At 34.3% G+C, this 139,028-nt stretch overlaps 18 protein-coding genes, 2 long non-coding RNA genes and 1 pseudogene across 23 annotated transcripts; 11 read left to right on the top strand and 10 right to left on the bottom strand.

The window, feature by feature from the left end:
* Positions 1–3,421: 3,421 nt before the first annotated feature.
* On the bottom strand, positions 3,422–6,673 carry LOC145560145 (zinc finger BED domain-containing protein DAYSLEEPER-like). 2 transcript variants are annotated; one of them, XM_081621406.1, is made up of 2 exons: positions 6,549–6,673; positions 3,422–5,735 (listed from the first exon to the last, which is right to left on the bottom strand). In XM_081621406.1, exon 2 carries the CDS (start codon positions 5,733–5,735, stop codon positions 3,642–3,644), a length of 2,094 nt encoding a protein of 697 aa, XP_081477532.1. In that variant the 5' UTR covers positions 6,549–6,673; the 3' UTR covers positions 3,422–3,641. The 2 variants fall into 2 exon arrangements, with proteins under 2 accessions (XP_081477532.1, XP_081477530.1); XM_081621404.1 differs by lacking the exon at positions 6,549–6,673 and having other exon boundaries at positions 3,422–5,906.
* Positions 6,674–11,995: 5,322 nt separating this feature from the next.
* Positions 11,996–13,691, top strand: LOC145557928 (F-box/FBD/LRR-repeat protein At5g56420-like). Its single transcript, XM_081619103.1, has 5 exons — positions 11,996–12,294; positions 12,406–12,763; positions 12,968–12,982; positions 13,078–13,230; positions 13,359–13,691. The coding sequence occupies exons 1-5, from the start codon at positions 11,996–11,998 to the stop codon at positions 13,689–13,691; spliced, it is 1,158 nt and encodes a 385-aa protein (XP_081475229.1).
* Positions 13,692–14,996: 1,305 nt separating this feature from the next.
* LOC145558750 (PX domain-containing protein EREX-like) lies at positions 14,997–24,424 on the top strand. Of its 2 annotated transcripts, none has more exons than XM_081620078.1 (10): positions 14,997–15,369; positions 16,385–16,495; positions 17,085–17,183; positions 17,376–17,462; positions 19,601–19,709; positions 19,883–20,553; positions 21,252–21,416; positions 21,508–21,750; positions 22,169–22,384; positions 23,952–24,424. In XM_081620078.1, the coding sequence occupies exons 1-10, from the start codon at positions 15,184–15,186 to the stop codon at positions 24,168–24,170; spliced, it is 2,106 nt and encodes a 701-aa protein (XP_081476204.1). In that variant the 5' UTR covers positions 14,997–15,183; the 3' UTR covers positions 24,171–24,424. The 2 variants fall into 2 exon arrangements, with proteins under 2 accessions (XP_081476204.1, XP_081476203.1); XM_081620077.1 differs by having other exon boundaries at positions 17,082–17,183.
* Positions 24,425–24,771: 347 nt separating this feature from the next.
* On the bottom strand, positions 24,772–30,364 carry LOC145558751 (signal recognition particle subunit SRP54 2). The gene is made up of 9 exons (XM_081620079.1): positions 29,981–30,364; positions 28,992–29,091; positions 28,696–28,849; positions 28,220–28,370; positions 27,961–28,109; positions 27,408–27,508; positions 27,146–27,303; positions 26,483–26,597; positions 24,772–25,484 (listed from the first exon to the last, which is right to left on the bottom strand). Exons 1-9 carry the CDS (start codon positions 30,209–30,211, stop codon positions 25,135–25,137), a joined length of 1,509 nt encoding a protein of 502 aa, XP_081476205.1. The 5' UTR covers positions 30,212–30,364; the 3' UTR covers positions 24,772–25,134.
* Positions 30,365–31,245: 881 nt separating this feature from the next.
* On the bottom strand, positions 31,246–34,351 carry LOC145557927 (F-box/LRR-repeat protein At4g14103-like). Its single transcript, XM_081619102.1, has 5 exons — positions 33,845–34,351; positions 33,280–33,789; positions 32,957–33,139; positions 32,572–32,863; positions 31,246–31,346 (listed from the first exon to the last, which is right to left on the bottom strand). Exons 1-5 carry the CDS (start codon positions 34,349–34,351, stop codon positions 31,246–31,248), a joined length of 1,593 nt encoding a protein of 530 aa, XP_081475228.1.
* Positions 34,352–36,297: 1,946 nt separating this feature from the next.
* Positions 36,298–38,096, top strand: LOC145560144 (uncharacterized). Its single transcript, XR_014093093.1, has 2 exons — positions 36,298–36,746; positions 37,657–38,096. It is a non-coding gene; the product is annotated as an uncharacterized LOC145560144 (long non-coding RNA).
* Positions 38,097–38,294: 198 nt separating this feature from the next.
* LOC145558749 (uncharacterized) lies at positions 38,295–48,560 on the bottom strand. 2 transcript variants are annotated; one of them, XM_081620076.1, is made up of 11 exons: positions 47,996–48,560; positions 47,073–47,141; positions 45,655–45,747; positions 45,440–45,558; positions 45,030–45,225; positions 42,864–43,039; positions 42,659–42,788; positions 41,515–41,675; positions 40,667–40,758; positions 40,199–40,289; positions 38,295–38,646 (listed from the first exon to the last, which is right to left on the bottom strand). In XM_081620076.1, exons 1-11 carry the CDS (start codon positions 48,302–48,304, stop codon positions 38,601–38,603), a joined length of 1,482 nt encoding a protein of 493 aa, XP_081476202.1. In that variant the 5' UTR covers positions 48,305–48,560; the 3' UTR covers positions 38,295–38,600. The 2 variants fall into 2 exon arrangements, with proteins under 2 accessions (XP_081476202.1, XP_081476200.1); XM_081620074.1 differs by having other exon boundaries at positions 40,199–40,295; positions 47,996–48,557.
* A 1,303-nt stretch (positions 48,561–49,863) lies between these two features.
* On the bottom strand, positions 49,864–52,496 carry LOC145560143 (uncharacterized). The gene is made up of 5 exons (XM_081621403.1): positions 52,079–52,496; positions 50,859–50,991; positions 50,549–50,769; positions 50,262–50,435; positions 49,864–50,157 (listed from the first exon to the last, which is right to left on the bottom strand). The coding sequence occupies exons 1-5, from the start codon at positions 52,265–52,267 to the stop codon at positions 50,071–50,073; spliced, it is 804 nt and encodes a 267-aa protein (XP_081477529.1). The 5' UTR covers positions 52,268–52,496; the 3' UTR covers positions 49,864–50,070.
* Positions 52,497–55,721: 3,225 nt separating this feature from the next.
* On the top strand, positions 55,722–65,838 carry LOC145558748 (pre-mRNA-processing-splicing factor 8A-like). The gene is made up of 12 exons (XM_081620073.1): positions 55,722–56,232; positions 57,009–57,132; positions 57,413–57,896; positions 58,529–59,012; positions 59,115–63,018; positions 63,115–63,369; positions 63,476–63,949; positions 64,106–64,267; positions 64,395–64,592; positions 64,738–65,016; positions 65,105–65,347; positions 65,458–65,838. Exons 1-12 carry the CDS (start codon positions 55,958–55,960, stop codon positions 65,647–65,649), a joined length of 7,074 nt encoding a protein of 2,357 aa, XP_081476199.1. The 5' UTR covers positions 55,722–55,957; the 3' UTR covers positions 65,650–65,838.
* A 672-nt stretch (positions 65,839–66,510) lies between these two features.
* On the bottom strand, positions 66,511–67,772 carry LOC145560142 (uncharacterized). Its single transcript, XR_014093092.1, has 3 exons — positions 67,559–67,772; positions 67,340–67,373; positions 66,511–66,716 (listed from the first exon to the last, which is right to left on the bottom strand). It is a non-coding gene; the product is annotated as an uncharacterized LOC145560142 (long non-coding RNA).
* Positions 67,773–68,341: 569 nt separating this feature from the next.
* LOC145557926 (F-box/LRR-repeat protein At4g14103-like) lies at positions 68,342–70,143 on the top strand. Its single transcript, XM_081619101.1, has 3 exons — positions 68,342–69,394; positions 69,571–69,735; positions 69,829–70,143. Exons 1-3 carry the CDS (start codon positions 68,342–68,344, stop codon positions 70,141–70,143), a joined length of 1,533 nt encoding a protein of 510 aa, XP_081475227.1.
* Positions 70,144–74,722: 4,579 nt separating this feature from the next.
* LOC145558747 (PTI1-like tyrosine-protein kinase At3g15890) lies at positions 74,723–81,730 on the bottom strand. The gene is made up of 4 exons (XM_081620072.1): positions 81,267–81,730; positions 79,776–79,923; positions 75,827–76,089; positions 74,723–75,721 (listed from the first exon to the last, which is right to left on the bottom strand). Exons 1-4 carry the CDS (start codon positions 81,308–81,310, stop codon positions 74,959–74,961), a joined length of 1,218 nt encoding a protein of 405 aa, XP_081476198.1. The 5' UTR covers positions 81,311–81,730; the 3' UTR covers positions 74,723–74,958.
* A 2,118-nt stretch (positions 81,731–83,848) lies between these two features.
* On the bottom strand, positions 83,849–85,432 carry LOC145558746 (protein TOO MANY MOUTHS pseudogene; annotated as a pseudogene).
* Positions 85,433–87,446: 2,014 nt separating this feature from the next.
* On the top strand, positions 87,447–98,513 carry LOC145558745 (ATP-dependent DNA helicase Q-like 4A). Its single transcript, XM_081620071.1, has 26 exons — positions 87,447–87,890; positions 88,001–88,070; positions 88,162–88,323; positions 89,011–89,059; positions 89,539–89,964; positions 90,376–90,549; positions 90,720–90,847; positions 91,007–91,457; positions 91,539–91,670; positions 91,883–91,969; positions 92,931–93,058; positions 93,289–93,409; positions 93,502–93,653; positions 93,776–93,911; positions 94,193–94,316; positions 94,403–94,473; positions 94,991–95,059; positions 95,207–95,335; positions 95,439–95,597; positions 95,680–95,760; positions 95,850–96,011; positions 96,151–96,206; positions 96,522–96,657; positions 96,762–96,856; positions 97,133–97,210; positions 97,583–98,513. The coding sequence occupies exons 2-26, from the start codon at positions 88,066–88,068 to the stop codon at positions 97,962–97,964; spliced, it is 3,693 nt and encodes a 1,230-aa protein (XP_081476197.1). The 5' UTR covers positions 87,447–87,890; positions 88,001–88,065; the 3' UTR covers positions 97,965–98,513.
* Positions 98,514–99,198: 685 nt separating this feature from the next.
* Positions 99,199–102,178, top strand: LOC145558743 (SNF1-related protein kinase regulatory subunit gamma-like PV42a). The gene is made up of 3 exons (XM_081620069.1): positions 99,199–99,653; positions 101,073–101,427; positions 101,575–102,178. The coding sequence occupies exons 1-3, from the start codon at positions 99,199–99,201 to the stop codon at positions 101,911–101,913; spliced, it is 1,149 nt and encodes a 382-aa protein (XP_081476195.1). The 3' UTR covers positions 101,914–102,178.
* A 36-nt stretch (positions 102,179–102,214) lies between these two features.
* Positions 102,215–106,467, bottom strand: LOC145558744 (uncharacterized). Its single transcript, XM_081620070.1, has 5 exons — positions 106,412–106,467; positions 105,605–105,764; positions 105,424–105,475; positions 104,852–104,918; positions 102,215–102,692 (listed from the first exon to the last, which is right to left on the bottom strand). Exons 2-5 carry the CDS (start codon positions 105,758–105,760, stop codon positions 102,602–102,604), a joined length of 366 nt encoding a protein of 121 aa, XP_081476196.1. The 5' UTR covers positions 105,761–105,764; positions 106,412–106,467; the 3' UTR covers positions 102,215–102,601.
* Positions 106,468–108,723: 2,256 nt separating this feature from the next.
* LOC145558742 (phosphatidylcholine:diacylglycerol cholinephosphotransferase 1-like) lies at positions 108,724–112,368 on the top strand. The gene is made up of 3 exons (XM_081620067.1): positions 108,724–109,353; positions 110,303–110,440; positions 111,782–112,368. Exons 1-3 carry the CDS (start codon positions 108,979–108,981, stop codon positions 112,100–112,102), a joined length of 834 nt encoding a protein of 277 aa, XP_081476193.1. The 5' UTR covers positions 108,724–108,978; the 3' UTR covers positions 112,103–112,368.
* A 323-nt stretch (positions 112,369–112,691) lies between these two features.
* Positions 112,692–115,449, bottom strand: LOC145558741 (protein POST-ILLUMINATION CHLOROPHYLL FLUORESCENCE INCREASE, chloroplastic-like). Its single transcript, XM_081620066.1, has 8 exons — positions 115,233–115,449; positions 114,934–115,069; positions 114,694–114,778; positions 114,534–114,612; positions 114,334–114,447; positions 114,133–114,245; positions 113,109–113,219; positions 112,692–112,992 (listed from the first exon to the last, which is right to left on the bottom strand). Exons 1-8 carry the CDS (start codon positions 115,318–115,320, stop codon positions 112,867–112,869), a joined length of 852 nt encoding a protein of 283 aa, XP_081476192.1. The 5' UTR covers positions 115,321–115,449; the 3' UTR covers positions 112,692–112,866.
* Positions 115,450–118,220: 2,771 nt separating this feature from the next.
* LOC145560141 (palmitoyl-monogalactosyldiacylglycerol delta-7 desaturase, chloroplastic-like) lies at positions 118,221–121,693 on the top strand. The gene is made up of 5 exons (XM_081621402.1): positions 118,221–118,675; positions 118,894–119,034; positions 120,203–120,343; positions 120,969–121,075; positions 121,214–121,693. Exons 1-5 carry the CDS (start codon positions 118,235–118,237, stop codon positions 121,425–121,427), a joined length of 1,044 nt encoding a protein of 347 aa, XP_081477528.1. The 5' UTR covers positions 118,221–118,234; the 3' UTR covers positions 121,428–121,693.
* A 2,064-nt stretch (positions 121,694–123,757) lies between these two features.
* On the top strand, positions 123,758–126,603 carry LOC145558740 (palmitoyl-monogalactosyldiacylglycerol delta-7 desaturase, chloroplastic-like). The gene is made up of 5 exons (XM_081620065.1): positions 123,758–124,373; positions 124,648–124,788; positions 125,246–125,386; positions 125,948–126,054; positions 126,177–126,603. The coding sequence occupies exons 1-5, from the start codon at positions 123,813–123,815 to the stop codon at positions 126,382–126,384; spliced, it is 1,158 nt and encodes a 385-aa protein (XP_081476191.1). The 5' UTR covers positions 123,758–123,812; the 3' UTR covers positions 126,385–126,603.
* Positions 126,604–135,097: 8,494 nt separating this feature from the next.
* On the top strand, positions 135,098–138,354 carry LOC145560140 (pseudo histidine-containing phosphotransfer protein 6-like). Its single transcript, XM_081621401.1, has 5 exons — positions 135,098–135,319; positions 135,486–135,616; positions 136,703–136,846; positions 137,052–137,124; positions 138,047–138,354. The coding sequence occupies exons 1-5, from the start codon at positions 135,251–135,253 to the stop codon at positions 138,113–138,115; spliced, it is 486 nt and encodes a 161-aa protein (XP_081477527.1). The 5' UTR covers positions 135,098–135,250; the 3' UTR covers positions 138,116–138,354.
* The last annotated feature ends 674 nt before the right edge of the window (positions 138,355–139,028 follow it).

The raw sequence follows: 139,028 nt of genomic DNA, 5'->3' as shown, positions 1-139,028 counted from the left end.
GCTACTGTGGAGGAGTCACCGGTTTGTGCAACAAAAGAGGAGGGAGGCGTGGAGGTGTCATTAGCCTTGCGAGATTCTTCGAGAAGAAGACGAGACCGTGCCGTTTCAAAAGACGGAAGAGGCTCGGTTTGTTGAATCATGGCTGCAACGGTGTCGTAATCGGTCTTTACAAGGCCAGCAACCAGTCGTAAAACAAGTTTTTGCTCCGAAATTTCTTGATCAACATTAGCAAGTTGATCTTTCAAACTCTTCAATTGTTGACAATAAGAGGTAATGTCAGGGAAATTTGAGAGATGTAAATTGTTAAATTGATTTTCAAGATACACGGCACGAGTATGTTTGTTATCTTGAAAAATAGCCTTAATTCTATCCCAAGTTTGTTGGGCAGTAGCACCTCGATAAAGAACCGTATCAAGGAGGTCAGGTGAGATTGTGCCATATATCCACTTTTTAACAATGAAGTCAAGACGCAGCCATAACGCGTCGGACATATCCTTGGGTCGAGGTGTTTTAGGGTCAATGTGGTCTAGGACATTGTATGCATGACAATGGATCTCAAAGAGTTCAACCCAATTGGAGTATTTGCCCTTCTCACGATCAAGAATCAACGGAATATCATTCTTGATATTGTTCACTGACAAAGCTGGATGATATTCGTTTGTAGGAGGAGGGGGAGGTGGAGGTTCTTGACTGTCCTTCGTCATTGATTAGGCGTAAATAATTGCAATAACAAAGCTACTGCAATATTGAGGGAAATCAAAGAAAGAATCTGGGTTGTTGGGAAGGCAAATACACGTTGAACAATTAAAAATAAAAATTATAGTGGAAGAATTTTGCGGAAGCTAGATCGAATACCTAAGCTGTGATACCATGTTAGTGGACCAACTCAACCAAAAGCTTAAGCCGATGGTTGAGACCCAGGAATATGTTTTATACTCTATCACTCCCCCTCACATGAAAGGCCCTTTGAGCTTGAAATGTGGATGCAACACAGGCCCACCCATACCTGGCGCGAATTAATTCCACTTTGAAGGAGGGGTGGATGAGATTCGAACCCGTGACCTTTATGTCACGCTGGCTCCGATACCATGTTAGATTTCGGGAAAACTCCCCAGATTGGAGTGTGTACCATTAATAATATATATAGGGGTTTACAAGAGTCGTAATCCTATTATGATAAGGATACGAGGTATAACAAAATATATACAAGATTATCCTAATCTGCGACAAATATTATCATAAATATAATATCTATCAGATTATATTATTTCTTATTTCTTATATATATATTAGGGCTGAGCAAAACTACCCGAAAAACCGATCCGTAACCGTTCCGAAAATTAGGGTACCCGATCCGATAATCATAACGGTTCGGGTACCCGTTCCGATAATTTGTTATCGGGTATGGTTATTGGCTATCATTTTAAAATTAACGGTTACCCGATCCGTTCCGATAAGCATTTTTTTGCCTTTTTCCCCTACTTAAATCTATTTTTTTAAAATCTAAACTCTTACTTTACTATATAATTATTTTATAAAAATATCAATGATTTGTAATATTTTGTCCAAAACTACCAATTAAAGTGCGTGTTTTGAAAACAACTACCTATTAAAATTTTTTTTTTAAAAGAACTACCACAAAGTTGTAAAAAGTTTAAGTAGCACTACCACTTTAATAATTCCAACTAGAATATTCGGCATGTAGGTTCTACTTTTTACCTTTACCTCATAAAATCATCATCTAAATTAACTAAATTACCCTTCATAAAGGTTAAAAGTGATAAAAAGTGAGACCCAAATACCGGAGATTTTAGCCAAAATTGTTAAAGTGGTAGTGCTAGTTAAACTTTTTATATCTTTGTGGTAGTTCTTTTAAAAAAAAAATTTAATAGGTAGTTGTTTTCAAAACACGTGCTTTAATTGGTAATTGACAAAATTTCCTAATATTATTAATAATTTGGTCAAAATTATATGATATTGTTGTTAATCGATCAGTGGTAAATTATATTTTAATAACTACATAATTAAGTTTAATTATCATTATTGGATATCTTATTGGGTACCCGATAACCGATCCGAAAATCCGGGTACCCGAACTTATCGGTTCGGGATATGGATATCACTTTTAGGGATTTTGGGTATCGGGTACCCGAACCGTTAGTACTAATGGTACGGGTACCCGTCCCATGCTCACCCCTAATATATATATATATATATATATATATATATATATATATATATATATATATATATATATATATATATATATATATATATATATATATATATATATATATATATATATTACCATAAAAAATTAAAAATTGTTTTTTTACCACCCGCCGTAAAGAACCTAACGGAATTTTTTAAATTCTTCGATTTCTCGTGTCAAACACATGGTGTTTACGGGTTTTGGGGTCATTTTGTCTCTGAGTTTCCAATTTGAGGTCAGAATTTACAAAAATGATCGAAAATGCCTCATTTTGCGTGTTTAAAAATATTTTGATTTGCATGAAACATGCAAAATGAGGTATTTTCGATCATTTATTTGTCAATTTTAACCTGAAATTGGTCCCAAATGATCTCAATGTCCCCCTAAACCTATGAAGAATATGTTTTGCGCATGAAATTCGAAAAAGAATTTTTAATCGTTAAATTTAACGGTTTTTCTTGACGGTAGGTGGTAAAAACAATTTGTAGAATTTTTTTTTGGTGGTAAAATTAAAAGTTTTAGAAGTTTTGATGATAATTTTTCGATTTTTTTTTTGTAGTAAAAGTCAAAAAAATCTTTTTTTTTTGGAAGAAAAAATGTATTAGCGGGAAATGAATGAAAATTTATACTCTGAAGGTTATAAATTCTATGGTAATATCGCACAAAATATTTGATACCTTACCATAATGGCATACTGTGACTGATAAGGTATCAAATATTCTTCTTTGGAGGTCTAAACTATTGATTATAACTTAAAGGGTGGACTAGTGGAAAGAGAATGAAACCTCTGAAGTCTAGGTCCAGGGTTCAAGCATTGGTACCACCTTACCAGTCACGTGCTAGTAACGTACTCACGTGATCTGTGACCTGTAATGACCCTCATTTTTTAAGGTTGCCCACCCGGTTCACCGGAGCTTAGCTCCAACTACATCCGGATCCGACTCGGGTAGCACACCTGACTTATGGTGGGTGAGTCCCCCAACAAGAGTTTCTGCATACGGTGAGGCTCGAACCCGAGACCTCCCTTGAGCGACATCAAGTTGCTTACCACTTGAGCCAACTCTTGTTGGTTGCTTTTGCTTATTGTGCCTATACGCAGTTTAAAAAAATATATTCATAACAATTTGGTTCAATGGGACACTACATACTTAGATTGCCTGAAATTCTTATTCTTTGGATTTCTAAAAAATTGAGCTTTACATCATAAAACTAAACAAATTATCCATGAAAGTACTAATGCTAATCAAATGAAAGAATTATGCAAGATACACAGAATTACTTGTTCTAAAAAGTATTATATTACTCCTACTATCTTCAAAATTGGGGTAAAATTAGTGATCAGCGGCAAAGCCCCACACCTAGTTGCAACCAAAAGCTCTTAAAACACCTCTGTAAGTTGCAAATAAATATAGAGCTGCCGTATAATGACTTATTTGGTTTCCATCTTTATACACATTGTGGATAAATCTAACATGGATAAACTCTGCTGTGATCCAAACTGCAACCAGTTGTTTGCACAAATCAGGGCCTCTAAAGTAACTGGCTTTAGAGAACTTCTGTGACTATCCAACTTCTTGCTTAGAGTATCAAAAACAGAATCCCCAGATATAGTAGCAAAGGGTATTGACAATATATCAGCAGCCATCTTGGAGAGAGTCGGGTATTTAATTCGGTGCAACTTCCACCATTCAAGAACGTCAAACTCTTGAGACCCTCTTGGCAATAGTGGCTCGTCTAGATATTGATCTAGTTCTGATTTTGTCTGATGATTGCTTGAAATCTCTGATATATACACATCAAAATCTGATAGCCCGTCAGGCGGAGGCAATGAATCTTCATCTTGATGGGCCTCTGCTTTAATGAATCCTTCATACCTTTGGTCTACAAAAATTGATGGCAAAGGTAAGGTCTGCGCAACATATTCAAAGTACAACTCATGTAAACCATCATCGACAGCCCTAAACCACATTTCACCTTCTTCCCCGAAAACCTTGGCAAAGCTGAACTCCACAAGCTTCAACTTATACCTAGGGTCCATAGCTACAGCCATAGCTAAGACCACACAACAATCCCTCCAATATCTGTCAAATTTTTCATACAAAGGTCTGACAAAGCTGCTGACATAGTTATCCTCACTCAATGCCCCATGAGCCAGCTCCATCTGAATTTTACAAACTTCATGGAAAAATGCACTGGCAGTCGGATAGGATTTGGTTGTAAGTATGTCGGCGGCATCAAAGAAAAGTTTCAAATAGACACAAAGAACTTCTATACACTTCCAATCATCCATTGAAGGAGCCAGCTCGTAATTAGGATCAGAAGCATCTAGACAAGAAAAAACTTCCTTCAACTCACATGCTATTGAGAGCATATGGTAAGTTGAATTCCACATCCGTTGATCATCAATGACTAAACTCTCTGTATATGGAATTTGAAGTTGTTGTCTGAGCTTATTGAACATATCTTCACGAGATTCTGAAACTTTTACATACCTCACACTGTTACGAACCTTGGCAACAGCTTCTCTCGTTGCCCCTATAGCTGCTAGTGCCATACGGCTCATGACACGGGCATAGCAATTGGCAAGTAAATATTGACCATTTAACATGTGAGAATTCTTTATAGAAAGCAGGCCCCTAAGGTTACCAACAACAGCTTCATCAGCAAAAGACTGATCAACAGCAAGTGCAAACAACTTGCTTCCTAAACCCCACTCAGACAGACATGAAACAACAGCATGATTGAAAGCAACCTGTGAATCTGGAAATGGCACACGAACAAATCTAAGGACCCGAGAATTTAATTTCCAATCAGCATCAATAAAGTGCCCGGTCAGAATAGCATAACCCAAAGTTTGGTCTGATGTCCAAAGATCCACAGTCAAGCTGACACGCCCAGGGATTTCGGCAAGAGTATCAGCAAGTGACTTCTTCTCTCTCGTATAAATAGCCACAATCTCACTGTGAACAGAGTCAAAACTTACCATAGAGAAGTTAGGTTGAAGAATCTTAGCAAAGTCAACGAAACCAGGATGTTCTACCATGTTGGTTGGGTAATCATGAAGTATGATCATTCTAGCTATCTCATTAATGCAGCGTTCTTGGTCTAACGCAATGGTTACTGAACCAGGGGATGCTCTGCAGCGCTTTCTTGGAGGAGCAGTGATAGTGCTATTTTGGGAACGAGGTGTGTAGGTAATAAGTTGATTCTTTTCCAGTTTAGAGCGGTTTGCAGGACAGATACCTAAGGATATGTGTCGCTTGAGGTGGCTGGTGCCTGCTTGCTTTTTTCCAGTAATGTAAGCAAATGACTTGTTGCACTGTTTACAACAAGCTCTGGTACAACCAGGGCTAACATTTTCAGTAGTGAAGTACTCCCAAACCATAGACTTCTTTCTCCTGCGCTTATTTGGCTGCACTTCAGGAGTCACTTCATCATTATCATTTGCTGCAGCGAGGCCATCACCATTCATAATGCCATTACCATTGACATTCAAGGATCCATTTTCAATCATACCATTCATCTGCACACATTCAAGCAATTGTCCCATCAAACACTCGATTGAATCAACTTTTAAGTCCCACAGAAATAAGAGGTGCCATAGGATTTCCATCAAAGCTAACATTCTTTCAATATAAGGCCAAAGTACAAAATTCTACATACATATATGTACCATATAAATCAATGATGATGATGATGATGATGATGATTAAAAATAAAAACAAACATCAAGTATACTACTGTGGAAGTGTCAATAAAAAGAAGCCATTAATCAAATAATCCAGGATAATAGAAAAAACTAAACAAAATTGGAGGAAAATTTCAATCATGATTCATTATCAATAAAGCCTTCGACTGCTCCACATCTCAAGACTAATTACCGTTCACAATCTTGACTCGACACGAAATAGCCCCTTAACTGAATTACACTAAAGTATAAAATTGAGGGCATTAATATAAATTGTAATAGAAATTAACTTTGTTATCGAAACAATAAAACCCTAAATAAAACACAACCCAATTCAACTAGCATTATCACTAATCTTTCCAACTTTCAGACCTTAACTTATCAACAAATTTAACAATGGCAATAAGGCATAAACACCCAGATAGAAATACAGTACCCAGTTGAAAATTAACTCCTAAAATACACAAGACACAAATAAAATTATCAAAACACTAACACAAAACCCCAGAAAAATCAATCCCCATTAAAAAATTCCAAAATTTATAAAACCCCAGAAAAATTAGCATACACTTGATAACAAAAACGAAAATAATAACAAGATTATACAAAAATTAAACATGAAAAAATAGAAATTTAAGGGAAACTTACAGTGAAATCGAAGGGTTGTTCCGAGTTATATTAGGGTTTAAGAAGAAGTTGCAGAGGAGGGAAGAAGGGGTTTGGGAGGAAGGAGAAGTTAGTGGGCTTGAGCTTCGATAAACCCTAAATTGGACCTAGAGGCAATTTGGGGGTCCATATTTAATATTTATAGAAATTTATAATGCTTAGAATTTTAGCCCACCTTATTGGCTACATCCTAACCGTTGATATTTTTGAGATCTTATTTTACGTTCTGATTGGGATCGACGTTTATTAAAAATCTTAGTTTTTGAATTAGATTAATTAAATATCTATTCTAGTACTAAATTTTATTTTTTTTTAAAAAAAAATAAAAAAGTTAGGGTGAGCTTTGTGAGAGAGTTTTTTTTTGAGGCAATGTGAGAAAGTCTTTATTTAATGTGACTATGTGTTTCTCACAAAAAAAAAAAAAAAAAACACACACACACACAAAAAAAAAAAATAATAATAATAATAATAAAATCAACGTTAGGTTGACTAGAGGGAACGACGGGGCTCTACAACCGGCAGATGTGTTGCTTTATTCTTGGAGTAGAGGCCTTGATGTATGTGTTTTTACTTGACGGAGTCTTCACCTTTGACACGATTGGGGTTGTCTGACTTCGTTCCTGGTCGTGTTGTGTCGGCGGCAGCTCAGCGAAAGCGAGACAAGTATAGGGCGCGTTGCAGGGCTATTGACTATGGTTTTTTTCCTTTCTCCTTTTCTTCGTTGGGGGAATTAGAGAAAGATGGTATTGCGTTGCTGAAACGGGTTCAAGCGTTCGCTAAGGCTCAGGATATTGGTGCTCGTACAGCTGTTCACATCTTCAGCAGGATCGGGTTCGCTATAGCTAGAGGGGTGGGGGCCCAGATTGTATCTCGCCTCCCCACCAATTTCTTCCAGTTTCTTGTAAATTGATTGACTTTGTAGGTTTTTTGATATTTTTATAATAATAATAATAATAATAATAATAATAATAATAATAAATGTGATTATGTGAAAATGATAATAACAATAAGGTTACAGATTCTTAATTAAGACGAGACAATAATTAATTTATTGTAAGATGGGTCTTAAAAGTATAAATAAAATTGAAATTGTAGAAAAGGCAAGTGAAAGTTGAGATTATGGTAGAATAATCAAAATTTGGGACTATTAAATCGTCTAAAGTTGATATTATTAAAGTGGCTAGTTTAGATCCTGTGCCATGCACAGTTGCTATTAAAATTATCATTACTCAATTTGACTTAACAAAACATCTTTTTATCACTAAGGGCCTATTCACATTTACTTAATTTTAGTTCAGTTCAATTAAGCTCTGCTCCAATCAGTTCAGTTCAGTTCAGTTCTTAATTTTCCCCTCTCATAAAATATTCATTTCAGCTCAATTCAGTTCAGTTCCAATCAGTTCAGTTCAGCTCCAATCAGTTCAGCTCAGTTCAGTAAATGTGAATAGACCCTAATTATCGTTTTATGAAGATTATTGTATACATTCGTGTGCAAAGCACACTCAAAAGTGTTTCTTGATTGATGATAATTAAATGAATAATATTTATCAAATTATATAAAAAAAAATCTTGATTATATATACATTGAACCTATCCCAAGTAAATATAAAAATCTCCGTCACTTCTCCCAATTTGACTTTTGCACAATATAATTACATACACCACATTGACTAAAGGTTTGCGTATTTTCAACAATTGCTTAAATCCAACTTTTTATTTAAATCCATATAGCATCCCGTGGAAAGGAATAATATTTTGTAGAAAATAATATTAATCCCAAAAATACCTTAATTCATGTCCAAATATCTATACTATATACTAAAGTAATCACCAAATGGGACACTTGGCATAATTTTGTGAAAATTTTTCCCTCTAAAATACTATTCATTTATTTTCCTTGAAAAATTCTATTAAAAATTTAAATTCTTTTAAAAAATTTTATTTATGCAACACATATTAATTTGAGAATTTACAAGATAGACATTAATAAATTCAAATTTGAAAAAATAAAATAAAATTATTACATAAGTCATTTTATTTCAATTAACTCTATTTAATGTCAGTCGACTATAATTATTAAAAAAATCTTACTTTATAAATCCGTGCATGGCACGGGGCCAAAAACTAGTACCTTAATAAAAAACAGATATTTCTAATTCCAAACTTTTATTTACTCGTATAAGATGTACTATTTTCCCAATCTATGGTAAATAAAAAAATTTAGTGTATGTAGGGAAATTGGCAAGTGAAAATCGCACTATAAAGTCACATTTATTTTAATTAAATATAATTAATATTGATTCTTGCCATACTTGTTAAGATGTTCATGATTTTAACAGGAAATAAATGAAAAGGGAAAAAAGAATATATTAAAATAAGTTATTTTGGAAAGAAATGTCCACAATATAAAGTTAATTATACATAATTAGGTATATATTTGGTCAATAATATCAATAATAAAATATTTATTGTAGTATAATATTTGTAAAATATGTCTAAAATCTTTTTATGATATACCTTTTTTTTTATTTTTAGTTATCATTATTGTTTTTTAAAATATATAGAGTATATTAAATCTTTTATTTTAAGTAATTATTATATAATGAATTGACGATAGTAATAATTTTAGAATAAGATCTTTTTAAAATATTAAAAAAAAACTAAGGACACATCCGGAGATAACATGTGTTATCGCTGTGTGTCTTTTAATATATAGTTATTGATGATATTTTTTTCCTAATTTTAATTTATTGTATACAAATATACCATTACATTGATTATTTAGTCAATTCTATAAAAAGTCAAGATTTAATACCAAATTTTAAAGGTCTAGATTGAAAGATTACAATAGCTACAATAATATTATTGTATATCATTACGAATTTGGCCCTACGATATGTAGTTGAATGGGAAAAAAAAGGTGGAAAAATGGTCAATAGTGCAATGTGCAAATGGTGCAACATTTTTATTATGGTTTTTTTTTTTTTTTTTTTTTGGGAGTATTATTCAACCCTTTAATTCTTACTTTCTTAAAGTTGAATATATTTGTCCAACCCTTTTATTACTTCTTTTACCAAATATATCTTGTTATATTAATATTCAATTATTCAAGGTATTATCGTACCTTGTCAAAGGCGATCAAATAGTTATTCCTTAGTCCTTACCTACGCACAAGTCATGAAAACATGCATATAAATACACGTACATATTAACACTTCTTATCTTAAGCATTAAATCACATTCCATTCTTCTGTTTTGTGCAAAAATCCTTAGCTTGTTCTTAATTTTAATTTTTTTAACAAACTAAACTTTAATTTAGGCAATTCCACAAAAATGAGTTTCTCTTATAATAAGATAATTAAATCATTGATGATCTTGATTTTGTTCTTGAGCTTCAACCTTCTTATAGAGCATGGAAATTGTAGGCCTTTAAAGGGTGATGAAAACGTTCTCTATAAGCGCGACGACGACGTTCAATGGATGAAGGAGTTGGAGGTTAAGTCTAAAGGAAACCCTTCCCCACCATCACATTCAGGTGGTCCGACTTACATCCCTGGTCCAGGAAGAAATTGAGCTTGACTATAAGCTCATGCATGTGTTGCTGAAGAGGAAAATAATATTATTATTGGTTGAATAGGTTCTAAAAAGATTACAATGATATTTAATTAATTTGATTTTTTTAATGTACTTGTTGACGCTTACATACAAAATATACAAAATGTATTTATAAAGATTGAAGAATAATTTGTAGTTTGTACTTCGTATTTATATACTTTCAAAGTTTCAATTAAATAACTAGTTTTGTATATCCTGGGTGATATCTGGGTTGTTTATTGAAACTTTAGATAAACTTTTATTTATTTTTTTATTTTTATTTATTTATTTATTTATTTTTTACATGCCACATTTTAAAGAGTGTAATTAATACAAATAATGTTATCCTTTTTCATTTACTACGGACCTTTGTCCGTTTTATTTTTTGCAATTTTGGAATATTTTATATATCACAAATAATACCCCAAAATTGCAAAAAAAAATATAAAACGGAGGTATTACGATATTTTAAGTTATTCGAGTTTTCTACTCCAGATTAATACACTTAACAATCATACTTGTAAAATTAAAAATACAGTACTACCGCTCATCATAAGGCTATGGGTGAATTTGGGAAAGAGCTTAGTCTATTTGGAAGTTCTTGAAAGTAACGAACGCAACTACGCAAGTAGCATAGTCAGAGCAATTAGAAGAAATTAGTTTGGAGTTGCACCTTATATCTAGGATAAATTGTGATTTTAATGTCTTTAAATGTATTCATATTTGACATGCGGGTAATAATATATGGTAGCTAAATAAAAGATTACAAATTCTTATATGCGACGACTACCCTGGCTGGCCACACAGTGTGGTTTCCGGTGTGGTCATCCGTCATGTGGGTTACCTCGTTAGTGTTATAGGGGTTACCCCGGTCAATGTTACATGATTACTTCGTCACTATTACAAGGGTTACTTCATTAGTGTTACAAGAGTTACTTAATTGGCTAGTATTACAAGGATTATTCGATTAATATTATAAGGGTTATAGCTTTGAAAAATCCATAATTTTTTTATTCATTTATTAATTAAAAAAATTAGAGTACATACTACGTCACTATTTCTCAATATAATTTAAAAATTAATTAATACTACGATGCTATCCATCTATTACAGTAATTTATACTAAGGGCCCATTCACATTTACTTAATTTCTGCACAATTTTTTTTTTGCAAAATCTTTAAGTAAACTATTTATACTTTATGATTTTCTTTCCATTTTGACAATATCTTCCATATATACCCAAATAAAATATTTCTGAATATGTTTTATATACTTTATATTTTTGTAATATTATTGTCAAAAATATCTAACAACCTTGCATACTTTGCAGTACACTTTTAACCTAGAAGTGCTAACTACTAAGCAATACACTTATACACACAGAAAATACAAAACAAAACCAACGTTTTCTCTTCATTGTTCTTGAATCTAGCATACTCTGCATTCTTCGCAGCTCTTAAGGTACGGTAGATTTCTTTATTTAACCATTGAATTTCAATTAATAACGTTAATCATCAAATTGATTCAATTCAGGGTTCTAAGGCTAGTAATGTTAATCTAGCATACTCTGCACTTCACCCTTGTTAATGCAAGGTACTTACCATTTTTAATATCTCTAACCTTTGTTGAGACGAATATATATATGTCTTTAATAGTATAGATTTATAACTAAATTCTTAAGCGAAAAGAATATAGTTTGAGTCAAATTTGTTTGTAAACCCTTTCATTTGTTAAATAACAGAACTTTGAACATGATTGTATGTTTTATTTTTCAATTAACATTATATTTTTAAGCAGTATTCGCTCCTCTTCAAGGCTCGGGAATATTAATGATATGTTGATTGATAGGCTCACCAATTTGCCTGATGAATTGTTAATTCGGATTGTATCTTTGCTTCCCACTAAGGATGCTGCTGTTATTTCCGTCTTGTCTAGGAGAATGAGGCGTGTTTTCCCTTTAATTACGAGCCTTGACTTTGATGTTTCACCTGTATCTCTTTGTTTGAAACATCCCTATGCAACTGAATGTTACCCTACTTTCGTGAGCTTTGTTGATAATGTACTCCAAGCACACCAATCGCGGTATCTCACCAAGTTCAGACTTCAAGTTAGCAACAGGGACTTTAGTAGAGTGTTTTATAATGGTTGCTATTTTGGTGCGTGTAAACAAGGTTGCCTCCCCGACTTGAATTCTTCGTGACTTAATGCGTGGATCTCTTATCCATTGACCCTTTGTGGCCTTAGGGAGCTTGACCTCTGTATTCTGGTGAGATATCCTGATGACGCGCAGCTGCCCACAGCTATTTTCACAAGTGAAACATTGGAGGTGTTGAAGCTTGAGCTCAACATTGGCCTTGATCATGTTTATACCATGCCATCTTATTGTCTTCCAAACTTGAAATTGTTCCTCTTGTCTGCGTGTGTCATATTTGATGATGGCTTTCTGCCGAGGCTAGTTTCAAGTTGCCCTGTACTCGAAGACCTTACATTCAAAGCCATTTCAAACCGTGTCAAAATCACTACTATTACGTCGACTTCCCTTCTTAGAATGTGTTTAAATGTGCGTATATGGGATGATTTTGAAGATGACTTCAATGAATTGGTGCTAATCAATACTCCCAACCTTAAGTACCTTGACTAGCGTGATCATTTAGCAAAATGTTACTCGATACCAACAATGCATCGTCTTATTAAAGCAGATCTGTGTGTAACTGAGACATTAGATTCAAATGTGTTTGAAGTAGCTTTTCAGAAAATAATTAACCTCATTAGACCATTGTCTTATGTTCAACATTTATCGTTGCAGGGCTTCTTAGTGCCGGTATGTCTATCTCTAATTTTGTCTGATGCCATTTTTCCTGTACTCTTTGAATCAAATTTACCAGTTGGCTAACCTATGGTTAACTATTCGGCTAGGGTGCTGAAAAGGTCTTAATAAAGGATCAACTGCCCGTGTTTCATAATCTTATACATCTAGAGCTGGGTGAAACTGAAATATACTCCTGGAATAAACTGTTGTTGCACTTTCTCAACTGTTCACCTGTCTTAGAAACACTTGTTTTTCAAGAGGTTAGTGTGTGTTTTAGTATTTATCTTACGTATATGATATCGATTACATATGACCATATGGGCGATATTGAAACTCTAAGTGAAACTTTTTTACAAATTTTTTTAATTATTATTGGTTTATTTTATAGGGACTAGTCATAAATCAGTATGAGGGGACTATGGGTGATGATATCACAAAAAAAGAACTGGAGTTGGAACGAGAATTTTTTCGAACAGATCATGAAATTCCTGTATGTTGCAGATATCATCTGAGAAGAATAGTGATTAAGGAATATTTTGGAATAGAACGCGAAGTGGTAATAAGCCATTTTTTCCTGAGACATGCATTAGTTTTGGAGGAACTAGTCATATGCTTAGCCCGGGATAGAAATGCAATTCCAAATCAGAGTAAGATATCAGTTGAGAACACATTGATGAATTCACCAAAAGCCTCAGTCACTTGCTCGATTCAAGTATTATGATCACCATAGTCCATGTTAACATCAATCTATTCATTATGCTAGTAGTAATATTGGTGAAAGGTCTTTGGGCTTCCAAAGAAATCCCTTAAGCGAATTCCGGTTGCTTTAAAAGCTTCCTTTGAACTGTTTGTGCTCAATAAAAATATTTACAAGCTAAGATGGAGTCTAACAAGGCTGAGTTATGCAGATTATTAAGGAACTTTAAATTAACAAGAACAATGGATTTAGCATTTTGTTTTCCTAGGATTTTTAGTGAAAAAACACATGTTATAGGTTTGGTTTGCTATGTGTCTATTATAGGTTTGATGTTAGCTTAGGGATCTTCCTAGAAGGGCTTGCTATGCGTTGCTCCATTTTTTTGTGCTTGCTTGTGGTTTTTTGGGTTTTGTTATATGGAGTACTTGTTAGTGTTTGGGTGATGAAACGACTAAAAAAAAGCTAGTATAGCGTATAAATGTTCATGAAGCAAATTGACTACTAAGTATATCATTGATTGCTTTTGTTAGTCTAGTTACTCTTTCCGTACTTTAAAGATTTTTTCAATTGCATTTTTGATTAGCAATATATACTTCGTATAAATGTTTAAGGTTTGACCAATGAATTAGAAGAATTAAAAAATGCAATTGGATAGCCTTTAAAAAATGGATACCTCGAATATAATAAACTTCACTATTACTAGAGCTCTACCAAATTCAAATTTTGCTAATAAGCTCCACTATTAGAAAAATTAATTAGTTGGATGCTCCACTTGGGACATTGGTTGCATGCTGTGCAACAACTAGGAGATGGAAAAATCTGTGTCAAAAAACAAATGGAAAAATGCATACTAATGTGATATCATATTGCATTGTGTTGGTATGAAATTTCAAAATATATCAATGTTCAAATAATTTGGAAAAAGATATTCGGTGAGTACAATCACGGCTAAAAATAAAAAAAACTTTATAAACTGAACTCTTAAATTGTTGAGTTGACTCCAAATAAATATGGATTAAATCATAATTCATTTTCAATGCAATATTCATGACCAATGCAATAAGTTCGCTTCTTTGTTTAAAAAAACTCAACTGAAAAGTGATCCAATTTCGAAAATTATAACACGACTCAACCCATTTGACAAGTATTTACTTTTTCTGTTTTTAAATACTTACTCCATCTCCAATACTACACTAATCTATAATCAATAATATCTTTAATTATCAATAAGTATAAATTCTAACAATTGAAAATTAAATTTATTCATTGGCACGATTTAAAAACAAAAGAGAGTTGGGTAAACCCCAATGTACAACAAATGCCAAATCCTACAAAGTAGCAAACACCCCTTTCTCAATACCAACCACCTTGACACCTTGTGAAGTTGTGATAAACTACTTCCCCAAATTTCCAAAAACTGCAAATTTTCTCTTCAACTACAAAAATGGCAGTAAATAACCCATCATCACCCCTGAAAAATTGAAACTTGGAAAGTGAGATATATTATACAACTAATATGAATGCTTATGGGATGGATTTTACACTGTTGGATTTCGGAATTTCTGATCATCTTATATATGAAAGATTAACTCGTGAATTTGAAGAATCTTCACCAATCGTCCAAGTACAGTCTACCTTTCGTCATGATGGTTCTTCCCCTTTGCCTTTGGGCATGGATTGGAGCTCCCCTCCTCAAAAATGGGTATGCTTTTTTCTTTATAATTTCCCCAATTTTAATTTTTATAATTTCTGGGGTTGGGATATTTAATTGATTATTAATTGGGATTTTGGATTTTGTAAGCTTGCTAGTACAATTTTAGTGGGTTTTTTATTTCTGGGATTGGGTATTTTTGGGTTTTGTAAGCTTGCTAGTACAATTTTAGTAGGTACTCGTATTTGATTTCTGGGTTTCAGTGATTTTTTACCCCCCCCCCCCTTTTTTTATAATATAATTGCATGATTTTTGTCAATTTGATGTTGGAAATTTGATTTTCTGTGAATGATGATAATGGCTATGAAGCTCATGACTCTTGAAATATACTACAAGTTGGAAAGTGTATAAGGAATGTGACATAATGTGGGGGATGAATTGGTTATAATTGAATACTATGTAATTGTATTGAATGATGTTGATCAAGGTAAAGGATTTGATGAATTAAAGTGGCCCTCTTTTCGCATTAGCGATTGTTTTTATAGATGACAGGAGAGACTGTGGTTGAGTTAGAGAATTAGCAATGTGCTAAAAGTGCTTAAAAGAGAGAAGGGGATAGTGATTCATAGCAGGCAAAAGATTATGGAACGCTATGTAGTATGTACCTGTTAAGTAGCTATCAGTTCTGCTGAACCAAATCAAAGGAAAATTTTGTGGAATGAGAAATGCCTAGAGTAGGTACACATGGGAATATGGAATGCTCTGAGAACTATCTTGATTTGAAATTTTGGAATGGGAATGTTAAGAGTTAAGACAAGTGCTCGATATGGATATTATGTCATTTTAAAATGAGAATGATTTGTGAATAATGACTAGAAATTACAAAATTTTAAAGGTATCACAAAGTGGTTTGTTATTTCAATTAATCAACTAAATAGATAGCAAGTAAACTATAGGAGAAATTCTTTTCTGGTTAAAAGAAAATATTCATTTTTTAAAAGGAAAGATTAGTGCATTTATATTTCAAGTAAAGATGAGTTTTTGAAATTATTCAATTTGTCTGCAGGATGGACGTCACACTGTTTGGCCTCATGATCCTCCCACTGGATGGAGTTATTGCGTCACTATTCCTTCTTGGACAACTCTGTCGGATCCAAGAGGCTCTGGTCCAGTTGTGGTAAAAGTTACATATTTTTTTAACATGATTTGCCACTTCAACTTTTTATGAAAAAAGAAAGGCAATAGCCCATTTGTATGTGATGTTTGTGTCATGTTGTAATTGCATGAAATCCATCCCAGTCAAAACAACATCTTTAATTCCATAAATTAGTTGACCATAAAAACTTTCTTATATCTTCCATTGCATATTTGCTAATTCATTGTATTCACCATTGCAATCAGACAATTTCATCAGATATCATGGATTTGCTTTCTATGAGGTTTCACTGGTTATTTAACTCATAAATGTCTTTAATCAATTTTTGGTTTCTATGAAGTAAAATTGTATGCAGCGTGTACCCCTTTCCTTAGGATTTAACTTATGTATATTTTTGGAACATGTAATTTTCCTGCTGAAGATGGATTAAAGACCTTTACATTGTTCAGTTTGAGATTGTAGTGAATGAAATCACCACAGTTTATTTTTAAATAGTATTTCCAGCTTACGCAGCCTCCCGCCCTCCCCCTGTCTTTTTAATTGGGTTACATTCAGAGTTTCTACTTGTTTTGGCTGTTGGTTACTTTATTCTCACTGCTATAAGCAGCAGTATTACAGGGTCCAAGTTGGCATACAGACACCAGAAGCAATCACGAGCACTCGAGGAATATTGCGTAGATTTAGTGATTTTTTGAAGTTGTTTTCAGAGGTTAGCCCTTTTTTAATTTTTTTTTTTCCAAATTTTTTTATCAGGGTGCTTTTTTTCTATATACACCCTGTAATTGTTGCTGGTGCAATATTCTTAGAAAGCTCATGCATAGAATATCTAAGAGATCTTTTGCTAATTTGCTACTGCTTGGCTGCTTGCAGTTATTATTAATATATCTCAATTTTTTTGCAGCTCCAAAAGCTATTTCCCAAGAAATCTCTGCCTGCTCCTCCTCCGAGGAAGCTGATGGGAGCTCAAAGCAGGAGTTTGATTGAAGAGGTGAGAATAATGCTCCTTTTGATGAATTCTGAAAAGCTTCGAATTTTTAATTATCTATAATGAACTTATTCACTAAGCTCTCCAATTACCAGATGGTACTTGCTAAAAGATCTAATTGAAAGAGTCTCAATTTTGCTTTTTTAATTATAGGGAACCGGACTAGCTGGTTATGCTCTTCCTTTTATTATGTTTAAGTGTCTCTTCCAGTAGTGTGTGTGGTGATTAAGGGATTTTTTGCTGTCTAAAGTGCAGCTGTGGGTTCTGATTGTCTTTAGTAGTGAAATTTCTCATCTAGGTTTTTGATGATCCACCAAAATATCCCCAACCTTTAAAAAGTTATTTCTCTTCTGGTTTTGAATTTTGATTTATAATGATGGTGACCGATCTTTATTATGCCTCTATCTGTATCGCGGGTTACCTGAGGTACAAGAGGAGAGGAAAAGATACATACTAAGTATGAAATATTTAGTTGTTTGTTATTCGACTTCTTTTTTAAGAATAGGTTATGGGTTAGGAGATATCTTTGTGCTCGAGTAGCTATGGAAATTTTTGATCCATAGCTTTATACCATTTGGACTTGTGATTTTAATTGCCACCTCCAGTCTGCAAAATGACTTTCATTAGGTCTGTTCTTTTTGTCAGTTTCCTGTTGTAGCCTAGGTGTGTGAATTGGATGGGTTGGATTGGGCCTTGCCAATCCTAAATCTAGTCTAAAATGATTTTAGTCAGATAGAAGCTGCCTTTATATCCATTTTTAAGGGGAATTTCTATCCAAAAATTTGAAGAGTCTTGTTTCAATAAGTGTGCATTGATCCAAATCCATTCCTATCTGATCTTAATTTCGGGTTTACATAGTAATTATGTCTTTCAAACCCAATAATCATTTAATGAATTTAACCCATTATTAGATTGTCATGGATGCACGAGACTTCGAGAAATAGATTATTAATTAGTTCATGCAGCCAACCTACCCTTTGACTATAAGTCTTTGGTTTTGTTATAGTAAACCCTTAAATACGTTTGAAAATTAGTAACTTTAGAGAAAAAAAAAATACCAATTAAATCACATATCACAGAAATAAGACAGTTTTCTCATAAGAGCTTTTAATGCAATTGATAGTGCATGTCCCTTGTGGTCAACCTAAGATAAATTCAGAGAGACAATAGGCATATAACGGGTTTGAAAAAATATTTACTGAGAAATAGAGAGAAGCATAAGATTCGAGAAAGAGAGAGAAAATGAAATATGAGAGGGAGAGATAAAAAGAGATTGCATATACTGGAAGTGTTGCTATGAATGGGGGATGGTAGTCCTCAATAATGAAGGATATGAAATGGAAAGGGAAAAGGAAAAGTTTTTTATTTTGGTGGATATTATATTCAGATTATATATACTGGTTACTTTCTTTGTGCTCCAAGAATTGTAATATTGGTCCAGTTAAAAAATATGTTCTGAAATAGGATTTTCTGCAGAGTATGCAAGCTGTTTATAATCAAGTACAATCGATGTTATTGGGGGAAAATGTTACAGCAATAGAAGATTTTGTAATGCAGCTGAGTATTTGGTGAGCTTTGTCAAATGAGTTACGAGCTTCTAAATCGAATCATTTATATATTAGATCGAGCTTGAATTGTCAAAGCTCACTTGTGCTGAGGTTTTACCCAATCATGCTCTAGTAGCTTGCAAGTTGTTTCCTCTCATTAGCACACCCTTACTTGATCCTGTTAATCCTTATCTAAAGTATTAAGCAGAAAAGAGGGCAAGATGGCTGGGTAGTACCAACTTGGTGCATCGTGTATTATTTAAGTTGCAATGTCTTAACATAGTTTAGTAACACCAGGGCTTTCGTATAAGTCAATGTAATCCCAAATCCAATTAATCCTGTCTAACAGTTGAATGAACTTTTAGGTATTTGATCTTGTGCTCCAGAAGAGTAGCTTCTATAGGCTCACCTAATTTTGTCAAGTTCTGTTAAAGTGGTTAAATCTTCATGCCTAGACCACTATGATCTTCTCAATGATATGCACTTATATCTTGTCGGATTCAGACTTTGTAATAATTTCTAAAAACTTACATGGAAAGTTGGAAACATTATAAATTGATGTGCTAGTAATTTGCAACTGTCTCTGTCACACAGAGAAGAAGTTCTTTGGAAGGTTGGATGGATAAGCTATTATTAAATATTGATGTGTCAAGGAGTGCACATGTGGCAATATTTCTGGAGTTGGAAGCTGCTGCCAGGTCATGTAAGTATTTTCCTGATAAGCTTAATATCTTTGGTTGTTTTTGTCTTGTATTCTTTTATTAATCAGCTTTTCTGAAAGCTCGGGAGTTGGAATCACCTTAGCAATGTCTCCATCTGACAACAGTTTAAGTTGAATGAAGTGATTTGATTTATATTTTATTCAAATTATATCAGCATTCAATGATTCATCTGGTGATGGAGTCTCATCAGTCGCCGAGTATCAGCCAAATTCTAAGGTCTCCATGACTGGCAGTGTTTCATCAGTCGCATCAGACTACGGTGATAGCACTAGTTATAATAAATCGGACATTGAAACACCTGGGCATGGAGGTCATGCTGGGGTTAATGAGGAAAAGTCTGCATCAGATATTGATTTAACTGGTGGAGCAGAAACTGCTGGTGCTAGCGTCAAATATAACAGGGCTAATAGTGATAGGAAGAAGGATAAATCTTATGAAGATACCTTTGGAAATACATCTCGTGATGAGGATGGAAATGAGATTCTATCTGAAGGAGAGGACAAGGTGATGGGCCATTTGACCAGTTGTATGTCAACCGACAGTACTGGAAGTGATCTAACCTCTTTAAAAGCTAGTGACTGGGGAACATCAAGATTTCACGATGAAGGTGGACCCAACTCCCCTGTGGAAGCTGATGGTCCAATAGATGATGATCTACAATCTCCTAGCAATTTATTGGTGGCTCTTCCATCAGATCAACGTCATAAATTCAGTAGGGTTCTCGTTACCATGCAAAGACGGCTGGCTACTGCTAAAGCAGATATGGAGGATCTAGTTGCTAGGCTGAATCAAGAGCTTGCAGTGAGACAATACCTTACAACAAAGGTACCTTTCTGTATCCAGATTAATCCTGTTTATTCTGTCTGTATTTGTTTAAGTATGCTGCATACAGCACCAAAGGGTGGTTCTTGCTCTTACTTGTTCTTGATACTTTTGATGGTGGTGGTAGTTGCCCCCATCACATTGTAATATTACCCTCCTAGATCTGTTTTTACTCTAGAATTTGCTGGTTTCCACATCCTACTGTTTGCCTTCCTTCTAGCTTTGGCCTGAGTGCTAAGTGGTTTATTGTAGATTTATTGATTGTCTTGTTGTTTGTATATGAGTAGTCCTAGCTTGAATTGGCAGGATAGTCGTTTTCGACATTGTTTCTACCTGATACGATGGAGCCACTATATTATGATGTTTGTTCTTCATAATAAAGTCTTGTTGTTTATTTATCTCATGTAACCAAGACGTTTAGGAAAGTCTTATGTGATCTTGAAGCTTGTATGCTATTCAAATTCCCAGTTATCTGTAGAAGACAAGGTTCTATCAATGCAGTCGAAGAATTATAAATCAATTTCTGGAAATTGTACCAAAACTGCACTCAATGTTAAAAGCACAAAATCATAGGGCTGCCAATGAAAACTCCCCTTTTTTAGTTTAATGACCTGTCCCATCCCATGAACCTTCCATGCATTATGCCAAGTACTGTTTTAATCATTGGCATATGAAATTGTAACTTTATATGCTCTTCCCAGATCACAGATTTGGAAGTGGATCTAGAAACTACTAAAGAGAGTACGAAAGACAATCTTCAACAAGCTTTTTCAGCTGAAAAGGAGAAGTATACTCAGATGCAATGGGATATGGAGGAACTTCGGAAGAAATGTCTAGAAATGGAAATGAAATTGAAAGCTGAACAGGTTTTAAATTGTACACCTATTGTAAGCAATTCTTTATGCATCCTAGAATGGTTTATGGTTCTTATAATGACATCATGATGTTATGTTTCAGGATGAAAAGATGTGTTTGGCCTCAGAAAATTCAGCTATTATCCAGGAGAATGAATTGCTGAAACAGAAATTAGACGTGGCTAGGGATCAACTTGAAAGCTCACAGAAACATCATGATGAGTCTGAAACAAAATCAAAAACAGATTTGAAAGTTCTTGTTAAAGAGGTTAAGTCCCTTCGAAGTTCACAATCAGATTTGAAGCAGGAGCTGAGCAACTTAACAAAAGAAAAGCTAGAATTGGAGGTAATTTTTCATTCCAAGCCTAGTATTCCTTTTATTTTAAATGATTGATTGATTGGTATTTAGATGATTGCTCCAAGTTGGTGACATTTCTATGAATCATATCTCCATTAATCATGTATTCTTCATTTGGGCATTCCGCTATCATCTATTTGAATTGTTTAATTATGCTTTCATGCCAAACTTATTAACTTCTCTGCCTTTCATTATAGTCAAATATTTCATCTATTTTCTTTTCTAGATGGGTTAAAAGACATTAATAAGTGAAATTCAACCATGGACTCTTAGTTCTCCATCAGGATCCTTTCAACTAAAATGTGCTAGCCAGTCGTGCAAACTATTTCTTTTCTTATAGACTTTTATGTATTAATTTTTGGGTGTGCTCAGTGTTCTAACTTATTCTAGTATTATCTGATATCAGAGAGATCTCCAAAACGAGAAGCAAAAAAGTGTATATGCTAGTTCTGTTAATGAGAAGTTGCTGCATGAATGTTCAATTCTCCAAAAACGGCTTGAAGAATCCAGTGTAAACTTCCTGGTTGAAGAGGAAGACAAATTAGTTCTGGATACTTCACCATCAGATGCTATCGATCTTCTTACCACGTCTGATAATCGAATTGGTCTTCTTCTGGCTGAGGTACAATGCCTTTTCATGTTTACTTCATTTTCCGTGTTATCTTAATTAAGGTGATCGTTAACACCACCTTCCCTAGGGAACCATTGCTAATCTGCAAAAAATCATAAGCATGCATGGATTTGTTTAGCTTAGAGCAGTAGGATAAATTGTTGCTTTAATCGCTATTGGAAGAACCTATGGTGGTTGTGATTAGACCTGGCAAATGGGTCATTCGGGTCCGGTATAGGTCGAGTAATTTCGGGTCGGGTCAAGTTCGGGTCAAAAGATTATCGGGTCAAGTTCGGGTCGGGTCATTTCAGGTTTCGGGTTGATTTCGGGTCGACTGATAATCGGGTCGGGTCGGGTATCGGGCCAACACTTTTGGTCGAGTTCGGGTCGGGTCAAGTTTGGGTCAGGTCAATTTTCGGGTCGGGTCAGTTCGGATCAGGTCAATTTTCGGGTCAACTTCTAGTCGAGTCATATTCGGGTGTCATTGGGTTAAATTCAACTCTCTATATATATATATTTATTGATTTTTTGACGAAAAACACACTATATTTATTAAGGCTATTTTTTTCATGGATTATAGTAATTGCTTGACTTTTATTAACCTTTTTTTTTTTTTTTTTTTTTTTTTTTTTTTTTTTTTGTGTTTAGAACTTTAGACTGTGAATCACTTTCAGGATCTCCTGAAACTAAGAGGGATGCTCTAACTAATTGAGTTATACCTCACTCTCTTATTGATCTTAGCTTTAATACGTACTCTTATTATCATTGTCATTGTTATAATAATTTCTTTGAATTATTCTTATACTCCCTCCGTCCCAAATTACTCTTAACGATTTGACATTTTGCACTATTCACACATCTCACTTTGACTATCTTTTTTAGCTATTATATGAAAGTCAATGTAGTCATGTAAGATGTTGTTGGGTCTATTTTAATGTATAATTTCTTAATATAAACTTTTTATAACTTATATAATTATTTACTAAAAGAAGTTAAAGTTCGGGTCATTTTCGGGTCGGGTCAACTTTGGGTCGGGTTGTTTCGGGTCTCGGGTCAACTTTGGGTTGGGTCATCTAGGGTTGGGTCGTTTCGGGTTGGGTAATTTCGGGTTTCGGGTCAAGGTCGGGTCAGCTCCACTTCGGGTCGGTTATGGGTCGGGTCGGGTTAATTCGGGTTTTGGGTCAATTTCGGGTCGATTTTGAGTCATGGGTCGGGTCATTCGGGTCGGGTCTGGGTCAGCATTGCCAGGTCTAGTTGTGATATAATTTAAAGTCCCAAAATGCGTGTGCTGAGTTTTTTCCAAGTGATGATTATAATTTATTAGTGGATTGGAAGCCCCAGCACTTCAGAACAGATGAAAATTTATTTCATGATAGTATAAACTAATGCAGTACATGCTACTCCACATTTTGTATGGTTGTATATCCTCGTGTTATGTGCCAGTGAGCTAATATTTGGATTCTCTACTGTAAATCTGTAACCCTATACTTTTCCCTTTGCCTTCTATTGTCTCTACCTTCTAAGCCTTACGCTGTTGTATTTGGTGCCTTCATCTCAATATGAATCATAATTGCGACAGGCACAGCTGCTTGCACAAGATGTTGAATATTCAGCCGACAGATCAAATAGTACAACAGTAGATGAGCTACGAAAAATGGTTACAGAGCTCTTCGTTGATAATGCTACAAGAAGGAAACAAATAAATTCTCTAATCCGCTGTGCTCTTAAGACACTTGACTTGTCAGATGAAGGTAAAGAGGTGCCCTCAAAACAAACGGTCTTGGGAAAGTTCTTGTGAAAGTTAGACAAGACAATTATTGTACAGATAAATTACATTTAAGACTCTATTAACTGAATGATCTTATGTTAGGAATAAAAGATTGAGCTTGTGCCCTTGATATAAAGATTGAGCTTTTCTTCGGTAAACTGTGCGAACGGTTTGTTTGATTTTTTTTTTTTGTATTTATATGTTAAAATTTGTTATATATTTAGATAAAATTTCTAATATTAAAAGATAATATATAATATTGCCAATTTTGCCCTCTTCAAAAACTCGGGAAATATATATATATAATCACGTAGCTTTTTTTTTTCTTTGAAAGAAGTGGACTTCATAGATTGTCTAGTCATTAAACAAATAAAATCCGACTAATATGAGCGGTATGGCTAGTGTCTATTCACTTGTTTTGGAGCACCTTTGTGTTGGAAATATATTTCTTCACAAATTTCGCAACAATCTTTCATACTCGATACTCATTACAAAATGACTTTTCAGAGGCATATAAGAATGAATTCAAGCTGAATGTAATACGTAAATATTCAAAACAAAAGAACCTGTTCCTCTGCTGTCCTTGAATAAAAACACAGTATCACCTTTGACAGTTGAAATGACAAACTGATTTAAATGTGAGCGGAGATTACCATTCAAATTCATAAAGTGGGTATAAGCCTGGAGAAATTACAGAGATATGAACTACTAAGAATTTTAAAGTATGTAACAGCTTGACTTAGCTAAAATAACTGAGTTCACAGTAAAAATAAAAATTTAAAAAGAAACCTATCACTGTACTTTTTCGAGATCAAACAGCAGGCATCTTCAATCTGAGTCTCAAATTCTGCCATGATATTCAATTGCAATTCTGGCAAGAGATGGCTGGAAAGGCGTGCTGAACTTTAGTAGGCTGGGAGGCCATATAGCAAAACATTTCATGCCAGCAGAAACTAATTTAGAATTAACAGCAACATGAGCCACACAACAATTTTTACTTATCTCCTCCCCCGCCAAACATACTCATCATGTCTTTAGCAGAACCCATATTACCCATATTACCCATTTGTTTCATCAAGGTCTGCAAACCACCCATACCCCCTATTTGCTTCAACATCTGTGGAGGAAGAACCTTGCTCATATGTTGTGCGTTCATGTTACGTGACAAGGCACTCATTTCTCCCTTCTTTGGAATCTTAAGTCCCTTCATCTTGCTCCAGATCTTTGCAAGGCGTTTGTACTCCTCCAACATATCCATAACTTCTCTAACATGGCGGCCAGCTCCACGAGCAATCCGCATTATTCGCGAGTCAGTCATAAGTTTTGGGTTTGAACTATCCAACTCTGCAGCAATATGGACAATCAAAACAAAATCAATGTTTAAGGACCACCCAGAGGAAAAAAGTGACATATTACAATGATATATCAACTACTTTCATATTATTATGACATATTCTTAAAAAAATCCCAGATTCAGAAACAAATTAATAGCTTTAAATTTGGTTCCACTGAGGGAGAATATAGCAGACGCAGCCAATACATGAAATTAATGATAATGATAAAACAATGGTCGCCCCCCCCCCCCCCAAAAAAAAAAAAAAAAAAAAAGGGGGAAAAAGAAAAAAAAATGACAACACCAGAATTCATCCTCCCCATAATTATATTAGGCACAGTAACAACATAATGACTATAAGTGTACATTGAATATACACCACTCTACTATAATTATATTAGGCACACTAAAACAGCATAATGACTATAAGTGTACATAGAATATACACCACTCTACAATAGAGGATTTTTAATCATCAATAACTTTCACATTGTTTAACCAGGGATGTTCTTGAAACCTGTACTGCTGTGCAACATGATTAAATGGCATACATTCCTCCTGTTAATATAGACTTACCAACATAGCCTAGTTTTTACTTAATATTTTGAATATAGCAGCTGAAAATCAATACTCACAATAATAAATGTTAATGCACCAATTAAGGATGCATACTTCAAAATCCACCAATACGCCTTATTCTCAAAGGGTTTTTTCAAAACTTGTTTACAATGATTTGGTACTGCTGCACAGTGGCACACAACCACAGCGAGCATAAGGTTCAGTAAAATAGATGTCTCTGTTTTTCAATCATGATGTTATTAAAGAAATGCTCCAATCATATCAGTTAAAATATGTTATTGCCCTTTTATGGCTCTTGTTGCAACAAAACAAAACAAAACAAAACAAAAAAAAAAAAAAAAAGGTCTTGCTAATTTAAGCCAAAAAGTAAATACTAATGCATTGTTACTTGTTCTCCCAAACAGAATACATTCAAGGAATCAAAACTTACCATCATCTGTCATTGAATCCATCATGGTCATATAACGCTTGATCTTTGCCTGGCTCTCCTTTTCTTGACCTTGGGGCATCAACTCAGCACTGAATCCAGGAAGCATTGAGAAAACCTAGGGTGAAAATAGTATTAGTAACACAAACGTTCCCTGGCAAATAAAAAGCAATGAGAGAACCCTGAATTTCAGAGTAACCATCTTCCCTGGCAAGAATTAACTAAACAGCACCTGTCCTGGTGGACAATTGAATAATTGATCATGAGTAGAGGGAACGAAAGAAAGAGAAAGTTAAGCCAGATACATGGCATTGATAGGGGTCTAATATGCTGTTGCTTTTAAGAGTAGAAAGCCCAAATAGCTAGGTATCTGGCATGCCACAGCAGACCAGAACATTGCAGAACTTGAATATGTAGCAACCAAATTGCAAAAGGCAAGAAGTCAGAGAATATGGGATGTTTAGACAATAGCAAGACATGTCATATGAGGTAAAAAGTGTGTGAGATAAAGGATTAAAGAAAACAGAACGATTGTATTGATTAAGAGAAAGCGGCAAATAACTTAAGGTACTCATAAATTGCCAAAATTTATCAACATTTTCAAATTACAGGGGCAATGAAGCAAAACCTGCAGTTTCTGATGAAAGTGACACAGCTATAGCATACCTGACTAATAGGTCCCATCTTCATGATATTCTGGAACTGCTCGTACATGATTCTGAGGGTAAAATTCCCCTCAGATAGCTTCTGCAAAAGTTCAGGCTGCTGATCCATGGGAACCACTTCATGAATCTTATCCATGAACCCTGACCAATCACCCATACCTAAAGGAAGAAACAGTAAAACCATTCAGAATATCAGAGATGTACAGCCCATCAGGCAGAATAATGAAAAAAACAGAGTGCCAAATACGAGAACAGGTATATACCCAAAAGTCGGCTAACAAATGGCTTGACATCAAATACCTCGAACTCATCCATGTGCTCTCCAGTTCCAATAAATATCACAGGGCTCTTGGTTGCAGCCACACTGCACAGTATTTTTACAAAGCACTTGGGAGTTACACATAAGAACTTCAAAAAAAGAAAGGAAGTCTAAAGCACTTTGAGAAACACTAGTTTCAAACAAAGAAATTATTTACAGTGCATAGAAATATTACGAAAAGTTATTCATAAAATAGTTTTAAAGCCCGCACTTCTTAGATCCATTATCATTCTTTTCCCTCTGTCAATGGTAGTGAGCAAGTCTTTCATAGAAGACAAAACTTTCATCGCAGACTAATTCTTTAATCTCCGCCAACAATTTAATTAAAACACTGGTATATATAAGCTTCTCTTGATTATCAATCTTCCTATAAAATTTAAATCTTTGCTATTTGACTTAATTGTGTATGAGCGAGCGTGCGTGCGTGTGTATTGAGAAAGGGGAGGATAGTTACTAGGAACAATAATTAATCAATTTGTAAGCACCATAGTACTTACGCACTAAGAGCACCACCTCCCTTTGCATGACCATCCATTTTAGTAATAATCACGGCACCAACAGCAACACTTTGCTTGAAAGCTTGAGCTTGATCAAATGCAGCTTGACCAATACTACTATCCATAACAAATATGACAAGATCTGGTTTCTGCAAGGAAAGAAATTGAAAGGCTCATTAACTGCATGTCCTCTACTCAAAGAAGAATAGATAGAAAGTTATTAACACAACAGAAGAAGATATAGTGTTAAATATATTACTGTTGCTTCAGCAACTTGACGCATTTCTTCAAAAAGAGAAGCCTCTTGTTTGTGGCGTCCACTGGTATCAACAATAATGAGATCACAGGATTCCTTTTTAAATCTTTCCACACCTTCAACAGCAATCTTCACTGGATCTGACTCCATGTAACTGTTTAAATAGTAGGCAATTATAAATATAAATATAATCAATAGTCTACACAGATAGATCTAAGTATCTAACTATCAACTCAAGAAATATACAGAACACAATCGCTTCTTCTCCAGAAATAAATCTCCATTTCAACCAGCTTGCTGTCATAATAGCCAGTCCAAGGTATCTAAAAAGCTGCTCTATTCAGTGACTATGCCCCAAGTACACTTCAGAATCATCTAAATAGGGGTATTTAAAATACTCCAAATGCATTTAAAAAAAATTAAAATTAAATTCTAAAACCAAAGTACACGGAGAACTTCATAGTCAAGAGGTAGAGTACCTTCCATAGAAGGGAATCTTAGCTTTGGTAGCATTTTGCTTCAACTGATCAAAAGCACCAGCTCTAAAAGTATCAGCACAAACCAGAGCTGGTTTCCAACCCTTTTTTTGGTGATAATATGCATATTTTGTACAGGTGGTTGTCTTCCCCGATCCTGAATATTAGAGCATGCAGCAATATTATACATGAAAAGCAGGGACGACTTTGTGTAAAAACATCATTTTAGAAAGAAGAGTAAAAAAATAGTACTCCAACAATGAAGTGTAGAGCACATTACACCTCAACATTCAACTTACCTTGTAGACCAACAAACATGATGACACTAGGTTTTCCTTTCTTCGGAGCATAAGCTGGCTTCCCAGGATCCAAAATTTTGCAGAGCTCATTAAAAACAGCCTAAATTGCAGATTATCTAATTAGCAAAACACCAAATAATTTCACTTTACAACAAGATAAAAGTACAAAAGAACACCTGCAAAACATCGCGTTGTCTAAGCAAGCTGACAGGTCACACTATTTCTAAGGTCGTAGCATATTAACCTCATAACATTACAAATTCCTTTAGCTCATGATTCATTTTTTTTTTTTTTAACAATTCACCTCATATACAACCATGCATATTGTGCCGAAACAACTAGTCCAATACAATCTCCAACCCTCTAGTTTTCTATCATTTCAAAGTGTAACCCCATCTAAGCATCATTCGATATCATCTATTACTACTAAAGCTAACCTTCAAATCCATTCACATTGCTTCACAAATTGCGAATAGGCAAGAAACCTACTCCGTAACTTGCAAATCACTTGAATTATTTCATCTCTCACTCCAATGACTTCAACCCTCTATCTTTCACCGGTTTCAAAGCATTTCCCTATCTTAAAATATTTTGCTCCTACCTCTCTAGTTACCGAAATCCTCTAAATCCACATACATAGATGTGAATTCGCAACTCGGCGAGTAACTATATCAAGTTTAATCATGTCAATACAACAAGTTCATTTTCTACTTAATACCAAATTATCAACATTAAATATCAAACAATTTGCCGAATTATAACAATTCCTTTTTCAATATTACAACAACCATACCACAAATTACAGAAGCCAATTTCCAAAAAAAAAAAAAAAAAAAAAAAAAAAAAAAAAAAACCTAAATCAATTCATGCAAACCTAGTAAAATCAGAACAATTCTAATTCACACTAGTATCTCAAACTCAGTAAAAGTCCTCAAAATAGCAATTATACAATCAAAATCGAAGATTTGTAAAGACGATGAAAAAAATACCTGTTGAATAATTTTACGCTTGTTATGACCAGCAGCAAGATCATCAAGATTAACAATCTTCTTAATATTAGTGGTCATATCTCTAACAAGCTTGAATTGAACATCGGATTGCAAAAGAGCACGAGTTATTTCATTGAGACATTCATTCAGAACTTTCTCGTCGATGATTGTCGCATTGCTCATCTGCTGGAGAGCACGGGATATGCTCCCCCCTAATTGTGCTAACACCATGTTTGCAGAATTTGATTAGAAACCCTAGAAATTGAAATTGAAATTGAAATTGGGCGTGATTGAATCGAACTAAAGAACCCTAGAAATCGTGAAGTTTGATGGAAGATGATTGTGTGAATTTGCGAGGGGAGTGTCCGTAGAATTGGAGAGAGAGAAAAGGGAAATCTAATATATATATATATATATATATATATATATATATATATATATATATATATATAATATATAGAGTCACGTAGGAATTAATTTTCTAAGCGCGCCATGTAGGATTATAAATTTAAGTGATAGCCAATTAAATAAGAGATTATTAATATCTTTTACAATTAAATAATTCAAATGTCACGTAAGCAAAATTGGCGAATGAGATTTTAAAGTTTAAATTAATTAAATACAAATTAAAATATTATCTTTTGAGATTAGGAATTTTATCTAATATTTTAAAACTAATATAATAACAATTTTAATCACATAAATATGAAAAATATATTTTATGAAAATACTAACAAACCGTGCATCGCACAGGCTTCATCTAGTGGGATTATAATTTATAATTATAGGAATTGGGTTTTATTAGGAAAAAAAATAAAAATACAAGTTTATCATCTTGGTAAATGCGTATGGAGTAGTAGAAAAAATATCTATCTTGAAGTTAGTGTTTCATCACGAAGACACGAACAGTACAAAATTTTAACCATTTATCTTTTAGTTTGCCATTTGATAAGACATTTTTTCCTATTGAGTAAGAAAAGCTAGGTTAGCCCCTTTGATTGAGGAGACCTAAAGCATTCTTTTAGATTATAATGGAGAAGAAAGGCGCAAAATTATCAAAGAACTAAAGTAAAGTTTCATGGTGGTATCCTTCTTTGCCATGTAGTATGTCGTCATATTCGTAACCCTACAACAATGGTGAACGGTGTGAGAATCAAGAGTGTTCAAAGCTAATTCCGTGTCACAAATGATGTTGTTGATCTCCGATGAGATTTGATACGTCCTCATAATGACATTTATGACTACAAGATTATCGTCTTCTATAATCAGATTACGAATGCCAAGAAGTTAGCTCCTTTTAAACCTTCTCTTAGGTTCATTGCTTTCGCTTCGAGAATTGAAGTGTTCGGATGGAGAGCCTTTGCCCCTGCAAGAATAAGGTTCTCATTATGATCTCTAATTACAAAACCAAAAGGAGCTACTTTCGCTTATTCTTGAACCTTCAAAGTTTAACTTGTGAAAATTTCTTAGAGGGGGGACCAAGCTATTTGAGTTGTATTTTGACAACTATAATTTGCTCCAGACTTTGAAGATCTTGATCTATAAGGGATTATGGGTTGTTTTCATCGCTTATTTTAATATTTTGACCGTTGAACCATTCATTTGATAAAACATCTATGCTTGCTTGCACCCATTTGCAAGAGGAAATAAATATATGGAGTAATTTTTTTTTATAACCCAAGTAAAGAGATTCATACATGGTAATGTTATACTTGTCGACTTCTCGTTGTGTCTTAATCAACCTTTTTTTTTTTTTTTTTGACAAAGAGAAACCTATTTAATTTGATATCCAATTATTTCAGAAATAATCAGATGTGATATATTACAACAAAGTTTGGTCAAATCTAAATATATCAAACACAACCAAGCATTGATAAAGTTGATCAACATCAACACTTTATCCATCCATGCCTTGTATGATACTTGTGCATGATTCATATCATTATTATACTTGTGATTATATTATGTACTCCCTCTTTATAATCCATGAAATTTTTTTGTGAAAAAAAAAAAAGTCAAAATAAATGTGAAGAACCTAAAGGATTAGATGGAGTGATATATTGATTAAATGGATTAGTCACAATGTTTATTAGTTCTTAATATAGTAAGTGCAAAATTGTCTAATCGACACCTTTTTCTGGTTGGAATTCCTTAAACAATTTGCAGACCTTGATTCAATCTTGTAGCCTTGTAGGTACTTTTAGACTATGTGCATTTAACATGATTTTATTTAATCTGATTTTTTTCTAATACGGTCTAATTTTTAGATTTAACCAAATTTTAACCTAATATGTACACTAATTTGTAAGATAAAAATTATCAATGAGATGTCATTAGTTTGGTATTTATATGTACTCTCCAAATATGATATTTTCATAATTTTTGCAACAACGAAAATAAATATATTCAACGATAATTAAACGCAAATAACAAAACATGATCTAGTTTGATTTGATTATTTCTTAATTAAATTGATATCAACTAAAATAAGTTGAACCGAATATAGCCCTAATGGCCTGCATGCTCATGTGTGTGTGTATTTTTAACTTGTGGACTGCCATGTTTTGTTGATCATCGTACTTGAATTATACAATTGATTGACGCTCTTGATAAACTCTTCAATGAGTTCAAGACTGTCATTTCATCTGGAATTGGAGAAACCTGGTTTCGAAATATGACCAATTCCTCCAATGCTACTACTTTCCTAAGGAGAAAAGGGACCATTCCTACTCCCCGTTCGTTTCTATAGTATTTCTTTATCACTATTCTTTTGAGATGATACCTGCAACTTAAAGGAATTTCATGATCTTTACTAACAAATTCTCGTTCCAACTCCTGTGCCTCTCCGTTACATAATCTGGCACAATAACCATCAACGAGTCCCTGCAAAGTAAACAACATTGTCTGTAAGTAATCGATTCAATGTACATCAGTTATCAGTACATATGTAAAGTGACACTAAATCCAGACACTAACCTCTGCAAAAACAAGTGTTTCTAAGACAGACGAACAGTTAAGAAGGGGGAACAAGCCAAACAACGGTGTACTCGAGTAGTAACTATTTATAGCATCACCCACGGCGCCCAGCTCTAGATGTTTAAGATGTGAAAACAAGGGTAAATGATCCTTTAAGACCTTTTCATCAACACATTTGAGCACCTACAACCACAGGTAAACCAGTTGTAAAATTAAATTCAAAGTAGTTTATAAAGTAAAGAAAACATGAATTACTTTTACTACAGATAAGGATGAAAAAAGAGATGATTCAGCTTAAAACAAAATCAAAGATTTACACATACCAGTGTCAAACAACCTAGCAATGATAGATGTTGAACATAAGACAAGGGTCTTAAGAGGTTAAATAACATTTTCTCAACATTTTCAGCATTTAGTCCATATATTTCATCAAATTGTAAGAATTCTTTAAATGCCAAAACTGCTTTAGCAAGACACTGCATTACTGTGATTTTGTAACGATTTGGTAAAATAATGTCATAATATTCCAAGTACTCTAAATTGGGAGTACTGATAAGCACACAAGCATTGTTATCGCCTATATTAAAAGGACAATTAGGCAGCAAACAGAGTCTTCGAAGGGAACTTGATGTGATAGCGAAAATTTTGGCAACGTTCATAGAGGGTTTGAATGTAAGGTCTTCAAGTACAGGGCAACTTGAAACTAGCCTCGGCAGAAAGCCATCATCAGATATGACAGACGCAGATAAGAGGAGAGATTTCAAGTTTGGAAGACGATAAGTTGGCATGGTAAAAACATGATCAAGGTCGATATTGACCTCAAGCTTCAACACCTCCAATGTTTCACATGTGAAAATAGCTGGACTGAGAATCACCAGGTTCACTCACCAGAATACTAAGGTCAAGCTCCCTAAGGCCACAAAGGGTCAATGGATAAGAGATCCACGCATAAAGTCGCGGGGATTTCAAGTCAGGGAGACAACTTGCCTGACACCCAATAAAAGTGTAACCATCAAAGTACACCGCATTAAAGTCCTCCCTGCTAACTTTAAGCCTAAACTTGGTAAGATACCGCGATTTGTGTACTTGGAGTACAGTATCAACAAAGCTCACGAAAGTAGGATAACGTTCAGTTGCATAGGGATGTTTCAAACAAAAAGATACAGGTGAAACATCAAAGTCAAGGCTCGTAATTAAAGGGAAAACACGCCTAAATCTCCTAGACAAGGCGGAAATAGCAGCAGCATCCTTGGTAGGAAGCAGAGATATGATCTGAATTAACAGTTCATCAGGCAAATTGGTGAGCCTATCAACCAATATTTCATTAACATTGTGATTTTGCACATCCCTTGCAGTAGTACAAGTTGCAGTACATTGTTTAAAGCTACAATCCATTCGCCTATTTCAACTCTCGAAGAGAATTGATTCTTGCTCTGAATAAAATAAATAAATAATTAGAAGACACTGTTGAATATCCGTCTATGCAAGTTCTTCCTAAACAGTATCAAAAAGTCGAACTTTTAGAGATGGAAGGAATATAAAAATAAATTGACTCTTAGTTTTATTTTAACACACAAATGACGATTATATTACTTGATTACCAAACCACCAAATACAAAATCACACTACCTACGTTAATTGCAACAAAAGGGTATTATTTGTAAGACATAAAAAATTCCGTAATTAAAATTGATAGAACACATACATAGTCACATAGACGAACTACTACTATGTCTAATAATAAAATTAACTCTAACTAATAATAAAGTGCATAAAATTTCACACAATATCAAGCTTAAGCAATATTATTACATTTTCCCGAATTTCTTGTCAATTGGGCAATTTTTTTTTTTTTTTTTTTTTGGTGCAAGCGAAAGGGCAAATTTTAATTCAACGAATAATATTGGAAATTACAAGAAGGGTAAAGGAATTAGAGAATTATCTAAAACTCGTCACTCAAATTTCAATCACCAACCTTAAATTTGGGAGAAAAATTCAAAAAGAATAAGTCGAAAGAGTGGAGAGAGAATTACCGTGGTTGCAGAGGGTTCTCGTAGAAAATCCAGAGGGTTACTTCTGATAGAGTATAAAACATATTCCTGGGCCTCAACCATCAGCTTAAGCTTTTGGTTGAGTTGGTCCACTAACATGGTATCAGAGCCAGCGTGACATAAAGGTCACGGGTTCGAATCTCATCCACCCCCCACTTTCAGGTGGAATATTAAGCGCTGGGTATGAGGAGGGCCCATGCTGCATCCACACTTCTAGCCCAAACGGGCTCTCGTGTGAGGGGGCGTGATAGAGTATAAAACATATTCTTGGGCCTCAACCATCAGCTTAAGCTTTTGGTTGAGTTGGTCCTCTAACAACTTCTATAATTTGCTTTGCCTATATTCGGAGTGGGAACTAGAGTCTAGAGGTGTCAAAACTCCAAAACACACCTGATCCGACCCGACCCTAAAAATATCCAATTTAGGTTTGTACTCACGTGGACGTAACAACTTTAAAATGTGACCTGACTCGATCCGATCTTATCAGACCCGATTCGATCATGCGAATTGATAACTCTAGTGGGAACGTGAATTTTAGAGGTGATTATTAACTTATTAAGTGGGCTTGGGTGAGTTATTGTTGGGATAATTTTTGTCTAGTGGCCCTAATATTAAAACACAAATTCTTATATTTGGTTATATGAGATTACTTTGTTAGTCTTACATGGATCATCATCTATACTTAGTATTTAAAAACACAAACCATAATTTTTCATATGACACATGTCATCACAAGTCACTCACAACCACATATGACACATGTCACCCCTTTTGATCTTTTTGTTTAAGTCTTTATACATTTTATAACTTGCAAATTCAATTAAGAAAATGAAGTGTTTCATTTCCATCATAATAAAATAAAGTTGAACCAATTAATATACATCAAAAAAACATATGAATTTAATTATTTAAAAATTGTCTTTTCAACTAATAAACTTAAAATATAACTTAAACTAATATGTCATTTCATATCCTACAATCTTCATGTATTTATACGTATCTAAATTCCTTTATCTTTTTCTACAGTTCCACCCTCATTCTTTTTTTCCTTTTAGGTTTTAGCAATGAAACAATTACTTCGTATTTCATATCAAAAGTTTCAACTATTGAAAAATATACCTACATATGAAATAACCTAAATAAGAACCCGTGCATCGAACGGGCCAAGAGGCTAGTTAAGTATTACAAGGATTACTTCGTCATTATTTGTAGAATTGCAGGGGTTGCTCAGTCATATTACAGGAGTTACTTTGTTTTTTTTACAAACGGTCACATGGTGAGGCCAACCATATATAAGACAAATTGATGAATTTTGGTGTGAGAGGGTTAATGGCCTATGTTTTGGTAATTAAGACTTAGGTCAGAATCCGACTATTGACCTTAAATTTTCGACATTAACCCTCACGTGACCCAAAAATACTCCAGATATCCTTGCAACAGGTGACTTCAAAACCGTGTGTTTTTCTTTATTCAATTTAACACAATTGGTGAAGCTTATCAAACCATACCCAAATCTAATGGCAACTAACTTGTGCACTTTGGCACCAACTCTTTGTTTCTCTCTCCCAACTTCCATCTACACCAAAACTTCACCTTTAACAATCACAGTCACAAAAACAACCATAAAAAACTACCAATATCAAATTCGACCTCCATTAATTCCTTCTGTTCGAGCTTCTTCAGGCCCCAATTCTTCTGAACCAACTTCACCTTCAAACTCAGTTCCTCCTAATCTTCAGGTTAATACTCTATTTTTTTTCTCTTAATTTTGTTCATATTTTTTCCCCAAAATTCGGCCATTGTTAATCAAAATTAGGTACTATATGAATGGTGAGTGTATTTAATCTTGATTTTGTTGTCGTATCTACCAACCATTTTAAGCAGATGAAGATAATTTTTCAATTTTTTTGCTGGGATTTTTTAGAACCCGTCTTAATTTTTTTATAGGCATATGAAAAAAAAGACACAAGTATGAATTATTGGATTCTTACCTATGAGTTTGAACCTGGGTTTTAAAGTTACTTGCATGCTCACCTTTCATTTCTACATGAAAGTGTCTACTAAGATAACGATCATGTGTTTTTGGTGTTTAGAGAGCCATAAAGGGCGGGAGTGAGAATCGATCCTAAATCTCCTGGTACCGGGAAGGAAGCTCTAACCACTTTATAAATGTAAAATTGATATTCTTCCTCCGTTTTACTTAAATTGCAACACTTGATATGACACTCACACATCTAAATATATTGTTCAATTTTAGTGAAACTTATGAAGTGTTGATTTTCTAGTGACATTCAAGGTATAATGTTATACACTCCAACTTCAGTACCCTAGACATTCTTATACTACGTATATCATATTGACAAAGGAATTTAGGGTAACTCTAGCCACTCTTAAACTTTATAAATTAATTGTTCTAACAAATCTAGCAATGCCACCAATCTAAATAACCCGAGAGTGAGGGATAGCTCAAGTGGTTAATGCTCCCCTTCCGATTTCAGAAGATCTTGGGATCGATTCTCATCTTTGTCCTTGTGATGACTCTCTAAACACCAAAAAAAAACCAATCTAAATAACCCTGCAGTAGACAAATAGTAGGATTTTCTTGCTTCTTAACATGATTACATGATGCATTTGCCATTAACAATGCAGGACGACGTTACATACTTGTTGAAGTTAGCTGCTGGTTCTATTTTCGGTGCAGCATTGATCAAATACGGCAGTGCTATTATCCCCGACATCACCAAACCCAACATAACCCTGGCTTTGCTGATGATTTCTTCTCCTGTAGTCATATCTATTCTGCTTTTATCTAACAGTAGTCGTAAAGAATGACCCCTAATGTGATAGCAGGATATCGACACTATTGAATATCATGGTTATATGTTGAAGCAATGCAGACATTGGAGCCAAGAGGGAAACAAAGATTCAATTTCATATTATTATGAAGTTACAGCAAAATTATGTAAATCAATCGGCGTTTATAACAAACAACGATTTGAATGCAAAGTTTTGTAAACAATGTCTTTCAAATAACATCTTTTGTGTACGAATTTTTTTTATAAGCAATGACGAATTGACGATTGAACCGATATTATTTATTGATACCAGATTGAATGAATTTCACAAGAGGGCAGTAAAAACTTTAAGAATCGAGAAGAGTCATTTTTTTCAAAAATTACAAAAGGTAGTTTAGTTGAAAGATATTATTTATAATTGATTCAAGAAAAATTATTAGTCTCTGCAGGTAAAACAATTGTTTGCATTCCTTTAACAAGAAAGGAGCGCGCTCAAACACCAAGTGGTTAATACTCTTCAATTTACCAATCATTGTAATTCCCTGAATCATGTCATCTGTTCAAAAAAGAGTCTATATTACTCTACATTTGCGCATTGCATTACAATAGGTAGAAAAAAGGCACCATCAGCTTGAGCCATTTACAAACTGCGCAAAAGAATCAAAAAATTGTCCTAACTGCAGCCAATCTATCTGGTCAAGCAACCGATTCTGTTTACTCTCTCACTTGCTTCCTTCAAGGCATTTTAAAATGCATGCTCACAATAGAAGATATCAATATCACAAGCTGAGATCACAACTACAAATTATCCCTCAGCCATTTTAGAGCACCGTTTGCCACCGATCTGCCACAACCATTTATTTAGTTAGATGTGTAAATGATGCATAAACAGCATATGTAACCTCAAAAGACAATTAGGAATAGCTGATTGGTTACATACAATATATGATTCTATCAGAACAAAGTAGCATCCCAACTTATTGTATATTATGAGCATTTTTTTTAGAAAAGTTGTGAGGAGAACATATTAAGCAGGAGTGTTTATGAAAAAAAAGTCCTACATACTTGTATTAAATTACATAAACCTTAAAATTCGAGCAGCACTGTAAACCTGTAAGGATTTTTTTTTTTTTTTTTTTTTTTTTTTTGGAAACCAGCCTGTAAGGATTTAGCGACGAGGAATGGAGAAAGCAAGAAAAGGCAAGATGCAGGAGGAAAATAACATAGAGGCATTACACTGTGGTTAGATTGGGAATTCGAAGGAAGGGAAACAGGGGATCCATTATCATCTGGATATGATCCAAACTAAAGTGACCTGAGTAAATGAGAAGAAGATTCAATTCCCTTCCCCTTTTTAATAAACCAACTCCTTCCAATATTGGAAAGATTTGAAATAAAAAATGCAAGCTCACTTTCCTCCCCTTCCTTACTCCCGCATTTTCCCTTTCCTTCCCCTATATAAAATCTATCCAAACACTCTTAGTGAAAAAATTGAAGGTTGAGAATTGGTGAAAATCTAAGGAAGAATAAACCATGTTTATTCAATTATAATTTGCTCGAGCATATGTAATACTTTTAGCTGGTCTTGCGTGAGATGCACACTCCACCCTGAATTATAATACAACAATTCATCCCCTAATGAATAAAAAGACACCCTAACATTATATAAAATGTTTTATGACACAAATCACCACTCGTAGACTAATAATGTCGTACAAAGAGGTGGCAAACACGTTTGGATTGAAATTTACTCAGGTCCCTTTAGCGTGGATCATATCCAGATAATAGGTCATTCATGTCGGGTATCTAGTCAAAACGGGTCTATTATAAATTTAACCTAATTCAGATTATTTTCAGAGGGAGTCCATTCCATTTCAAGTAAAAGTTAGGTCTTCCAGTTTCGGGTACTATTCAGCCATCCAGGTATTACCCGGAAAGTAGGAACAGGTTGCTTTTCCACCAATATGTTGAGAATTAGACAGTTACCATTTACATTCTTGTGTAATTGTTTAAACCCATTTATCCTAGTTCAACTAGAATACATTCCAGATAGCCTTTAAATATCTTCTAAAGAGAGGTACAACATATCAGTCTTCTTACAACAACAATATCCAAAAATGTGAATAGTAGCTCTTCCTCTATATTGCAAAATCCAATCCATTTACAAGAAAAAACCTTTTTTTCCATCTTTCATCAATAATAAAGGAAACAGAAATTACCTATGAAGTGCAGCTAAATATGCAAAATGGCATTATTTAAGTGAAATCGACAGAAATACATGTAAATTTATGAATCTTACCAATATTTGACACAAACCCACACGACAAACATCTCAATGAAAAGAAATTGAAAGCTCACTGAGAAAAGATGAAGTTTGAAGGCAGAAGTTAATTTACCCAGCAAAATCTTTTATTTTCTTCCACGGGTCATTCTGATCTCCTGATTCCTTGCTTTCCTCAGCATCAGTACTTGCCTGAGTCTCCGACACTTCAACTTAACAGAAGGAGCACATAATTATTTTCTCATGATAGAAAAAATGGGAAGCAAATGTAGCCTTTTTCTATTAAATATGCAAAGTAATTATCACTTCTATGTGAAAAACCAAGATACGAGTATATCATTCTCAGTAGAGTTGAGTGAGTATCTAATGTTCGAAACTTTAGCTTCAAATAACAGTGTGATAAACAAATGAATCATTAACCTGTTTTCTACTACAACTTTGTCATGAAGCAGTGAGTCAGTCAATTGCCTTTCAAATCAAGGGTCTAACAAAGATCTTTTTTTATGATGAAAGGGTAAAGGCCATCTCAGCCGTGGCAGAGACTTGACATCTGCATCTCTTTTATAGGAGTAAAATCACTCACCGGCTTGTCGAGGCTGAGGACGAGGACGTGTACGGTTACTTTTCGTAGTACTAAGGACAGCAAGTTCTTCAAGTAATTCACGTTCTCGAACACTGAAAAAATGTAACATATATATAAGGGCCCTTTCGACTTCAAAGACAGATTTTAAATACATTTGGATCACATGACCAAGTACTCAAAGAGATAAAGGATTCAAACAATAGCGAGTGATATATCCAAAATCAGAAACAATTAAAATACTCTGCAACTAGGCCAACACAAGCTAAAAAACACAAAATGTTTCGTATAAAACATGAAGCCATATCAAAGAATAAAGAAAACAATATTCAATGATATTTTTCCTCTTTCAAGAGAAAATAATTGCTTTCGGTTTCCTTTTTATTTAATCAGCTAAAGTTCCATATAATTCACAATTTCACATAACATGCCAAATCCCAAAACACGAAATTCCAACGACTGAATTAGAAATATTGCTGCTAGAAAGAGAACCAGGAATCTTTCTCAAAAGTGAAAGTATCATTGATACCTTGCTTGATAGAAATCATAGTTTGAGCTAAATTAAATACCCAAAACCATAGCTAACAAAGTGTAATTTCCAGCACCATGTATCACCATGCTAAAACATTCAACACCAACCAGATATTAAATAAAAAAGTGAAGTATCAAGTATGAGTATGACAATCACAAACTTCAATTTGCAACGTAAACTGATGCAGGAAGTTCTCAAGGAAAGGAAAACTTATAAAAGGTAAGTACCTTCTGACCTCCGTCAAAAAAAAAAAAAAAAAAAAAATCTTTAACATACAAGATAATTAAAATGTGAAACAAACAACGCAAAATTTGCTCACCTGATGCGCTTTGGTATAGTAATTTTTACAGTAAACAAGTGATCGCCGCGTATGGAGGGTTTGTTGAGTTTCGGTACACCCTTCTTTGCAAGAACAAGGATGTCTCCTGGTTGAGCACCTGGTGGAACCTCCAAATCAATGGTCCCTTCAACAGTCTTAACCTGCAAAAGAAAAGGCAAATCACTATAAATGTAAATTTTCAATGAATGAGAACTGAAAAATGTTAATACCTCCATTACAGATCAATTAATGCAGGAAAGCCATACGTCTTATATCTAAGAGACTGGATTCCTATTATTCTAATACATCAAATAATAAAGAAAACTGCTCAGAACGAATACATCATCTGCCAACCTCACCCAGCAGTTCAACCCCATAAGTATATGCATGAATCGTAACATTTCAGATAGAAATAATTCACTAAAATTTAGACACTGACTTGGTGGGCAACAGTGTTTTACATGCATCACATAAATAGATCCTATTACTAACACACATACCTAGAACCATGAATAGTTATAAATTGGCAGTGTAAAATTACATATGTACATTATGTTTGAATCTTATCTTGAAGATTCTAAATCCAGCCTTTGGTTTTTACAGGTATCAAAAAATGGCTATGAATTATCCCAGAGGGAAGCAAAATGATTCCAAGATCACAGCACCACTGACCAAATAAAAGAAAATTTTAAGAAAGGAAATCAAACATGACGGAAAACTTGCAAGAAATGGACAGGGTCTGTAGGACAGGTTATATTTCATTGTGAGGTTAACACCAGCTTATTTCTAGGCAATTGGAAGTTAGAGAGCTCAGGTCCATAGTAAAACAGTACCATCATCCAACAATTGCAAAAAATATGCCCCAGTTATGTACTATCAAAGGGAAAAAAAAATAATAATAATAATAATCATGTTTCAATTTGAATTTGACCTTTATCTGAGCGCCATCACTCACACATAAACCAAGATTACAGGGTAATAAGTCAAAATACAATAGTTAGCAGTCTTAGCACACACCCCTGGAAGATTACCAAGCAAATCCTTGTTCACAGCTTAAACACACAAAACCACTTATGAATCAAGTAATCTGATCTGTTCAGCATAGTTCCTAAATTGCTGCAAGAAAATAGAAAAATGACTTTACCTTAACAACAGTGCCCAGTATGGCATCAATGTAGCTGATAGAAATTGCTGAGCGGAGATTTATACCATCTCTTTGAATATCTGGTATCTCTTCAATATCAAGGTAAACAAAAAGATCTCCTGGGGGACCCCTGACACTCAAGAAAATCTGTTTCAATAAAATAAAATATATAGAAAGCAGCCTGATTAGAAGTTACTATACATACCCTTTTGGCGCAGCATCACCCTCCCCAGCAACCCGGAGAACACTACCCCGGCTGACCCCAGGAGGAACTTTGATTTTGATATCCTTTTTAACACGAATTCTCCCCTCCCCAGCACATTTGCGACAATATTCTGCAATAACTTCACCATTGCCACCACAATTTGGACATACAGAAACCTAATAAGACCAAAAGACAAGGCATATACTCATCTCAATACATTGCAAAACCAAGAATTGAGAAGCATAAGTCAGATACAAATTGATAATTGCCAGCTCAAATATTGGAAATGCTACGTCAACAAGATAACATTTCAATATGAAGATTATCAAGTAAAGTTATACACAAATAGCATACTACATTGGAAGATTAATTTCCAGTGACTATACATTTCAGTGAGGAGAATACTACAGTTAATTCAGTAGATAGACGCATATCATTTAACTAGTAGTTATCCAAATAGTTACAATTACCAACAAATAAGATATACACTTAATTTTCTAGCATACAACGTAAAATTGCTGCTAAGTAATGTTACAATTGCTGCATTAACAAATTGATTTTTTTAACCTTTTTCTTAATCATCTTATCTACTACTCTGTATTTGCTAAGTTATGACTTTAGTAATCAGCAGTCACTGTTTTAAATTCCTCGTATCAGAAGATAATATATTATCTGAAATATAGAGTGTTCATAAAGTTCCTTATATCAATTCAGGCATGATACTTCCATGGTCAACCTAGAGCGGATCTATACTTCTCAAAAACTTATTTAACTTCCATCCTGACAGATGCCATGATCCGTCTGTGTCACCCAGAATCGGGAAAAAGGATGTGCATGGGTCAACATCAAAGAGTCTGATTTTTTTAAATATCAAACTTTTAAGACGTGAAATTTTTTACACATATGTAATATTTATAATGTCAAAGATAAGTAGGAGGAGCAGGGAGGACAGCAGAAGCCCAGTATATCAGTAACAAAAGTAGGTAACTCATAAAAACCTTAGGAGTCATTATTAAAATCACGAAGATGCTCCTGTTTATTTGAATATGAGTCCTCTAAAATATTAGTAACAGCCCTAAGTAAACCACCCTCTTCTGTACCTTCCTCTCGTTTCTCCCAATTCTACCTCCTCCCTTTCTCTATCTTAAGAGGCCAATTTTTTTCATTCAAGGTGAAGTTAATTTTTTTTCACATTGGGTCCTGGTTTCATGACCAGAGAAGAATGTCCAATTGTGCAGGTGTCATATCCCTCTACATAATACCCAATTTACAAGGCCGCATGACTCGTATCTTTGATAAGATCTACACATAATACGTGCTATTTTTAGTTCATAGCGGAGCCTTATTCCCTCTATGGCTCTACCAAGAGGCAAAAAAGGGAAGAAAAATTTAGCAATACAGTAACAAAAAACTCCCAGTCTGTATTAGATTGGTGACAACGAACTGCTTTTCTTAAGTTATTATTTAATTGGAAAGACATCTTGAGAGGGGTTGTCACCCACTCACCCCAATACAAAAGGAGAGCTGAAGACAAATATGCACACCTTCAAGCTAAATAACATTCACGGTATTTTATACAAAGTGTTACGAAAATAAACTTGGAACCCATAAACAAAAAGCAAAGCCACCAAAAGTTGGTCTATTTCTTCCCATTGACGTGAAACTCCAAATTGCAATTGGAGCAAGTTAAACAGTTCAACAATCCATTTGTCCCAGAAACATACTTTTGAGCAACCAACACATCTTTGATATATCCAAGGTGAACCCATCAAACCCCATACAAGATAATTTAACATGTAACAGATGAGCACCCCAGTACAAAGAAAAAATAAGGGTGTACTGATTGTACTCTTGGTGAATGACTTGAATATATTATGCACGAAAGATTAAGCTGTACTGACTGTACTCTCAGTGCTGACTCGAATATGCTATGCAACTAACAAATTATTACATTGGATTCTTCTTAATAAGAGCACATTTGACAAAGAAAATATTAGCACTTTAAGCATTTCATTCAGTATATAATAAAATTAGAGCAGAAAAAACAACATTTTTAGCCAAAAACTAATGTTGAAAGTAGAGTTGCCTAACTTGCCTCTAATGTTTGTAAATTTGGTACAATTTTAATATAGAACCTTAACCAAGTATGACAGAATAACTTCTAACCTGTGAGAACAAACCAAAAGGCGTCTGCTCAGTTCGCATCACCTGACCCCTTCCTCCACAAGTTGAGCATATCCTCATCTTAGATCCAGCTTTTGCCCCACTCCCAGCACAAGCCTCACATGTTTCCAAATGCGAAAGCTCAAACTCTTTCTCCACCCCAAAAATAGCCTCAGAAAATCCTAAAGTCATGTCGTAGCTGAAACACTTTAAAATCATGAGTCAACTTCATCATCAATTTAGAAAAGTAGTGAAGAAAGAAAGTTCTATGCACTATATGAAAGCTTAAGAAAAAAATAAAAGCTTGGACCATCAAGAATAAAGTAAAGTAAGAGCAAGGGATCAGAAAATTAATAAACGGGAAATTCATAATGAGTTTTATAGTAGCTCTGAAAAATGGAACTTAGACTCACCGTATATCATCACCTTTAGTAACAGTAGCCTGTCGACGTGTTCCAAAGGCAGAATCCATCCCTGGGAAGCCACCCATACTTGCTCCAAAGAAAGTCTCAAAAAGATCAAATGGATTGCTCTTTTTGGGAGAGGATGGATAGAGGGTAGACACACATCAGATATTGTTGTATAGCAGAAAGGGAAATACAAAGATCAAATTCAAAAACTTCAATACCGTGTAGGCACCAGCTCCTCCTCCAACAGCACTTTTCAGTCCATCTTCACCATACTGATCATACAAAGCCCTCTTTTTGTCATCTGATAACACCTGACAGTATTGTACATTAACGTTCAAAAGATAATATGAAAGGTCTGGAAATTCCACAGATCATAAGAAGAGATTCCGCCCAAGTAAGTCCAGCATTAGGGATTTAGATCCCACAAGAGGGCTTCATCACAGAAGCTAAACGTGATCTTTTTGAACAACTCCATTACTTTTAATTTAAGACAATGGAGCACCAGAAGTCATAGGATAGCTAGATCTTGTTAACACAAAATAAAGGTTTAGGAATCTTAGGATGACCGCGGTCACATTTTAAATGATCTTGCCGGTTTATTCCTATCTGGAGCACTGCAATATCCGCAACCAAGAATTTCCATCAAACCATCTTATATTGTTGATCAGTTTGATTGTGCTTTCAGTCAAGAAAAAAATTAAAGCCCTAAAGGCGAGGGGAAGGTAGTCCTACATGTTTTACACACAAGATTCTTGATGATGATTTAGATACCATGCTTAAGAATAGAGGGTTAATGAAGACCATGCAGCTGCTGCTACAGGTAAGTGTCACTGAAAGTCGACCATTGTACCTGTGATGGACCTTAGACTATAGAGATGCCTAAGGCAAACAAGCAACGCCATAATGGATTCATCACTGTACAGCCTTAGCAAACTGAAAGAGTATTCTTTGACACAAACACAAATTAATATGACAATTGCCATTCACAATGACTTCATTTCACACTAAAAGCAACATTTGTTTTGGCACGATATTACAAGCAACTAAATAGACGATATTACAAGCAACTAAGTAAAATATTTCTTAAATTCAAAGCAATGTCAAATGAGAACCCCCTCCCTTTAAATTACCAATATATTCCCAAACTGAATTTTGTATCAATGGCAAATAGTGTTTCCGTGATATTAGCAAAAGAAATAACATGCAGTACCAGCACGTATATGCAAGACTATCATAAAGCTGGACATAGAAGTAATAGATTAACATAATTGGAGTCAAGATACCATTTGCTCACTCTTTCCATGCAAAATAATGATCCAACATTGTTCTTTATAACATGCATTAAATTGACTTTATCAAAGTCAAACTAAACCAAACATATTCCAGCCTTGAGTTCTAAGCTAACCCAAATTCATGTTCCTTAACTATAGGTCAAACTCATTCTCTTTTGCAGGCAACCTTGATTGATCATAAATAGAATTAGGTGACAACCTACATGAGGACGAGCAATATAACAACATAACATGCTGACATCCACAAGAAAATGAGCAATACAATTGTAACAGATCATACAACTTCAGTTTATGTTTTAAGAACCGATAAGTTACAATAACAACTAGCCTTACTTTTGACATACCTCATAAGCTGCACTAATCTCCTTGAACTTATCTGTTGCTCCAGGATCCTTGTTAACATCCGGATGAAACTTAAATAGAAAGATAAAATACCCAAATCAGGAGCTAACATATGATAGGAATAACAGACTACATATCTATAGAGAGAGAACAGCTCTTTCCATGGACTAAGAACTATAGAGAGAAAGAAATTTTCAAAGTTCTAGCGAAAAAGGCATAAGAAGACACGGAACTTCCTAGTCATGAATAGTGAACAAGGAGTATATTTTAGCCTTAATACGTTGCATTGATGTAAAAGTAAAATGTTTCATCATTATCTTCCAAAATTACTACTGCTAACAGCGTCATTGTCCAAATCAAAGTAGAATGCATAACATCAATTTTTAAAGTTCATCTTCATCTATCAAATGCATGATCAGTCAAGTATATATTTATTACAGGAAATTGAGATGGCGCAAGTTACACAAATACACTTCATGGTCATTAATCTTTGCTTGAAGAATATACTGCCACTCACTATTCCGGTTTCACCGGTAAACAAAGAGTTCAAGTACACGAAAATGAGTACAATATCTAGTTCACTCTACTTTTCCCAAAATTCAAATTACGTAGTATATGCATTGCTACAAATTACTCCTATCCACTCGAAACCAATCGGTCATTCGAACATCTCCAAGATCCGCTACGAAACTAATCCAACTATACCAATTCTTAACATAAAACCCTCCAAACATACTAGTATCCTACAATTCTACTTAGCAACAATCATAACCTTCTTCTTCTAACTACCTTATCTCAATCAACTTAATAAATAAATACTTCATCATAATCATAAGATTCATAATAAACATTAAAACCTAAATTCAAATACTACAAAAACTCAACTAACACAAAATCATCAACAAAAATTAAAAGTAAAAACTACCTGCCGAGCTAACTTTCTGTAAGCAGCTTTGATCTCTTTAACAGAAGCAGACCTAGAAACACCTAAAGTAGCATAATAATCCGACGAAGCAGCGCGTACTATAAACCTCCGCTTCCTCTTACTAAATTGTGAGTTATTCCGGTAAGCCGGAGACGGCGAAAGAGCGATAAAATTGCAATTCGACCGGAAACTGAGGCTTCCGCCGCCATTGATGAAGGAGGAGGAGCTTATCGACGGCGAATGTGAGCGGTCGGTGGATGCAGTGATAGTGAGAGAAGGTGAGAGAAGATAGAAAGGTGTGGTCGCCATTTTTTTGGTTTTTTATGTTTTGATTTTAGTTTTTGTTTTTGAATTTGTTGATTTATGGATTGAAGGAGAAGAAAATGTGTAGAATTGAAGTGTTCATGTGTGATTATTGAAGGGTGTAAGAAAAATGGAGGAGTTTGAGGAGGAAGTGCCCAGAAAAACAAAAAGATTGTGGTCTGGCCGTGTGAGAATGTGTGGGAAAAATTGAGCCTCTAATTTTACACTAACTGATTTCGTTGCCTTTTTGTTTATTGTTTACTCTACTTTTTTGGAAAATATAATACGGAATCGATTTATGAGTTTGTTATTTTGAATTTTTTGATTAAACACTTGTGGGGGGTATAAATATTAATTATCGATTGGTTTTTTTTTTTTTTTGGTTCGATATTTGCTGGTCACACACTTTGAGAGCGAGGGGGAAAGAGTAAGGGATCCCCACTCTCAAAGTGCCTCTAGTGGGGATTGAACCTCCTAACTCAAGGTTAAAAGGTACAATCTTTACCACTAGACCAAGCTTAGCTTGGTTTATCGATTGGTATGTTATAATCCGTATTCTCCACATAGTTTTGAGTGGAATATAAATGTATATAGTCCCACTGTTCCCTTTTATTGGCTCCAAATGGGTGGAGAAATTTTTTTGATTATTTGGTGAAAGGAGTTGATGAGAGAGATAAGTGGAGGGTTAAATGTAGTGGTTGTGACTTGTGAAAGTAAAGTTGTGATCCTCACAAAAATAGTATGGGACAAACTTAAAGAGACGAACTAAAAAAAAAATGGAACAAATATTTAGTGAACGAGAGAGTACAAAAAACATAATTTATTATATTTTGGGTTGTTTATTATATGGCATGATTGTGTATGATTTGGATTGGGTTATGTTGGATACTATAAAACCTACAAGTACTAAATTGATAGCATTCTTCTACTATTTTAACAAGATAGAGTTCCTCAGGACAAAAAAAAAAAAAAAAAAAAAAAAAAAAAAAAAAAAAAAAAAAAAAAAAAAAAACTCAATTCCTATATTGTCCTGAGAGTGGCTCATGAAACATACTTCTAGAGTCCTAGAAAGGTTTGTCCTAAGCTCTTATAAAACATGTAGCTAATAAAACATGATCCCAGAAATTAAATTGCTCCATAGTTGCTTAAGTAACAAGAGTTACAATCAGTCAATCACTATCACTATGTAACTCGTGTTAAGCTAATTAAATGTTGTGAATTTTGAAGATAAATAAACCTATGGAAGCAATCACAGAAACTTTTGGAAAAGGAAATGACAGAAAGCTTGACATGGTATCAAAGTCCAAAGGCAAAATTTACAAGAATCAAATTGTTTAGCTTATCCTATCAACTTGCTATTTATAATTTTATATCACAGAATCATTTAATTGCATGTTGTTGCTCTCCTTTTGCCCGATTTTGGCTTCCTTGAATCTTAGTTAACTTCAGCAAGAAGTTTTAGTTCACAGGAACTTGTGTTCAAAACTTTTATGTTCACCGTATTCATAAAGAATTAAATTGCTAAATTCTCCTTGCATCCGCGAAAAAAGATTGTACACATCTCATTCTATCAATATTTTTCTTTTCCTTTTTTAAAAGCCAAATAAATTTATCATTACATCTGATCAACTCGACCATAAATTTAGAAGAATGATATAAAGAGTAACATATTAAGGCCCTCCAAATTTTAGCTTAGGGCTTCTAAAATTCTAAATAAGGCCTTACATAGGTAATTCTTAACCTATTCATACTACAGTTATTACATCTTTAACTTAAAAAGCATCTCGATGAAATTGTCCAGGAATAGAGCTGCTTTGTTGAGCTTGCTTGAGATGCATACTCAGCGTATAATTAGTAATCTGCAAGCACATGGAAAAACAGAGTTAGTTTGCGTAAAGTCTTTGTAGCATGGCCTTTGAACACTGATAAAATCTGAAAAGAAGAATGGGGGTGATATACAGACCTCAAGTCTCCTCAACTGCTCCTGATATTGTGGAAGTAGCTGCTTCAGTTGCTGCACTTCTTGGTTCTTATCATCATACTCCTTTTGGCGCTCATGCTGAATTTGAATACCACGTTTAAGGATACCATTATCATTCATAAGTGCCTGAATTTGCTGCTTCAGCATCATATTTTCCTACATAAAGGACCACCCAATATACGTAAGACTAAGATAATTCATTCTGAAGAAAAGCAAAACAGAATACATTAATTTATTTAACACTATACTGAAGGAGTATTATATTATACCTTCTGATAATTCTCTGTAGCCTCAGCAGTTGCACTATCCCTTATTGATTTCTCTAGAACTTCCAACACCTTAACAATACGGGATCGCAAGTCATCTACAGTAGTTGCACCCACCGTCTCTCTAAGAAATAATTCCACCCATTGAGCACCATCTGTTGGGAGGTTGTTCTGGGCAGAAGAATCAGCAGTAGGAACAGCTTGTTGCTGAGCAGAAAAAGCACCTGCAAAACACAAGACATGTTATAGATTCTCTCTATTTGGGCAGATAACAAACTTCAGCACCACACAGAAAGAATGGATAAAAACACACCTTGTTGCACATGTGCTTCCTCATGATTCACAGAACCCGGATTTTCCTCGGAGGATCCTAAACATAACTCATGCAGTCTTTTAATTGCAGCATCTATGTCATCACCACATTCATCCAGAGCTCTTTCTAGAGTCTGCTCGCCAAAGGAAGGCAAAGATTAAACAATATAAGTAAATGAAGGCTAAGCAACAAAATGCACACTGCAAAAAACTAGCTCCCAGAAACTACTAATACCCAGTAAATTACATAAAAATAGACGACGCAAATAAACAGCAATACAGCATTATGCACAACATACAATACAAGCGCAACATTTGGCCATCCTTATGTAACCACAGCTCTCAAACAGTCAAACCTAATCAGCCACCTTCTAATGTTAAGTAAGATGAAATTTAAACTTTCCCATACTACTCTAAATGATACCCTGATAAATTTTTTGAAGACACATAAAACCCTTAGCATTAGGCAATTTCTTCTGTTTAAAGCTATTTTTTTGTTCATTTGCTCATTCAAGGGACGGCAAAATATAGCATTGCTTGTACGACTTGTACCATGGATCTATGGTGAAATAAAGACAGTTTAAAAATGGTGAGTGATTTAGCTAAATTCCTTTTCGATGACCCTAAATCAAATGTGGCCTATTATTTAGTGACTCAGGAAGACAGGGTATATGTATTACCCAAAACCGGCGAAATTTCATATATTGACTCCTAAATCTAATGAGACAAAAGAGGACCAAACTGTAACAATAAAAATTAGACAATATACTTACATCTTCTGTCCAAAAAAAATGTCTTAATCAATTAATTCCAATACACATTTATGTTTGAATCATACTTTGAGTGAAAATTCATTGATTAATTCAGCACCATTGATTAATTCAGCACTACTATTGTCTGTGAAATTGTAAATTGACCCAATACTATAAATCAATACTAAGTAAGCATCAATGGGTAACAAGATTAAGCGATTGTGGTCATACCGAAGTCAACTAGCTTAATTAGTTAAAGTCTCGGCCTCTCAAGGCCTCGGATCGAATCCCGTCTATAAAAACAAACAACACTACTAATTCCGACACCAAAGCAAACAAAGATCCTACAATAGCAATAAAAAATATTCCAAAACAATACAATCTCAATCAATTGAAAGCGAAGAATTTAAAAAAAAAAAAAAAAAAAAAAAAAAAAAAAAAAAAAAAAAAAAAAAAACATCTATATTACCTGATGGTCCATACGAGGGAAGGCTTCCCTGAGCTTATCAAGAAGAGAGCTCCTCGGCGGCGGAGACGGAGGCGAAATTGGCGAGAATCGAACAGGGGAAGAAGACGAACAACGAAGCTTCTTAGATACAGGTGTGGTGGAAGTTTGTTCTTCAAAAAAAGATCTCTTTCCACACACAATTGCAGACATCTTAAGATGCTTCTCGATTATTTCCGATCTCAGAGAAATCCTCTGAGTCTCAAAACGACCCCAGAAGTTTAATCGAATCCCCAATTTCCCCAAATCCAACGTCGATTGAAATTTGAACGATCGGATTTCAAATTAGGAAAAAGGGATAAAGGTTGTGTAAGTTAGGGTTTTGAATTGGGGATTTTTCTGAAATTGGGGGTTTTGAGAGAGAGACAAGGAGGGATTTCTGGTTTCTTGTTGCTGGTTTGAGGGCTTTATATAATGTGGTCAAGGTGTTGGCTTGGTGGATCGGCCAATCCAAACGAGTAATTGTGCCGTAATTATTTTTTTCCTCTTTTGGAGTATTTATTTCCTTTCTACTTTATACGATGTATATGAAGTACGAGTATTCCGAATCTCTTACCTACAATACCCTCCTCCTAGATGCATAACTAAGATACGCAATAGGAGAATAGAGTTGTTGAATAGTTCTCCTAACTTTTAGGCGTGATACTCTTCTCCTTACCTTTATACGTAGGGCCTGTTCTCTTCCGTTGAAATTCAGTTCAGTTCAGTTCAGCTCAGCTCACTTCAGCTCATCTCTTAATTTACTTCTAATGATATTGCTAATGATATAATGCCAAATAATAATAATAATAATAATATTAACAACAACAACAACAACAACAACAACAACAACAACAACAACAACAATAATAATAATAATAATAATTGAAATAATAATACTAATAATAATAATCAATAAATAATAATAATCATCAATAAATAATAATACTAAAAATAATCAATAAATAATAATAATAATCAAAATTAATAATAATAATAATAATAATAATAATAATAATATGTACATTTGTATATACACATATGTATAGTAATAAATAATCAATAAATAATCAAAGATCACTAATCCGTAGTTAGAAATCACTAATTAATAAGTTCAGTTCAGTTCAGCTGAGTTCAGTCAATCGGAACAGGCCCGTAGTATAGAAAATAAAATAAAATAAACAGAGTAAAAAATACATCACTTTGACTTTATAGGTTATTCATATATAAATTAAATGTTGACTAAATAACAATTAAAATGAATATTAAATTGTGTTGTTGAATTGTAACACATACTGATATTATACCAACAATATTTAGTTTGTGAACTCTTTATGTGAAATTAAAACTTAAATAATTTATGTTAAACTAGTATTGAATTATTGATAGCAGCTATTTTTTGTCTCTAACTGATATATTGGCTCTACAGATAGTCAAGTTGAATTGATAGAAATACCAAAAACATTCTTCTTTATGTAAGTTTCTCTATCATTAGTTCATTACCATGCCACAAGATATACAATCCTTAATTTTATCATCGAGGAAATTTGCACATATTTAATCTAACAAACGATATTTAAAGAGTGAAAAACCATTTTGGGACATTGTAAAATGAAGATAATTTGTTGAACTTTGAAGTAATATAATAGATGAGAGAAAGGATGGATCTAGGTATTTTATGTAGGCCAGACCAATTTTTGTAAAGCTTAAGTAATTGTTTGATAAATGTACTTAATGTTTGATTTTTATGACAAAGTATAAGAAAGATTAAAAGATTAGTTAAAAAAAAGGGGGGGGGGGGGGGGGCTAGCTGGCCAAGCTGGTTTCAAACTCGTAACAAACAATCTATTAGATGTGAGCAATAAACAAGTCAACCAAGTTACATTCCCTTTTATTAGTACGCAACTTAAATTTGTTATACTTCCTCCATTCTTTTATTATTGCACCACTTGCTTTTTTAGGAAGTTTCATAAATATTGCACCATTTTCTGTTTAGGAAAAAAATTATTTGTGTTCACACTACAAATACCCAACATACCCTTGCCTTTTCACACTTATTTTTTAGTTTATCAATATGTCACATGGACAATTTTGTATTTTTACCTTTCTCTCTCTTACTTTTTTCCACTATCAAAATATTTGTACTCAATTCCTATGGTGCAATAATAAAAAAAAACGGAGGAAGTATGTATTTTGGATCGGAGGGGGGGGGGGGGGGCGGTGGCCTGGGTTGGCCACCCCCTGAATTCGTCTCTGGATGAGAGAGGGGGGAGAAACTTATAAAAATTTATTCAATCCATTGAAAAATGTCTACATATACATAATATGATCCCATGACCATTAGATCATTCCCAACATAAATCCATTATTCTTATGACTCCACCAATAGAAACTAATCATGTAGGATATCAATATGTCATATTCCTATACATTAGGATGTACCACTAACAATTTGAAGCAAATACTCCAAGATAGTTTGATTTCTACAATTCCTCTTCTCAAGTTTCAATTGTCTTTTTTAATTTTTTTTATGCTTCGCTTATCCTATGCGATTTTTATCCCTTTAATTCCGAACTTATGGAGTATAGCATGATGTGATGGTTTTATAAATAAGATTAATAGTTTCTTTGACTTTTCTATTTATCAAATAAGATCCAAGAATAAGTCAAGTGAAAATCTAACAAATTAAAGGTAAAAACATATACAAATGGAGACATGTAACAAATGCTATATTGCACCTAAATTTTTTCACTGGAATTACAAAGATGTAGTTGAAGTGTACGCACCAAACTACTTATCACTTGTTAATCAACATCCCGGGGTTATCATTAATGTAGTTAATTTATACTTCGTATTTGGCTTTTAATCATGTGACAAAATGCCATGCTTAATGTTAGACATCCAAGTTGAATTTTGCATGTTTGCGGTGTATTTCATTACTCAGTAGTTTTGCATTTTCTTACAACATTTTCCTCCATTTCATTTAGGTTGTTTAAAGTTTACAATATCAACCACGATTTTGATTCAAATTTGTTGACAAAACATGGGTGCAAGTTGTGGCATAACTTAAAAGTTTTGTACAATATTATTACATGGCAACATTAATATAGTAATAAATCATCATTCTTCACAATTATAATACCACGTAATCATGATTTGAAGTCATAATATTCATAAACTCTATGCTCATTATCCTTGAGCTCACATCACACATCACATATATTTCAATTTTCAAATACTCATATATGCTCAACTAGTGCACACCCTACCAAAATATGAGTTTCAACGAATCACGAACTAGACCTCTCAACTCGAGTCTACAATTAGTTAAAGTCGGGGCTAATTAGTTGAGGTCATATCATGTAATGTACCGTATTAATTCATTGTGCATTTATGAATTAGTTGTACTCCGTATAAAAATAACACATCATCACTTTAGTTAATCATCGCAGGTTGAGTCGTGTTACTTTTCATTACAGAGTAACTCTAATCGTGACACTCCATGACCATCCTCGGCCCAACCCATCTCCTTTAGCCCATATCAACGCCATTTCTCGAACACACACAAAGGTCGGTTTCTTGCTCATTCTACCGCCTTTCACTCTTCCTACTTATATTCTTCACTCTCCTCACTCTCATCCTGTTACTTAATTTCTCTCCTCGAGAGAAAAAAAAAAAAAAAATAAAATAAAAAGGCAAAAAAATCTTCCCTCTTATTTCTCCATTTTTACAATAAACCCTAACTCAAATTATCCCCAATTCATCTCTCTAATTTCACCCCCAATTTCTCAATCTTCGTACTTTTCTCTCTCTTAGGGTTTTAAAATTTGCATCTGCTGAGGGTTTAGGGTTTTTGCGTGTGCGATGTGGAACGGGAACAATCCCATGGCGCCACCGCCGGCGCCGGGAACTTCGATTCCACCTCCGCCGGCGATGCAACCGTCGTATACAGTGCTGCAGCCGCCGCCGCAGCAGCCGCAGCAGCAGGAATCGGCGGAGGAAGCTGAGGCGAGGTTGGAGGAGAAGGCGAGGAAGTGGATGCAGCTTAATTCGAAGCGGTATGGCGATAAGCGGAAGTTCGGGTTTGTTGAGACGCAGAAGGAGGATATGCCGCCTGAGCATGTTCGGAAGATTATTCGGTGAGTTTCGATTGTTTCGAATTTATAGTGAGTTTGATTGTTTAGGTTTTGGTTGTAGTTTGTATTAGTATTTGTATGGTGATTATGATTATATGAATGTACTTAAGATGGAAAGAGGAATGGTAGTTGCTGTGTTTGGGGATTGCTGAGATCTTGTGGATTGGGTGTTGTGCTGCAATCGAGTCGAGTTTTGGCTGAGTAGTGGAATGCTCGATTAATTGATTTTGATATGAGTAGAGTTTTAGCTGAGCTATGAAATTCATAGGCTCAGATTTGTTCATTTGCTATTGCAAAACTTGATTGTTTTCAGGTTATTTAAATATTGGTTGAGTATGCTCTAAATTAAAGTTTTTATTAATTATATTTGTGAAATTGAAATTGGCATATTGAGGAGGATTATTGTATTTAAAATGTTGCAAATATAAATGTGGATATCATATTATGTTTTTATGCTAAATACGAGTAATGTAGTAGAGTCTACTGGGAACATAATTCAGTGGAGCAGAGAAGCATTGGATGTCACCGTATCGGAGCTCAGCTTGTTTGCTTAAAGAGCTTAATTTTTTTTGTTCATAAACAATCCATATTATGTTCCCGAGTCTTTATAGCTTCTACAGTAAAACTTTGGCTCATTTGCAGTCTCAACGAGCTAGGAGTGGAATTCTATAATGGTCGTCAGTTGTTGTCGTCGTTGTTGAATAATGTTCTGTTTCTCTAGGATTTTTGTTTTTTTTTTTAGTATTTGCTAAAATGGAGGTTTTGCTCCCTTGTTTCAGAGATCATGGTGATATGTCTTCTAAGAAATTCCGCCATGATAAACGTGTGTACCTTGGGGCTTTGAAGTTTGTTCCCCATGCTGTCTACAAGCTTCTTGAGAACATGCCAATGCCTTGGGAACAGGTAATTATATAACATTTTCAGCCATTTTGTAGCTTATTCATCTTTTCAATAAAGAGAATTTAGGACTGTTAATGGGTTGAATGAATATTAAGAAATATATCTGGGGTACTTTTTACACTAGCTATAATATGTGTAAATTTTATGATGAGGGATCGATGATTTATAATGAATGTGATTTGAGCTTCTCTTGAAAAAGGCACGTTTGCTCTTAGCATTCTTGTTTATATGCATATTAATGGGATATCTGTTTGAAATTGACCCTTTATTTATTTGTTTTTAGGTCCGTGATGTCAAAGTTCTTTACCATATAACTGGAGCCATCACATTTGTAAATGAAATACCATGGGTGGTTGAACCAATCTATCTGGCTCAGTGGGGTACGATGTGGATTATGATGAGAAGAGAAAAGAGAGATCGACGGCATTTTAAACGAATGAGGTTTCCCCCTTTTGATGATGAGGAGCCTCCATTGGATTATGCTGATAATGTTTTAGATGTGGATCCACTGGAACCAATCCAACTAGAATTAGATGAAGAAGAAGATTCTGCTGTTTATACATGGTTCTATGACCATAAACCTCTTGTGAAGACAAAGCTTATCAATGGGCCAAGTTATAGAAGATGGCATCTTTCACTGCCAATTATGGCAACTCTTTATAGGTTTGCTGGACAATTGCTGTCTGACATGGTTGACAGGAATTACTTTTATTTGTTTGACATGGAATCATTTTTCACTGCAAAGGCACTGAACATGTGCATACCTGGTATGTCATAGCTATCACTTTTAATTTATTTTTATTCTTTGATTTCTGTAATTTCAAAAGTTTGTGTCTGTAATATAGCTATATTAGACTTTTTCTGATCCCATATGCTCCACATATATGGTAATTTGGTAAGATACTGATTCTGGTGGAATATATTTTACCTTATTTAAGCTTATAGTTATAACCTATGATAAGTTTTGAATAAACAATGAGAAATGTTTTATATGGGACTAAGGCTTGGATTGATTGATTGAAGAAGAAATGTTTTGAGAATTTGTAAGGCCTGATAAATATTTCGCTGGGGGGAGGGCTTGACGGGGTGGTGTGGTGTTAATTGGCCATTAAGTTTAGCACTGAGCAATGTCCAACAGCTCAAGTCCATGTTTGCCTTAAAGTTCGTTAAGGTGATTAGGGGAAACCATTTTGACTTCATGGAGTGCTTTTTGAAGCACGTTTGAACTCTAGCTCCGAGTCATGTAGCAATGTTGGCATGTCCTGTAAACAACTTTATTCTTTTATTGCACCACTATTCTATTGGACTGATGTTCGTTGTTTTACTGCATGTGCTTTTGTCGTAGAAGTGTTAATAGTTATGTATTGTTTGTAATGAGTTTGCTTTTACACAATTGCAGGAGGCCCAAAGTTTGAGCCCCTGTATCGTGACATGGAGAAAGGAGATGAGGACTGGAATGAGTTCAATGACATCAACAAACTCATTATCCGGTCACCTCTTCGAACAGAATATCGGATTGCATTTCCACATCTGTACAATAATAGGCCTAGGAAAGTCAGGCTTTGTGTATACCACACTCCAATGGTGATGTATATAAAATCTGAGGATCCTGATCTTCCAGCATTTTATTATGATCCACTGATTCATCCTATTACCTCGTCTCATAAAGACCGACGTGATAAAAAAGTTTATGAAGAGGATGATGACGATTTTGAGCTGCCTGAAGGTGTTGAACCATTGCTTGGTGACACCCAATTGTACACCGACACAACGGCAGCTGGAATCTCATTGCTGTGTGCTCCACGACCGTTCAATATGAGGTCTGGTCGTACTCGACGTGCTGAAGATATACCACTGGTTTCAGAGTGGTACAAGGAGCATTGGTAAGCGAGCCTGTAACTCCTTTTTTGCTGCAGTTTCTTTAGCTTACTAATGTTTGTCCTTTGTATTAAATGCTAACTCCTGACAAATTTTGTCTTTTGCAGCCCTCCTTCATATCCTGTGAAGGTTCGAGTCAGCTATCAGAAGTTGTTGAAATGTTTTGTGCTGAACGAGTTGCATCACAGGCCACCAAAAGCTCAGAAGAAGAAACATCTTTTCAGATCTCTTGCAGCTACTAAGTTTTTCCAGAGTACTGAACTGGATTGGGTTGAAGTTGGCCTCCAGGTCTGCAGGCAAGGTTACAACATGCTAAACTTGCTTATTCACAGGAAAAATCTGAACTATCTGCATCTGGATTATAATTTCAATCTGAAGCCAGTTAAGACACTTACTACCAAGGAGCGTAAGAAGTCGCGATTTGGTAATGCGTTTCATTTGTGTCGTGAAATTCTCCGTTTGACGAAACTTGTGGTTGATGCCAATGTTCAGTTCCGTTTGGGTAATGTGGATGCTTTTCAACTTGCTGATGGCCTGCAATACATATTTTCACATGTTGGACAATTGACTGGAATGTACCGTTATAAATATAGGCTCATGAGGCAGATTAGAATGTGCAAGGATCTGAAGCATTTAATTTATTACCGTTTCAACACTGGACCGGTTGGGAAGGGACCTGGATGTGGCTTCTGGGCACCAATGTGGAGGGTCTGGCTCTTCTTCCTTCGTGGTATAGTGCCGTTGCTGGAGAGGTGGTTGGGTAATCTACTTGCTAGACAATTTGAAGGTCGGCATTCTAAAGGAGTGGCAAAGACAGTTACCAAGCAACGTGTTGAAAGTCACTTTGACTTAGAGCTTCGAGCTGCTGTTATGCATGATGTCCTTGATGCTATGCCAGAGGGTATTAAGCAAAATAAGGCGAGAACCATCTTGCAGCATCTCAGTGAAGCTTGGCGTTGTTGGAAAGCAAATATCCCCTGGAAGGTTCCAGGATTGCCTGTTCCCATTGAAAATATGATCCTGCGTTATGTGAAAGCGAAAGCGGATTGGTGGACTAATGTTGCTCATTATAACCGTGAACGTATCAGAAGAGGAGCTACAGTTGATAAAACAGTTTGTCGTAAGAATCTTGGGAGGTTGACTCGTTTGTGGTTAAAAGCAGAGCAGGAACGCCAGCACAATTATCTGAAGGATGGGCCTTATGTTACACCTGAAGAAGCTGTGGCTATCTACACTACCACTGTGCATTGGCTAGAGTCAAGGAAGTTCTCCCCAATTCCGTTCCCACCCTTGTCATATAAGCATGACACCAAGCTTCTTATCCTTGCCTTGGAGAGGTTGAAGGAATCATACAGTGTTGCTGTCAGATTAAATCAACAGCAAAGAGAAGAATTAGGTCTGATTGAGCAGGCTTATGATAACCCTCATGAGGCATTATCTAGAATTAAACGTCACTTGCTCACACAGCGGGCTTTTAAAGAAGTTGGCATTGAATTTATGGATCTATATAGCTATCTCATTCCGGTGTATGAGATTGAGCCACTTGAAAAAATTACAGATGCTTATCTTGATCAATATCTGTGGTATGAGGGGGACAAGAGGCACTTGTTCCCAAATTGGGTGAAGCCTGCAGATACTGAGCCACCTCCTCTCTTGGTGTATAAGTGGTGCCAAGGAATTAATAACCTGCAAGGTATATGGGATACAAGTGATGGACAATGTGTGGTGATGTTGCAGACCAAATTTGAGAAGTTCTTTGAGAAGATTGATTTGACTATGCTCAACAGACTTCTGCGGTTGATTCTGGATCACAACATTGCTGATTATGTTACTGCAAAGAATAATGTGGTTTTGTCTTACAAGGATATGAGTCACACCAACTCTTATGGGCTGATACGGGGTCTTCAGTTTGCCTCATTTGTTGTACAATACTATGGCCTTGTGCTTGATCTTCTTCTTCTGGGTTTGACCAGAGGTAGTGAAATTGCTGGTCCACCCCAAATGCCTAATGAGTTCATGACCTTTTGGGATACAAAGGTTGAAACCAGGCATCCTATTCGGCTGTATTCTCGTTATATTGATAAGGTGCATATATTATTCCGGTTTACTCATGAAGAGGCCCGAGATCTGATCCAGCGGTACCTTACTGAGCATCCTGACCCCAATAATGAGAATATGGTTGGATACAACAACAAAAAGTGTTGGCCCAGAGATGCTCGCATGAGGCTCATGAAACATGATGTCAACTTGGGTAGAAGTGTTTTCTGGGACATGAAAAATCGTCTACCACGGAGTATCACTACTTTAGAATGGGAGAATAGTTTTGTTTCGGTCTACAGCAAGGACAACCCCAATCTGCTATTCAGCATGTGTGGATTTGAGGTGCGGATAATGCCTAAGATTAGAATGACACAAGAAGCATTTAGTAACACCAAAGATGGGGTTTGGAACTTGCAAAATGAGCAGACCAAAGAGCGAACTGCTGTTGCTTTCTTAAGGGTTGATGATGAACATATGAAAGTCTTTGAGAATCGGGTGCGGCAGATTCTTATGTCTTCTGGCTCTACGACATTCACGAAAATAGTCAACAAATGGAACACTGCCCTTATCGGTCTCATGACTTACTTCCGTGAGGCGACTGTACATACTCAAGAGCTCTTAGACTTGCTGGTGAAGTGTGAGAACAAAATCCAAACTCGTATTAAGATTGGATTGAACTCCAAAATGCCTAGCAGGTTTCCTCCTGTCATCTTCTACACTCCAAAGGAAATCGGAGGGCTTGGAATGCTGTCAATGGGTCACATCTTGATTCCACAGAGTGACCTACGTTACAGTAGACAAACCGATGTGGGTGTAACCCACTTCAGGAGTGGTATGAGCCATGAAGAGGACCAGCTGATTCCGAATCTCTACCGATACATACAGCCGTGGGAGAGCGAGTTCATTGATTCGCAGCGTGTTTGGGCTGAGTATGCATTGAAGAGGCAAGAAGCACAGTCGCAGAATCGGCGTTTAACCCTGGAGGATCTGGAAGATTCTTGGGATCGTGGTATACCTCGAATAAATACCTTGTTTCAAAAGGATCGTCATACTTTAGCATATGATAAAGGTTGGAGAGTTCGTACTGATTTCAAGCAATATCAGGTTTTGAAGCAAAATCCTTTCTGGTGGACGCATCAGAGGCACGATGGAAAACTTTGGAACTTGAACAATTACAGAACTGATGTCATTCAGGCTCTAGGGGGAGTGGAAGGTATTCTGGAGCATACTCTGTTTAAGGGAACATACTTTCCAACATGGGAGGGTCTCTTCTGGGAGAAGGCATCTGGTTTTGAGGAGTCCATGAAGTATAAGAAGCTGACTAATGCACAACGATCTGGTTTGAACCAGATTCCCAATCGTAGATTTACACTCTGGTGGTCTCCTACAATAAATCGTGCTAATGTCTATGTGGGTTTCCAAGTTCAGCTTGATCTGACTGGAATTTTTATGCATGGAAAGATTCCAACTTTGAAGATATCTTTGATTCAGATATTCCGTGCACATTTATGGCAAAAGATCCATGAAAGTGTTGTCATGGATCTTTGTCAAGTTCTGGATCAGGAGCTAGATGCTTTAGAAATTGAGACGGTTCAGAAGGAGACAATCCATCCCAGAAAAAGTTATAAAATGAACAGTAGTTGTGCAGATATACTTCTGTTTGCTGCTCATAGGTGGCCGATGTCGAAACCCAGTTTGGTGGCAGAGACAAAAGATGTGTTTGACCAGAAGGCAAGCAATAAATATTGGGTAGATGTGCAGCTTCGTTGGGGTGATTATGACTCTCATGATATTGAGCGATATACCCGAGCAAAGTTCTTGGACTACACAACTGATAACATGTCCATTTATCCATCGCCCATGGGAGTTATGATTGCTCTTGATTTGGCTTACAACTTGCATTCGGCTTTTGGTAACTGGTTCCCTGGTTCTAAACCTCTGATTGCACAAGCTATGAACAAGATCATGAAGGTTGCACTTGCTATAATTTTTATTTGTGTATATTAGCATTTACTGATTGAGTTGTGAACCTTTTTGGAATTGTCTGATGATATTTTTTATGTGCAGTCAAACCCCGCACTTTATGTGCTGAGAGAGCGTATAAGGAAGGGTCTTCAGCTGTACTCTTCTGAACCTACTGAGCCTTATCTGTCTTCCCAGAATTACGGGGAGATATTTAGTAATCAGATTATATGGTTTGTTGATGATACTAATGTCTATCGTGTGACAATTCATAAAACATTTGAAGGAAATCTTACCACAAAACCCATCAATGGTGCTATATTCATATTTAATCCCCGGACTGGACAGCTGTTTTTGAAGGTAAGACCTGGCCCAGTGATTTTAATTATATCTACATCACTTGGCTTTATTTCGCTTTGCCTTTTCTTGCATCTGAGATTTTAACACTCTGTTGATCTCTTGGCAGGTTATTCACACTAGTGTATGGGCTGGACAGAAGCGTCTAGGTCAGCTGGCCAAGTGGAAAACAGCTGAAGAAGTTGCGGCCCTTGTCCGGTCTTTACCTGTTGAAGAACAGCCAAAGCAAATTATTGTGACCCGTAAAGGAATGTTGGATCCTTTGGAGGTCCATCTGCTTGATTTTCCCAATATAGTTATCAAAGGAAGTGAACTGCAACTTCCTTTCCAGGCTTGCTTAAAGATTGAGAAATTTGGTGATCTCATCTTAAAGGCTACAGAACCACAAATGGTTCTGTTCAACATATATGATGATTGGTTGAAAAGCATTTCATCATATACTGCTTTCTCTCGGCTTATCCTCATACTCCGGGCACTTCATGTCAACAATGAGAAGGCAAAGATGTTGCTGAAACCTGACAGGACTGTGGTCACTGAACCTCATCATATTTGGCCTTCTCTCACTGATGATCAATGGATGAAGGTACTTTGCTGAGATGATCCCTTTGATTATTGCATTTAGTATCTAGGAAAGTGCTTGCAAATTGTCACAGTTTGTTCAATCTTCATATGAGTTGTATACTTGTATGCAATTGCTCAAGTTAACATGCAACTAAGTCCAATTTATCAATTTATGCAGGTTGAAGTTGCTTTGAGAGACCTCATACTTTCTGACTATGCCAAGAAGAACAATGTGAACACCTCGGCATTGACGCAGTCTGAAATACGTGATATCATCCTTGGGGCAGAGATTACCCCTCCGTCTCAGCAGAGACAGCAGATTGCTGAGATTGAGAAGCAGGTGTGTATACTGGTTTTGTTCCGTGTAGTTTCCATTAAAATCTGCCTGTCCCTCCCCCTTGTCTTCTACATTATAATATTTCTTAAATATTTTTTCTAATGTGCCCCTTCACTGATTCATTCTCTAGGCAAAGGCCTCTAGTCAATTGACAGCGGTTACAACAAAGACTTCCAATGTGCATGGTGAGGAATTAATTGTCACTACCACAAGTCCTTATGAGCAGGCAGCATTTAGCTCTAAGACTGATTGGCGTGTCAGAGCGATATCTGCAACAAATCTCTATCTGCGTGTGAATCATATTTATGTAAACTCGGAGGATATAAAGGTTAGTGTCCTTTTTCCTTATCCCATCTTCAGCCAAATAAATAGATGTATGCTTCTTTCTTTCAACCTGTGCTTGCACATCTGCACGTGGTTTGCTATTTTTGGATATGATCTGTGTTGACCAACCTGTTCTTTTTTCAAAATAGGAAACGGGATATACATATATCATGCCAAAGAACATTCTGAAGAAGTTCATATGCATAGCAGATCTGAGGACCCAGATTGCAGGTTACTTGTATGGTGTAAGCCCCCCAGATAATCCTCAGGTTAAAGAGATTCGCTGTATTGCAATGCCACCACAATGGGGAACTCATCAACAGGTCAATCTTCCTTCTCAATTGCCTGAGCATGATTTCTTGAATGATTTGGAACCTTTGGGGTGGATGCATACACAGCCAAACGAACTTCCTCAGCTATCACCTCAGGTACTCTAATATTCTTAGGTTTCATCCCACGTAACATTATTTTTCTAAAATTCCCAATTCTTATAACCTGACCCATTATCAAATGCAGGATGTAACTAGTCATGCTCGTATTTTGGAGAGCAACAAGCAGTGGGATGGGGAGAAGTGTATCATTCTTACTTGCAGTTTTACTCCTGGTTCTTGTTCACTGACTGCCTACAAGCTTACCCCGTCAGGATATGAGTGGGGACGTGCAAATAAAGATAATGGCAGCAATCCCCATGGCTATCTACCTACTCATTATGAGAAGGTTCAGATGCTGCTAAGTGATCGGTTCCTCGGCTTCTATATGGTAAGCTCTTGATAAGTTTGAAAAATCTTATTATAAGCAGATTGTTTTAATTGAATTCCTGTTAAGATTATTTTTTATGGTGCTTATTCTTTGAATCATTCTTTTTTCAGACTCCTGATACTGGTCCTTGGAACTATAATTTCATGGGGGTTAAGCATACCCCTAGCATGAAATACGGAATCAAGCTTGGGACTCCTAAAGAGTATTACCATGAAGAGCACCGCCCTACACACTACTTAGAGTTCAGCAACATGGAGGACGCTGATATTGCAGAAGGAGATAGAGAGGACACCTTTACTTAATTCTTCGCATTTACCCTCCAGAGTTAGTATGAGTTAGTTCACCATTTGTTTTGACAACTTTCTCTAGTATTAGCCCTTCAGACTTGTACCGTTTTGTTGAATACATGTAAAATACAGCAAGTGTAGTACTTCTTGACTGGTTATAGTAGCTGTACATAAATGAATACGGAAAATTTTGAATTTGGTTTATTGCCATATTTATGTTCGTATGGGAAATGATTGATATTTTCTCAAATTAAACAACTATAAAGTCCAAACAACAATCTTTTAGCAACAAGTGAAATTAGGCAATCAGGTACATTACATACAGTATTAAAAAAATAGAGTACTATACCGGTACTACTAGAGCTCAGCTGGAAAACCAATATAAAATCTAAAATAAACTCCGGCACCAAAATCTATCAAGTTGCTTGTAAGAAATTAAAACTATGAGATATATACAATATCGGAAAATATATGTGTGATATATTTTCTATATTGATATTATCATTAGAATATACAAGTATATCTTTTAGAAAGATGGTTTCTTATCTTATGATGTTAGGTTTTGTATAAATACATTAATAATAACTCTTCCTTCAGAAAGGCAGTTGCTTTTATACAAACTAGTCTTTTGGCCCGTACAATGTACGGGCTTGTTATTGGTGTATTTTTCTTTGTGCATGTAGTTTATTTAATCATGAAATAGAATGGAGACATTGGGGGTTTTTGGTCGTGAGTTATTTTGCGAGGAACAATTAACTTTTAACGCATTTAGGTTTAGGTTTTTTTTTGTTGCTTTTTTTGTTTTTATTTGTTACTTTGCATTATAATATGTTGAAGTTGGCATTCAACGGATTGGTAAGCAATCAATAATTAGGAAGTTAGATAGCAAAATATTATTGAATATATGTTTAAGTAACCATGTTTACATAGGATAGTTTTGGAATGACCCAATGAGATAGCATCCACATTTTCCCGTCATGTCTTCATATTTTGTCTCCTCCATTTTGTATGCCGTGGAATTTGCCTCATGTAGATTTTCTTTGTCTTCAAGTAGTTGTATTTTCGGGATTGACTCATCATTCCTGTAAATGGATTAAAATTTGAGTATTAGAATGTAGGCTTATTTTCTTTGGGCCTTGTTTATCAATTAGATATTATTGTCTAGAAGGTAGAATACACAATTAGCACTAAGAAGACTTTAGTAGCAAGCTGGTTTAGTGGGTTTGCTAGCCGTAAATAGACTAAAAAAAATGGTTTTTGGTGATTAGTAAAATAATAAGTACGTTGGATTTCACTTTTGAAATCAAGAAAATGAAATGTGGGAAGAATGAGCATTTGCAAATTAGCACACTTATTAAGACCAATATACATAGATATGCTCTGTGATAAATATTCTCTATATCTAGTAATCCCACATTGTCTTTGAAGGGAGTGGAGCCAACATTATCTAAATTTATCTAATTTTTCAACTTTTGTTAAAAATCAAAGTAATTTGACAAACCTCATAAAAGACCATATGGTGATGTGTTATTGTCTCCCTTAATACAAAGAAAACAAACCCATTAAACAGAGAACAAACAATCCAGATACAGATTACCTAATGTAACAACAAAACTGTTAAAATACCTATACAATTTCAATTCCTAAAAATGTTAAAGCTTAAACCAAATACGTAGTATGAGATTAATTAGTCAAGCATCTTCACCTGTAGCAACCACCTTCAATTTGCATCAAGCTCTCTACAAAAGCAAACAACAATTTTCCAATTTTGACAATTGGGGGTTTCAATTAACAAAAATTCATGCATGTTTAAATTTTGTTTCAATTTCAGTGAAAATTTAAATATAAAATCTACAAAAATAAGAATAATACTCCGTAATAATAATAATTATAAAAAAAAAAGCACAAGATGATAGTCACTCACCAAATGTGAATCTGCATGTGAAGTTGATGATGGAAGTACTATGTTATATAGAATTAATATTGCAATGATAGATGAGTGAATAAATACTAAAAAAACATTAACATACATCAGTATTATGTTCAGAATTTATAACCAACAACATGATTAAAGGAATTTAATTTGTGGGAATTGAAGAGGGGAAGTTGAAGAGGAAGAGTGTGGAATTATTTGTGGGTTTGCTGATGAAGATGAAGCGGCCATTGGGCCATGGGATTATGGTGGGTTTTTAGTTTAATTTACAGATACTCCATATTAAATTGTGTGGTGTAAAACTGTAAATTGTAGAGGTGGAATGAAAGGTCAAAGCTAGCTTTTAGCTAACTTAAAATACAAACAATTTAGCTTTTACTCCAACTAATATCTCTAAATATTATTACGTAGTATTATTATAAGTTTTAAATTCTTAATTAATATTAATAATTAATAATTTGATGACTAATTACTTTCTATTTTAATATTGATTCGTACACGTGGCATATTGTATTGGAATAGTGAACACGTGGCATATTGGATTGGAATAGTGAGCATGTGGCACATTGAATTGGAAAAGAAAACATAGGATGAAGACATGTGTGTATTATGGTTAGAGTTTTTAAATACTAAGTATAGATATAGATTCCTGCTAGCTTCGACCTTTTGGTATCGAGTTAGGTGGTAACAGAATTGCAATGCAATGGCTGTATGATCTGATATAATCATTTATTTATCGAGAGCAGGAATCGCTGCTCTTGAGGGTGAAGGTGCATGGATTGGAGCTTGAAACCATGTACTGCAACTTATACTACTGTGTGGGATGTCCAAAACCACAATGATAGAAAATCGTTGGTAGATAGGCTCACTTGTTTGCCTAATGAATTGTTAAATCAGATCCTCTCTTTGCTTCCCGCTAAGGATGCTGCTGCTACTTCCGTCTTGTCTAGGAGATTGAGGCGTGTTTTCTCATTAATTACGTGCCTTGACTTCAATGTTTCACCTATATCACTTTGTTTGCAACATCCTAATGCAATTCAACGTTTCCCCACTTTCGTGAGCTTTGTTAATAGTGTACTCCAAGCACACCAATCGCGGTATCTCACCAAGTTTAGACTTAAAGTCAGCAGCGGAGACTTTGATAAAGTGTTCTTTGATGGTTGCTATTTTGGTAAGTGTAAGCAAGGTTGCCTCCCTGACTTAAAATCTGTGCGACTTAATGCGTGGATCTCTTATCCATTGACCCTTTGTGGCCTTAGGGAGCTTGACCTCTGTATTCTGGTGAGCGAACCTGGTGATTCTCAGCTACCTCCAGCTATTTTCACATGTGAAACGTTGGAAGTGCTGAAGCTTGAGTTCAACATTGGCCTTGATCATGTTTATAACATGCCATCTTACCGTCTTCCAAACTTGAAATTACTTCTCTTGTTCGCGTCTTTTATTTCTGTTGATAGATTCCTGCCGAGGCTAGTTTCAAGTTGCCCTGTACTTGAAGACCTTACATTCAAAGCCTTTACGAACTATGTCTACATCACAGATATTAGGTCGACTTCCCTTAGAAGAATGTGTTTAAGTATGCCTAAATGTGATGCTTTTGATGAACATAACACTGACTTGGTGATTATCGATACTCCCAGCCTGGAGTACCTTGATTACCGCGATAATTTAGCAATGTGTTACTACATCCCAGTAATGCAACGTCTTGTTGAAGCAGTTCTGGTGGTAACACAGTGCTTAGAATTTGGTGAATCTTTTCCGCAAATGATTGGCCTCATCAGACCCTTTTCTTATGTTCAACGTTTGTCGTTGCAAGGCCTTATATTGTGGGTATGACTCACTCTCTAATTTTTTCTTAGTTTTATTGTGAAAGAAGAATGTACAACCTCAGTTAATTTTTGTTGCAACGAGGAATTTTTTTTGTCTCCTAAATAATAACCCTTTGTTGCAACTAAAAATTAACGGATAGAATTAACCAGTTGGCTTACCTGTGGCTGTGGTTGTAGGAGTTAGATTCGGTGGATGAAAAGGTCTTAAAGGATCAGCTGCTGGTGTTTCCTAATCTGAAACATCTAGAGCTGAATGTTGCTGCTCGAAACAACTACTGGAATAAACTGTTGTTACCCCTTCTCAACTGTTCACCTGTATTAGAAGTTCTTGATTTTTCAGAGGTTTGTGGTTATAGTATTATGACTATTGTATCTTACTCTAAATGAGGTTTTTTTTACAAGAAATTAATTTTGTTATTGTTGTTTATGTTGTAGGGGTTCACTAAGGATTATGATGCCAGATTCGTTTCGTCTAACAAAGAGGAACTGGAGTTGGAAAGAGAGTTTTATAGTACTGATCATGAAGTCCCTCTTTGTTGCAGGTTTCATCTCAGAAAAATAGTGGTAAGGAAATACTATGGTTTAGAACGTGAAGTTGGAATGATCCAGTTTCTCCTAAGGCATGCAATAGTTTTGGAGGAACTGGTCATATGTTTAGCAGGAGATCCGATTCCAGATCAGATGGTCGAGAACACATTGAAGAATTTACCCAAAGCCTCACTCACCTGTTCGATTCAAGTATTATGTTAATAGCTATTATACTACCTCCGTTACAGCTTATGTGCAACGATTTGACATAAATCAGAGAAGAAAAATGTCTAATCGTTGCACATAACCTATAACAGAGGTAGAATTATAAATTAGTTATATCACTTTTGTTATTAGTTAATAATCTCTTTTAGTTTTAGTTAATAAACTTTCTCTATCTCTCTTCTATCACATGAATTCACCTCTTTTTTTTTTAGAAGTTCGCTATTTGCAAAGTGATATAACTTTTTTTTAAAATGAAGTATGAGACATTTTGTTAGAATAAAACAAATGAGCAAAGTTGAGAAAAAGTGAGCAAAAACCATTTATACCAGAGTTGAGAAAAGTGAGCAAATGCAAATCACAAATTGGACATTCAAAAACACATTTATACCACAATTGAGAAAAAGTGAGCAAAAACAAAAATTTACACTCAGAAAAAATATTAACAAAGCTCATATACAGTTAAAGATGGGCACGGGCCGTGCCCGTGCCGCCGCGGGCCGTGCCTGGCCGTGCCGGGGTGGTGCCCGTGCCGTGCCGTGCCGTGCCGGCTCCGCGGCGTGCCGTGCCGTGCCGTGCCTGGGATTGGCACACCCCAGCCCACGGCACGGCACGGCCCACGTGCCTAGCGGGCCGTGCCGTGCCGTGCCGCGGGCCAAACCGTGCCGTTTTTATTTTTTTTTTTTTTTTTTTTTTTTCTTAAAAAAAAAAATAAATGTTAAAAAAAAACGAATTAAAAACAAAAATGCATATAATAAAAAAAAAATACTAGTGCGATAATCCGAAAACACAAAAAATTGAAGAATAACTTATTTTATTATATGACGGTAGCCGACTAGCCGGTACGAATATACGATAATTCAATAATACAAAATTACAAAATAAGTAATGATAATTAAAAATCGTACAATAGTGTATGAATATTGAATAACTTCATTTATTATACGGAATACGAAGTTCGATAATACAAAAAGAATACAATAGTGTATAATGTAAATATGTAATCATGTAATTATTATTGGTCGTCTTCGTCTTCGCCTTCGTCTTCATCTTCGTCTTCGTCTTCGTCTCCTAGAGGTTCAAGTTCATCCGCCAATTGAGTGGATTGAGAACTAAAAGAAGTCGACGTTCCTTCATCGTCGTCGTTTTGTGCATAAGTACGATCTTGAGAACGAGTTTCGGCATCCAACCAATCCTTGAAGCAAACACACATTTCAAGTGTTTCGGGTTTTAGTCTTGTTCTTCTATCGTCTAGAACTCTTCCCGACGCACTAAAAGCTCTTTCGGAAGCAACGGAGGAGACTTGGATAGCAAAAATATCACGAGCCATTGCCGATAAAATTGGATGTTTCACGACTTGTGATTTCCACCAATCGAGGATGTCGAGGCCAAACTTCTCTTCATCGTCCATGCCTTTCATGAAGTCGTAACTTAAGTACATTTGCAACTCCGAAACATCGCTTTGAGTTCTCCTAGATGATGATGATTCTGTACCTGAATACTTAGACATCAAGTTAGCAGCTTGTGCAAATAAACCTTTGGCCCGTTTACTTACATTTTTGGATGTTTGAGAAGGGGCAAATCGAGACACGGTTCCATATTTACTTTCATAAACATTATATAAATTAAAAAACTCATCCGTCACCTTAGTCTTAAAAGTTTCAACATCACCTTCAAAATTCATGTTACTATAATAAATATCAATTAATAAAAAGGTGCCATCATATTTTTGTCTAGGATCTAAAATGGAAGCAAAAATATAAATCATAGGAATATCGGTGTAATATTTACGCCATTTATCCTCCATGGATGGAAGATATCCACGATAAGCATGTTCTGATCGGTGTTCCGCAAAAAGTTGTGCAAGTAAACATGCATTGCTAAGAAAAGAATGAGCACAAGGATTATATACAGAAGAAAAACAATGTGTCATACCATATAGTAATTGTAAAAACTGCATATATTTTTCACAATTAACCCAATCATCTTCAAGTAAAGCATTTTGTGGATATTTCATATTATAAAAAAGTGTTAAATGAACCTTGTACTCGATTGCCCGACTCAACATTTCATAGGTGGAGTTCCACCTAGTTGGACAATCCGGTGCTATTTTTATGGTTTTAATCCGTTGTTGCCTGCAAAAACCTTTCCATTCTTGCCATCTCATGTTAGAGCTATTAATAGTGCAAATAGCACTCCGTATTTTGTGATAAAATGGACCAATTGCTTGTGTTCCATCCTTCACACACAAGTTAAGAACATGACAAATGCATCTAACATGAAGTGCTTCTCCATCTAATACTAAATCGGTTAATTGGGGTTTAACCAAATTCGCACTATATGTCATAGAAGTTGCGTTATCGAAAGTCATAGACATGATTTTATCCCTAAGACTATATGCATCAATAGCTTCCATTAAATGATGTGAAATGTTAAGACCGGTATGAGGGTATTCAAGCATTTTGAAATGAATGATGCGTTTTTGTAACATCCACTCATTATCTAACCAATGACAAGTAACACATAAATAATGAAGTTGGTACCCACTATCCCATGCATCGGCGGTTAAAGAAACTCTACTAGGAAGATTAGCTAATTCATTTACTAATCTTAATTTGTACTCTAGATAAGTCTTCATGGCAGCAGATCGAACGGTTTTTCGGGAGATTTTTTTGTGTTTTGGTTGTAGTGCTCGGTTAATATAGTTGTTGAAGGCATCATTTTCGGCGAAAAGAAAAGGTTGTTCTGCATGTACAATCATTCTCCCAAGTTCATCCCTATCTCTCTCGTAATTGTAAATGAAACCTTGTGGGTGGAATTGAGAAATTTTAGGTTGGGTTGGATCACTAGATGGTCCACCACATTTTTTTGTATGCCTAGTAAGGTGTCCCGTCCCTCCCTTGGTATCGGCCGAGAAAATTTTACCACAAGTCCGACACTTGCATTTTTTTCCATCTTTACTTAATTGATAATGTACCCAACATCCACTCTTTCTTTTGGTTTGAGCAAAATCCTCTTCGGTACACCACTCTAATATGTTAGGATTATGGGTGGATGGTTCACTCGACCCGCAAGCTTGTGTTTGGCTACCTTGGGAAGGAGGAGGAGGAGGAAATTCATATTGTTGAAATTGGGTTTGTTGAAATTGGGTCCAAGGAGCCATATCATCCATTTGTTCTTGCCCTCCCGTGTTTTGGGGATGAAAGAAAGGGGTGGAAGTGTTTGGAAAGGGCATGTTAGGAGAGGGAAAGGGCATGTTAGGGGGGGGCATAGACATTGAACTGATTGAAGTGTTTGGGTTTGGTGATTCCCTACGTGTTGACTTGGCTTTTCTAGAGGAGGAGGAAACGTTCGGGTTTGATGCCATGATTAATTAATAATAATAACACAACTAACAATAACAAAGTAACAATTAACAACAATGAGATCAATGAGAATAAATTAGTAAGTAGTTTTTATATAAATTAAATTTTCAAAAATAATTATAATAATAGTAGATTACTTGGATCAATGAGATCCCAGGTAGGAGAGGTTAGGAGCGACGTTGTCCAGAGCCCAAATCCCGCCTTAGACAGATTTCAACAATCCAAATAACCCACAATTAAAATAGAAAGTAGTTTTTATATAATTAAGTAGTTCCAATAATAATAATAATAATAATAATAATAATAATAATAATAATAATAATAATAATAATAATGATAATAAATTAATAATAATAACAATAATAGTAACAATAACAATAACAATAACAATAACAAATTAAAATAAAGTTGAGTTAGATCTTACAATGACGCTTCAATGCTTTCCCAAATTTATAATTTCCCGAATTTTTAATTTCCCGAATGTAAATATAACAATTTTTTTTTTTTTTTTTTTTTTTTTTGTAGTAGACTAGTACAAGTAATAATAGTAAAAATGTAAAATTTATAAGAGAGTAGGAATTTTTTTTTTCTTTTCACAAAAGAGAGGAAGATTGTATGTTTTTTAGGAATTTGAGAATTGAGAATTTGGGAGTAAGAAAATTAGAGAATAAGAGAGAAGAGATGAGTTGATGAATTGTGAAAATTTTGGAGGAAAATATGAGGTATTTATAGGGGATTTGGGTGGGAAATGGGGTGGAAAATATGGCCGTTTATAGCTGTTGGAAAACGGCCATAAACGGCCATATTCCAACGGCTAGTGGCACGGGCCGTGCCGTGCCGTGCCGTGCCTGGCCGTGCCGGGCCGTGCCACGTGCCGTGCCGGCGGGTCGTGCCGGCGTGCCGGCCCACGTGCCGGCCACCGTGCCGCCCGCCGTGCCACGGGCCGTGCCCGTGCCGGTCCCAAAAAATTTGTTCACGGCACGGCCCACGGCACGCCGGCGTGCCGCCGTGCCGTGCCGTGCCGGCCACCGTGCCCGTGCCGGGCCGTGCCGGAGTCGTGCCGGGCCCGTGCCGCCCGCGTGCCGGCACGGCCCGTGCCCATCTTTATATACAGTTAGACTCAAAGTTTCTATCTCACCCCCAAAGACAAACACGCAGGATTAGTGTTGAAAGCTCCAGCACACGAAAGAAAAGAAGAGAGGAAGGCCCGAGAAGGATGAAGGAAAATGCATCAGGCAAACCCGTACAATAAGAGTATTAAACCAGAACAAAGATCTACGGCACAAACATACCTAGAGCATCAATATATCAACCCAGAGTAAACCTACTATACTAGCAACCAGAAGTTGTGCTACTACTTTCAGTCAAGAGAGCCATATTCAACACCGTAGTCTGTTAAACACGAACTTTTGATGACATGACACCATGTATACTCACTCTAAAAGTTCCCTCAGCGCTCCTGTGCACTTTCGGATCCAGAATCAGATATTTTATATTCTGGTTTAGGAGTATCATCTTTCTCCTCTGATATAGACTCTGCAACTTTAAATTCTGATTTAGAAGCAACATCTTTCTCCTCTTGTACAGTTTCTGCAACTTTAGATTCAGTTTTAGGAGTATCGTCTGATATAGAGTCTGTGTTATCTTCTTTAATCTCGTCCTTATCATCAGCAGATTTCCAACTCTTAAACAGCTTGTTTTCTAGATTGGCTAATTTATCTTTGGCTTCTCCCTTCAAAAGCTCCACCACCTCGAGCATCGTTGGTCTTCTCTCAGGCTTTTTCTGAGCACACACGAGAGCAACCACAATCAATCTTTTCAGCTCATCTTTAACAAAATTTCCATTCAGTTTCGGGTCTGCTAGTTCTCTGAAATTCTCCTCACAGGCCAATGGAAGAGCCCAGTCAGTGATTGAGCGGTTTGATGTCAAGTTCAGCTTCTGAAGAGCTCTTCTGCCACTTGCAATTTCAAGCAGCAAAATTCCATAGCTATATACATCACAACTCTCTGACGCCTTCCCTAACATGGCATATTCAGGGGCTAAGTATCCAAGTGTACCCTTCACCCTTGTGGTTACATGCGTTGCGCCATCCGGAATAAATTTGGCAAACCCAAAATCAGCAACTTTTGCCTGAAAATCAGAGTCTAGCAAAACATTGCTAGCTTTAATGTCTCGGTGGATTATATGTGGTGTTGCATGATTGTGCAAGTATCTGCAATAAGCCAAGCGTGAGGTTTCCTAAAGAGAGGAAATCAGGGGAAAGGAGGACAGAATAGGACAATAGACATTAGTTTGAATAAACAATCGAGTGACATACACAATCGCCTCCGCAGATCCAATGGCAATGTTCATTCTTCTTTTCCAATCAATAAGACATTCTGCAGAATGCTGTCCGTGCAAATGGGATAATAAACTTGAATTAGGCATAAAATCATACACAATGAGTCGCTCTTGTCCTTCAGCACAATAGCCGCGCAGAGTCAGCAAATTTTTATGGCGTATTCGTGCTAAAACTTCAATCTCAACAACAAACTCCAATTCTGCTTTATCACTCCAAACTTTCAACCTTTTAACCGCAATCTGCAAACAACAATCATCACTCAGTAATATTGTAGTTATACTTTAGAAGTAAGGACAAAAGAGCAGGCAGCAGAACCAACTAAATACAAGCCACCAAGTAAATAAGAAGTCTCCCTTCATCCCAAGAATAGTCCATGTTAGCTGTTATAAATGTTGAGTACAAATATTAAATTGAATCTAATCAACAGTATAGAAGAAAAATATACAAAGTATATGATAGGATAAAAAATGCACTCACTAACCAAAGAGGACAATAAACAGGGAAAACTAAATTAAAAAAAAAATTAAAAAAAAAAAAGGGGGGGGGGGGGGGGGGGGGGGGGGGGAGGGGCGGACAATATCTTTAGGACAGAGGGAGTACAAACATAAATGTGTTATATAAAACTATAAACATGACTCTCTAAACATGCCTGGAATCTGACAAGAGATCCCAATATTGATGAAATCAAACAACTGCAGCGTCAAAAAAAAATTAAAAAACACCTATACTAGGTTGCAGCGACCATAAATAATAGGAAGAGTAAAAAAGTGGCATTGAAGCAACTCGTCAATTTTAGCTCATGTCTGACAACATGAGCAAAAAATTGCAATATATCTGTTTTCATTTTAAAAGCATGACTTCATTTTTCTCATATCAAGCTTCAATAACTCAGTGAAGATAATTTTATTTTTCTAAGTGGATTCAAAGTTCGGGCTTCAGACAGTCATTCCAACACCTGCATCTTCAGGTTGGAATGACACATCAGGCCATATTATCAACATAACATCCATCAGCCACCGAAGTAGGTCCTCAAGTTAGCATGGTTGCTAAACAATACTATTTCCAGAACATCTTAAGTTCCTAATTCATAAGAATTTTGATTCAATGAAAAAGCTACACTACATACTGCTTTCCACACAAAAGAAGTTTAAATTCTAATTCTAGAGTAATATCACTAACAAGTGACAACATCATATGAAACAGTACAAGTCTCCAACCTGCAATCTTCCATTATTTACCTATTCTGACACACTGCCATGCCTGCTAGCCTATTAGTTATGGCCCCAAAACAAATTCATGGTCATGTAGGCAACACTGTAGAATTATTACCAAATTCCAAACTATGCAATTAGAAGATCAGGTGACTTATCTCACATTGAAAGAATGGGATGACTGTGCACTGTGTCTACTTCATTTAGAGACACACTAAAATGGCTAGCAGATTTGATACTACAGCGTAGGCCCAATGGCAAAAGGGGACTAAGTTTTGCAAAAACCATATATTTTATTCCAAGAGCATAGAGCACTAGACACTTGTCCCATTATTCCAACGTGGACCAAGTTCTCATATCTTCCAGCCTACAATTAAATATTCTCATGGAATTCTGTATTCAATCAACCTATGCAGAGTGCAGAGTGCAGAGTGAATCATCCCCTAAACATACACAACAGTTCATCAGCATTCTCTAGGGTAAGGTTGTGCACAAGTAATCATCCCAAGGATTTTCATACTTATGTTTGATAATGCAGAAAATAATTCTATCATTCAAATCTCAAACTAGCACAATTGCAAGACACTTTTCTTTAAAAGCTTCCTTTTATAATTATAATTTTCACCAAAAATGAGAACCAAATTCTGCACTGCCATTGAGCTCAAATAACCAGATAAGTGAATCTGTAAGTATAAGCAAGCAAAATGCTTACATATGAATTATTTGGTCTAGGACAGAGGGAGTACAAACATAAATGTGTTATATAAAACTATAAACATGACTCTCTAAACATGCCTGGAATCTGACAAGAGATCCCAATATTGATGAAATCAAACAACTGCAGCGTCAAAAAAAAATTAAAAAACACCTATACTAGGTTGCAGCGACCATAAATAATAGGAAGAGTAAAAAAGTGGCATTGAAGCAACTCGTCAATTTTAGCTCATGTCTGACAACATGAGCAAAAAATTGCAATATATCTGTTTTCATTTTAAAAGCATGACTTCATTTTTCTCATATCAAGCTTCAATAACTCAGTGAAGATAATTTTATTTTTCTAAGTGGATTCAAAGTTCGGGCTTCAGACAGTCATTCCAACACCTGCATCTTCAGGTTGGAATGACACATCAGGCCATATTATCAACATAACATCCATCAGCCACCGAAGTAGGTCCTCAAGTTAGCATGGTTGCTAAACAATACTATTTCCAGAACATCTTAAGTTCCTAATTCATAAGAATTTTGATTCAATGAAAAAGCTACACTACATACTGCTTTCCACACAAAAGAAGTTTAAATTCTAATTCTAGAGTAATATCACTAACAAGTGACAACATCATATGAAACAGTACAAGTCTCCAACCTGCAATCTTCCATTATTTACCTATTCTGACACACTGCCATGCCTGCTAGCCTATTAGTTATGGCCCCAAAACAAATTCATGGTCATGTAGGCAACACTGTAGAATTATTACCAAATTCCAAACTATGCAATTAGAAGATCAGGTGACTTATCTCACATTGAAAGAATGGGATGACTGTGCACTGTGTCTACTTCATTTAGAGACACACTAAAATGGCTAGCAGATTTGATACTACAGCGTAGGCCCAATGGCAAAAGGGGACTAAGTTTTGCAAAAACCATATATTTTATTCCAAGAGCATAGAGCACTAGACACTTGTCCCATTATTCCAACGTGGACCAAGTTCTCATATCTTCCAGCCTACAATTAAATATTCTCATGGAATTCTGTATTCAATCAACCTATGCAGAGTGCAGAGTGCAGAGTGAATCATCCCCTAAACATACACAACAGTTCATCAGCATTCTCTAGGGTAAGGTTGTGCACAAGTAATCATCCCAAGGATTTTCATACTTATGTTTGATAATGCAGAAAATAATTCTATCATTCAAATCTCAAACTAGCACAATTGCAAGACACTTTTCTTTAAAAGCTTCCTTTTATAATTATAATTTTCACCAAAAATGAGAACCAAATTCTGCACTGCCATTGAGCTCAAATAACCAGATAAGTGAATCTGTAAGTATAAGCAAGCAAAATGCTTACATATGAATTATTTGGTCTAAACAAAACTGATGAAAAAGTGGAAAAAAAATAAATAATAAATGGCAAGTGGAGTACAATGGCTTTTGGATGGGCTTGAGAAAATTGAAAATTAGCCTGATTTGTGGAAAATATTCTATAGGAAGAAGTGAAAGACTTTCATGTTCTTCTGAATAACTCTGCAGCATCCTAGTGAAAAGGCACAGAGAAGCATACCATTCCATTTTCCCCACAAATGTCCACTAAAATCATCCCCTTTCATCACCCCAATATACAAGAGACAATCAGGTCAATCACTAACAAAATGTTGAATGATGCTGCAAGCCTGCAGCAGTAACAAGGGTTGGGCAGTAAGGCCTTATATAACATGGCTTATACAAGTATATTTTAGATTTATAAATAAACTCACAAGACAGACTTTTAGACTGAAACACCAAAACCAGTAAAGGGTTCAGTACAACTGGGTGCTAGCTAGCAATTTCAAAAACATGACTGAAAACTAAAAATATTTAAACTTATATGCCAATATAACAGAATGCTGTAGGCTAAGTAACACTAGTAGATAGACTACCACAAATTCAACTCAAAACATCCCATTTGTGTTCTCAGCAAAGGAGCATAAGAGAAACTAGCAAAGTTCTTCAATACCTGTGAACCATCCCATAGCTGACCCCAGTACACACTTCCAAATCCACCCTCTCCAAGTTTATTGTCATAGTTAAAATTGTTTGTAGCTGCGTGCAATTCCTTTAAAGAAAATATCCTCCATGCTGCCTTATTTTCTTCCTTCTTTTTCCTGCAAAAATTTTTACACCAGCATTTAACATTCAACGCCATTGCAAGCAGAAAACAAGAACAAGTATTTTTGGATAATACACTTTCAAGGGGCAGGGGAAGAAAGCAAGAAACCATAAAAGTTAGAGAAAAAGAGCAGTTACTACCTACCAGATTTTAAATATATATACAGACAGAAAGGGAAGAAGCTTCTACAGAACATCTTAAGCTAAAATATCATCCCACACTGGTATGAACTGACATAACTGGATAGATGATGTTGATTCAATGCGAAAAGATGGTGATTATGATTGAAGAATTGGAAATGTGAACAAGTAACAGATAAGCACAAACCGCATTCAAGAGGCTTGCACTCTCCCAAATTAAAAAATAAACCTAAATGAGAACTCTCATCCTAATGATCTCTCCCTAATCTTCTCTCATTATTAAAACAACTTCTAGCTGATCCTAACATACTTATTATACGCTACCTATAATACCCCTCGTCCCCTCTTAGGTCGATTCATTACACAAAGTCACACACACTTAAGATCATATTGACATGTTCATGTTTCACTTCATATGCAAAAATTTAATTTCAATAAAATGACCTTTTATCTAGAGAAATGCCTGGTTCATCCACCCACTCACTACCACCCCACTATTTTCCCCACATTCCATAAACCCCTCATTCTTTCGTTAAGAGCGAGTGGAATTTTTCTCTCTATCGAATATGGACTAAGCATCCTGTTTTAATCTGTATCATCTTCATCACACCAAATTCAACATCTTTAACCAAAAATCACTCAAAAATCCCTAAAACCACTATACTATTCAACAAAATGGAGCACAGGAGCAACAAGTTGTCAGGTTTAATTGAATAGACCAACAACAGACTTATTAAACAAGCTTTGTCACTAACTAAAATTATAACCCATATAGTTTTGTACAATTTTCTAAAGTATTTTAACAATTTGACAAAATATACATGAATCCATCTACAAATAATAATTAACCTGTAAAGAAAATTATCACAATAATTAGTCTTTGTAACAATAATTACTTGCAAATTGAGCTTAAAAAAACATTGACTTAACAAGACCATCATGTAGAACAGTTAAATAAGCTAAATCAATTTAGCTACATTTAATAGTACTTGATTAAATAATTGCCAGAGCACATACATGTAACATATTAATTCAGTTCATGTAATTCAAAGTCTTAATTATTGATACAATATATAGCTCAGTTCATATGATTTTGCATATAACATCAATAATTTCGTATTATTTTTAGACAATTTTTCAAAATTAAAACTGACAAACACATTTTTTTAAAAAAAAATTAAATAAAAAATAAACATACCGATCGAAACCCTTGCCGCAACAAAATATAGACCCCAACGCCATAGCCCTCTTTCTCTCCTCTCAAAACTTACTCTTTTTTTTAAAAAAAAAAAAAAAAATCCCACAAAAAAGAATGAATTTTTTTTCACAAAAATTAAAGAAACCCAGAAAAGAAATTGAAACCCATTTCACACTACACGGAAAAAACCCAGAAAAATAATTTTTGATTATATATAGTGGTGGAAATTTCCTTTTTCTGGGTTTTCTTTTTTTTTTTTTATTCTGTAAAAAAGACAAATTCTTCTCTTAGAAGCAATTCTATACCTCTTTCTCTCTCTAACGACTTGCAGGCAGCTATTAAGCTGGAAGTGGAGAAGAAAGAGGAATTTTTTTTGTTTTTACAGAAAAAAAGTAATTTGGATTCGAATTCAATTGATTTGTTTATTTTAATTATTTTGTTTATTTGTTTAATTTTTGTCTCTCTTTCCTTTTGCGCTGTTGTTGGTGACTTGGTGCTATAATTTATTTATACTAATATATGCTGCCAAGAATGACAGCTTTCAATTTGAATTTGTATTAAGTCCATAATTTGGTTTTACGTTGTTATTTTCTAACTTATTTATGTGATTTTTATTTTCGAACCTATGACCTTATGCTTAGTATTGAAGTATTTGTTATGCTTTGTATTGAACCTATGACCTTATGCTTATGGCCTGTTTTCATACGTTTATTTTCAGTTCAGCTCCTAATTTTCTTCTCTTATAAAATATTCAGTTTAGTTCAGTTCAGCTCAGTTCAGTTGAGTTCAGTTAATGAGAACAGACCCTTATTACACTTCACCTTTAATCACTACTTCAATGGTCTATCTCATGTTTACAATATTTAGTTAAAAATATTATGAGTAGCTCGTATTGAAGTATTTGTAACTAATTTAATCTATATTTATATTTTAGCACATAATTTTTATTATAAAAGTTCATTTATAATATACATATAATGACCCTAGGCATTGTCGGGCTAAAAACTAGTTTTAATCTAAATCTATTTTAAGTCAACATTATTACATTAATATAGTTCTAACAACCTATTTGGTTACGTTGTTGGTAATAAACAATAGGTAATGATGGTTATGTTTTGATTTTATAAGTAGTTTTGTGATGAAAACTTCATGTCAATGTCCATGGTGACACTAATGCTAATCCCTCCCCAAATACCTCATTCTCTTCACAAATTACTACAATCCATACATTATCAAAATAGAGAGGCATTGTGTCATTTGTGTGGTAATAAAAATATGTGAATAATATCATGCGTTTGTTGGTAAAGTTCCATTAACATGATTACAACGGTGAGATCTTGTAAAATTACATTAAAAAAAAAAAAAAAAAAAAAAAAAAAAAAAAAAAACATTATTATTTTGAAATTACATATAAGTCGGTAAGGCTTACTATAGAATTTAGAAAATACTTAGAAAGAAAAAAAAAAGTAAATGATAAATTACGCGTTCAATTAGTAATGTTTTAATTTATAGGGTAATGCTATATGTAGCCCTAAGGGCTATGTATAAGCATTAAATATATTCTTGAAAATTATATAAAATAGGAATTCATGACAAAAACACAGGTAAATTAGTGTAATTAGTGTTTATATTTTGATGATTTCTTAACTTTTTATGATTTTCAAGTGTAAATTTAATGCTTATATGTAGCTCTAAAGGCTATGTATAACATTTTCCTAATTTATATATATCTTCAGGGATTGCATGTAAATCAAAGTTATATCCTCAAGTATACAAAGATATGTATGATGTTTGGGGTAATACATTCCATTAATAGGGGTTGTTCTTATTGACTGAACTCAGTTGAACTGAACTAAACTGAACTGAACTGAATTGAACTGAGCTGAACTGAACTGAATATTTTATAAGAGAAGGAAATTAAGAGTTGAACTGAACTGAACTGAGCTGAGCTAAATTGAGCTGAACTGAACTGAATTTTAACGTAAGAGAACAGGCTCTTAGTTGTGATTTTGGTTTGAATATTTGATTTGGAATTTTGGATAGATAAGAACAAGATTTCTTGTTTTTTTATTGGGTTTGGTGTTGAATTCGTGACCTAGAAACCGTGTACAAATGATACTATATAAAAGGTGTAGACCAATTTCAAACCAAAACTTGCCCGTTGAATTACTACAATAAAGTATCAATAATAAGCAAAATTCCAAATCATCTTCGACAAATTATGTTAATTATGAAATTCATAGCCCTTTTAGTCCATGGACTTCCTAGCTTAGAGACGACATTGACTAATTGTTCTATCCCACGCATTGTCCTAATATTATGAGATAGTCTAACACGCCATCAAAAGTCTTATTTAACATACTCGGTTTAATATTAAGGAAAAATAATTTTATGTCAATAAAAATATTAGTAAAGATGAATTAAGTTCAGTGAAAAGTCAGTAACTGATGAAAAGAAAGTTACAATAGTGAATCGGCTAAAATTATACACGTTCAGTTTAAAGGAATTAAGTGAGCAGTTAGACAAAAAGAACAAAGAATTACACAATCTATTTTAGAGCAAAGTAGATATTTTGATTCAACTATACTACATATACAAAGCATATACACACTATAAGTGGCTAAAAACATTTCTAAACCACTTCTATAAGACTATGACCACACAACAAATAGAAGACATAACAAGTGAAGCACCCAATATTTATGGACTGTTTTTGATGAATTATTGACTAATGTTGGCATATTTTCCACAATATTGTTCCTACTTTTTAGTGTATGCTCTACTGATCTTGCCATGCCTGTTCTATGTACACTACAGCATCCAATGCCCCATTCCATCAACAAATCCGAATCACCCGCAAAATCGCCATTGTTTGCATATTTGAAGCAAAGCCCTGAATTATTGTACAACCTAAGTTTCCTGCCCATTTTCCACAACATATCCTTGTCTAGAGGAAGCGGTCCACTTAATTGGTTATCGTTTATTCTTAACTCACTAAGGGTTTTTAAGCCTCGAAAACTATCCGGTATCGACCCGTTTAGCCCGTTCCCGTCCATGTGGATGACCCGAATTTTCGGAAGTCGGGCCAAGGAGCTAGGGATAGGGCCTTGCAACTTCATGTTGGATAGTATCAAAGTGACCAAATTTTTCATGCCTTCTAAAGCATTATTAGGAATTATAGTGGATATCATAGGGTTGCCCTTTAAGATTAGAGCTTGTAAAGAATCTAGATGTTTGAAAGAATTTGGAAATGGGCCAGTAAGCCTGTTAAAGCTAAGGTCCATTAGAATAAGGTCTTTTAGGCCCGAGATTGAATCTGGTATTGGGCCAGAAAGCCTATTTCGACTAAGGTCCATTTTGGTTAGAGATTGGCTAAGCCCAATATTTGAAGGAATTGGGCCGGATAATAGATTTTGGTTAAGGTCTAAGACATTCAAAGAAGGGAGGGTAAAATTGGGTATTTGGCCCATTAACCTATTTCCACTCAAATCCAATGACCTTAGCCCAATAACCCGACCCAAAGACCACGGTATCGACCCGTTGAGATTATTCCGGCTCAAGTCGAGTACCCTTAGCTGGGTCAAGTTACCCAACTCACTTGGAATTGGGCCAACAAGCCCATTTTCTCTTAACACTAATGTTTGTAAAGATGGGCCTAAACGGCCCAAAAAAGCTGGAATGGGCTGAGGGGTGTTGCTCAAGCAACGGTAAAAAAATAAGGTCCTAAGATAAGGCAACTTGGTAATGGACTTGGATATGTATGATCGGGTCGGGTCACACGTAGGGAAAGCGGTATCATCCGATAACGCCCCAAATGATAGGGAAACCACATGGTACACATTATTTTTATCAGGCATACACTCAATACCGTGCCAACGGCCACGACACACGTCGGGTATTTCAGTTGCCCATGGGTTCCCGGTAGCTATCATGATATCATATACCGCCTTTTGTTCATGAGTATCAGTACGAGCCCCGTTCTTGTTCATGGTAAAACCCAATTGAGGGGCATCGACTAAGGCCGATGGGGGAGTGGAATCGGACATTATAACGGTAAATGGTAAAATGGATAAGGGAAAATTTAGGAGACATAGAATGAGTAATTTAGTAGTGTGTAGTGTAGGAAAAAAGGCCATATTTTTTTAAGAGAGGAATTGTTTTTTGAATTTTTGGTGAATTTGAGGTTGAGAAATTGGTAAATTAGTAGGGTGTAACGTTTATATATATGTGGATGAAGGTGGAGTAAATGTGCATGCAGAAGTTTGAGGGGTAATAAAGGACTCACGAGAATGAAATGAAAGTGAAATAAATTGGATACGAAGGAGTATAATTTTGCACTTGGAGCATTTAATTTCTTCACGAGATTTGAGTTTGGGCTATTTATCAATTATCATGGCAAAGGCCCAGGTAGGGCCCAGATAGTAGAAGTACGGAAGTGAGTTTATGATTGTGCTGAAAACTATTGGAAAGAGAAAGAAGCATTTAAATAATGGTTCGTTTGACTTTAACGTGGTTTTTATTTTATTTTTTTTTAAATCATATGATTAATATCATATAATAATTAAAAAAACAGTCAATTTTTTTTTTTTTTTGACACCAATCAGAGCTTAGCCATTTATTACGACATCAAAGATTCAAGGTCATTACAAATCGCCTCATGGATTTCAGGGGATACTCTTCTAACCAAACACGATAATCACTAAAAGTACTACTTAACTTAGCTAAGCTATGAGCAACACTATTACCCTTTCTTTTCACAAAGGAGAAAGAGCAAGAAAAACATTGGCTAGCTAATTGTAGGATGTCACTAACCACATTCCCAAAAGCACTCGGCATAATGATGCCCTTCTTCATATGATGGAATAGCTTCAAGTTGTCAGTTTCAAGCACCATATTTCTGAACCCAGCTTCAAGAGAAGTCAAGAGACTTTGCCGCAGCGCAATTGCTTCACCCACCTCTACCTCAAAATTGCCTTTCACTTCGAACAGTAAGCCAACAACACATCCCCCTCTGCATCCCTCAACACGCCTCCCACTCCTAGCTGCTGATTAACACCCAAATTTGCATCCGAATTCAGCTTATATACGTCCCTGGGAGGATCTTTCCACACAGAATTCAGCATTAAACTTATTAAACTTATGGTAATTTTGAAAACTAAAACGGAAAGTGGAAACATCTTTTTTCTTATTTTCCATTTTGGCTTTTTTTTTTTTTTTAAAAAAAAAAAAAAAAAAAAAAAAAAAAAACTAAAAACAATATTTCCTCTATAATTTTATAAGAGTATCTTTAATGGTAAGCTACAAGGGCCTCGTAGCTTGTTTTGCCGCCTTAATTTTTAAGGTACATCACTTTTTTTGGCTATAAATTGTCCCAATGATGAGTTACAAGAGGCAATTGCGTTAATTTTTTTTGCCACTTCCAATCTAAAAAATAACCCCCTAAAACCTCAACACGTTTTTTTGGCACGCAAATCGAGGAAAAAAATAGGGTTGATTGAAAATAGACAAGTTAGTACTAGCATACTTGGACTACAATTTGCAAAATACATACTTTTAATGATTGTAGTTGACAATTTTTCCTACAATAAATTGTAGGAGTACATTTTAAAAAAATTAAAAAAATTCAAGTATGTATCGAGTACATATAGTACTAGAACAAGTAAAATACTATTGGAGAGAGTACTCTTACTTTTTAAGTTGTTAACTACAGGTCTACAATATCTAGTAAAGACATGTTCGATTCAAGGCCAAAATGATAGACTCCTCCATATAAAATCATACCTAGGCTGTCAATGGATCGGAGGTGGATTGGGTAGAGCTCAATCCACCTCCATCCGTCATCCAACCCATCTATCACCATTCAAATCTTCATTCACATTCAATCCATCCATCATCCGCGGATAAATCGGGGGAATGATGGGTGAAATAAAATACACCATTGTTTATTTATAATACTAATAAACATAAAATAAGAATTTGATATATAATTGACAAAATCTTTAAATTTCTCAATATAAAATATATCCTTGTATAGTATTACAAATACGTAAATAAACTTTTGAAATTTCTTTTAAAAAATAAGCGAATGGATGGATGACACGGGTGGGACTGATGGATGATGCTCCACCTGAATCTGACTCCGATCCATCCACCATCCATATAATCAGATCGGGTGAAATTGCCGGCCCTAACCAAACTGAATATTTGGTCCATTTTCGGGTTTGGACCGGTTTGCCCATATTAGCGAGAGAGAATAACGTTTTTCGGGTGTCCACACAAAACTGCCTAATTTCCAAATTCCAACGTTCTCAAAATTTTGCAGCTTCCCGCCCAATTCATTACACCCATTTTTACCTTCTATCTCCTCCATTTTCTTCCACCCCTTTCGCTGTTCTTCTCAAACCTTCACTTTCCACAATTCAATCTCACAAATTTAAACTGTATAAACCCTAATTTCTGCTCAAAATCCATATTTTTAACTTCAATTATTCCCCAAAAAAATCTAGGAATAAACTGAATTTATTCAAAAATCACGAATCATTGTAAACGATTCTGTTTCAACTATACCAGCAGCTGCATCAGATAACTCAATTTTATTTTATGAATTCGAGGCACTGCTAACAAGTAAGTATAATCATTTTATCCCCTCGATATTTAATTTATTGATATTGCAATTAGGGTTTTGAAATTGACGAATTCCCCATTATTCTGAATGTATTTGTTTATTTAATTAGTAGCAGTTTATGGTGGATTTTTGAATGGGTATGCTAATTCATGACGAAATTGAAGCTTATAAATTATGAGGTAATGCTTTATCTCTGTGAGTACTGTGAATTTTGTTAAAATTGGAGGAAAAATGGTGCTGAATTGCTGATTTAGGTTTTCTGTAATGCAGTGGGAAGAATATTTTTGCTGGGAAAGAATGCAGTAATAAGCTTCCTAAAGTTAATTGGGCTGAGCATGTGAAGTCACATAATAATTTTGCTACTCAAAATGAGTTCTTAGCCTCGAGTTTTCTTTTTTCCCTATCTTCAAAGAAGCCGCCTCCTGAAGGAAGGTAAATTGCTGTCAACGTTGTTTTGTCGAATTGATTCGGTTGTTGTAGCGTAATTAGGGTTTATTTTGTTGAATGTATTGTGCTTTGGATGTATTGGTGCTTGATAGTTTGAAAAGAACTTAAGAAGTTTATAGTAAATGTTTAGTTCTAGCCTTCTAGGGTAAAATGATACTGACATGAGGCGGGTTTTATGACTGACATGGGCGAGTTTTAAAGTGATATGAGGTGACACTTTATGACCTTTGCCATCTTATGTATGCATTCATTTAATTCTCGAGTTTGGCTAGAAATTTCAGAAAGTATGATGTTTGATTCATTTATAAAATAATCAAATGCCCGCAGCATCAATAGTCTGCTAGATTTTGTTGCTTCAACTTTGGTGCTTTTATTGTGTGTTTGTGAGCTGGTGACAGTATAGTATGATGGACTTGTGATATGATTTATATTACCTAAGTTTTAGGATCACATGATAATGCCCTTAGATTGACTCGTATCTACTGTTATCTCGACTAGATAAAGCTGCTGTTAGTCCGTAATATATTGGGAATTATCCTTGTGTGCTACTACATTATATTGGTAATTTGGTATTATACCTGTTAAAAATGATATATGCTCATCATATTCATGAGTTTTTATTTTTTTTTTTTTTATTTTTTTTTTATTTTATTTTTAAATGTTCCTTCTTAGGATGATGAGCTTCCAAGTTCAGAGTATTGGCAAATCACAGGTCGAACAGGTAAATTTCTATTAACTAGAACTAGTGTCTGGACTAGGTGTCATTTTCCATTGATTATCAAGTCTTTATTATTTCTTTTTTATCCCTCTTTGATTTGCTTACTAATGAATCATGTACTGGTGTCTGGATTAGATGTCATTTTCCATTGATTATCAAGTCTTTATATTAGAAATTTATCCCTCTTTGATTTGATCACTGATTATTCATGTAATGTATAATATACTTGTATAATTGATTTCCATTCTTTCTCGTTTTTGGGAGCAACTTTTGCTCTGTTCTCTTACTATCTTATAGAAGTTTGGTTGTTTACCTTTACTGATCTTCATGGGAGTCTGATGCTTGATAGGTAAGAGGAAGGAGTGTAGGCTATGTTCTCTGCTCCACGATTTCAGTTAATATTTACGGATTATAAACTATAAAGGTATATTATTTACAATTTGGTCACCATCCAAACTCCTTGTTTGATTTTTTTTTGGCAGGCCTGGAAGGCCCTCTCAAGCCTTCAGCTTGGCTGCAGAAACTATGTCAAGCCAGGTAAAACTGTGCAGCCACTCAAAAATGTAAATGCCACTCAGTTTTCTGGAAGACGTGTGGTATCAGAGAAGTCCTATGATAGCAGCACAAAGCTCTCTGAAAATCAGCAATGGAATCACAAAGTTAGTGAAAGCAAAGACAAAGCTGGTAATCCCACAAGGTATTATGCTGCCTCAGCTCCAATGCACCATACAGCTGAGGCTGAGAAAGCTATTTATGGCCAAAAACAGAAAGAGGCAACAATAATGTTGCATAGTTCTCTTACACCAATTCCTGAAGGTTCACAACATCACAATGTCAATTCAACAAGTGATAGTAAACAGCTAGATGGGGCAGTTACTGATGGTATAAATGATGATGATATTCTCGGGGTAAACTAACGCATAACTTGATCTTGTTATATGAGAGGTGCTTTTGGAAGACCTTTTGTTTCTGTCTTCTAAATTTTAAATAATGAGGCATATTTTTTTTTGGTGGTCTGTAGCTTAATTAATGTTAAAACAACATATAATGGCCATTAACTGCTAGCTGCTACCATCACATTTATTGTTGCATTATAAACCAGTCTGTATTTGTAACACATGGTATTTGGACTAGTGGTGAAAACACTGCTAAAGGTAAAAAGAAAATCGTGAATAATCAAGTTTTACGGTGCCTAGTCAAATGGCTAAGCAGAATAATAGCCACCATGCGAAATCATAAGCTTTTGTTCATCGTTTCTCATCTAAGTTTCCGAATGATACTGCCTACTGATTTTCATTACATTGAATATACCTGGCCAGAACATTGATGTTGATCAAATTGTCATGGAGCACTATCAATCAAATTGCACTCCTCAGCCTACTGGTTCTAAGTCTCTACAGGCAATTCCAATGGTTGCTAAAAAAGATAGCACGAGGCATGATGAAGCCTCCTTGCCTCCAGAATTGTGCTGTAATTGCAGTCATGGATATAAGGTGTTTTCTTCTGTTCTTTTCTTGCTTTAATGATTTTTCAGTTTAAAAAATTAATGGTGAGAAGATAGGCTTTGGTCTGAGCTTCTCCATGTAGATTGAATATAATGGGGGTTTATATATGAACTGATAACATTTCATCACTGTTAATGCCTAATTTCTGCATTCCGCAGTTAGGACTTTGTCCAGAAGGGATAAATCATCTGCAGGAGATGAAAGATATGTTAATTGTCATATCAAATGAATTGCTTGACAATTTGGATCTAACTCCTGAGAGGATAGAAAAGCTTCGCCAGGAAAGGTTTGCAGAATACACTTCTATTTCCCTCTGCTCCTCTGGCCTTTCTACCTAATGATTATAGTTGTTTTGGTTTATTCATTTTAGATAATTCTTGTCAACACCTTAACTTTAAAGAATTTCAGACAACTTGCTCGTACATTGAAAGATTCTCTTGTCTAGGTTGCAGCTAAATAAACAAATTCAGTTTCTGGAGGCTCATGTCCGCAGCTCACCTACTGATATAGAGATGCAGAACTCACAGTTATCTGCAACAGCAGCAAATGTAAGGGTCTTAAGTCATGAGACACCTCAGGCAACCTTTAAGTCAAATGGATATGTAACACCTCAGGCAACTTTTAGGTCAAATGCATATGATACACCTCAGGCATCTGGCTTCATGGCAGTTCCAATGAGATTAGATAACCAATTTAATAATTTTGATGAGTCAAGTGGGTATAATCACTGTGACTTATCATCAGTTTCATTCTCTTCTACGGGGAGGTTTGAATTTTCATCAGCTCCTATGGATAGAGAGTCATATAAACCGAGGGTTGTTGATGTGAATTACATTGAAGGTTCCAATGATAGGAAATGGAGTAGCTGGGACTTTCCTTGGACCAAGAATTTGGAGGTGAATACTTGTGTTCATTTGAGAACTTTACTAGCATCATGGTTTATTTTTTTTTATTGTTACATATAAATTCTATTTCAGGCTAACAACAAAAAGGTGTTTGGTAACCATTCTTTTCGACCCAATCAAAGGGAAATTATCAATGCAACCATGAGTGGTCATGATGTTTTTGTTTTAATGCCTACAGGAGGAGGAAAAAGTTTGACATATCAGGTACATAACCTCTATCCAATTTCTCCATGAAAATATCTTTGTTACTAGTTGGGTTTTGTAGTTCTTTTTTTTTTTTTTTTTAAATTTTTTTTATTGACATATCATTCACACTCAATGATGATGTAATGCACTTAAATTTTCCTTTTTCCCTTTTTGTTTAGGGTTGAGATTGCCGTATGCTTAAGTTTTTGACGTGACCTGTATTTCTGCAGCTTCCTGCTCTCGTTTCTCCAGGAGTAACTTTAGTTGTCTCACCACTTGTTTCTCTCATCCAAGATCAGATTATGCATCTTGTACAGGTGATTTTCTTACCTTCCTTTGCTTAAAAAATTGGGCACTCATATGAGATGGATCACATCACAGAGTTATTTCTACTCTGTGGATGACCTGATAATTGACTAAAAATCACCATTGTCTACCAAGTTAACTATATCTGGAATTGATCGCGGTGTGCAAATAGGTGCTTTAATAATTTTACTTTTTATTTTCAAGTTTGTGACACGGTGGATGCTGTGGGCCTAACAGATGATCAAACTTGTCAGATAGATAAGTTTACTGACATTTTCAGATAGATAAGTTTAGGGTCCCCAAAATAATTGTTGTGTTCTAAAAAAATCCTAGATCAGAGAATGCAACGCTAAACTCTTTTTCTTGGTTTGAGGAAGTATTTATGCTGGTTTCATATGATTTGTTTTGTGCTCATCTTACAAATGTGTTCCAGTGAGCTTGTGTTATAAATTAGCATAACTGGACAGTGGTAGATTCAAAAGAAGAAGATGCTGAACGTGAATGATATTTCTGGAAGTTGAACAATTATAGAATCAGTTATCAAGCTTTTGAGTGGCCTGATTCACTCCCATGAGCTAAACAAAATTAAGTATTCATATCTTGATTTTGGTCTTCTGGATGCCCTTCTCTCTCCCTTTTTATTTTTTATTTATTTATTTATTTTTATCATTTCTGGTTCTTTTTTCTCTCTTTCTCTTCTAACTAACCATCTGCCACAGACCATAGTAGGCCAGCTCTTTACAGCTTGGTATCTCACACATACATTATATTATTTGGAGCACTAATATTCTAATATATTGAGCTATTAGTCTCCAGCCTCCACTTTTCAAAGCACTATTGAATGATCTTGGACTCCTAAGCCATCTGAACCTGTCTCTCTCTCTCTCTCTCTCTCTCTCTCTCTCTCTCTCTCTGCAGTTTTATTAGTTTAATCTTAGACATCTATTGTATCTTGACATGATTTTTTATTAGGCAAATATACCAGCTGCTTACTTGAGTGCCAACATGGAATGGAGTGAACAGCAAGAGATACTTAGAGAGCTTTGTACAGATAATTGCAGATATAAGCTCTTATATGTCACGCCAGAAAAAATTGCCAAGTGAGTATCAACAGATTAAAAGTGTGACATGTGTATTCACTGCTGCTGAAAAAAGCTTTCATATGATTTGATTAATCCTGGTTCTTAATTGTCATTGTTCATGATTACAGACTTGATTTTCAAATCAATGCTGCAAGCATGAACAAGATTGGTTATGGCATTATGTGTTTTTTTTTTGAGGTTTGATTATGGACCCTGTTGACATTGTCTACTCTTTCACCTATGTGCAGAAGCGATGTTTTCCTGAGGCATTTAGAGAAGCTATATTCTCTTGATTTACTTGCCAGGATTGTTATTGATGAAGCTCATTGTGTCAGTCAGTGGGGACATGATTTTAGGCCAGACTATCAGGTATGTGCTCTAAATTTGAATGGATGTTTCTGATCGTAGTTTTTCCTTCATTCCAGTGTGAATGTTTACAAATCTTGTTGGATTATGCCCAGAGTCTTGGTATCTTGAAACAGAAGTTCCCGGCCACGCCAGTGCTGGCTTTGACTGCTACTGCAACAGCTGTTGTTAAGGAAGATGTTGTCCAAGCTCTTGGTCTTGCTAATTGCATTGTTTTCCGGCAAAGTTTTAACCGTCCAAATTTGTCGTAAGTCTTGCCAAATGTTTGTCTTTTTTGAAATCATGCCAACAACATTTAAATTTCTACTTTGTTTTAAAATTATTATTCTTTGTATTTTTAATGATGATATATTGTGTAATTGTTTTCAGGTATTCTGTAATCCCTAAGACGAAAAAGTGTGTGGAGGAAATTGACAAGTTCATTAGAGAAAACCACTATGATGAATGTGGTATAATTTATTGCCTTTCAAGAATGGATTGTGAAAAAGTTGCTGAACAGTTACAGGTCTGCCTCTTTGTGGTTTATGGTTGCACTAGGATTGTTGAATTTTTTACAATTTAAGTAAAAAGGTTTTCTACTGCATTTAATTGCTCACTCTGAAGTCTGAACATCATGTTTCTAACTTTCTAAGGACCATGGCACATCAAGTAATTGGTTCTGCTTCGTTTTTTCTCTAAGTCACTGCTAGAAATTTGCTTTATTGTTAGAAGCAAATAACTTTTGCTATTATAGTTGCTGCTTCAAACTTATTGTACAATTAAGCAGTTCATATCTTTGATTTTCAGGAGTGTGGACATAAAGCAGCTTTTTACCATGGCAGCATGGACGCTGCTCAGCGTGCTTTTGTTCAGAAACAATGGAGCAAAGATGAAATTAATATAATATGTGCAACTGTGGCTTTTGGAATGGGTAACTTTTTATTTTCTGTTGTTTTGGTGGCAGTTATCCTAACTCTTCCTGTCAACTTGTCATCTGACATGGATTTCTATTATTAGGTATCAATAAACCTGATGTTCGATTTGTGATTCATCATTCCATCCCAAAATCTGTTGAAGGCTACCATCAGGTGTCAATGTTCACTCTATTTTTTGCACTTCGTTCTCTTTCTCTCATGCTGTAGGATAATAGTGGTTATATTAAAAGTTTAGTTCAGTGAGTTATTAGTTTATTCATCTAAAAGATTAGGTCATCTAGTTTTGTTACTTTCAGACCGAAATTGATCATCTTATGTCATCCATAAACTACAGAGTTTGTTGCTGTGGAAAGCATTTTTTATCACTTTACCAGTAGCTATGGCAAAGCTGGTTATTTGATTGTTTATAGTCTGTATTGTGGATGCAATTATAGTAGTATTAAAAGTAGTGAATTTTGAAGCAATTGAACTCCAGTCAGATATTTATAATGTGTATACATAAGCTGTCCCTCTTTAGCTTCCAAACTAATGCAAAGGTGATAGGGCATTTGGGAAAAGGTGATAAAAAGAAAAGAAAAAAGGTGTCTGAATAGAAGCTTTGCTGTATTTGAGTTTGGCTATGATACAAAATCATTTAAATCGTGACTTATTAAGTTTTTTCATGATGAAGGAATGTGGTCGTGCTGGTAGAGATGGTCTACGCTCATCTTGTGTGTTGTTCTACAGTTACAGCGATTATGTAAGCCATAATTTATGCTATAGTTTTACATGTTTATATACTCTTGTCACTGACAACTATAAATCCTTTGAATATAATACCAATAGATATATGTGTGTTTTCTCCACGTCCATATCTACCGATATTTGAATGTTTCACTTTTTCCAGATTCGTGTCAAGCACATGCTCAGTCAAGGGGTTATTGAGCAAAGTGCATTCACACCTGCACATAATCGTTTGAATATGCCAAATTCTGGGAGGATAATTGAAACAAACATGGAGAACCTTCAACGCATGGTATATGATTTGCTGATGCAACTTTTGGTTTACAGTTGTTTTGCTCATTTGTTTGTTTCTTTCCTTGTTGCAAAAATTTGATAAATTGATCTGATTTTACCAGGTTAGCTACTGTGAAAATGACGTTGACTGTCGAAGACTTCTACAACTTGCTCACTTTGGAGAAAATTTTGATCCTGCACATTGTATAAAAACCTGTGACAATTGTTCCAAAACTAGATGTTCTATTGAGAAGGATATGACACCTGTAGCAACACAATTGGTTAGGGAAGCTAATTGGATTTGTTATATCTATGAATCATCAAGACAAATTTACCGAGTGATGTTGTTGATGTTCTGTGTAGGTGGAGCTGGTAAAGTCAACAGGGCAGCAACATTCATCAGCTCACATATTGGAAGTCTTCCGGGGTTCTTTAAGCCAATATGTAACAATTTTATACATCTAAACTACTTATCCCCCCCCCCCCCCCCCAGTATGTGATGTCAGTCACATTTATTTTTCTGGAAATTCCAGGTCAAGAAATACAAGCATAATACTCTGAAGCTTCATGGAGCTGGGAAAGGTTTGGCGAAGGGTGAAGCATCTCGAGTGCTTCGTCACCTTGTTGTTGAGAACATTCTTGTTGAGGAGGTCAAAAAAAGTGATATCTACGGATCTGTCTCATCAGTTCTGAAGGCATGGCCAATCAATTAAGATATCTAATTACTTGCTTTACTGTTGGAGTGTTGGGTACCTGGGTGAAAAAATTTCTCTGTTTAAAGCTGTGATTATTCTTGCCTAACTTGTTGTAGATGCATCCTTCACTTGTTTTCAGGCCAATGAAGGGAAATGTAGAAATCTTTTCTTTGGCGGTCAAAAGATAATTTTAAGGTCTGGTATCTAAATTCGTTTTTTAACTTAACACTATCAACTTAACCTTCTAGCATTTTATGTTCACTTTTGTGGTGTGCTCTGAATTGTGAATTAATCCTGTGAATTACGCAATATTCAGTATTGTTTAAGACTAAGTTAAGTTGGATTTTTAAAAACCTGTTTCTAGCCAAGGCAGTCAAATTCAGTTTGTTTAACTACTGAAATCAGAAAAATGCAACAAGCGTTCTGAAAGTCTGTAGCTTGTAGATTTAGTTGGGTAATACCTGTTTATTGGATAGTAGGTAACATCTGACATGTATGTATACTTTGCAGATTTCCTTCAACCACCAAATCAGCATTGAAAGTAACCAAAGCTGAGGCAACACCAGGGAAGTCATCCTTGCTCTCCTTAGAGAAAACAAGTGCTCCTCAAAGCCGCACTTCTATGCCTGAATCAGAAGCTGACCAAGTATGGCTCAAATTCTCCCACTTTATTGTGAATATTTTGGCTCCATATTCTCAGCTTTAAATATGAATTTCTTCTGGTGATTGATTCCTTTTATTCTCAACCAGGCTGTCGCTGCCAAATTGTATCCTGCTCTTAGGTTGCTAAGAACCACCCTCATGAAAGAAGGTGGGGAAAGGCTCATGGCACATCACATATTCACGTAAGCATATCCATTTTAATGCAACATATGCTCTTACTTTATTTTAACTTTTAATTTATGATTCTTCATATTCTATCAACTGCTTAATTTCATGATGCTTATATTCCTACTCTGAAACAAAGAATATTTTTACAGCATTAATTTCTTTAAAAAATAGAAGTGGATGTGTAAACACAGTTAATTTAATTGCTATTAATATAATGCAAGCCCTTCATCCCTAGGTACTGTAAATCCTGGGCAAAATCATCATAATGAATTTATCTGTGGTTGAATCAGGAATGCAACATTGCATGCGATCAGCAAGAGGATACCTCGAACCAAAGATGAACTGCTAGAGATAAGTGGCATTGGCAAGTAAGGGTTTTTAGTTATGTTTTAAATATCCTATACTATTTCTTTGGGAATATGTTGCGGTCCTTTAATTTGACACCTTACCACCATAAATATATACTTATATACGCCAGAAATGACCACCTTGACCACTTGCTACATTTTAATATAGTGGATGTCAACTAGCTTAGTCGGTCAAGTTTAAGGTGGTAGCCAAGATTTGTTATTAAATTTCATCCTCAACAGTTTGTGGCTCTCTATGCACTATACTAAGAATTTTAACAAAACCTTGCACAAGCTTTACTAATTTCTCGGTTATAGTATGAATTCTTTAGTCCCTCTGAGTGCCAAAATGGTATCACACTTGCACAGGCTTAATTAATTTCTCAATTATAGTGTGAAGGTAAAAAAATATGGTGATCGTATCCTGGAAACCATTGAAGCAACCATCAAACAGCACTATAAGAGTAGCAGCAGCAGTAATGACAGTGCAGATTCAATAAAAAGGAGAAGAGAGGCTGCCAAAGCTGCTAATGGAATCTCTAATGAAGACGACATGATGGGAAGCACCGGAAGATCAAAGAAAAGAGCTGTCAAAACAGGAAAGGCTTCTGAAGTTAAACTGATAGAAGCTGATATGTTCAGTGACTGCCTAGATGTTGATCTTGATTTCGATGACTCGGTTTATGAGATGCAGGCTAATGGGTTGAATCCAAAGGGTGAAACTAATGTTAATGGAAGAAAGCTACCTATGTGGTCTGGAAAAGAGAATATGTAAATCAGCTAGAAGTGTAAATTTTCCTTTAAATCGCGCTCCTTAATGTGTCGTGTACAGTGATTTTGATTTAGCTTAGGCAATGCCATTATAGGCAGAATGTGCAGTGGAGATGATGTTCTGCTCTTGTATTTAGCCAAAGTAGACAAAATTCATGTAATTTGATCCTGCATTTAGTTGAATTTTTGGTAAAGTGGACAATACATGTTATACAATACCCTACTACAAGACAGCTAAGAAATTTTTAAAAACTTCTTTTTTTTTTTTTTTTTCCTGTCAAAAAGAGAAATTTGCTGATGATTTTTTTAAATGCAATTGCTCTCCACACACCAGTTAGGTGCATGACGTGCATCACTACTTTTTTTTTTTTTTTTTTTTAATCAACAGTTAGGTGCATCACTTAACTATATTTTCTTTGTTTATTATTTTAGTTGCACCACTTTATATATATACAGATTAGTTTATTACTCCACAATAGATAAGGTCATAAAAGATTAATAAGTTTATGTAAGGTTAGATAAATAAACTCTAAAAGATTACCATATACTTCGTATAAAGTTAGAGAAGGTAATCCATGTAAATCAAATGTTCCTTTACCATAAACCTATGTTGTAAAAAAAAAGTGTAGACTCGTGTGGAAAAAATTGGATAAATTATGATATTTATTACTCCTATTTTTTGTTTTCAATTTCATTTGGATTTTTTTTTTCTTTTTTTTTTTGAGAGACAAATATAGTAAAGTAAAAAATAATATGGAGTGAAAGTGAGAGTGAGAGATAATTCAAGTGGTTAGAGCTTCTTTTTCGGACAAACTATCAAAAGTTTCATTTATTTATTTGTAATTTATTTATTTATTTTTAATTATTCAGAAATTAGAAGATTGGGATTGGCATAGTATGTCACCAGTCACCATGATATTGCACATAAACCATCCACGTGCTAGATGATACATGCATTCACCCATGCACAATATACTAAGGACACGTCTTTGATCTCACCCCAAACTTTCATTATTTATCTTTGATATATTTTGTTTTCGTTGAATAAATAACCAATATAACAAATCTACTTATAAATTTCTTTCAAAAAAAAATAAAAAATAAAATAAAAAATCTACTTATAAATTAGTAAGTGTACCCCTTATGTTAAATTTAGTGCCCAAAAAAAAATCACAAATTAAAGAGATAGTGTAACAAACTTATTTTGAAAAAACAGAAAAACTTAGGATTAAGAAAAAATGCAAATAATCACACCACCACAACATGGGGAATATATGAGAGAATCAAAGGCTCAAATGATGAGAAGTATATGTGAAAAAAAAGTGAGTGATTTAGTGTTAGAAAAGAGGAGGCTAGTAGAGGTGCCCTACACAGCCACCCTAGCAGACACCATGAACACCCTAGTGGCGAACCGTGTGATGGCGGTGCCGGTAGCGGCACCGCCAGGACACTGGATAGGGGCAGGAGGATCAATGATAATGGAGACTGATAAACACACCGGGGCGGTAAGAAAACATTACATAGGTATGGTAACTATGTTGGATATATTGGCTCATCTTGCTGGTGATGATGCTGTTAATGGTGGAGATTCTAGTTCTAATGATGTTAATAACAAGTTAAATGTTACTGTTTCTACTATTATTGGTCATTGTCTTGAGGGTTTGAGCTTGTGGACTCTCAATCCTAATACTAGGTAAATAAGCTACTTGTATATATATCTATATATTTATTTTAATTTTGTGCTATGCTCTCTTTGTATTTTTTTACTTGTAATGTTTTGATTTGATATGACTTTCACGTTTGAAAATGCGTAATGTTCAGATTAATTAGTAATAAAATTGTATATAGTGTTCTTTCAAAAAAAAAAAAAAAAAAAAAAAAAGTATATATTGATGAATATGGTAGGAGCTCAAATTAACATAACGCTATTTGATATCACAGATAAAGTCGAGGTAAACTATGTGAATGGTATAAAAGTTAAAATTTCACATAAGAAAAAAGAGTTATATAAACATTGTACAAGAGCTAAGCTAGTTTTATTACGTGTACTCTCCTCAGCGGATATTAGCTGTCATGTTGATGATGTAATATAAACATTGTTCCACATCATGGTATCTAATAAGAGAATACTTTTTAAGGTTCAATTGAAAAATTGAAACACCACACATTCACACAATAAACATTTTTTTTTTTTTTTTTTAAATTGAGAATTAGCATCTTATTGTGAAATTTACCGTTAAATCTTCATATAAATAAATTTGGATGAATACTTAGGTTCTACATGATAATGTTTGTAACTCTGTTCAAACAAAAAAAAAAAGGTTTGTGACTTTGTGTTGGTTTGGTAAGGCTAAATGGCTAATAGATAGTAAGTAATTGGTTCTGAGAGGTCCAGAAAAATCGATAGTTACCTTATTAGCAAAAACAATAAGCTAAACTATTAAATGCGGGTCTGGGCCGCACCCGCAAACCCAAGAGAGAGAGAGTCCACTTCACAAGTTTAAGGAGTTTCCATTCCAAAACCATATGGCAATAGGAGGAGTAGCCCCTTAGCCTTATAAAGTGTTTAATTCTCTCATCTTCAACCAATGTGGGACACTTACATGTTCTTCAACACTTCCCCTCACATGTAAGGTCCATTTAACTCAAGGATCACTTGATCCAATAAAATTTTAGTCCAGAATACTTAATGTCATTAAAGGTCCCAAACTTTTAGGATTTTTCAACATAAACCTATGACTCTGTGACTAGTCTGTGAGAGGTGCAATTTCGGTCCAATATGCTAAATTGCTAGCCCAAAATGATAGTGAATATAGTATTCTTCAAAACTTATTTTGTGCTTCCTTTTAGGATAATGATAGTGAATATAGTATTCTTCAAAACTTATTTTGTGTTTCCTTTTAGGATTAGAAGGAAGCACAAATGATGGACGAGATTTGATCTTTTCTAGTTCTTATTTATTCATAATTTTATTGTTAAATGCTATGAGTATGCCATTTTATTTCGGTCCAATATGCTAAGTTGTTGCTACCCAAAATGATAGTGAATAAATATTTGATCTTTTCTTGTTCTTATGTATTCATAATTATATTGTTCACAACAATGAATGCAGTCTCCTAGATTGCATGGAAGTCTTCAGCAAGGGAATTCATCGAGCGATGGTACCATTAGACAGCCATATGGATAACATCTCCGGTGTAGAGCTCATAGAGTCATCATCTTCTTACCGGATGTTAACCCAAATGGATGTCATAAAATTCCTGAAAGCACACGGCCAACAAGAGTTGCGCGATGCATTGGCACGCACCGTGAGTAGCACAGGTGCCATCACTGATACTATACTTGCTGTGACTCGTCGAACTAGAGCTATGGACGCCATCAAGTGTTTGAGAAGTGCTGGTCTTCAAGCTGTGCCCATAGTTGAGGCCCCTGATATTCCACCAGAAGGCCACAAACAGCTCATTAATGTAAGTGAAGTCACAAAATTAGATTTTATGTTCTGTTTAATGATCTAATGCCTAATATGATATAGATTTATATAATTACATATGCTAATGATTCTGGTTCATCATGTAAATACTATCTCCGTTTCATATTATTTGCAACGATTGTAGGGATATGGCAGGAAACTCGTGGGGACCTTTTCAGCTACCGATATAAGAGGATGCCCGGTTGATTTGATGCAGTCTTGGCTACCATTGCATGTAAGGGAATTCATGTCGAGAGTGTATCAAAACCCGTCCCATGGGGTACCAGACTTGGTGAACTCTCCCAAGTTGCTTGTGAGTTGTTATGCCGATTCTTCCTTATTGGAAGTGATTGACTTAATCACGAGTAGACATGTGCACAGGGTTTGGGTTGTCGATGAATTTGAGTATGGTACGATCCTCGGGGTTATCTCGCTCACAGACATAATCCGAGCTGTTAGAGCTGCTCTTATTTCGGCAACCTAGTTAGCACGATGGTTTTGAAGTGTTTCTAACAATGTATCGAGGTTTTCAGACTTTGGCTTTTTTTTTGTCATCTGTATTCCAGTGTAATGTCTAATGGTTAGTTTGATGCTGAGTGTGTGCTTCTGTAATGGCTAGTTTGTTGCTGAGAGTATGCTTTGGGCTCGCTACATTTTCTCTATTCTCGTGTTTGATGTAATGTTAAATTGGAGCTTGTTGTAAGGATACTAAGTTATCATATATAGTAGTATGTTCGTTTTTGCAAGAATATATTTAACGTTATACATATATGGGCGCATTAGGAAGAATCAGGAAGAGTATCTGACTGAAATTTAATTCCGAATAACAAGGTACGTAGTACTTAAAAAAAAACACAATTCATGAGTCGAAGCATGAACAACTCTACATCTAAAAATGTATGAGAACATCGCTTCCAATTAGTAACTCATGAAAACATTTGTTGCCATTGATTTTTTCACATTGTTCGTCATAAATTGTTGTGATAGACGAGACACAAGGGAAGCAACACCCATGCCATGGTACAAAAGGCGTATCTAACCAATAAACATAACAGATTACCCTGACTTGCAGTGAACGAAACTACAATAATCTAGTTGACACCAGAATCTATATCTAAATGTAGGCTTTGTAGACGCCAATGCTATAGGTGTCTGCCAAATGAAGTAGTGGCTCAGTGTCTCTTGGATTTCAGTTCGCTTCTAGATTGCATCATACCTGAAAGCTTATTAACCTCGTATAACAATCCTGTGGAGAACAAGAAGCTGAAACAAAAATTTCACTGGTTAAGTTCATTCCAAAATTGAAGCGTTTCACACAGAAACAAAATCCTCAGGCAGAAAATAAATTATTATAAATTTAAAGATCATTACAAGACCCGTGGAGTAAAAATGAAATTAAAATGTAAACACATGCTAGCTGCTACGGAGTATGTAGAAAGAACAGCAGAAATCCATGATAGAGAGAAGTTTTAAATCATGTGTTGATGGTATTACAAAACTAGAGTAATTGACCAATGAGAATACGTCGTAATACAGAATAGTATGTTGCTCACTTGCTCTTATTGGTAGATTCACAAAAATCATAGGAGATTTTTTTTTTTTTTTTTTGGCATAGGCTGTAATGCTGTATGCAGATAGGTTTTAGAGAAAAAGCATAGCGAACAGGACTCAAAAGCCCTCATCATATGAAAACTATACTATAAAAATCTCCCGATAATATGTAAATAAATAAGATTCTACTCTATGGCTTTGGATTAAAATGGACGAGATAGAAAATGGCTCAGTAAATTGTAATCTTAGTATTTCCTAGTTCAACTAGGATTATTGCTTTAGGGATCAAAGGTAAATTGGAAACAGCCTTTCTATATGTAAACAAGAAAAAAGCTATGTCCCTAAACTCATTTGCTATTAATGGTAGTCTCTTTGGTATTGGCCAATTGTTTGGCTCTTCAAGTCTTCATAGACATTAGTCATCACCACACCATTGGCTCCATGGCCCTTTCGACACTCCCCCCCCCCAATCATTTCCCCTTCTCAGTGACGGCTCTACCTTCCCTCTCCTTGGTCCATTGCATTCTCCTGGCCACTTCACCTTTCCCCCATTCTACCCTCATCAAACCAATCACTAGTAAGTCTTTGCCTTCTAGTGGGTGCTCAAGCTCTCCCTTCTTGCCTCACTCTTTCCAAATGACCAAACTCAATCAAGAGTCAAGACCTCTTTCTTTACTTATAGTAAGCCTCTCAGTGGCTCAGTGCTATCCTAACAAGTCAGTGAAAAATAGAAAACCAAAACCATTTCTTTCAATTAACATTGGCAGATTTTTGGACAAATGTGATGCAAAAAAATAGACTAAGGCAGTGATCTTTTGCCTCAAAATCCTTAAAATTATTAGAACATGTTAGACCTGACTTTCATTTATCTAAACAATATTTTAATTGCAAATTGAAATTTTCAGGCCTTATTGGAACTTATCACCCTATTCAAAATTGGTTCAATCTAAATTTTCTCTGCTTATGTGAAAGAAAAGACATCCTCAGTTGAACATCTTCGACCTAGAAAATGTTACTGCTTATAAGAAAGTTCTAGCAATCCACTAAAAAGAAATTGGAGAATGGGGTAATCTAGTTTCATATTTTTTCGTATCATGCATAGGTTGCAAGAATGAATAAATGTACTAAAGAATCAACTCTAAATTTTGGACCAAGATCCTGCGCCAAATTTAGTTGCTAAAAGGAACCTTTGAAAGGTCTATAAGTGTAAAAAGGTCAATCTAATATTACCTTATTGATGCCCAATCGACCTCATTTAACTAGAAAGCCAAGCTGATATCGAGATTCATTCTTTATCACTCTTTCAATTAAATCCGAAAGCTTACACGAGAATTTATTTAGATGATAAAGATAAGTCTTACAAGTGTGAAAGCAATTAAGAGTGTTAAAAAAAAAAAACACTAGCAAACAGAAGTGTAAGGTCATAAATTTTGGATAACAAACATGTTTATGGAGAATTTTCATTGTATATCTTGTATTGTCAAAGAAGCTTGGCCCAGAGGTGTGATCAAACCGCACTCTCTTGATACAGCTATGTAGCATATATCCCAACAGGTAGATCACCCTTTAAAAGGTTAACAATAAATCACACATCCAACTTTTGAAAGCACACTTGGAATATATGCCCATATATTAAGCAAATTCACTATTACAGCTCAGACTCTGGTATCGTGTCCAATTTAGACATTTCAAGAATAATTTCCATGAATTTGGCCCAAAAGTATGGTTAAAGTATCCTATCCATGTCTAAGGATCCAACATGGGTACTAAAAATAAATTGAAGACTTCGAGTAAAATTACACATATTTGTTCTAAAATCAATGCACAAATCAAACAATCAATTATTAAAAATTTAGGATTCATTTGCATACCATGTTGTGATACAAACTCGGTGGACAGTACCAGCAACGACAAGTGCGACTAATTCAGCAACTATAACTGCAAAAAAGAAAAGAAAATATATTAAAGCCAAGCATTACAAAATAGTTCATATAATCAACTTTTCTTTCTTACACTAAGTTTGGATAGCAATTGTTAAAGGAAAGGGAGGGCAGGAAAGTAGAGGGGAGTTGGGAAAGACAGGGAAGTGAGGTGAGGGAATGAAAGTGTGAAGAAAGGGAAGTGAGGAAAAAAATGAGCTAAGAAACTCCTTCCAATTATTTACAACATTGGAAGAGCTTAGTTTATTTAAAGGGAAGGAAAATAGATCCTTCCAACTCCCTTCTCTTACAAACACAGGAAGTTGAATCCCCCACTTTGTATTTGGCCTCTAAATTACCCTAACCTGACACACTCTTGACGTGTACCTTCTGTATGATTTTCTTTGTTCAACATTTCTATATGTTCGACAAAGCTTCATAGGGATAACTTACTCCCCACAAAGATATATATTTTCGGTTCAAATAAGCAGAGCATAGCACAACAAAAGAAAGATTGAATTTACCAGCACCCCACCCAGTTTTGGTGCCACTGGACTCTTGAAAATTCGCAATGAACTGCAGTAGAAAATAAACAAACAGAAACACATTACTAATCAAGCTAAAATTAAGTCACATGCAAGACCAAATATCTCATAGTATTAGAACTAGAGCTCAAACAAACGTAAAATTAGATGGCAAACTCACAATGAAGAAGAAAAGAAACAATAGAGAACTAATGAACCCTCCAAGAATGGTGAATAACTCTGATGATGCTAGCTTCCCTCTATAGATCACTTCAAGTGAAAGAACCACAGTGAACATAAGAAATGAGAGCAGCATCGAATTTCCGGTGCTCGCCATTGCCCTTCATTCAAGAGGAGAAAATGGCAATCTTATTATCATGTAATTACAGAAATAATAACCACATCAATATAGCACAGACTCAAACCAACGCAATGTCACTAATCGGAACAAGACATCGTATTTAAGCAAGGTATCAATCCAGTTTTATTTCGACTAATATACATATCGATCATAGTAATAGATGAATTAACACTCAATTGATTATAATGCCACTTTGAATATCCATACAACGTTTCGAGTCCGAAAATTACTGCCCATCTTCATTGCTTAAGTGCTAAATATCTAGGTCTACTAAAATTCAGATCAATTCCATAATAATGATATCAATTCTTTAGAATTTCAACAGATTAATCAACCAAAACCTAAACATAAGAACAATAATTAATCAATAATGTTTCATACTAATTCAGCTAACAAATTGGTAAAATATGCACCAATATTCACGGAATTAACAAGATAAACAGCCATTATAGGGGAGAAATCTGGAAAATATGCGAGAAATTAAAGCAAGAAACTAAATAATTAAAAGCAATCAAACAAACATTCGAAAAATGAATCATATATAATTTGAACAGTAACACTAAATGGATCGAAGAATTTGAACATGAAAGCAGTGCGATTTTTGAAGAGAGAGATTGAAGAGCTTACCAATCAAATCGGCAGCCAAGACAAGAGAAAGAGTATGGAAATTAAAACCTCTCTCGTTGTGGATTTCTGGAAAAATAAGGAGTTCTTGAGGGTGATATAGTAAATTCTAATCGGGGGGTGTAGTAGCAAATTAGCCCAAATACTTTTATTGCAGGTGTAAAGTAACCCCATAACTTTTACTTGTAGCAAATTAACCCCACAACTTAATATAATTGTGCAATCAAAACCTATTCATCAAATTTGAGCAAAATCACATTAAAATATATAAATTTCATAAAATATACTCCAATAAAAGACAAAAAAAAGTTAAAAAAAAATTAATTACATCCAAAATATTGTGCATATACATTATCATACATATTAAATACATACTATAAAATATAGAAATTATCGACACTGAAATATGACAAAGGGCGAAAAAATTAATGGAATTTAGCAAACCATCATACTTGATTAATCTCTTCAATTGCTCACATTTAATTGAAATGGTAAGAAATATAACGCATGTATAATACTCATAATGCTTATTATTAATACAAAAAATTAGCATGTTTTGATGAATTTATTGTTAAATAATGATGCTCAGATGTACGTTGCACGATATGTTAAGTTTTGGGGTCCATTTGCTATAATTAAAAGTTAAGGGGGTAATTTGAACATAGAGTTAAAGTCTTGGTGCTAATTTGCTATATTTCCTGTACTTTTTATTTTAACCGTGAAAAAAAGGCTTAGCACCGGTTCAAACCAAACCGGAATGGATTGAGACAGGAATAGACTGGGGACCCGACCAGTTAATTACGGTCCAGGTTTTGGTATAAATCATGATTCATGACATATGTCATGAAATGATTAATGACTAAAGGTCGTTTAAGTCCGTTACTCATAAAAATTAAGAGCCTGTTCACTTCTGCTTAATTTTAGTTTAGTTTAGCTCCAATCAGTTCAATTCAGTTCAGTTCCAATCAATTTAGTTCAGTTCAGCTCCTAATTTCCTTCTTTTAGAAAAGATTCATTTTAGCTCTATTCGGTTCAGTTCAGATCCAATTAGATCAGTTCAGTTCAACTTAGCTCTAATTAGCAGATCCAATCAGTTTAATTCAGCTCAATTCAGTAAATGTGAACAGACCCTAACTCATGACACATGTCATGATATGATTAATTACTAACGACCATTTAACTCCTTAGTCATTAGGATTAAATCATGACACTTGTCATAATGTGATTGATTTATTTTAATTAATAAAAAAATATTTTTTTCTCGAGTTTCGTGACGAAAATTGTTCGTCTAAAGTTTTGGAGTTATTTTGAATTTTTATGTAATCAAATTAATCTCGAAAGTGACAAAAAAAATAACGTAAATGCCCCGCTTTGTAGGGGTGTTCATAAATCGGTCCGGACCGAAAAAATGGACCGGACCACCCCGGACCGAATTAATCGGTCCGGTCTTCGGGTCTTGAAATTCATTTTTTCGGTCTTCGGTCCGGTCTTCGAGTCTTGAAATTCATTTTTCCGGTCTTCGTTCCGGTCCGGTCCAAAACCCTATAAAAACCAGTTTTGGACCGGACCAATTTTTTTTATTAAAAATATGTGTAAAACTTTAAATAATGGTTAGAATTACCTTTAATAAGCTTAGAAAATTTTAACTTTATAAGCTTTTTTGCACTAAACATACAAAAAAAGACGTAAAAATGACGTTACAATATAGTTTTTCCAATACCTTTTTTTGTGTTTTCCTAAACTTTATAAAAAATTTAGTATTCTTTTTAAAAAAATTCTTAAATCGGTCCAAAGCGGTCCGGTCCAGGTTTTTGACCGATTCTTTCGGTCCGGTCTGGGTTCGGTCCTAACTTAATCGGTCTGGTTTTCAGTTCTTAAAATTCTAATTTTCGGTCTTCGGTCCAATCCGGGCCGGTCCGGTCTTGGACCGATGAACAACCCTACCGCTTTGTGTGTGAAAAGATATCTCAATTAGCAAGTCAATTTTTTTAAAACCATGAAAATTGATCGGGTTAGGTTTTGAAGGTTATTTTAACCCTTTATGGATTCAAGTTAAATCCGAAATTGACATTTACATTAATTATTAAAATATTCGGTGACATTTAATGAAAAAGCTGATTAAATAAATACAGAGTAAACATAAACGAGCTTTGATCGAGCTCAAACCCAAATAGTCTATTGATTGACTAGGTACATTTACAACCCCTACAGTGCTACACCCTACACCTACCTACTCAAAGCATCAAACCTCTTCCTGTTTTTACAAACCCAAGACCAAAAATAGCAATTTTATGCAAATCATCAAGTCATAAATTTTCTCTCTCCTCTGACCAGTGTAGTGCCCACAATTTCTGGTTTCCAAAATTCCCAGATCTAATTACATCTTTGACATTTCCCCATAAATCCCATCACAATCACACCCACATTCTCTCTTTCTCTCTCCTCCTCCTTCGATCTCTCCGTCATTCCCTTTCCCTTTCCCTCCCCCCTTCTCATTATATATACACCTCCATTCTCCCTAAAATGTCTATCTTTTACCATTCCTCAAAACTCTTCTTTCCAATCCAAACATGAACTCCGATTCCCTCCGTAACAGAAAACCACCACTCAACGGTATTAGTAACGGTAACGGTGTTTACTACAGTGACGGTGACGGTGACAGAATGACGGTGATGAAAGGGAAGAAAGGAGGATTAAAAGGGTTTATGGAAACGGCGTCGTTTATGAAGTGGGGGATTGATGACGTGGCTGGGGTGTTGAAGTATCATCCATTGCCCTGCTTTTTTGCGGTGGCGTTGCTTTTCTTTATGGGTGTTGAGTATACTTTACGCATGATTCCGAGCGATTCTCCACCGTTAGATGTTGGCTTTGTTGCCACTCGTTGGCTTAATCATGTCCTGTCTACTAGTCCATCTCTTAATACCCTCCTCGCCGCTCTTAATACGGTATCTAATCTATTTTTGTTTATGTTTAATGTTCTATTATACGGCCGAGTGTACCAATATTATATATATATTTTTTTATCGAACGGGTTTAAATGAGCTGGATGCCTGGATGTAGTCCTTTGAATGGACGGTATCCGTGAACATAATAATAAGGTAAGTCTAATGGAACTAGAAAAATGTAACTACGTGAAAGTAGTAATTATGGTGATTTTAATTTAATGACTGATATTGTAACGAGTGAAATGATGATTTAAGTGATAATAAATAATAATCCATTGATTAAGAGAAGTTAGCTAAGTAATCAGATATTCAGATAATATTGAGTGGACTATTAAAAAAAAAATAAAAAATTGAGTGGATAAAGTTTATACCCTCTCATTTCTTGATTAATATGGTATTTTATGATTTTATCATGGATGAATTGATGGATGAAAGCTTAAAGATTTTTTGTTTTTAGAATTTGAAAATGGGAGAATATTTATCTCAATGACTTTAATATATGGATTATGAAAAAGAATTAATCTTTTCTTCAAAAAAAAAAAAAAGAATTAATCTTCTTGCCTAATCCATGGTTAAGAGAAGTTAGTTAAGTGATAAAATAATATGAAACAAATTTAAGTTTTTTGGACTCTAATACCATGGAAAATATGGGGATTTTATCTTTTTTGTAATTGATAGATGAAAAAATGTTGAGTATCAATATTATTTTTGCCTCATTAACCCAAATATAGGTATTTTGGAAAAGCTTTAATCTTCTTACCTAATCACACTCTTTTTATTTGTCATGTACTCAATTTGGATAGAAAGAAGTATAGATAGGAAAATGGGGTTGAAATTTTAAATTATTGGTTTAGGGGATTGGGGGGTTGAGATTAGTTGAATGTCATGTAATAGCTTAAATTTTGGGTTGTTCAGTAAATTAATTAATCGATTCATTTGACAATGATAGGTGTTTGTAGGGATGCAAACTACATACATTGTGTGGGTTTTCCTTGTAGAGGGACGAGTGAGACCTGGACTTGCTGCCTTGTTTATGTTCACTTGTAGAGGAATTCTCGGTTATTCTACTCAACTACCGTTGCCTCAGGTATATTTTTTGTCATCCAACACTTCGTTGCACCTGTTTTTCTTTAATTTCGACAAACACCCCCTTAACTATTTTTGTTTAATTACCCATTTAATTTACTAGTGCTAATTTTTATCTCTTGTTCAACAATTCTGATGGTAATTACTCATGTTGGCTGCTTAGTCTTGTGGGTGCGTAAAAATATATATGTTAACTGAAGATTGAAACCTGTTTTTACTTGTCCTTCAATAATCTGTGTGTTTGCTTTTTACCACAAAGAGTAAAATTAGTGATTATGAATCAAATAATTGAAGGTTGGTATATGGAGACTTGTTGGAGAAGAAGAATGGTTAATATGATGAAGATGAAGTACATCATTGTGGTCTTGTGGGACAACATTATAACATTGAAATTATATGATTATTCTCTAGTAATAACTTTCAAGTTTTGCCATTCGACTTGTCTACGTATGACAGTACTTACTATTAAAAGTACAAATAGTTACTAATTCCCTCTTTAAAGGCCGCCTTACTAGTTGTAGCATGAACTAACTACTCTATAAAGGCCGCCTTACTAGTTGTTGCATGAAAAACTCCCTCTTTAAAGCCAACCTTTTTGGTTACAGTAGCATTTATTTGCTACCTTCCTCCTTAAGTGCCCCACCGTTTGGTAGTTTCTCTTGTTAAGTATGTTTCTTTTGTGTAGTAGTAGTACAGTACTATTTATAGAAAGTGATAGTATATTTATGAAATAGCAAACAGAGGATATGGTTTATTGAATATATTTCACAGAATTGTACTTCTTGTTACCTGTATTCATTGTCATAATTGGAAGATGAATGAAATTGCAATAAAGTTCATGTGGTTGCATTTTGCAAACCTCTAATTTTTTAGCTTCTCCCATGTTCCTTGGTGCTCGGTGAGAATTTTTTACCTACCCTAGTTGGCCAGATTGGGACCATAGTTTTAGTTTTTTCGTTACGGTTGTTCTATCTTTTTTGGAGGGGGTAGTAGAATATTCAAATAGATCTATGTGACCTACAATAGCAAGATGTTAAGCGTCCTGTTGCATTGCCAGAATTATTGGCTTTTGGCTCTTGTGTTTGTTATTGCCATACAAATTTCATATCCCATACCATAGTCCGGATATTGCTTTCACATTCTTGACCACACGTAGCAAAGGAAACAAGCTAGGGGATAGATGATTATGCTTAAGATTAAGACTAAATATGATTATGTTATTGTTATCCATGCCAATAATGCATCTTCTTGGCATGAGCTGATTTGGTCAGATGTTCCCACCCTAAAAATTTTAGCTGTCATGACGTGGATTGGACCTTATATTGTCGGCCTTTGTTGTCAGGACTTTGTGGGTTCAGGAGCAGATTTCCCGGTAGGAAATGTGTCTTTCTTTTTGTTCTACTCAGGGCATGTTGCGAGTGCTGTGATTGGATCTTTAGACATGAGGCGCATGCAAAGAAGGGGATTGGCATGGACATTTGATTTTCTTAATATCTTGCAAATAGTTAGACTGCTTGGAACAAGAGGTCACTACACAATTGATCTAGCTGTTGGTGTAGGAGCTGGCATGTTATTCGATACTCTTGCTGGAAAGTACGAGGAGAGCAGGAAAATTTCAACGGCACCTTCCCCTACTAATGGAGTCTACTCTTCAATAAGGTAGTTTTAAAAAGAGTACGAGGTATGGCTGGGCAGGGTAGGTCCAGGCAATGTATGCATAAAAATGTAAACATGGAGGTTGGTGCTTGAGTTCAGTCTTATTTAAAACTAAAGCTAGATGTACATTGTTGAGTAATGGCTAATCTCAAAGGGTTCTTTCATAATTTTAACCGCATTTTGTTGAAATATTCTTGTTTTAGCTCACAATGTACACATTTACTGTGACTTCAACCATTGCGATTTAAATTTACTAATTTCTTTAGTTCTCTATTCTGAAGTCTTCTGCTGTAAATCTAGCTGAAGAACCGAAAGAGGGGCTTTTTTTTTTGTTTTTTTTTTTGCATCCAATATGTTAGATCTAACAGAGTTTCAATTCTTTGTTGACTAAGGTATACCTGATCACCTGTTTTTTGGTGACATTAAATGCTAAGTTTTTCTACTTTTTAACTACTTGTATTAGTCGTGTACGGAGTATTTTTCCCGTTTCACTAAAATTGCAACTTCTTTGGCAAGAAGAGAGAGAGATAGAGGAAGCAAGTGGGTATTAAGAAAGGTTGTGTGATACATCCATGAGTATAGACTATAGACAGATATTTATCACACTGCTCGGTGCATCAAACGGTGTCATTACGATTTTAATTCTAAGAACAATCTTTTACAGTAAATTGGAGTTTCTATATCCGGTTGTAGTAATTTTTTGATATAACAAAAAGATAGGTGGGTTTATCTGCTTTGATATTTACAGTATATGAGACATTGTACTCAAAATTATTGATCCTCTGAATCTGATGAATACGGGGGACATGACCCGTCGTCTACGTTGGCAAGTGGGTCAAACAAAGGCGAGCTTGGATCTAGGCATCCCGGTACAAGGTCCAAATTACAGCGATCACCCTTCATGAAACAGAGTCATAGCTGATGTTAGAATATGCCTTCTTAAACAGCTTAAACAGAGTTCAAATTTCAATATTTTTAAGGGCTTGGACAAAGATATGAACTGCATCACTTACCCCTTCGGCGGTCAGATTGCCAACAATGGCACATCTTGTGATGACAATGTTTGCGTCTGGAAAGATTGCCTTGTCACAAGCACCCTCTTTGCTCAACTCTTCTGCTAGGCCCTGTATTGTTTCAAGAAACTGATCAGAAATCTAAAGTATCACACTTTGACGAACACAGCAGGTACCAGCCGTACCACCAAGCCAAACACTGACCATAATAAAATCTTTTGGTTTTTTTCTGTTATTGATTGAAATACGTTTTTGTTTTTCTAGCATTAAGGTTTATAGTTTTATACATCACTTTGGTGCTAATGGTGTTAAGCTGTGTGAACTTTGTTTGCTCTGAAACAGGCCGGGAAACTTGTCAGTTAGACCAGATACAATAGCCAGGCCGCTGCACTGACACATCTCAACTGACAGACGATTTCAGTTTTACAGAATTCAGAACTGTCATTTATCCCATTCTGTACAGTTACCTGAACTCATATCTATGTTCTATTAATGTTTACGTATATTCTTTCCAAAGTGGCCTATTATTTAGGGACGAAAGGAGTATGTATGCATGCATGTCCACTAGACTCTGTCTGTATCAGACAGACCTATGTGCTTGAATTTTTTCATGCCCAACAAAGTTTGTCAAGGAGCTTGCTAGTTTCATGGATTTTAGTCTTAAGTGTTAATGTACATTACTGTTAGCGCTTTCCTTATTTCAGCAACTATACATACAGTACTGCATATCTCTCAGTCAACATCTAGTGTATTGTACTCCATAAATAATCTAATATGAATTATACGAATTATAAGTTTGATGTTGTCAATAAGCTCTAGTCCACATTCCTTATCCTAGGTTGTGAGAAATTTAGTTTCTTGACTTTATTATGCAATTTGTTGAACATTTATACTACCTCCGGTTATGTGCAACGATTAGACATTTTCTCTCTCTACTTTATGTCAAATCGTTGCACATAACCTGTAACGGAGGTAGTACATTCAATGATGGCCAAACTGCAGCAAAAAAGATCCTTAAGCTTACTTCATTAAAGAAACTGACTGGTTTGTTTTGCAAACCCCTGGGAATTTGAAACTGCAGTCTGTAAGGACCATCCCACTCGGAACCGTTGGTGAAGGAGAAAATCAAGTTCATAGCTGACATTATACATCACATCATTGTAATTAGCAAGAAATATCCAAAGGTTACACAAAGACAGGTGAAGTGGTGAAATAAAGTACAAACCATGCTTAGGAATGCATATTTGAATGGTATAGATTGGAGCATCAGCTTTGCCTCTCGATTTTTTTAGCATCGCTCTAGGCTCACCACCACACATAATTGGCTGATTAAAACCACCTGTTGAATCAGATCAAGCATTAGCGTTATATGCCGGAAAATTATGATTGGAGCTGCACAAAGTTCTGATAAGGGAAATACATTACCATTAAAGGCTATTCCGAATTCTTCATTAGGCTCAAGTTTGGCAGCAGCTGGATTGTAAAAAATTCTGAGTCTTTCTCCCTATCAGTTTAACAACTGTGTTTGTCAGGTGAATGATCTAATGTAGAATTTAGTAAAACGAGGCGATGAAGATATATGTACCGCAGTTGGAGGAAGGCCGTTCATGGTTTTCCAAAACACAGGAGCCATTCCGAGCTCAAATTCAGCCCATTTAGGCAGCACAAACCTACAGAAAGCGAAAATTAAAACAGAGAAAATTCATATTGTCACATATAAGCATAATATGCTGTAAAATCAAACGAACTTTATTTATAAAGGATTTTGTGTTATGTAATCTCCCAAAATTAATGTGTACAATAGCTAGAATTGGTATATACATACTCCTTTGTCTCATCTTTAGGACTTGTTGCGACAGCTGCTTCTGTCGCAACAGCTCTAACTTGCCGTTCCTTGATGCTAATAACTCTGTTCCGTGTTATAGAACTCTCGCGCAGTGGACTACCAATAAAATTATTACCTGCATTAAGTAATAAAATCTTCATTTTCGGCATTTGAAGGTATGGATTTTTTTGTCTCATGTTATATTTTGAGCTGCTAACGCTCAAATACTGATACAGATAAATAATCATTTTCAGAAATTTAGAAATACTTTGATTATAAATTTATAAATAGATAGTTACCTAGAAGTAGATTACCGGGGCTTCCATTACTAACCGGAGTAAGCTGTTTTGACACAGCAAAAATCGCGGTAGCTGCTGTTGCTGCCATTGATCAGTCAGTTACTTGGAGTTTCAGCTCGAATTTACTGGCTTTCTTTTGTTTACAAAATTCTGTACAAATTTTAGTTCATCACTTTGATGGGAGATATAAGAGGGTGTTAATAACAAATAACACATTGATGTGTTGAATTTGGATAAGAGAACAAGAAAGAACCACACAAAATCAGGCAAAAATATCTGCCCAATGACAAACATGCAGACAAAGAAGTCAATGTATTTGTGCAAGTGTAACTATCAAATTTGAACAATGTAAAAAATCTACCTTAAAATATCTAAACAAGTGTAGAATATCTAGGAATATAATGGGTTGATTTAATTGATCTTATAATAGTCTAATCTCCATATTAAAAAAAACATGTAATTCAAACCAAAAACACATGTTCATTTTAAAAATATATATATATATATATATATATATATATATATATATATATAAGGACAGGGGTGGGAATTGATCCCAAGACCTTCTAAAATCGGGAGGAAAGTTCTAACCACTTGAGTTATCCCTCATTCTCTTCATAGTTCAAATATCAAAACCAAAGATCAAACACAGAATTCGATGATATTTGACAAAATGCACCATGACCATTGTGCACCCGAGCACACCAAATAATTTGCAGTGGCCACCAACTTAGCTTCCTACCGTTTCGTAGATACGGTCATACGCAAACTTAATGGGCCCATGTTTATTGGGCCTTATGCTTGCATATTAATGGGCCTTACTATAATAGGGTACCAACATAATATCCTGCACATGGATCCAAATGCAGCGGAAGTTTGGAGCCATTTTATAACATCCTCATGACCTCATCAATTGCCAGTTTGCCACTAACTTAGACGGAAATAATTCTCATTTATAAAGTTTGCCACAAAATTAATTAACGTATAAGAAAGTTGGGAATTTGAGCAAATTTTCTCGAATGCAAAGAGTTTTTTCCTTGCAAGTTAGTGCATATTGATGATATCTGATCTGAGTAATTGGCTTCCAAATTCGCAGCAAATTTTATTTAGAATTCTGTTTGTCCAACACTAATTAATACTTCGTCAGACATTTAAACATTAATTAATAAATATAATATAGCATTACCCTTTTTAAAAACATAAACAAACCTTAATAATAAGGAAAAAGATATATGCATCCCTAAATCTTAAGGGCTGCATATAAGAAGCTAAAAATAAAAAGGAAAGACAATAAATAACCATTTATTACACCGATTTACTCGTGAATTGTCGATAAATTTCCAACTTAATACTAAAAAAGGAAGTATATTAAATGCTTATATGCAACCCCAACTTAATACTAAGGGCTGCATATAACATTACCCTTATAATAATTTGTCTTATTTGAACTTTTATCGTCAAGTTGTTAACCAATCAAATTTAAACTCTTATGTCATCGTAAAATATTATATTTAGATCAAACGTCTAAGATTTGGCAGGAAAGAGTTCACTTTATAGACCTAGCGTTTTCCAACCTCAAATAACTTTGTATATATACACGTTTGTTCTATTTTGGCTAATTGTGTTAACTACTCTGTCCGTGTTTGAATAAATGAAACGTTTTGACTTTCACAGATTTAACAAGGTTAAATTAGTTGAATTTATTAAAATATAGGTTGTGGGCTATGGAGTACGTTTTCATTTATTTAAATATGGTTGCAAAAGTAAACGTTTTATTTATTTAATACAGAGTTTATTAAAGCTAATGTGTGACTTGGATGAAGCAACTACTACATTTTATATGAAAGAAAATGCGTGTTTAAATTTTTTTAATAAAAATTATGCTATAAGTTTTTTTGTGAAATGGTAAATAAAATAAGGACTTTTGAATTATTTTAGGTAGACAACAAAGAACACTAGAGTGACTTATCTATCTATTAACTATTACTAAAACAGAAGTTGCTGACATCACCCTTGCCCACGTGTCGCTTCCTCAATAAAAAAATTTCCGCCTAAATGCAATGATGATGTCAACTTCTTTTTTTTTTTTGTTTTTTTGTGAGCTATCATATTTAACATTTTTGAAATTTAAATATTTGAAGTTTCTACATTACAACTAAAACCTTTAATTTATCGTAGGAAATTGAAACAATTTTAAATAGCACACTAATAAATGACCTCCTACATTGAACTATAAATTAGACAACGTTGAACAGATACTATATCATAATTTTAATTAAAATAAAAAATTTTAAAATTACAAAAATATGTAATTCTCTTCACCAAAAAAAAATAAAAATATGTAATTCTTATTTTTATTCATATATAATAGCGATTTATTTTTAAAGTGTACAAATTAAAAATAGGCTTTATATACGCAAGGGTTTTAACCTAGTTTGTTAATAAAAATAATTATTTGTCCTCTCTTAAACGCTCTTCATATCCAAATATATTACTTCCTGATTTCATTTTAATGGTTTTTTTTTTTTTTTTTTTTTTTTTTTTTTTTTTTTTTTATTATTGTTAATTTAAAAATATCTATTTCCGTCATTTATTTTTACTATGGACTATTACATAAACAAACAATACCACCTAAAACTAAGAGAAACAACGTGCATATAATTCATCACTTAGGCTAAAAAACTACTCCAAGTCTCCAAGTTTTAATTACAATATGTCAATATGAATGGAAAATATAAGGTTGAAAGAGACGACAAGTGGCATACACATTTTACGAAATGTTACGTAATGTAAGTTACGCATGTAATCGTGTATTTCTTACCCCTTAATCTAGCTATCAATCCACGTTAGACAACTTACATTTCTCTATCAAATCTTTTGGCTATTCAAACGAACCTTATGATTGAATTAAAAATAACCTCTCTAAACTCCTTAAAAACCTATATAAATATAAATTCCATCAATACTCTTAAGTCACAATAACAATAACACCCATTTATTTCATGGCTATAATGTCATCAACTTCAAACTCCAAACTAAACCCGTCTCCCATTAGCCTTTCTTCCTCAAATGAGGCAAGAAGTGTAAGGAAAAGATCATCAACGAGTTTGGAACCGGATCTAGAACCGGAATTGAGATCGTATTCTCATAGAATATGGCGGTCTAATGTTGTAGTGAAGAACCCAAGGAATGTGTTTTCGGAATGGAAATGGGAATCCTTATCAGTTGGGACATTAAGCGCAGTTGTGATTATTCATGTGTTAGGTCTTTTTGCACCATTTACATTTAATTGGGGTGCATTTTGGGTGGCTATAGTTCTATCTTTGGTAACCGCGTTATTTGGTATTTGTCTTTCATATCACCGGAATTTGACTCACAAAAGTTTCAAGTTACCCAAATGGCTTGAGTATTTCTTTGCTTATTGCGGGGCCTTAGCACTCCAGGTTCGTTACACTCAAAAATAATTGTCACATTGTCGGACTGTGAAGTATGATCAAATTGATAAGTAGAAGCACTTGATAATGTAGAAAAAGGGTTCATGAATAGTTAAATTAAATAGAGAAAAAGGACCACAATATTATGGTGACATTTTTTTGTCTTCTTATTATTAAAGTTAATTAATATGGTTTGATTTAATTTGATTATTGGATTTTATTTTCAGGGGAGTCCAATTGATTGGGTGAGCACACACAGATTCCACCATCAATTTTGTGATACGGAGCAAGACCCGCATAGTCCTCTTGATGGATTTTGGTTCAGCCACATGAATTGGTTGTTTGATGCTAACGTAATTATTGAAAGGGTAATGTTTTACTATTGGAAAATTAGTTTGAAAATGCATAATTATTTCACATTTTTATTAGTAAACAACTAAGAGTAAACTTAGCTAACAATATTTCAATTTATCAGCATTTTGTCAATTATTTAATATGAACAGATTATTGATAGTTATTACGTTCCAATATTGGTACGAAGAAATTTATAAATTTATATAATGATTATTAATTAAGAATCGTATTCACTTAAAAGGTAGTAAAACTTTTAATGAAATGCTGCGATTTCTGCTTTTTGGTTGTTTGTTTTTTAAAAGTATATGATGATTTTTAAAACTTATTAAAATCATGATAATTTTAAAAACAGGGAAATCTCAATTCATCAGGCTGATTTACATGGGATGTAAATCAGGGGTTATGAATGTCATTTTAGTTATTTAATTGGGGGTATTTTTGTATTTTCATCTCTTTCTTCCTCCACTCTCCAATTTCCCATCCACCTTCTTCCTCCAAGCCAGTAAATCTGCACACCAATGATACCACCACTTATGACGGTTCAAAATGCCACTGCGATGGTAAGGCTTTTCCCTAAGGGGTTGATATGGCCCTAATTTACACCAATTGCTACTAGGGTGTCTTTTTGTAATCGCCGCGAAGCGGTGTTGGGGTCGTCGTTGCAAAGAGAATCACGGGGTTGTGATGGTGATGGACGCAAAGATGGTGGTGGTTGGGATGGACTGTGATGGCGATGGCGATTGAGAAGAAATGGTGGTGGTGGTTATTCCGTTACTTGCCCCGTCACTAGTGAGAATTTTTCATTTGTTAAAAAAACCCATATAAATGAATATAATATTAATTGCAAGTACGGTGTATGGCCTACACCAGCGGCTGATTGACAAAATTTTGCCTATACTTCTTTAAAAACTGACAACAAAAAAGTAGAAACACCTTTTTCTTGTTTCCTGTTTTTGGTTTTTGGTTTTAAAAAAAAGGAAACTGAAAACCAAAAATGATGCCAAACAAGCCCTTAGTTGTTCTTGACGTATGAAGCTAAGTTTCATCTCGATGCATAGAGTTGTATACGTGACTAATTGTTTCGTGTTTTATACATAGTAATTACTAAGCCAGAACCTCTCTTTGTTGTGAAACGAGTATGTTTTAGATTTTTAATATCAAGATAATTTGTTCATTTTGCAGTGTGGTGAGCCAAACAATGTAGGAGACCTAGAGAAGCAAGCATTCTACAGATTCATGAAAAGAACATACATTTTGCACCCAATAATTCTTGGAGGATTACTCTATGCTTTTGGAGGATTTCCCTACGTTGTTTGGGGAATGGTAATTACATTAAGCATTCACACTTTATATATTATGTTGTGCAAATTAAAGTTTCTCTTGTCAGATAATCTTAGCTTAAAAGTTATGTATATGGAGTAGCCGCCATTATCTTTACTTAGTATGTGGCACATGATTGAAATGCGTAGCTTAATATGCATGGTTTAGGTCATTAGGTGTGTGATAAGTAATTAATTACATAATTTCAAATGATTGAAGACTTCGAGTTTAATTTTGACTTAGTCCATAATTAATATGAGTACGCCACATTTAATTAGGGTTCATCTTTAGAAAATTAAGTAACGTTGATAAATATCTTGTGTTTCAATCATATCATCATTATATATATGTTATATCATATCGCAATTATATATATGTTCATCTTTATAAAATTAAGTAACGTTTTAATAAATACTTTGTGTTTCAATCATATCGCAATTATATGTATGTTTATAAATACCTTGCGTTTCAATCATATCATTATATGTATGTTATATGCTATCATATATATCGCATTTAATTAGGGTTCATCTTTAGAAAATTAAGTAACATTGAAAAATACCTTGCGTTTCAATCATATCATTATAGCTAAATTAAAATTGTATGTTTCAATCATATTTTAATACAGGGGGTAAGGACTACATGGGTATATCACATTACATGGTTTGTGAACTCTGCTAGTCATATATGGGGAGAACAAGCTTGGGATACCGGTGATCTTTCAAAAAATAATTGGTAATACATTCGACTACTTTTAACGATTTCGTAATTATTATGCATTTCTATCATTTTATGTCTTAGAATGCATATAATTTGCTTTTACTAATTAATATTGTGTTTATAAAATAAAAAAAAAAATTGATATTTCATTAGGTGGGTAGCATTGCTTACATTCGGAGAAGGTTGGCACAACAATCATCATGCATTTAAATACTCGGCAAGGCATGGCTTTGAATGGTGGCAAATTGATGTGACTTGGTATGTCATAAGGCTTCTTGAAGTTGTTGGTTTGGCCAATGATATTAAGCTTCCTAGTGAGGCTCATAAACAACGCTTGGCATTTAAAAGTGAGGAAATAGCATCTTGAGTCTTAAAACAACCATGCATAAACATGTCTGGCTTATGATGGGATGCAATTTCTTAAAAGGTTTACTATTCGGGTTCGGTTCAAATTTATTTGTCACATTGATAGCAGTTTCAATATCACTATTGTAAAACATGACAAATAATTCCAGATAGAGGGTGGATAATGTAAATCACATAGTTCATGCTACGATTCTTTCTAATTAATATATATACTATGTAGTACATACATCTTATGTGATTTATAAACTCAAGTACATAGCAAATTTCCATTATAATATTCGGATTATGTCATTGGCCGTGCCGAGGTGGGGCTCGTGCCGTGCCGGCTTGGCGGCGGGCCATGCCTTGGCACGGCACGACACGACCCACGTGCCTTATATATATATATATACACGTGCTGGCTGGCTGATGATCGTGCCGTGCCAATTTTCAATATTTGTGTTCACGGCACAGCCCACAAGTGGGCCGCCGTGCCGGTGGCCGGGGCCGCTTGCGTGCTGGCACAGCCGTGCCCATCTTTAAATACAGCTCAATTTTATCGGGTCTATATCGAAAAAGACAAACGTCTAGCTAGTATTGTTTTCATAACATTACAATACGTATTTTCAAACAAATTAATAAAAACATGTCACATATAATGCGGGGATAAGAACTTAAATTTGTTCTTTATAACTTATACTATAAAAACAGCTTAAAATCGTTCGTTACTCTAGCAAGAGATTATAGATAGTATGAAAGTTTATGTATGAGTGTATGACTAGGAAACACTAAACTTGTAAAATTTTGGATAAGAGAACATGAAGAAAGAACCACACAAAATCAGCAAAAGATATCACTTTTCCAAAACTCCAATGACAAACATGTAGCCACATTAAAGATGTTGCTAATGTGTGAACTGCTAACAACGTAAAAGCTACGCCTCAAAATATCCAAAAACAAGTGTGGATTTTATTATTATAAGATATTAAGATTTACTGATTTAGTAAAGGTATAACTAAGAAAGTAGTGATATGCAAAGACACCCTCCCTATATCCAACTGATTTCCACCTTAAATTTAAGCATAAATTATATTACTCGAACTCTTTATCTTATGTTAAATACTCGTGTTGGATCCTCCGCTACAAAAAAGAGCTTTTAACGACTGATTTTACCAGTATTGGTATTTAGCGATGTTTCTTAAGATGTTGCTAATTAGCATCTGGACTCTTTATTGAATCAAAATCGTGAAGTTTTTTCATATATGCATGGGATAGAGTCAAGTCAGACACTTAGACATATACTCATATCGTACATGAATACCTGTGTTTGAACAACTTAAGTTTATTATATACCCACTGCAAGTCACCACACATGCATCATCCACGCAAGTACAAATCTAAAATTCATATTCATCCATACACAAACAAATCCAAGTGAATATCCACTATACGAATCTAGCCACCCCACCAACCAATTAAATTAAAGATCCACTACCCATAAGTCCATAACCTATCCACCAAATTGATTTAATTTGGGACCTTATTAAATTGGGAATTTTTGAATTAAATCCTTAATTAATTCAAATTCATTGTCTATCCATTATTTATGTAAAAAAAAATAGGCAAAAGTTATAGCAAGCACTGGATGTATAGTAAATTTAATGTACATTTGGTTATTGTATACCAGAAGTTACTCATATTATCACAAAAGATATTTTATTGCCATAAAAATTACCCTTATTACCTAGTTACTTTTATTACTCCTAAACTATCAACAGTTATTCATATTATCAGTTACTTTTATTCTCACAAAATTACTCTTAGGGCCTGTTCACTTCAACTTAATTTTAGTTCAGTTCAGTTCAACTCCAATCAATTCAGTTCAGCTCCTAATTTCCTTCTCTCATAAAATATTTATTTCAGCTCAATTTAGTTCAGTTCAGTTCAGTTCAGATCAGCTTCAATCAAGTCAGTTCAGCTCAGTTCGGTAAATATGAACAGTCCCTTAAACTATCAAAAATTACCCATAAACCATAGCATCACAAACTTTACCTATATAGCTTTCATTTTTCTTCTCGTCATACAGTAAATTATTGTATACCTAATTTTGTAAAACATTTATGAAAATAAAATAAGATACGTAATAATTACATTGATTAATATGGGACATAGAAATTGAATTCTATAAGCATGAGATGGTTATAAACTCTAGTCAAAAACAAAATATAATCCTTATCAATCCACGCCACTTGAGCTTTCACTCTCAAAAACTCCAACCACGAAAACGTTACCACAACCTCAATTCCCAATCAATAAAAAAAATAAAAATAAAATAAAAATCGCGCTATTCGGCCTTAAACCCTCATAAAACCCAACATAACCACAAACTCACAAGAACACCCTTTTCATGGCTCTCATTGCATCAACGACCCCTAACTCCAAACTAATCAACCAATCTTCCATTTACCTCAACAAACCACAAACTAGTACAACTCTACGTTACAACTTTAACCTAACAATTTCGAAAACTAACCTTTTTAAGCGTTTAACATTAACAACTCATACACCAATTTGCCAATATGGAGAGTCATCACCAAATAATGAGGCAACAAGAAGTGAAAGAACAACGAGGGTATCGGCCATTTCGACACCGGGGTTGGAGTCGTATTCCCATAGGATTTGGTGGTCGGACGTTGTCGTGAAGAGTCCGACGAATGTACTTGTTGATGGAAAATGGGATTCTATATCAGTTGGGAATTTAGGTGCGGTTGTTATGATGCATGGGTTAGCTCTTTTTGCACCATTTACGTTTAATTGGGGTGCATTTTGGGTTGCTGTGGTTCTCTATTTGGCTACGGGATTGTTGGGTATTTGTCTTTCGTTTCACCGGAATTTGGCTCATAAGAGCTTCAAGCTACCTAAATGGCTCGAGTACGTCTTTGCTTATTTCGGAGTATTAGCCCTTCAGGTTCGTTATGTTGTTACAGTAACAAAATTAGTTGTCACATTGTTACACAGTCTTTGAAAAATGACAAGTGTAGCTAGGATCAATCAATTTAGTATTACCTCTGGTAGACTTTCACAAGTCTCACTTGTCAGTTTCAATATATAACGTATGTGATTGATGAAATTTAGGATAGAGTAACTTGCGACGTTAAAACTAGCTTGGTTGTTTTATTCTAGTACATAGTGATATTGGCATGGTTTGCTTTAATTTGATTATTGATAATTTTTTTTTTCAGGGAAATCCAATTGATTGGGTGAGCACACACCGGTACCACCATCAATTTTGTGATTCGGAGCAAGATCCACATAGCCCACTTGAAGGATTTTGGTTCAGCCACATGAATTGGATGTTTGATGCCAAAATTGTTACCGAAAGGGTAATATATATTCTACTATACAAATTTTTAGTGATGTGGCCAGCTATAATGGGGTAATTCGCTAGTGTTATAGTGGTTAGTGAATTAGTTTGGAAGTGTGATATACATATATTTATGACTATTTTTATTTTAGATATGTACTACCTCCGTTAATGATTATCTATAACTTTGGAATTTTTTATATCTTATAAATAAAACCTTAAAGTTGCAAATAATCATTATCAGAGATAGTAGATAAATAAATAATAAAAAAAAAAAAAAAAAGGCTAAAGTTCTTTTCAGTGTATATATATGTTACAACTTATGACTTGTATTGTCGCATTAATTGGTTAATTAATTAGTTGTTTAGTACTACTTACTTCATGTGTAACAATTAACAGAATTTCTCTTAATTGTATGTTATTAAGATGACTAAAACTACAATTTAATATCAAGATTAATTTTCATTATTTTGCAGTGTGGTGAGCCGAACAATGTAGGAGATTTGGAGAAGCAGCCATTTTACAGATTTATGAGGAGCACATACATTTTTCACCCACTAATGTTGGCAGGATTACTTTATGCATTTGGAGGATTTCCCTACCTCGTTTGGGGAATGGTAAGCACATATTATGCGCAACTTTTCTTCTCTTCAATCAATTTTCAATCACAAATGATAATGCAAAGGTGGCCACCCTTAGACCTTAGCTTATTAGTGGTAAGTACAAGTTGTTTTGGCACATGACTTTCATGGTTTAATCGCCTCAAGTGGTTGGTGACATGGTGCACGTAAAATCATAAATCACCGAGTGTACAAAAAAGGCTTTTGTTAGATTCAATAACGATTTAATTAACTTTAATGAGTTAAATGTTAATTTTACGAGACTATGAGGACACAAAAGTATATCTAATCATCATGATAGAGTATATAATATATTCTTGTACCTCAACCATCAGCTTAAGCTTTAAATTGAATTGGTCCTTTAACATGGTATCAGAGCCAACATGATATAAAAGTCACGGGTTCGAATCTCATCCACCCCTCCTTCAAAGTGGAATTAATTCGCGTCAGATATGAATGAGCATGTATTGCATCCACATTTCTAGCCCAAAGGGCCTTTCATGTGAGGGGAAATGATAAAGTATATATAACATATTCCTGGCTTCAACCATCGTGCAGGGAGTAAGGACCGCATGGGTTTATCACATAACATGGTTCGTGAATTCTGCTAGTCATGTGTGGGGAACTCAAGCTTGGAATACTGGCGATTTATCAAGAAATAATTGGTAATTATTTAATTTAGTTACTACAATATTGCAATTTATGAATTTATTATACATCTATATTGAGCATCATCTATCACTAGCTTTCATTAATTGAAAATTTGACCTATAATGTGAATTTTCAGGTGGGTGGCATTACTTTCATTTGGAGAAGGTTGGCACAACAATCATCATGCTTTTGAATACTCAGCTAGGCATGGTTTAGAATGGTGGCAATTTGATATGACTTGGTATACCATCAAATTTCTTCAAATTATTGGTTTAGCCAAGGATGTGAAGTTACCTACTGAGGTGCACAAACAACGTTTGGCATTTGAAAATGATGGAATATAAACTTGAGGGAAACAAAGAACACATTTTGACAATTGGATGCATTAATTTTGATATCATAATCACGTATTTTTTGTGTAATTTGTTATAGAGAGATTAAAATTGACCACAAAATTTTGATCATAATCTCCTTGATTTTATGGTAAGCTATATATGTAGTATGTATCTTATTTATGCGATTTTATAGTAAGAAAAAATCTTTATAAAAATATTATTTATTTATATATATATATACGTTATACATAGTATATGAAATCGAAGATAAATCCAAACAACTAAATCCATAAACCCCACACAACCATATTAACTAGTTGTACCATCTTCAAATAATCAAATTTGTGAGTCTAAGCAAAATACACATAATTTCGTTTTACATTTGATATTAGTTTGTGATGGAGCTTACACACTGTAACGTAATCTAACGGTTTAATTTGTTCCCGTTTAAATTTGAATGGAGGCAAAGAAACTTAGATATTTCCTCAACATGAAATATCTATTTATAATCTTTAAATATCTATTACGAATTAGGGCCTGTTCTTATAAACTAAACTGAAAATAAACATATGAGAACAGACCCTTAGTAAAACAAGAATTATTTTGTGTGACAGTGTGTCAAAACTAAATGTGGATGCGGCTAGCTGAGTAATAAACGGGCCATTAATTAAATTCAAAAATCTAAGACACGGAACATAGAATTTGAAACAAAAAGTCTATAATCTACGAGTTATACATATAACTCAAAACTAATACGAGTATGAAGTATCCAAAATCTAAGAGTTCAAATTGAAAATATGAGACCCAAAGCCCAAAACCTGAGATTCGAAACCCAAAGTTTGAAACTTGAAGCCCAAAATTTGAGACCCTAAGCTTAAAATATGCGAATTGATCGAAACTCAAAATTTGACGCCAATACCCTATACCCCTCCGTTTCTTTTTAATTTATGCTGCATATTTCTCTTTTTTTGCGGAATTGAAATTATATTTATTGAGCTTAAATTACTTTTGTTGAAGTAAAATTTTTTTAATTAAACTTTAATTATTTCTACTGATTTTCTATTATACTTCCTCATTAAAGTTATTGATTTTTACTTAATTGAAATTATTTTTACTGAACTGAAATTATTTTAAATGAATTGAACTTATTTATACTGAACTAAAATTATTTTTTACTGGATACTCCCTCCGTCCCTTATTTACTACATGCCTATTTCTAACATTTATTACTCACATAATAAAGAGAAATAGACATATAAATAAGGGACGAAAGGTGTATTATTTTGTAAGGTGAAGAAAATAAGGTTTTACTATACATTTTTAAAATTAAATTGACAAATTAAGGATCGAAAAATGGATTTTTAGGCTATTCGATTATAATAAATATGACAACCCTTTCCACCTTTAACCTTTTTTTTTGGATATTCCCACTTGGTTCACTCTTTGGGCTAATTCGTATTTGGGGTTCAGTTTTAGATGGTTAGTTTTTAATCCCCTTCCATTTATTATTGCAGGATCGAACACACGGTTCTCCTTATTAAGTGCAGACCTAATTACCACTGTAACAACAATCAATTGGTACCTTAACTTTATTAATATATGAAATGCTAACGTTCAAAACTTTATCGTCAATAATAAACTTTTTTTTTAATACAGTACAAATTTGAATAAGGCCACCTTACTCTTGGTGGTTATCCATATTCCATCCATTATCTTAATGAGGCTACTAGCTTTCCTAAATGCATGTGATTGAACCGACTCAATCACTCACCTATTCAAAATTTCAAATTGATGGAACAAGTACTTCAAGCAATTGAATGAAATTTATCTACTTCATCTATATATATTATGTTTAAGTGAAGGCTAAATTTAAGGTTAATTTTGCACACATTTGTAGTACATACATAGATTGATTGTTGGTTGTTACCGACTAAGATTGAGACTTGAATATAATAAAGTAAAAGTTACAAACTATTTACCAAATAAAACTTCCAAATTTATGCCATGTTTTAAGGATTATAAAGATGGGCTAGTGATATTCCTATTATTTACTACCCTACTAAGTGGAAGAGGTAATCATGCTCTCTCGAGCAATGAGTCCTCACGATCACTAATCAGCAATTAGACTAATCTAATTGATCAATTAATTTCTCACAAACAACAATTAAACCTACAAAAAATTTATATATAATTTATAAAAAAAAAAAATAATAAAAAAAAAAATAAAAAAAAAAAAAAAAAACATAAACAATACTAATAATCGTGCATTATTAAAAAAAAAATTTAATAATAATAAAATTAGAAACCTATATGGGTTTTACTGCAAGATTTAGAAAATCAAGGTCCAAATAATAAGTCATCAAAAGTTAGTGGAAATAATGCCTACAGTACATAGGAAAGAAGGGGTTGAAAAAGAATGATTATGAAGTCTATGCTGTTTTTTCAAAAAAAAAAAAATGAAGTCTATGCTGTAATTAACTAAAATTAAGCTTGTTTATTCATGGATATTAACGCCTTAAAAGTGCTTTGCTTTACACTAAACATTCCCCATTTATTTTCCCAATAATTAGCTGACTTCATCTATTGCATGCTTGAATTTTTCTCCGATCCCTTTTTTCCCCTATCTAAATGAGTCAAAAAAAAAAAAAAAGGGAGGGGGGGGGGGGGCAAATTACTAATGGAGGAGAGAGATTTGAACCTGGCCTATAACAGCTTTAGAAATGTTTCAATCTTTGTCACTAGGTCAAAACCTCACAATCAATTTGATAACCAATTATAAACAATAGTAATGAGAGTTAATTTGTATGTACATTTAGAAAGAAAAACACTCAAGATGATTCCTATATATTGTCTATTTTGACTTCAAAATTTTCATTCCCAGTTAATACCACTTTGATCTCAAGTAGTAATAATGGATCGGATGGTAATGAAAAACATGAAGAAAACACAAGCTTGGGGATGAGATTGGTTTTGTTTGTGATACGATATCCACATATTGTAAGTATCCAATAAACGAAAGAGAAAATATACAGTTGTGATATTTACGTCCTGAGTGAGATTATTTCACGGTAATTAATCAATACTGACATTAGAAAAAACTCAAATTAGTAGGCCAAAGAATCTTATTTGATTTTAAAAACCATGTATTGAGATAAACATTACACTAAATGACTAAATCATACCAAATCAAGTTCAATAAAATTAATAAAATAATTAGTAGAAATAGTAAGCACACAATTGTGGAGTAAAAATGAAGACTTTTTGTAACGTCAATACAAAGCATGCTTTTCAAATAAGGCACAATCTAGGAGTAAGTAAACAAATGAACATGCTTCCTTTTTAACTTGTGTACAAAATAAACCTACACCCATCATTTTTTACACTAGGGTTTTGTGCATGCTCTTCAACAATTTGCTCCGACAACCGGCCATATCATATGAAATTGCACTATATAATAATCATATTATTATCATATAATAATTATCAATCCATCTCTCTTTCATAAACTTAATTATTTTATCATATGATTGCTTAATTAATTACATGCTGATGCTCCCTATTTAATTTGCTTGCTGAAGATAACATAACTATTGTTTTTCATCATTGTTTCATTACTGGATGGTGTATCATATTGTTGTTTTACATTAGGATTATTATTATTAATCAACAAGTTGATGTTTTCTGAATATCCAACATCATTCATTATATATAATTATGGTGGTGGTGTTTAATTTTATTTTGAAATTTATTCTGCAATATATAAGTTGATCGAATTTTACTCTACCACACGACAATACAACTACTGCTAAGATTAAATAAAATTTCGACTAGTGTGAACTTCAAACTGTTGATGAGCATGAGCTGGATATGACCCTTACTTGATAAAACTTTGTAACACTCTGAGTTTTCAACCACATTAGTAGGTATACCGAGTAATAGAAGTAACAACGTTCATAGTTTTAATATAAAAACGGTATTCTATAGTATCCTAAAAATTGAGTTTTGAAGTGTTCAACGTACTTGAACTTATATCCGGAGTACATTACATCATTATCATTATTTTGTTGCCGCTATTGTCATTCCTTTTTGTTATATGTGATTCTAAGCTATTTAACTATGTATGTTTGTTCTCTATGGATTTAAAATAATTATTACGTATTAAGAAAATTCAAATTTTTTCTTTAGTATATATATTGTCAATTAATTTATTTTTTTTTTTTATAAAAGTGAATATATATATTAAAAAAATAAATAAATAAATAAATAAAATTTTATAGTATGCATCATATCCAAATAGTCCTAATTATATAAGGTTCTTGTCAAAAAGTCCAATGCCCATTTGTTGTGAGCCGCATAAATATATTCTCCAATATTTCCTAATTTAAGCCTTTGAGGTAATGTCAATCACCCCAAAACATGCATATATAATGATTGACACCTGGAATTTAGCTCCCATCACTAACTTCGATCAAGTCCCCCACAACACTGTCAAAGTTTTAAAATTCAATTCTTTAAGGGTCTGTTTAACTGAACTGAACTGAATATTTTATGAGGGAAGGAAATTAAGAATTGAACTGAACTTGACTTATTGGAGCTGAATTGAACTAAACTAAACTAAACTAAAACGAAAATAAGCTAAAGAGAACAGGCCCTAAGTTTAATTTAAACTATGCTAATTTTAGAGGAAAGGATTTGTAAATAATGCACAATTAGTCCTATAAATTTTAAAAAATGGAATACCTTGTTCTTGTATAGCTTGGTACGAGTATATGGAAAAAAATAAATAAAAAATCCTCTTCTTCATGAAAAAATGAATCAAAAATAAATATGGAATTAGTACTCCACTAGTATGTACTGTAGTGTTTATTATTTACTTATTCTAGGTTTATCTTGTTATAATTTTTTGAATTCGTTTTTTCGTATTCTAATAATCTAATTATTGGTCATACGATTACTCAACAAGAACCCTAACTAATTAGATTAGTGAGTTAATTGCCACCCTTTTTGGTTAGAAAAAGACAAGAAGAAAAAGACATACGTCAATTCCAAAAATCCTGAACGATAAGTACAGAATTGTCAAGTAAAGGTAGACAACTTATAAACCATGACAGTCTGACTATCAACGAATGAAGCCTACTATTTCGGGGGATCAATAAAACTAATGCTAGGAATTGATTTAAAAAATTACTATATTATACTTTCTCGTTTCTATTACGGAGTAATGTTGTACGGAGTAATAAGGATGAAATTACGCATCCCAAGTCACATTTTAAATGTTAAATATGTATAATTGTATAATAGTAAAAATTATAAAAAATTGATATTGTGAAAGTATTTTATGAGACGATTCAAACAGACGAATTATATTATATGGTCAAACAATAGTGATGAATAGTATTCCATTATTGCAATATTAATAGAACGGAGGAAGTAGTATAGCAGTTGCATTGTACTCCCTTTGTTTTGCAATAATTTGACTTTTGCGTGACTCAAATACTTACTACAAGTATATTTTTTTATCAATACTCGTATATAATAAATATATATTTTTTGTATTATTCTGTACAATGTTTTAAAACTAGCTAGTTTTTATGTATATTTTCATTAGATTAATCTTTTATGCGTCTTAATAATTATATAATTACAATTACTAATGGTCAAATTTACGTATTAGCTTATGCAGATTAAAGTGTTGCAATTATTATGAGACAGAGGTACGGGCCTGCTCTCATACGTTGAAATTCAGTTCAGTTTAGTTCAGCTCAGTTCAGTTCAGCTCCTAATTTCCTTCTCTTATAAAATTTTCAGTTCAGATCAGTTCAGTTCAGTTTAGTTCAGCTGAGTTTGGTCAATGAGAACAGACCCGTAGTAATATTTTGTTGAAACTAGTGTACTCTAAACAATTATATTTGACTCCTACAATGGTCCATGCATAATTTTCATTAACATTTCATCCCAATTTAATTGCCACGAATTTCTTTAAATTATTTCAAATTAATTGCAACAAAATTCTTTATGAGTTGTTTTGATTGGTTAATTGCAATCATTTTGACAAATAATTTCTTTCAAATTTTTATCTTGAGGTGAAACTCACTCATCCACTCTTAATCTATTTTTCATAATTCAATATCACTACACGAAATTTTGTTCCAAAATGATTTATGATAGCTAAAAATATATCATAATGAGTAAGGTCATATTCTTTAGAGCTTCTCTGCTCTATCCAAAAGCTCAAAAGAATGCATGGAACCTCAGTAATAAATTTGATACTTGGCCTATTCCGTATAATAATATTATACAAAATGAAAAATACATTGATTAATCCAACAACATTTTACCTAAGGTATGTCGTATTTTATGATAAAAATAAAATTATTTGATCAAAATTTAACCATAATATTATGTGCCCCATCCAATTTGACTTATACGTTTGTCAACACAAAACTTTAATCAATACTCCCTCATTCTATTTATTAGAAACCTATTTCTAATATTTATTATTAATATCTTTAATAAACAATAAATTTAGTCACAAAAAAATAAATACTCAATAACTATAACTATACATTCAAAAGATTCTAACAATTACACTTACAACAATATTTGATTCTACATAAACATTACTCCTTCAATTCCAAAATATTTGATATGTTTGACTTTTTTCACTATTTATATATTAGCTAGGTACTAATATAAAAGTTCATAATACGTAGTATTATTTTTAAAAATAATTTTTATTATTATAATATTTAATTATATAAAAATAAAGTCAAATTAGTACATTAACAAATGTACAAAGTTGACCATGTAAAATATTATGAGACCGGAGAGTGATACAGAAATTAATGTACGTGGTACACTTATCAAAACACGAAGAGAGTGCTGAAGTGATATAGGGCTATAGGGTATAACTCTATAAGCAATAAAAAGAAGGAAGTGAAAAGGAAGAATAGAATAGTGAAAAGACAGTAAATAAAGAAAAAGATAGAAGGCGTTGAGAAGAGAGGGGAGATAGGGAGCGCAGGTGCAGGGGTTGGTGCAGAAAGCCAGAAATGGGTTGCTACTTGTCATTACAATTCACTCGCACTTGGAAAACTCGCGTGCTGTCTAATTTATGTATTAATAGTGCGGCGTTTTACTTGTAACATTTGGAGGAAATCAACAATCTGGGTGGTTTATGCACAAACACAATACACTAGTCTTACAACTTATTAAAAGTAGTTTTATGGTGTTTGGTTGATACCCCACATTTACCTCGATCTTTGCTCTTTTTGCCTCACGCTTCTTACTTCTTATTCTTTTTACCTTTCTTTCCTTTTTCTACCTTTCACATTTATGCAACACGGCCAACACCCCCTTCACCCCTAAGGTTATAGCCATTTCCTTTGGTTTACACCTTTTTTTAAATTTTAGTACTTCTTGTTTTACTCATTTTGGAGTATTTGGACCATGTTTGATTGTTTGGAACGGAGTACTCTACGTATTGTAGAGTTTTGTGTTGTGTATACTTGGGGTATGTTCTGATTAAGTGAATTGAGCTGAAGTAAATTGATTTGAGCTGAATTGAACTAAATTCTTTATGAGAGAAGAAAATTAGAAACTGAACTGATTACAGTTGAATTGAAAATAAGTTGAAGAGAGCAGATCTTGGTGTATAATAATATTTTTACATATATTTGTTTTAATTATTATATTACTCAGTAACATTTTTTGCAAGGATCATTAAGACATTTCAAAGGTTAGACATACTGTATTACCTAGACATTGCATGTTTTGCAATATATAATATGATGATTTGTAACACTACATATGTAGAGTAATTGAAGATTTACTCTTCACTCTTTCATAAATTTGCCCGACGCATATATAGTCTAATTAAGGGTAGATTATAATGTTAATTACTTTGATTCTGAGTTGGAAATTTTTTCATTTTCTTACTTGTCAATGCATAATTTCAAACACCATACATTTGCCTCAACTACACGAAGTAAAAGATTATCTTTATATATATAAAAAGGATATTATGAAAGCACACTTTGAGATGTTCAACAAGATTTCACATATATAAGGTTTTTTTTTCTCCTCTTTCGTTAGTTACGTAAATTTAAAAAAAAAAAAAAAATGTTTTCAAAAAAAAAAATTAAAAAAAAAATTATCATAGATAGTCATCAAAGCATAATATATGAATAGTATAGTCTCAAAACATTGAAATTAAAAATGGGTAATTTAAAATTGCTCTTCTTGAGAAACAAGAATCGCTTCTCATGAAGTAAATTTAGAATTTGTCCATGAACAGGTAAGGATATGGGCGACTTTCTGCAAATTCTTTCTATTTGGCAGATAACAGGCGTTACCTTTACAATTTGAAAACAAATGTTTTATTTCATTAGAAAAAATAGTCATGGAAAGATAGGCTATTTTTAAGTATAGAAACTTTAAAATTATTGTAAACCATCAATTTCAATCCAAAATCTTTTACCCTTGGCTGCACGGTGCACCTATACAAGAGGATGATTAACTAAATAATCCACTCAAACAAACAATAATGAAAAAAAAAGGGATTAATAAAAAAGTTAATTAATGTAAAATAATCAAGGACCATCCCTCATTCACAAAAACATGGTCCACCCTATAAATAACACCCTCACTCTCCTCGCTCTTCCCGCTTCCATTCTATATATTCCATAATATCACACTTCTCTCAAAACCACACCCACTTACACTTACACACACAACCTTAAAAAGGCTCCAGAATTTAATCAAATCAATCCCCCAAAAATTCACACAATTATTTAACTTTTGTAATTTTATCATATATCCAAGTTTAATTTAATTAGCTTGTAATTCATCTTTCAAAACGGGTCTTCCGTTGTGGATGCTTGGCTTGGCCGCTGAACAGCTGCGCGCCGATATGAATCGCTTACTTTCCCTTCTCTTCCACCAAGTACGTCTTACATACTTTCTCCGTTTCTTTTTAATCCATCCATCTACACACTTTCCTTTTAAGTCCGTCGTCAATTTTTGTCATACATATTTACGTACCACGTAACAAAATTGGTACGTATGTACATATATTGACGTTATAATATAATGTTTAATTTTATGTTTAGGGGGTGTTGGATGAACAATTCTTACAATTGCAACAACTACAAGATGAAAGCTCTCCAAATTTTGTTTCTGAAGTTGTCAATATTTACTTTCATGAATCTGAAAAACTTCTCCGAAATCTCAGATCTTTTCTGTAATTTTCTCTCTTTATTTCTCTTTATATTATTAATTTAAATTGAAGAAATGTGTAATTACTAATTAGTAGTACATTTATTGTTTGGTTATTAAATGCACATACACCGACTGAACAAAAGCTAAGTTTACGTTTACTGCTATACTGTGAAAAATCTAATGATTTCACAAGCTAGTTTAAATAGTACAGTATCATAATATACAGTATTTTGACTGTATTTTGTAGGGTTATAGTACAGTATAACTGTATAAGAATCAGTATGTATAATTTACTACTCCATAAGAATGAATGCTTATTAGAATTTTTTTTTTTTTTTGAAACAAGCAAGCGAGGATTTATTTAAATTAAATCAATCTCCGTCAAAGCAATGAGACTTTGAGGAAAGTTCGACATACAAATTCGTTCCGATGAGATCGAAGTATCCCACCTAGCTACACTATGTGCAACTACATTACCACCTCGCTTCACATGTAAACATTTAAAAGAAGAAAAATAATGCTTATTAGAATTAGTATTAAAGTAATTTTATTTTATGTTTTGATATTTTTAAAAAAATAATAATAGTGATATTTGGGGTATATTTCTAAAAGAGATAAATGAATAAAGCTATAAACCACATTTCGTGATTAGGTTGATGAATTTGTGCACACAAGCTAAACATTTTAATTAGATAATATAATTAATTAGTATCGTGTTTTTACATTAATTAACTAGATAATTCAGAAATCGGACAACATGTTTACGTTGAACATTTAGTTTTTTTTTGTTTTTGACATGATCTTAATTAACGGAATAAAGGGTTACAAACTACATACGTTTTGTCTACTTGTAACAATAGTATGCATTATTGATTTATAATTTGCTAATTTTTTTAAAAAAATAAATATATATATATATATATATATATTCTCTTACAATTGATCTACCCGATATTGTTCATTATAAGCTAATGATATTTAATTTCTTTTTTGAATGAAATACATATAATTGTTTTTTTTTTTTTACATTGGACCTTCTATTGTTGTTCATTATTAGCTAATGATTTTTTGTTATTCAATTTTGCATGAAATACGAAATAAAAAAAAGAATGGATAGAGAATTTTCAGATTACAAAAAAATAGGAATGCATTTGAATCAGTTTATGGGAAGCAGTTCAAGCATAGGTGCTAAAAGAGTTAGAAATGTATGCGTTGCCTTTCGTGCTGCTTCCGAACAAAATAACCGTGCTGGGTAATTTCTAATTCTCTCTCTCTCTTCCTTTTTACGAATGCCTTTAATTCATTTTCACCTTTTCATAATAGCATAGTAATAAAAAGATTAAAGTTATAAAATGTCATTATACTAGTAGAATTGTTTAGTGCTTAAATTATTTAATTAATGATTGATGCATACTCTAATTATATTAATTAATTTCATTGGTTTTGTGTTAATCTAGATGTTTAAGAGCATTGGAGGTATTGGAGCACGAGTACAGCTATCTCAAGAATAAACTGCATGAACTCTTTCAAGTATGTTGTACTACTACTTCATTTTTTCATTATTTCTCTTGCTTCTATAATTTTATTGTCGATAAAAAATACGAGGAATTTGGAGTTTTAAACTCATTATTGAAGGGTTTTTTGCATCAAATAAAACCGAATATTGAAAGTAGTTTTTGTATGTACGTTATTTTTGTTAAGGATGATTCATGCTTGTTTATCACATATTACTTCTCTAGAGAATATCTTTTAATCTGAATAAAGGGGTGAAATATTTGGATTTGAATTATAAAATTCACCCTCCTTCTAGAATCTCGATCTATATACTATATATTTCAAACAGTACCTTAACAACTGTCCTCTATTCGACCGCTAAAAGCTATCCACAATATCACTAACTTGCCAAACAGGACCTAAGTAGTAGACGTGTTGTATCTTTAAAAAAAATGTTAACATGTAGTATAATCTTTTATAGAATTTTAAGGATTACTATTTTAGGAATTGAGAACTTCATTTCTTATCCAAAATCTTATGCATGCAATGTGAAGAAGCTTTTTTTTTTTTTTTTTTTTTTTTAAAAAAAAAAAATTATTTTAACCTATGAAAAGATTAAGTATACCTAATTAATTTAGTGGTAGGTTAAAATTTATGAGGAGTTTAATGTTTGGATACTATAAAGTCGATTACGTTCTATTCAGTAATAGGTTGAAATAAATTACAACTAGTTCTATTCAGTTCAAATTAAACACGTCATTTGAATTATTGAAATAATATTAAAATATTCTAAGTAGATCAGTCGTAAATTTAACTTATGCAAACTTGTGAAATTATATTGAAATGACCCAGAATACTTGATCCAATAGTCAAACTCTTATATGTATATAAATTAAGGAAGCATTTAATTTTATTTAATTGGATATTAATTGAGTTTATTACTTTTAACATGATGCAGATAGAACAGCAAAGAGTACTAGCAGCTGGGGTGAGGTACCCAATACAACACAACAACAACAACAACTAGCTAAAACAAAAACAAAATTTGCATTAAAATCTCACTTATAATTTTGCTTACTAATTTTGATCCCTATGTTTTCAGAATTAGGTTGGGTTTGGTGGCATACCATTATTAGTAATTTTGTATGCTTAATTAGCTTATAATGAAGATCTTTAATTGCTAAGTATGTAATGGGATCGGATCAAATCAAATCAGCAGTAGTTTGTAAGTTTCAATGTTTGCTTTTTTTAGAGGCAATTAATGAATGTGCAGTTAATTAATTTTGGGCGGCTATAGTTTTGATTGTTCTTCTGATTTTTGTGATCTTCTGAATCTCATTTGAATTGTGTATTTGACTTCTTTTGGCAAAGCAATTTAATGACTGGTACAATCAGTAGGTAAATGTGCTTTTTTGACAATTTTTCACAAATCAATTAAAATTTGTAGAAATTTGAGATGATTTATTGAGGAAGCGTTTGTCAAATTTCTCATTTGACCTATTTGGCCAAAATTTTGTCCCAAAAAGAATGACCCATTTGCATTAAAACACCACCAATTTGCAACAATATTTGTGCAAAATTAGCTTCCCCATATAAAAATTTCATTTTCCATGTTATTTTATTACTTTCTCTCTCTATTTTTTTACAAACCCTATGTAAATTTATCTTTTCAATATACTTTTACTTCTTTTTACTTAACTTCCTTAATACCCGCGTAATCAACCCAAATGGGTCGTTCTTTTTGGGACGGAGGGAGTAAATACTTACTTTCTCTGTCTCCCAAAGTTCATTATGTTTTGATTTTTTTTTTCTTTTTTGGCGAAAAATCACTGTCCAAACAGAAGTAACATTAAGAGACGATGGGACTAGCAATTGAATCACGAAGTTGTTCAATGATTTGTGCATAATTTTGACATAAATTGATGTTTGAAATTTAAGCA

This window comes from Chenopodium album, chromosome 9 (genome assembly GCF_948465745.1).
Source record: "Chenopodium album chromosome 9, dcCheAlbu1.1, whole genome shotgun sequence".
Lineage (NCBI taxonomy): Eukaryota > Viridiplantae > Streptophyta > Magnoliopsida > Caryophyllales > Amaranthaceae > Chenopodium > Chenopodium album.
This window is presented reverse-complemented; position numbering and strand designations above follow the sequence as displayed.

What these genes read in the sequence shown, in the direction of transcription:
- LOC145558741 (XM_081620066.1), bottom strand. Translation starts at nt 115,320, where the DNA reads ATGGCAGCAACAGCAGCTACCGCGATTTTTGCTGTGTCAAAACAGCTT. An exon ending in CCTAAAGATGAGACAAAGGA is followed by an intron (nt 114,779 to 114,933) that starts GTATGTATATAC and finishes CGCTTTCTGTAG; the next exon opens with GTTTGTGCTGCCTAAATGGG. An exon ending in AATATGCATTCCTAAGCATG is followed by an intron (nt 114,246 to 114,333) that starts GTTTGTACTTTA and finishes GTATAATGTCAG; the next exon opens with CTATGAACTTGATTTTCTCC.
- LOC145560143 (XM_081621403.1), bottom strand. Translation starts at nt 52,267, where the DNA reads ATGTCTGCAATTGTGTGTGGAAAGAGATCTTTTTTTGAAGAACAAACT. An exon ending in GGAAGCACATGTGCAACAAG is followed by an intron (nt 50,770 to 50,858) that starts GTGTGTTTTTAT and finishes TGTGTTTTGCAG; the next exon opens with GTGCTTTTTCTGCTCAGCAA. An exon ending in CTACAGAGAATTATCAGAAG is followed by an intron (nt 50,436 to 50,548) that starts GTATAATATAAT and finishes TCCTTTATGTAG; the next exon opens with GAAAATATGATGCTGAAGCA.
- LOC145558740 (XM_081620065.1), top strand. Translation starts at nt 123,813, where the DNA reads ATGGCTCTCATTGCATCAACGACCCCTAACTCCAAACTAATCAACCAA. An exon ending in CCAAAATTGTTACCGAAAGG is followed by an intron (nt 124,789 to 125,245) that starts GTAATATATATT and finishes ATTATTTTGCAG; the next exon opens with TGTGGTGAGCCGAACAATGT. An exon ending in CCTACCTCGTTTGGGGAATG is followed by an intron (nt 125,387 to 125,947) that starts GTAAGCACATAT and finishes ACCATCGTGCAG; the next exon opens with GGAGTAAGGACCGCATGGGT.
- LOC145558748 (XM_081620073.1), top strand. Translation starts at nt 55,958, where the DNA reads ATGTGGAACGGGAACAATCCCATGGCGCCACCGCCGGCGCCGGGAACT. An exon ending in CTGGACAGCTGTTTTTGAAG is followed by an intron (nt 63,370 to 63,475) that starts GTAAGACCTGGC and finishes ATCTCTTGGCAG; the next exon opens with GTTATTCACACTAGTGTATG. An exon ending in CTGATGATCAATGGATGAAG is followed by an intron (nt 63,950 to 64,105) that starts GTACTTTGCTGA and finishes CAATTTATGCAG; the next exon opens with GTTGAAGTTGCTTTGAGAGA.
- LOC145558745 (XM_081620071.1), top strand. An exon ending in ATTTTAGGCCAGACTATCAG is followed by an intron (nt 93,410 to 93,501) that starts GTATGTGCTCTA and finishes GATTATGCCCAG; the next exon opens with AGTCTTGGTATCTTGAAACA. An exon ending in TTTAACCGTCCAAATTTGTC is followed by an intron (nt 93,654 to 93,775) that starts GTAAGTCTTGCC and finishes AATTGTTTTCAG; the next exon opens with GTATTCTGTAATCCCTAAGA.
- LOC145558743 (XM_081620069.1), top strand. Translation starts at nt 99,199, where the DNA reads ATGCAAATAATCACACCACCACAACATGGGGAATATATGAGAGAATCA. An exon ending in ACTCTCAATCCTAATACTAG is followed by an intron (nt 99,654 to 101,072) that starts GTAAATAAGCTA and finishes CAATGAATGCAG; the next exon opens with TCTCCTAGATTGCATGGAAG. An exon ending in GCCACAAACAGCTCATTAAT is followed by an intron (nt 101,428 to 101,574) that starts GTAAGTGAAGTC and finishes CAACGATTGTAG; the next exon opens with GGATATGGCAGGAAACTCGT.
- LOC145558751 (XM_081620079.1), bottom strand. Translation starts at nt 30,211, where the DNA reads ATGGTGTTAGCACAATTAGGGGGGAGCATATCCCGTGCTCTCCAGCAG. An exon ending in GGAGGTGGTGCTCTTAGTGC is followed by an intron (nt 27,509 to 27,960) that starts GTAAGTACTATG and finishes AATACTGTGCAG; the next exon opens with TGTGGCTGCAACCAAGAGCC. An exon ending in GGATTCAATGACAGATGATG is followed by an intron (nt 25,485 to 26,482) that starts GTAAGTTTTGAT and finishes ATATTGCTGCAG; the next exon opens with AGTTGGATAGTTCAAACCCA.
- LOC145557928 (XM_081619103.1), top strand. Translation starts at nt 11,996, where the DNA reads ATGTTGATTGATAGGCTCACCAATTTGCCTGATGAATTGTTAATTCGG. An exon ending in AACAGGGACTTTAGTAGAGT is followed by an intron (nt 12,295 to 12,405) that starts GTTTTATAATGG and finishes TTGTGGCCTTAG; the next exon opens with GGAGCTTGACCTCTGTATTC. An exon ending in AAACACTTGTTTTTCAAGAG is followed by an intron (nt 13,231 to 13,358) that starts GTTAGTGTGTGT and finishes TTTATTTTATAG; the next exon opens with GGACTAGTCATAAATCAGTA.
- LOC145560141 (XM_081621402.1), top strand. Translation starts at nt 118,235, where the DNA reads ATGGCTATAATGTCATCAACTTCAAACTCCAAACTAAACCCGTCTCCC. An exon ending in CTAACGTAATTATTGAAAGG is followed by an intron (nt 119,035 to 120,202) that starts GTAATGTTTTAC and finishes TTCATTTTGCAG; the next exon opens with TGTGGTGAGCCAAACAATGT. An exon ending in GATCTTTCAAAAAATAATTG is followed by an intron (nt 121,076 to 121,213) that starts GTAATACATTCG and finishes ATATTTCATTAG; the next exon opens with GTGGGTAGCATTGCTTACAT.
- LOC145558747 (XM_081620072.1), bottom strand. Translation starts at nt 81,310, where the DNA reads ATGGCGTTGGGGTCTATATTTTGTTGCGGCAAGGGTTTCGATCG. An exon ending in TGCGGCAAGGGTTTCGATCG is followed by an intron (nt 79,924 to 81,266) that starts GTATGTTTATTT and finishes AAATTTTTGCAG; the next exon opens with GAAAAAGAAGGAAGAAAATA. An exon ending in AGCTATGGGATGGTTCACAG is followed by an intron (nt 76,090 to 79,775) that starts GTATTGAAGAAC and finishes TGTTGTTTGCAG; the next exon opens with ATTGCGGTTAAAAGGTTGAA.
- LOC145558742 (XM_081620067.1), top strand. Translation starts at nt 108,979, where the DNA reads ATGAACTCCGATTCCCTCCGTAACAGAAAACCACCACTCAACGGTATT. An exon ending in TCCTCGCCGCTCTTAATACG is followed by an intron (nt 109,354 to 110,302) that starts GTATCTAATCTA and finishes TGACAATGATAG; the next exon opens with GTGTTTGTAGGGATGCAAAC. An exon ending in CTCAACTACCGTTGCCTCAG is followed by an intron (nt 110,441 to 111,781) that starts GTATATTTTTTG and finishes CTTTGTTGTCAG; the next exon opens with GACTTTGTGGGTTCAGGAGC.
- LOC145560145 (XM_081621404.1), bottom strand. Translation starts at nt 5,837, where the DNA reads ATGTTAGCTTTGATGGAAATCCTATGGCACCTCTTATTTCTGTGGGAC.
- LOC145557927 (XM_081619102.1), bottom strand. Translation starts at nt 34,351, where the DNA reads ATGGATTGTAGCTTTAAACAATGTACTGCAACTTGTACTACTGCAAGG. An exon ending in TGCTAGGTTGTTTGACACTG is followed by an intron (nt 33,140 to 33,279) that starts GTATGTGTAAAT and finishes CTGTGGTTGTAG; the next exon opens with GTGCTCAAATGTGTTGATGA. An exon ending in ATCAAGAGCGTCAATCAATT is followed by an intron (nt 31,347 to 32,571) that starts GTATAATTCAAG and finishes TTATTCTTGCAG; the next exon opens with GGGCAAAGGCTCTCCATCCG.
- LOC145558749 (XM_081620074.1), bottom strand. Translation starts at nt 48,304, where the DNA reads ATGGCGACCACACCTTTCTATCTTCTCTCACCTTCTCTCACTATCACT. An exon ending in CTTTTGGTTTGTTCTCACAG is followed by an intron (nt 43,040 to 45,029) that starts GTTAGAAGTTAT and finishes TGGTCTTATTAG; the next exon opens with GTTTCTGTATGTCCAAATTG. An exon ending in AAAATAAAAGATTTTGCTGG is followed by an intron (nt 38,647 to 40,198) that starts GTAAATTAACTT and finishes TGGTTGTGGCAG; the next exon opens with ATCGGTGGCAAACGGTGCTC.
- LOC145557926 (XM_081619101.1), top strand. Translation starts at nt 68,342, where the DNA reads ATGGATTGGAGCTTGAAACCATGTACTGCAACTTATACTACTGTGTGG. An exon ending in TGCAAGGCCTTATATTGTGG is followed by an intron (nt 69,395 to 69,570) that starts GTATGACTCACT and finishes CTGTGGTTGTAG; the next exon opens with GAGTTAGATTCGGTGGATGA. An exon ending in AAGTTCTTGATTTTTCAGAG is followed by an intron (nt 69,736 to 69,828) that starts GTTTGTGGTTAT and finishes TTTATGTTGTAG; the next exon opens with GGGTTCACTAAGGATTATGA.
- LOC145560140 (XM_081621401.1), top strand. Translation starts at nt 135,251, where the DNA reads ATGCTTGGCTTGGCCGCTGAACAGCTGCGCGCCGATATGAATCGCTTA. An exon ending in TTTCCCTTCTCTTCCACCAA is followed by an intron (nt 135,320 to 135,485) that starts GTACGTCTTACA and finishes TTTTATGTTTAG; the next exon opens with GGGGTGTTGGATGAACAATT. An exon ending in AACTGCATGAACTCTTTCAA is followed by an intron (nt 137,125 to 138,046) that starts GTATGTTGTACT and finishes AACATGATGCAG; the next exon opens with ATAGAACAGCAAAGAGTACT.
- LOC145558750 (XM_081620077.1), top strand. Translation starts at nt 15,184, where the DNA reads ATGAATGCTTATGGGATGGATTTTACACTGTTGGATTTCGGAATTTCT. An exon ending in TTTTGAAGTTGTTTTCAGAG is followed by an intron (nt 17,184 to 17,375) that starts GTTAGCCCTTTT and finishes ATTTTTTTGCAG; the next exon opens with CTCCAAAAGCTATTTCCCAA. An exon ending in GGAAGCTGCTGCCAGGTCAT is followed by an intron (nt 19,710 to 19,882) that starts GTAAGTATTTTC and finishes AAATTATATCAG; the next exon opens with CATTCAATGATTCATCTGGT.
- LOC145558744 (XM_081620070.1), bottom strand. Translation starts at nt 105,760, where the DNA reads ATGGCGAGCACCGGAAATTCGATGCTGCTCTCATTTCTTATGTTCACT. An exon ending in TGTTTCTTTTCTTCTTCATT is followed by an intron (nt 105,476 to 105,604) that starts GTGAGTTTGCCA and finishes TTTCTACTGCAG; the next exon opens with TTCATTGCGAATTTTCAAGA. An exon ending in CAAAACTGGGTGGGGTGCTG is followed by an intron (nt 104,919 to 105,423) that starts GTAAATTCAATC and finishes TCTTTTTTGCAG; the next exon opens with TTATAGTTGCTGAATTAGTC.